Source organism: Dreissena polymorpha, chromosome 13, assembly GCF_020536995.1.
Source record: "Dreissena polymorpha isolate Duluth1 chromosome 13, UMN_Dpol_1.0, whole genome shotgun sequence".
NCBI classification, from domain to species: domain Eukaryota; kingdom Metazoa; phylum Mollusca; class Bivalvia; order Myida; family Dreissenidae; genus Dreissena; species Dreissena polymorpha.
Window position 1 is genome coordinate 73,186,714 of NC_068367.1, and position 144,179 is coordinate 73,330,892.

The 144,179-nt window shown below is 34.5% G+C and overlaps 5 protein-coding genes across 6 annotated transcripts; 4 read left to right on the plus strand and 1 right to left on the minus strand.

Annotated features, from left to right (window-relative positions):
- Positions 1-18,623: 18,623 nt before the first annotated feature.
- On the plus strand, positions 18,624-53,575 carry LOC127856341 (NEDD8-activating enzyme E1 regulatory subunit-like). Of its 2 annotated transcripts, XM_052392480.1 has the most exons (20): positions 18,624-18,752; positions 27,218-27,321; positions 28,774-28,834; positions 29,458-29,488; positions 29,762-29,833; positions 30,170-30,249; positions 31,050-31,159; positions 31,866-31,975; positions 34,871-34,933; positions 35,308-35,371; positions 35,726-35,817; positions 36,538-36,597; positions 36,868-36,928; positions 39,501-39,649; positions 41,785-41,832; positions 48,841-48,877; positions 49,446-49,532; positions 50,215-50,354; positions 51,379-51,449; positions 52,356-53,575. In XM_052392480.1, the coding sequence occupies exons 1-20, from the start codon at positions 18,697-18,699 to the stop codon at positions 52,513-52,515; spliced, it is 1,656 nt and encodes a 551-aa protein (XP_052248440.1). In that variant the 5' UTR covers positions 18,624-18,696; the 3' UTR covers positions 52,516-53,575. The 2 variants fall into 2 exon arrangements, with proteins under 2 accessions (XP_052248440.1, XP_052248441.1); XM_052392481.1 differs by lacking the exon at positions 41,785-41,832 and having other exon boundaries at positions 18,682-18,752.
- A 5,673-nt stretch (positions 53,576-59,248) lies between these two features.
- LOC127855944 (uncharacterized) lies at positions 59,249-61,728 on the plus strand. Its single transcript, XM_052391864.1, has 2 exons — positions 59,249-59,801; positions 60,059-61,728. Exons 1-2 carry the CDS (start codon positions 59,594-59,596, stop codon positions 60,292-60,294), a joined length of 444 nt encoding a protein of 147 aa, XP_052247824.1. The 5' UTR covers positions 59,249-59,593; the 3' UTR covers positions 60,295-61,728.
- Positions 61,729-65,212: 3,484 nt separating this feature from the next.
- Positions 65,213-69,248, minus strand: LOC127854770 (tyrosinase-like protein). The gene is made up of 4 exons (XM_052389823.1): positions 68,925-69,248; positions 68,264-68,410; positions 66,595-66,698; positions 65,213-66,470 (listed from the first exon to the last, which is right to left on the minus strand). Exons 1-4 carry the CDS (start codon positions 69,246-69,248, stop codon positions 65,570-65,572), a joined length of 1,476 nt encoding a protein of 491 aa, XP_052245783.1. The 3' UTR covers positions 65,213-65,569.
- A 22,937-nt stretch (positions 69,249-92,185) lies between these two features.
- Positions 92,186-93,507, plus strand: LOC127855619 (uncharacterized). Its single transcript, XM_052391367.1, has 2 exons — positions 92,186-92,737; positions 92,994-93,507. The coding sequence occupies exons 1-2, from the start codon at positions 92,260-92,262 to the stop codon at positions 93,425-93,427; spliced, it is 912 nt and encodes a 303-aa protein (XP_052247327.1). The 5' UTR covers positions 92,186-92,259; the 3' UTR covers positions 93,428-93,507.
- An 11,640-nt stretch (positions 93,508-105,147) lies between these two features.
- LOC127854771 (uncharacterized) lies at positions 105,148-107,482 on the plus strand. The gene is made up of 3 exons (XM_052389824.1): positions 105,148-105,238; positions 105,878-106,156; positions 106,388-107,482. The coding sequence occupies exons 1-3, from the start codon at positions 105,148-105,150 to the stop codon at positions 106,873-106,875; spliced, it is 858 nt and encodes a 285-aa protein (XP_052245784.1). The 3' UTR covers positions 106,876-107,482.
- Positions 107,483-144,179: the final 36,697 nt, after the last annotated feature.

Genomic DNA, 144,179 nt, shown 5'->3' on the forward strand with positions numbered 1-144,179 from the left:
ATGCATTTTTACTTAAGGATTCCAGGGGTCACTGGTTCGAGCCCTGCTGCGGGCTACTTTTGTTTCCTTTTTTAAATTTTATTTTTGATTTTTTACTGGAGCTTTTAAAATTTAATGTTTACATTTATCAATATAAAGCATTTAATGACAAACTTCAAAACATGCCAAAATCTGTGAAAAGGCCCCCTTAAAGATATCAAAACTTATGGAATTGTGTTAACGTTCATGATCACATAGATTACATGCACTTTAAAACATGACATTTCTATCATAAATAAATGCTGGGGCAACTAGAGTTTTACTCTTATATAATGAATGCATATTTAGAAAACGGTATATGCATGCTGATCATAAAACATGGTCCTGAATGGATTACATGGTATAAACGAGTAGACAAATTATGCAACCGCAGAATATGTTCGAAAAAGTGCTTTGCTTAAAATTCCCCCTAATGCTGGAAATACTCACACATACAAAGAATCCGTTTGTTCATGCCCGCGAAATAATAAGCTATTATAGTAAAATATATATATTCCTACATGTATTTTTATTTGACTACCATATACGTGTTAAGGCGTACATTGTATGCATATTACATAATAACAGGGTGATATATTTCGTACAAATGAGAGTAACAATGCTAAGAGGTTACTATTTATCGAGATATAAGTAGTGAATCAAGTCAATTGACAATATGCGTGAATATGTTTACGTTGTTCTGTTTTTTTATTTAAAAAAAAACATCATACAATTTAAATTTATTATATGTCGTTACATTTTATATGAAGATATTTAATCTGACACCATAAAGAGAATGCGTTCATATACTTCGACATAAAACTGTTTGCGTAGAAAGCAACATACATTCTAACGGCAAATAATCAGAAGCTAAAATATTGCTGCAAAAAGCCCTTAATACAAATAAATGAAAGCACAAAACGTTGTATTCATTTGTTGTTGTTTTTTCTTCCAGCAATGGCACACTGTGGAAATGCAACCTATTGCTGGAAATGTATATACAAATACATAATAAAAATATCTTTCTATGAATGAATAAGCAGATCTAATAATGTACTTAAAACGACAACATTTCTATCCTAAATAAACGCTGGAGCAAGAGTTTTTCTCTCTCTTATATAATAAACGCATATTTAGAAAACGATATAGGCATACTGAACATAAAACATGAATGGATTACAGGGTATACACGTGTTAACGTAAATTATGAAGCCCAGAATATGTTGTAAAAAGCGCTTTGTTTAAAAATCAACCTGATGATGGAAATACACACACATCGAAAGAATCCGTTTGTCAATGCAAGCGAAATAATAAATTATTATGGTGAAATGTATATATTCCTACAACGGTTCTATTTGACTGCAATATATGTGTATTCCGGCGTACATTGTATGCATATTACATAAGAATAAGGCGATATCAGAATCAGTATTTCGTACAAATGAGAGTTACAATGCTATAAGGCTAATATTTATAGAAAACACATCAGCAGTGAATCAAGTCAATTTACAATATGCGTGAATATGCCACGTTTTCTTCTGTTTGTTTTTTATTTAAAAAAAATCATCATTACATCTACATGTATTATATACCGTTAAATCTTATATGAAGATATTTAATCTGACACCATCAAGAGAATACGTACTGATATTTCGACATAATACTGTTTTAGTAGAAAACAAAATAAATGCATAAAATAAATTATCAGAAGCTCAAACTTTGATCACGTTCCTGCAACAAGCCTTTATTATACAAAAAGACATAACACAACTTTTTATTTATACTTTCTTTTCTTCCAGCAAGTCCGAATGAATAAACCAAACATGAAAATATATATAAAATACATTAATAAATATACTGCTAAGTATAAAGAAACAGATACAATTATGCACTATATTGTTTGCAAGGCTACTTTTCCAACATATGTATTTACAAATGTGATTATACTAGAAAGCATTTGTTTAAGAATAGGATTTATTGTTATGCTTAGTTATTACAGTATGTATATGACAAAACATACATATTAATAAAATATTTCATCTAAGCAGTTGGATTTGTATTTTGAATTATTTTTAAGGTACTTCGACAAAACGCTGATTTTAGGGCTAACCAATAGTACAGCCTCCATTTCGTTGGACAATTACGTGTATGCTATGCTGACAATATCATGGTACATAAGTATACATTAACGAAAACGGTAATAAAATAAATATAACATATCACATCTTTAGGAATCTTTACATGATCAGAAATTACATGTACTAATTTCTATCATAAATAAACGCTGGAGCACCAGAGTTTTACTCTGATATAATGAACGCATATTTAGAAAACGATATAGCCATGCTGAACATAAAACATGGCCCTGAATGGATTGCATGGTAAACACGTATAAACAAAAGTTATGCAACCCCTGGCATGTGTTTTAAAAAAGGTCTGTGTTTAAAATCCCCAAGTGCTGGAAATACACACGCATGGAAATAATCAGTTTGTCCATGCAAGCAAAATAATTAAAATATTATGCTAAAATGAATATATTTTCCTACATACGTTTTTTATTTGCTTAACATGTATGCATATCCAAGCGTACACTGTATGCACATTACTTACCAATAAGGCGATATCAAAATCATTATTTCGCGCAATGAGAGTTACAATGCTCAGCTATAAGGTTAATATTTATCCAGAACACAGAAGTAGTGAGTCAAGTCTATTTTAAATATAGGTCAATATGTTAACCATTTTTTGTTTGTGTTTTTATAAAAAAATACATAATAAAATCTACATTCTTTATATATCGTTATATTTTATATGAAGATATTTAGTTTGACATATTTAGATAATGCGTGTATATACTTCGACATTATACTGTTTCAGATAAAAATATATCAATAAAAGAAATTATCAGAAGCTAAACCCTTGATCACGTTGCTGCAACAAGCCCTAAATGCCAACACAATTTTTTATTGATACTTTTTTTTTGTTCCAGCAAGTCCGAATGAATAAAACCAAACATAGCTTTGCACAGTGTGAGTAATGCAACCTAATGCTGAAAATGTATATAAAATACATAAAATTAAAGCGATCCGTCTAAGTATAAAAGAATCAGATAATATTATAAACTAGATTGTTGGCAATTCTACTTTCCCAACATCTGTGTGTACACATGTTATTATATGAGAAAATATTTGTTAAAGATAAGGATGTATGGTTATGCAAAGTAATTTCAGTATTCATATGCCTCAACATAAACATTGATTAACTATTGCATGTGTTTAAATGGTGATGTACTATTTAAAGTATGTACTTTTTGTTGCCTAAATCATTGCTGAGGACTTATTTTTATATAAATTTTACTTAAATTATCCGACGATTAACAAGCTTTCAGGTACTTCGACTTAATGCTGTTTTTAGGACATACCCATAGTACAGCCTCCTTTTCGTTGGACAAGTACTTGTATGCTACGCTGAAACCCGGCATGGTACATACATATACATTCACAAAACGGTAATGAAATATAATAGTATGAAAGATATCACAACTGGTGAATTTTGCTAACGTCCATGATCAGAAATTACATGTGCGGTAAAACATAACAACGTTAAAGGCATGCTGAACATAAAGCATGGTCCTGAATGGATAACAGAGTATACGCTAGCAAACAATAAACAATAATGGTAAAATGTATATATTCTAACATGCGTTGTTATGTCAATACCTTATATGTTTATTCAGGCATACACTGTATGCAAATTACATAAGAATACGGCGATGTCAGGATCAGATTCTCGTACAAACGAGAGTTACACTGTTATGAGGTTAATATTTTTCGAAAACACATTAGAAGTGTTTCAAGTCAATTTACAATATGCGTGAATATGTTGATGATTTTCTCTTTTTATACAACATACATCATAACATCTACATTATTATATATCGTTAATTGTTATATCGATATATTTTAGTTTGACACCAATACGAGAATGCGTTCATATTCTTTGACATAATGCTGTTTTAGTACAAAACCAATTAAATGCATCATAGAAATAAGCAGCAGCTAAAACGTAGATCAAATTGCTGCGACAAGCGCTTAATATAATAAAATTCCAACACAACACTTTGTATTGATACTTTTTTCTTCCTGCAAGTTTGACTGAATTTAACCAAACATAGCATTGCACAATGTGGAAAAGGTAACCTAATTCTGGAAATGTATATAAAAATACATAAAAATAAAGCTATCTCTCCAAGAATGAATAATCAGATCAAATTATGACATAGATTGTTGACAATGCTATTTTCCCAACATCGGTGTTTCACATGTGATTATAAGAGAAAGCATTTGTTTAAGAAAAGGATTTATTTTTATGCAAAGTTATTTCAATATTAATATATGGAAACATTAAACATTATGAACTAGTTCAACTAAGCCATTGGATTTTAAATTTTGCATCTGTTTAAATGGTAATGTGATATTGAAGGTGTGATCATATGATTTGCCGAATTATTTTTTATTGACTAATTTTTTTATATAAATTAAACTTAAATTATCCGACGACAAATATTAAAGCTTTCAGGTACTTCGACTTAATGCTGATTTAAGGGCATACCCATAGTACAGGCTCCGTTTCGTTCGACAAATACTGTTATGCTATGCTGAAATCTATCATGGTACATTATTTAACGTTCACGAAAATGGTTATACATATATTAAACAAAATTCACAACTTTTAGAATTTTGCTAACGTACATGATACGAAATTACATGTACTTTAAAACATAACATGACAATCATAAATAAACGCTAGAGCAACTAGAGATTGGTAGTTTAAATTTGTTATAACGCATACTGGACCTTACATTTGGTCCAGACTGTATTATAGGGTATAAACGTGTAAACAAATATTATGCCTCCCTAGAAATATTTTCAGAACACCAATCCCTACTTCATTGTAACTAGTCCGTGTGAGGGAAGTGATAAATTGCCTGACCAGAAAGCTGAAATGCAAAACATTACAATTACACGACAAAACTGCAGTAAACTGCAGCAAGCGCTTTGTTTAGTTTTTTTCCAAATGTTTTAAATGCATAAACATAGAAAGAAGCAGTGCGTCCATACAAGCGAAATTATTAAACTAGTAAGGCAGTATATATTTTTCAACATGCGTTTGTATAACCTTGCCGGTTATTCAATTCTTATTGCATAAGAATAAGGCGATATCAAAACCAATATTTTGTACAAATAGAAAATACAAATAAGAAAGGTTTGGTTGTAAAGTTATTTAAACATGCATAAGACGAAACAAAGAAAACTATTTCGACTTTACGGTTGGATTTTAAATTTACATCTGTTTAAATTGTTTAGTGCTATTTTACTTCTGTTCGGTCCTTTTCCCACAATCGTTCTTATATTTTTTGATTTCTTGATGCGAATTGACCTTGCATTATTCGGACGACAAAAATGAAAGCTTTCAGATTCTAGGATTTAATTATGTTTTAAGGCCATACTCACAGCACAGGCTTCTTTTTGTTGGGCAAATACTTTTACGTTAACGGTAACAAATCATAAACATTTAGAATATTGTTGACACACATTTTCAAAAATTAATTATAAACATTTAATGTATATCCTTAAATACAGGAATAAATATCATGAATGTAAATGTTTAAATGACTTTATTGATATTAACGAAATAAATCTTAATATGTGTTGTATCAGTATGACGCTTAAATAGCATTAACACAGTGCCTATACCACGTGACTCTTTCGGATCTGTGTTGGGAGAATAAAGCGCGACCCAGTTATTATTTTTAAGGATCTCTTTTTAAATATTTCACCATTTTTAATGGGATAAAGTGGAGAGCCCGCTCATTCGTGAGAGTTTTCTATAGGTTTTATGATCTTTTTAAACAAATAAGTATTTTTTCAGTAAAGTGCAATCGCGCGTTTGAACGGCTAGACAAATGTCGGATCAGTGTGGGGACTTCATATTACAAAAGCGCGGTTGCACTTTACTGAAAAATACTTATGTTTTTTAAAAGATCATGATACCTTTAGAAAACTCTCACGAATGAGCTGGCTCTCCACTGTAATAGACCAAAATCCTGAACAGAAAGCTGCGATGTAAACATTACAAAATACGAGACAAAATTGGAGCAAAACTTTTATCAGCGCTTTATTTAAAATTCCCTCCCAATACTTAACATGAATAAAAATAGATAAAAGAAATGCATCCATTGAAGCGATATTATTAAAGTAGTAAAAAAATAAGTATTGTTTCAAGTCCATTTGAAATATGCGTAAACGTGTGCATGTGTGTTGTCTGTTACTAAACATAACATCATAAATCAAAATGTACATTCATCATATATCGATAATGTAACATCAATTGATTTTTGACAATATAGGCGCATGCGTTCATATACTTCGACAAAATACTGGTTTAGGGGAAACCAAATTAAATACATCAATTCAATTTGCAGACTCTAAAACTTTGATCACGTTGCTGAAACACGTGCTTACTCTATAATATTGTCGGTAAAAAAATTGTGTAAGGATATTGTTTTCCTCAAGCAAGTCCGTATGAACAAACCAAGCCTAACATTGTACACTAGGTAAAACTGCAACTTAATTCTGAAAACTCTGCAAAATATATACAAAAAGTTATCCGTCTGAGTATGACTTATCAGATCTAATTATGAACTAGATACTTGGCGATGCTGTCTTCCCGACATCTGTGATTACAAATATGATTGTAATAGAAAGCATTTGTTGAAAAAATAATGCTTGCAAATTAATTTTAGTTTGCATTAGACGAAACATTAAAATAAACAAACAGCTTTGTAATCGGATTTTAATTTGACATATCTTCAAATGTTGAAATGCTTTATGTTTTGTATTCGGTGTTGTTGCCACAAATAGTTGTTATATATATATGTTTATGTATAAATCAACCCTGAATTATTGAGATCTTTAACAATGAAAGCTTTTATATTATTCTGCTTAATGCTGAGTTAAGGGCATATCCATAGTACAGGCTCCGTTTTGCACAAATACGTGTATGCTGTGCTGAAATCCATCATGGTACATAATTATACATTCACGAAAACAGTTAAAAGATAAATAAAGGATATAACAACATTTTGGATTTTGTTAACATACATAATCAGAAATTACATGTACTTTAAAACATTATATTTCTTTCCTAAATAAACGCTGGAGCAATAAGAGTTTTACCCTTTTTAATTAACGCATATTGCGAAAACGATATAGGCATGCTGAACATAAAAATAACAGCAGTTGGATTTTTAATTTTGCATCTTTTTATATGGAAATGTGCAATGTAAGGTGTACACGTTTTTGAAGCCAAAATTATTGTTTTAGATTTATTTCTTTTTATAACATGAACATAAATTATCCCGTCGACAAACAAAAAAGTTTTCGGGTACTTCGACTTAATGCTGATTAAAGGGCTAACCCATAGTAAGGCCTCCTTTACGTTGGACTGTACTTGTATGTTATGCTTAAACCCAGCATGGTACGTAAATATACATTCACAAAAACAGTAATACAATATATAAAAGTTATCAAATCTGTTGATTTGTGTTATCGTACATGATCAGAAATAACATGTACTTTAAAATATAACATTTGTATCCTTTATACAGGCTGGAGAAACTAGAGTTGTACTCTTATATAATGATGGCATATTTAAAAAACGTTAAATGCATGCTGAACATAAAACATGGTCCTGAAGGGATTACAGGGTATACACGACCGCACAAAAGTTATAAAACCCCACGAAAATGTTTTGAAAGACGACACAAATAAAAGCTTTCATGTACTTCCACTTAATGCTGATTTAAGGCCATACCCATAGTTCAGGCTCCTTTTCGTTGGAGAAATACTTGTATGCTATGCTGAACACCATCATGGTACATAATTAAACATGCAAGAAAACGGTAATAAATATTATTAAAGATATCACAACTTTTGAATTTATGTTAACGTATATTATCAAAAATTGCATGTACATTAAATCATAACATGTCTATCCTAAATAAACGCTGAAGCAACTAGACTTTTACTCTTACATAATGAAAGCATGTTGAGAGAAACGCTATAGGCATGCTGAACAAAAAACATGGTCCTGAATGGATTACAGGGTGTACATGTGTAAACATAAAGTATGCAACCCCATAATATGTTTTAAAAGTTATTGATGGGAATGCTGTGCTGCTGGAGCAGCGGAAGTTTTACATTAGTATACTTCACAAAACACTTTGTTTAAAAATCCCACTAATGCTGGATGTACACAGACATAGACAGAGTGAGTGTGTAAATTACATGCAATCATAATAATTAAACTATTACGGTAAAATGTATATATTCCTACAAGTTTATTTACTTGCCTTCCATGTACATGTATGTATATTCAGGCGTAACTATTATGCATATCACATAAGAGTAGTTCGATAACAGAATCAGTATTTTGTTTAAATGAGAGTTACAATGCTATGATGAAATTATTTATGGAGAACATGTAAGTAGTGAATGAAGACAATTTACAATATGCGTTGAATATGTTGATGTTTGTTTTCTGTTGGGTGTTTAATAAAATCATAAAATCTACATTTATATATATCGTTAATTGTCATGTCCAGCTATTATAATTTGACTCCATAAAGAGAATGCGTTCATATTCTTCAACATAATACTGTTTCAGAAGAAAACCAAATAAATGCGTCAGAAATTAGCAGAAGCTAAAATTGTGATCACATTGCTGCTACAAGCCCTTAATATACTAAAATGACAACACAAATGCTTGTTTTCATATGTTGTTTTTCTTCAGTAAGTCAGTATGAATTTATAAAACCAAACATAACATTGCACACTGTATAAAATGCAACTTAATGCTGGGAAAGTATATAAAAGTACATAATAATAAAACTAGATGTCTGAGAATGAATAATCAGATGTGATTATAAAAAAAACTTTGTTTAAGAAAAAGATTAATTTTATGCAAATTTATTTCAGTATTAATATGACGAAACATAAAAAATAATAAACTATTTCATCTTAGCAGTTGGATTTTTAATTTAAAATCTAGTTAAATGGTGATGTTCTATTTCAGGTTGAATGTTTTTATTTCTAAATGCATTGTAATAGACTAATTTATTTATATAAGTTGAACTTAAATCATCCGACGACAAAAATAAAAGCTTTCACGTACTTCGATTTAATGCTGTATTAAGGGCATCCCCATAGTACAGACTCCTTTTCGTTGGACAAACGATGTTGTATGCTATGTTGAAATCCATCATGATGCATAATTATACATTCACGAAAACTGAAATAAAATATGCAAAAGATGTAACAACTATTGGAATTGTGTTAACGTTTATGATCACTTAGATTACATGTACTTTAAAATATTACATTTCTATCCTTAATAAATGCTGGAGCAACTAGAGTTTTACTATAGGGATAATACACGTTTTCAAGGGCATGATCATCTGCGGGCGCTCAAAAAATCCGTTCCTGCCCGAGTGCGCAGCACGAGGGCAGGAACGGATTTTGAGAGCGCCCGCAGGCACGAGGGCAGGAACGGATTTTGAGAGCGCCGGCAGATGATCATGTCCGAGAAATGTGTATTTTCGCTATTATTGCATAAACAAATCACACATACCAAAATAATTTTAAATAACATTGAAAACAATATTTTGTTCATTCGACATCGACAAAATAATTCGATTATTTAAATACAGTTCAAGGTTGTGTTTTAGATATGCCTCACTCGGTGATCATCCGAAATGACGAGGCTTTACTTTCGGATAGGCAGCTTTCGATTTAAAATGTGTTTAAACAGTGGATTAATGCAAAGTTGAAATGCAGCAGCGTAAAGTAAGAAATGAGGAATTATTTTGGAATTTACAGCAGGAACGTTGAAGGTACATAAACACTTACATTTTGAGCATAGTCTTTTGAAAGTGTTGAGTAAATAACCTTAACTTCAATGACGTTGCCAATACAATAAAGCTGATGTCAAGAGAGTGCAGATGGTATACAAGTAACTTGAAAAGTGGATTGAAATCGTCATTATCCCTGCATGCATGAGGAAACTGGTGCTTATTCAGTTCCCCAATTATGCTTGGAAAGTCGTCGAAGGCTGGAGAAGGGAAGTAACTGCGCGTAGACCAGATTATGGATATGTAAAACACATAACAGCGCTTGAACGGCACGTGAATCGCATTGTTAATACACGATTTCTCCCGTTCAAGCCATCTATTTGCCAAGTTTCTGCACCCCGCCAGAGGGCATTATAGATAGAGTTTATGCAATAATATTATATAATGAATGCATATTTAGAAAACGGTATATGCATTCTGATCATAAAACATGGTCCTGAACAGATTACAGGGTATAAACGAATAGAAAAATTATGCAACCACAGAATATGTTCTAAAAAGCGCTTTGTTTAAAATTCCCCCTAATGCTGGAAATACTCACACATAGAAAGTATCCGTTTGTTCATGCAAGCAAAATAATAAACTATTATAATAAAATGTATATATTCCTACATGCATTTTTATTTGACTACCATATATGTGTTCAGGCGTATAGTGTATGCATATTACATAAGAACAGGGCGATAGATTTCGTACAAATGAGAGCAACAATTCTAAGATGTTACTATTTATTGAGAAATAAGTAGTGAATCAAGTCAATTTACACTTTGCGTGAATATGTTTTACGTTTGTTCTATTTTTATATTAAAAATTATCATAAAATTTACATTTATTATATGTCGTTACATTTTATATGACGATATTTAATCTGACACCATAACGAGAATGCGTTCATATACTTCGACATAATACTGTTTGCGTAGAAAACAAAATACATTCTTACGGCAAATAATCAGAAGCTAAAACGTGTTTCATATTGCTGCAAAAATTCCTTAATATAATGAAATGAAAACACAACACTTTGTATTCATACGTTGCTTTTTTATTCTTCCAGCAATTGCACACTGAGAAAAATGCAACTTTATGCTGGAAATGTATATAAAAATACAAAATAATTAAATATCTTTCTAAGAATGAATAAGCCGATCTAAAAATGAACAAGATTGCTGACAATGCTTTTTTCGGACATACGTGTTTACACATGTGATTATAAGAGAAAACATGTGTTTAAGAAACTGATTTATTTTTATGCAAAGTTATTTCAGTATTAATATGACTCAACATAAATATTAATAAACTACTTCAACTAAGCAGTTGGGATTAAATTTAACATCAGTTTAAATGGTGAAGTGCCTTTTTAAGGTGTGAACATTTTTGTTGCCAAGATCAATTTTATAGACTATTTACTTTATATAAATTGAACGTCAATTATCCGACGACAAACATGAAAGCTGTCAGGTACCTCGACTCAATACTGTGTTAAGGGTATACCTGACGTACAGGCTTCTTTACGCTGGACATTTACTTGTATTAAGTGCTCAAATCCACCAAGATACATATTTTAGAAAACGGTAACAAAACACAAAACTTCAGGGTACAAACAAAGTATGCCAAAACAAAATTGGGTACGAAAAAACATTTGGGTACGAACAATACAGGGTATATACATTACAACAAATATGCTTCCCTAGAAAGATTTTCAAAACAACAACCCGTCCACAGGGGCGGCTCCGGAATATCTGGTTTGGGGTGGGGGGCGGGATATTCAAAGTTTTGCCGGTGGTCCAGGGGGCCGCTAGAACCTCTGGTGGGTGCAGGGCATAGTGATAGGGGCCCAGGGGAGCGAAGCCCCCCCCCCCCCTAAGCTCCACGATTTTAGTGATTTTGAAGGCTTTGACAACCACTTCTCGAACATGTCACGCCTTATATACTTTCATCAAAGTACCTTCTTTTAATGCCAAAAAAGTGCATAGTTTATCGTTTTGGGGGTCCAGGGGGGGCAAAGCTCGCCAGAAGCGCCACGATTATAGTGATGTTGAATGCTTTGACATGTTTAAATAGGTGATTAAGATCTAGTTAAGTGTTAAACATCAAATGAATTGACTTTACTTTGGCGATTTTAGGGGATCCGCCTATGGTCCTACATTGCATAGCATCACAAAATATCAGATAAAACTGCGGTCAGTGCTGTATTTAAAATTCCCTTCAAATGCTGGAAATGCATAGAAATAGAAAGATGCAAGCGAAATTATAAAACTTGTATGGCAAAATATATGTATATTGCAACATGCTTATTTATAGCCGTATATGAATATTCAGGCGTACAATTTTTGACAATTGCATACCAATTATGCGATATCAGAACAAATATTTCGTACAAATGAGAATATTGTATGTATCGAACCCGTATTATGTATAATAGTTAATACACAATATGTGAGAGTGCACTGTTATGTTTGTTTGTCTGTTTTTTTCTTCTTCTTAAAGTATAATAATAAAGTATACATTTATTTCATATCGTTAAATCTTATATCGAGAGGTCTTATTTTTACGACAGTAAGAGAATGCGTTGTCATATACTTCGATACAATACTGGCGTAAGTGAAAACCAAATACATGCATCAAATAAATTAGCAGACGCGTTTTATTTGTGTTTTTTTTTTGTTCAAACGAAAAGAAAAATTGATACTTGTTATTTCGTTCATTGCATCGTGCCCCAGAAAACTATAACTCTGTTGCTTTGGTTTCTTCTAACCATTGATTAATCCAGCCGTTATTAAATTATTTATAAGCTCTCTTTTATTGCCTTTCAATTTGTATTACAAAAGATTATTCACACTTATGTGTGTTTTATATCGCTGGGCTAAGTGTGAGGTTCGGGATCTCTCAAATAGTTTTAAATTCGCAATGCTATGTATTTAATGAACGTTCGAAGCAGATGACCACACTTTTATTCAATGTCGTTTTTTACGTTGTTTCGTTTTGTTTTTGTTTTAACCATTAGCTGGCCATCATTATAGAGACGATAATCAAAATCCACCAGAGAACTAATTCAGTTATCAAAATTAGAATTTATATAATATTTGTAATTACACTTACATTGATAAGAATATTAACCATCAAGGTAATTGGCTATTCGAAGCATCACGTGATAGTAAATGTGACGTAAATTAGGCGCAATAAATGCAAGCACTAAACTGTAAACAAATAACTAAGCAGAAGTAAAAGGCGTACACTGATTCATTCGTGCAAAGCAATGTCGTAACGGTTTAGCACAACACCGACCATAGGTGAGTCGAAATAAATGTAAGATCTTGAATGTTCCACAAATGTCTGAAGTAACCAACAAAAAGCACACAATACTTGGATGAATTTAATGCATCGCCGAGGTCGTGATCGAACAGAGCAATTGAATCTCAACAAATAAACGTATATATCTGAGTGCACCCTAATTCCTAACATTTACTTAGTGTATGTGTTCTATTTTTAGATCAGAGAAAAATCAGCACGCGGATAATACATAAATATTATAAATATTAAATATTATATTAAATTGTAAGAAAAGTATCATAAACGCATAATAAAATTATGCTGTTACGTTTACAGACGTGTATCGGCATAATATATTTTTATTTATTATTTATTATCTAAATATTTATTTTTGCTAAATTTATCAACAGTCTTTGAGAAGTAGAGCGTAAATTAGTATGTTTTCGGTATTAAGTTCCCTTCTCCCAAGTGCATTGAAGAGGTAAAGTGAAATTTCTATATGGGTTTTTTGGCATTAGGTAGAAATAGAATTAAGTCGAAAATGAAAATTTAGAAATTTAACATATAATTGTGCAAAATTTAAAATATTTTTTCATAGTTTTACAATGTTTTTCTCTTAAATTATTTAATTATGAGATTTTTATTAAACATAAACTTAGTTTAAAGAAGTTAAAAAAAATCGCCAAAGTGCTGTGTTTTTGCGCACTTCGCCCTAAGGTGGCGATAGTATTTATATATATATATATATATATATATATATATATATGATTGTGAATTTGTTTTTCAGAAAAGTTGATTTTTCGTTATAATATGATTATTTATCATTCAAAATCATGTTTTCACTAATTAATAGCATAGCCACACGCTAACCACCTGTGTGTGTGTGTGTACAAATCAGCAATAAATAACAAGAACAATTTTAAAGACCAATTTTGATTCGGAAGGGAAAAAATAGTCAACGACATCGCTTGTTACAAAAATGCGTCTATTGCAATATGGCGATGCTGCTAATATAATAAATGGAGATGATTTAAATTCAGAAATGTTCAGGCCTCTTATGAAATAAGCCTCGTAATCGGTTGTACATCGTCCTGTAATTTTTGAACAAATTAATAGTATATTCAAAGAAATAATCAATGGAGTATAGAATATCCAAGGAAAAAATCACAGATTCATACCCATAATCATTTACGTAAACTGCATTTGTTAAACCTCACTTGATTATTTCTCGGGTTGGAAAGGCACAAAGTCACCTTCAATGAAATCAATATTGATATAAGAACTAAGAACAGATTGACGAGTTAACAGATTGTATCAATATACAAATAAATTACAACGAAGTTTAAGCGACTTAATTACTTTATAATCTGTTCATGTGCTCTGAGTTCTCTTGCGTAATTCTGTAAAGTTCCTTTTTTTCGTCAACACTGTGAGACTTTTTACACATAATAGCATAAATATGTAAACTTGTAAATATCTCTGAAAAAAACATGAACAATAGTCAATATATTATAACAAATGATAAGTTGTACTTATTTGGTACCCATTATCTCACAATTAAACATGAAGCCGCTAGACTAGGTTTTGCAAGACCTCATAGTGTGCATCTTAAAATTATCTTCTTAACACACATAATAGAAGACTTTTGGCAAATCGTTACATGTTTGTTTGCACCTGCCTACCCACAGTTGCTTGTTATCCGTATATGTAGCTAGGCAATTTAAAATAAGGAAAAATAAAAAATAAACATTCTTTATTCGGCATCAAAATGACGTGGAACTCTGACACTTGTCATGGAAATGGATATTTTGCCTGGATAAACTTAATTACTTTATGTTTCTTCCTATAGTGACTCTAAAAAAAAAGTTGACGTGTGTTTGATACTATGATTCTTAGACCTTATTTTGTCAGAAATGAGTATTTTTGTCTGACTTTGAGTGTGCGAAAGTACTAATACCATAGAGATTATATGAATAATACAGTCACAATTCATGTTACATACCGTAATTACTCTATGTTTACGGACATTGTAGTTTTCGAACACCCCACTTTTAGCCAAAATAATTATTTTTCGTGACTCTATATTTTCGGACATGGGTTTTCTTCCATAATTAATGACTCCAATTTTTCGGACAGTATATTTTACAGCGCTAATTTACTTGATTTCTGTCCTATTTACGCTTTTCTTGGACCCTCCATCATTGAGTTATACAACCGGATTAAGGTTATACAACCTGACATAGAATGCCTAGAGGGCAATCGACCATTACAATTGCGTTAATGGGTAGATTAGGCCTACCATGTAAACCAGTAATAAACAATGGTTTCATCCAACAGCATATGAAATGATATTGTATTCAGGAAGCAGAGTGGTTGTTTTTATAACGTTTTTACACACCTTTCAGATAAGAGATTGCAAATAAGTGAAGTTGTACTTTATTTAAAGCAAAGAAAGGAGAGTACAGCACAATAAAATTATATTGCACATTAATTAATTGGTTTTTATTTCATTATAATAAATTAATTGACAAACAATCACAACATATATATCTCTAAATTTTCGGACACTTGTATTTTTTTAATATATTCGTATCGAAATTTTCGGACACGGAAAAAATAATTATTTTTAAATGTCCGACAACTTAATTTAATTAGAGTAATTACGGTAAATATCGATCATATAAATTAGCTACATTTGACACTAAATTATTTGTTTGGAAACTGGGCCAGATCGACAGCGGCGTATTTAGGTGTAGGGGGGGGGGGGGGGGGGGGGGCTAGGGGGCTAAAGCCCCCCCAGCTGGCTGGCTAGATACGATTTTAAAAAATGAACCCCTTACAGTTTCAATCCACTTGTGTATTTCCTGTCATTTGCCCCTAATTAGGCCATAAACAGCTGTGATTAGCTCCCAGGCATGTGTACAGACGATCCTACCTTCGCCAGCTTAACTGCACGCTTCATTGACCGTAAGTGAAAAACTGCGCTATTTGATAGGCTAAAGGAGATACATTCAACAGAACAGAACTTTATTTTCACCCACGTATATAAGAAATACAATGTTGGCAATATAACAAAGTACAATATTAAAGGGATCTTTTCACGCTTTGGTAAATCGACAAAATTGAAAAAAGTTGTTTCAGATTCGTAAGTTTTCGTTTTAGTTATGATATTTGTGAGGAAACAGTAATACTGAACATTAACCATGTTCTAATATAGCCATTATATGCATCTTTTGACGATTTTAAAACCTAAAAATTATAAAGCGTTGCAACGCGAAACGATTGAATAATTTGGAGAGTTCTGTTTTTGTCGTTAAATTTTGTGAAACTACGAAGATTGCTTATATAAGGTATAAAATACGTCAAGAATGTGTACTCGGCGGAATAGCTCAGTAGGCTAAAGCGTTTTTACTTCAGGACTCTGGCAGGACTCCAGGGGTCACTGGTTCGAATCCTGCTCCGGGCAATGTTCTTTGCCTTTTTTTTTCTTGATTTTTTACTGGAGCTTTTACGATCCAATGTTTACATTTATCAATATAAAGCATTTAATGAATAAGTTAAAAAAATGCCAAAATCTGTGAAAAGGCCCCTTTAAGTACAATATTTAGACTTCCAATAATTTTTACAACAACAACACATGTTATACAGTGAGAGTGGGGGTATGAACGGTAGAATGAATATATATACCGGTATAGAAGATATTGAATTTGTAGAATAAAGCAACACCAATACTCATACATAGCTGTTATTGACAACTAATGAAATTCATCGATACAATTAGCTATAGGTAAATGTTTACAAATGGCTGCCGCATGGGACTTATGAAAAACAATATTTCAATTTGTAGCAATTAGGGAGTTTAGACGAACGCATTGGACAATCATCATTATATTTTCGGTAAGTTTCTATGATGAATTTAAATAGGTAATTGTTTACAAATGGCTTCCACATGGGACTTGTGAATAAAAATAATTCAATATGTAGCAATTAAAGAGTTTAGTCGAATGCAATGGACAATCATCATTAATTTTTCGGTAAGTTTATTTCATGAATATAATTCGTATTAGCTATTGAGAGTAATAATCCTTTTGAGTAACAAGTTATTGCCCGTGAAATTCAACAGCACACTTAATGAATGGCAGTAGATTTTTTTTATACAAAATGGGCTAACTGCTTTGATGTTCATCCATAGTTTTTGAAATTAAAAAGGACTCAAAAATGAAGAATTACTTTGCTAGTATGAAACTTAATCATTTAAATAGGAGGTCCACCCATCTAACAATGTTAAAAATTTCTGGATAAAGATTATGTCTCCCACCACTTTAGTGGTTTGAGAAACATTTGAATTACCCTGTGTGTCTGTCTGTCTGTCTGTGTGTCTGTGTGTCTGTCACACTTGGTGTCTGAACTCAAGTTCTTGCTTGTTTTACATGCACTTTTATCGTGCAAAATGCTGATTAGATAGCAGGAAATTGCATCATTTCAATGTGCGATTTCAAAAAAATTTCAACGACAACAGGGGGCACCCCTCCCGCACCCTCCCCGCTTGAGCCCCCCCCCCTCTCAAACATTTCTGGATACGCCTCTGTCGAGGATCCTAAAACCTACAAATAAACGAAATATCCCTTATTTTCATAGTATCTGTCCTCCTCATGGTATCGTGCCTTTGACGAAAACCACACGCGCTCGATGGCAATGGTTTTTTATTGTTTTTTTTTGTTTCTCGTTTTTGATTATAATGCATACACATACTAAATCAATAAAAATCTTCCGACAAAACATCTTCCGAAAAAAAAGATAGTTAAACAAAATATATATATCAATATATATTGATCAAAATCTATATACATAGTCGACGTTCTTTTTTTACAACAGGGAGCTAAGTCTTGTCAGTATTTTGTCAAAACATTGCCGAATTAAAAGCAGTTTTTGTTGTTATGTCCAAAAATGCACATTTAACTATAGAATGACATATATCACATTCGTGTTTTTGTGTTTGTTCACTTCCAAAAGGTGTATGTATTCATTAAGAGGGCCGATACTACAGTCGGATAGACATTCTATCAACTGAGTTCTGGCTTGGCAGCTAGGTTATCTAAGGAAGTAACTATCCGCAGACTTCTCCACATAATACAGAATGAAAATGCTATATTAATTAACAATACTTACCGGGCGAAAGAAACAAATCCTGATACTCAAGCTTTAAATAATTATGAATGTAAAAGCATACAAAGACCTATAGATAACTATAGGTCTTTGAGGCATATCACCACCGTAATCACATGCGAAATGGACTCCTTAGCCAGTCTGACGCGCGGTAACACTCTGGATCAGCAGACGATCACGATTGACCCCCATTTGTTTACGACAAGTTAGTGGACTGTAACCTTACCTTGCTAGACAGAAACTAGAAATAAAACTTGAGGCGAATTCCTGATATGGAAAAGACCAAAGAAGGACTAGACAAAAATAATAAATATGATAGACAGCTTCGGTACGATATTTATACCTACACATTTAAATATTTATTTAATGTATGTGACTGTGAGGATCTGATTATGCTGTGCAATGATTTATCCGAAAAGAATAATCCGGATGATCGATGTAGAATTATTTTTTAATATTAATTATCATATTATATGATAATATGTGCTACCTAATTTACGGGCAAAAGCTTATTTGATAACCATGTAATATAATAATTTTGACATTATTGTGACAAATCATTATAATTGTTTCAATACAAATATAATGCATCCAAACAATTAAATCTTTTTTTGCTGGATGAAGCCTTTAACATCTGCCAAGCTTTTAGATCTAATATTTTATAAGTGTGTGCTTATTAAGACTCTAGAATTCAAAGATCGTGCCACGGCTGCGGCGTAATGGATATGATGTTCGCATAGCTGAGGTGTCTGTATTGATCCTTAAAGTGGAAGCATTCTTTGGATCTATCTATTTATATATACTGCCAAGCGCCCTTTAGAGCATTATAGGCAGAGGGATATTATAGAGTCCGTTTCCTGGGAAGAACCAGTACTAGGTGTCTATGGAGGAGATAATGAGAACGCTCCCAGAGTGGGGAGCAAACCCACGAACTCCCGATTGCTAGCCAGACACCTCATCCACTACACCACCGCGATCTTGATCACCCTTTAGAAACCAAATACTTGTCCTACCCAGGGAACAGATTGTTTTATTACGTCTCAATTCAACTAAAGCTGTTGATTCTTATAAAACATATAACCTGATTTAATATAGGTTATCAAAATAATTTAAGGTGTTAAATCAATTTTCATCACATGCCATGTATACCCTGTTCGCTTACTAACAAAATTTCTGAACCTGTTTAATAAAATATGGTATGATATGACAACTCGTGCCTATATTTATTGTCCGGATTGTCAATGTATAAATTAATGCTGTAGAACTGAGGGACAGCATACTTGTTTTAAGATTGAAATATTTCATACATATTTTTATCTCACAGGGTTTTCTATTGCAAACTTGTGTTGCCTACTTTAAATTCTGTTGTCACAAAAAACAAGCAATTTTTAAGCAATTCATAAATCTTCTCTGCAAATACTTAGTTTGTAGCTGTATAATAAAGATTTGAATGCAAACAAAAATGTCATATAATCCATATTTTTTTATTTAAAAATTCTAATAACACATGGAACAAACATAGATGTAACAGCAATCATATGAGCGTATTTATGTGTCAGTTATTGTCTTTCTAGGCTAAGCCGCTAGCAAAAGTATGTAAATAATGTTAATATATTCAGTAGATATAAACAAACTCATAGGGTAATGTATGGGGTTACAAAACACTTCACATTATTTATTTAAACGTAAAAGAATACACTGTAACTCCAATATAACGCGAATGACGGGTTCCAAGCCACGCAACAGCGTTAAAAACGGACAGCGTTATAAGTTTTGAGCTTATTTATTTATATTATTGTCATGCTGTGTTGTCATCCGCAAATACATGCATATAAATCGAATCGAACGATAACAGTATATATACCGCTTTTCTAATGTGCACATTTGTCCGATAATCCAATATAATTACAACATCACTTACGAAAAAATAATGTTAAACATTTATTACAAGAAATATGTTTACGAATTTCGTAAACAAATTCCTATGTCTACGCCATTTTTCAGAAAAATAGTACAGTGCATTATGGGACACAGTTTTCATTGGACGAGCGAATTTAAATTTAGATTGAATGCAATACTATACATGTACAAAGTAATGTTTTATTGCGTCATACGCAGCATGTAAAAAACGTGCTTTCCGTGGACTTTCTGATAACGGCCAAAAATGTAAGTGAATCTCTGTTAACAATTACACTGCGTTAGCATGTAAATAAATCGTCAGGATTTTTTAATTTACTTTTTGTATACGTACTGAAACATTAAACATACACAAAGATCTTTTTATGTATCAAGCTTGTATAGCATATAATAAACGATAACACACTTACACAGCCAAAGTTTATACAATGAAATACAATACACGATAAATATAAAACATAAACAGGTAATTGTTTTAAATAACTTTAATTTGATAATTATTACGCTTGCACTTACCTTATTGAAATTAGCGCACCAAACCGCTCTGTTAGGGAATACATGTAATAAACACGGACTCGCAAGTGTTCACACCTTTATTGACATTACACAATTAACAGATTAACACCAATGTCTGTCGAGTGTCGTTTAACCTCTTATCGATTAAAATCAGTTAAACGGACGGATAAAGCAATCAAGCTGTGATCGCCAGCTTCTTTGAATTTTCTGAAATTACAAGTAGTTGCATAACATAGATTTGAATCAGAAATGGTTAGTTGGAGAAAAAACGGGATCCAAGCACCCCCCGCGTTATATTGGACACAGCGTTATAACGGACCGCACTATATTGGAGTTACAGTGTAGTGACACAATGCTAAATACTAAATCACTGTCATCAACTTACAAGAATTGTTAGGTACATCACGGACTCTTGATGAGACAGATATGAAACTGGACCGCATCGGCAAATAGCTTGTCTATACTTTGTAACGTAACAAGTAGCTATCGATTAGCATACATCGCAGTGCCGAGGTTATACATTTTTTTATGTACCCACTCACGTCTTTTTTTAATAATACTTTCATTTCTTGGCCGATTTTGACAAATTATATATCATTAGAAAGCCTACGTTACGTAGTTTTCAGATATAATCATATATAAATATATATTATGTTTGCAAATATCACACCATTTTAGAGTCTAGATTTATGGTTGACATGTTCGTACTTTATACCGATTTGTAGCGTTTATATTTGGAGTTCAGTTTTAAAAAGTACATCTTGCTTAGCAGAATAGAATTCTGTATACGATAGAAAAATGGTTTTAAAAATGAAATTAAGTAAGGAATGACTTTGTACGAAAGTATCGCGCGGTCCTAACGCAGAGAACTGATGTTACGGTCTTGGGGATTATACTTTTGGTTTAGATACAGGCAATTTAATTTCCTTTGTCATGATTATTATATTTTTTATGGAATATATTGAAATATTTTGTTCACGAAACATATCAATAAAGCTAATTATTAATGAAGCTTAATAAATTAACGATTTCAGCTCTTGTTTATAACACAGACAGGGTGTTAATATTATTACGAGACAGCGTATATAGCGGACTCTCTTGATATTTTTTGGCCAGGATTTTCAAGAATCTTTAGATCATTTTAATTAATTGATAAATTAAGGTAAATAACCTTTCATATAATTATACATTATAACCTCTTTGAAAATAAACAACAAACGATGAATGTTTTGACATCCATTTTATTTGAAGTATGCAAAGCCGAAAAATATCAAGAGGGTCCGCTATATACGCTGTCTCGTAATAGGATTAACACCCTGTCTGTGTTATAAACAAGAGCTGGTTGGGAGCGTGCCATTAATGGGTATTACAAGCAAGCACTCACACCCCTGATGAGGCTTAATCAAGGTGTCAAAGCTTCAAGCAAACTGTTCTGGCACGGGCAGCCTAGTCGTCGATTAACATTGTTATTTTTCTAAGTAAAATGAGTTTTACACTTGTTAAAAGTATTGATAGTAAAAAAACTTAAATGTCAGAAGATTGGATGTAAATATCAAAGGCCAAAGGGGACTTTTAACGTAATTATTTGGACTAACGCTATCGGCTACATATATTCGACGAATAGGCTTCCAGTGCCAGAAAAGTGAGCCAATCGAGAGGCTTTCCGTGCCATAACAAAAGCGAAAGTAGGCGTTTTTAAGTAAAATTGACGAAAATTACTATATAGCGTACATTGAACTTAAAGTTTTGATCATAAAGATGATATCAATGACATTATCAGGCTTTCTACTGGTCCCTAACAATTCCTACTTTTTCCTACTTTTCCCTACTTTTTTTCCTAACCCTACTTTTCCCTACTTTTTTCAAAAATAGCCCTATTATCCCTTCTTTTTCATTTTGCAAGTAAAATAAACAAAATGTAAAATGAAGGCTTACATGATTCTTTCTAAGATATTTTGCAGAATTTCCATCCATTATGAATCTTTTGTAAATGAGTACAGTTCAGATGTGTTTGGGGGATCACCTTGTGATGTCCATCCTTGAAAAGACCATGGCTCCTTGGCTAGTCAGTACAGATATACTGGTCTTTAGGTAAGATAATATCTTTTTACACTGTGAAAATACATGTATGTTCTATTTAATCGTAACATATGTGTTTCTTGAAACAGAGGTGACAGATTTGCACCCTTCATCTAGACTTAACACTGCTAAGTTTCTTTTTTTCCCAATGATTCTACTAACTGAGGGAACCCACAAATGCCATGCTGTGTTGTAAATCTTCTGGGTTAAATTCGTAATTGCAGATGCTGCTTTCCTTTCTAACAAAATACATTTAAGTTTATATGTTAAGCTTGCTTTTCCTAACTGTCATATTAATCATAAATAATTTTGTATGACCCCACAAAAATGGAGGGGGTGATTGACCATTGTTTGTCTGTCCGTCCATCTGGCTGTCCATAGCCAAAAGTTTGTGTTGCGCAGTACTCAAAAGTATAACTGATAGAGCCATCTTTCTACGAATAGTTGTCAGCATGTATACCTGAGTATTTTGATGCAAGTGTATCAGATATCTACTGAGTTATGGCCCCTGATTTAGCAAACGATAGGAATTTTTGTGACAGAGCCAAATTGTGGGGGCATCTGTGTCCTATGGACACACATCTAATTTAAAATTGATAAATTGATTAGAATTTGATTAACACTGTGGCATTTGTAGTTTTATATAAGACACTGCATTGACCTATTGCTTTTACCAGCCTTGATTTGCTTTGTGTCAATACTATGTTGCAGCAGTGACATACTAACAACTTAGATCCATGCAATGTCCATTTTAATACTATAACTAATCAGTTTCACTAACATAAAAAATACTCGTAACCACTCTTGATCATTCAATTTGTATATGCATTTGCGTTAAATTGATGTTTGTGTTTACTTAATTCTTTAACACATTCAGCGTCAATATTGGCCATATTTTGGTTTTGAACAAAAAGAAATCGTTATAATACTGGATTATCGGGTAATGGATAGAATTAGAACATGGGAAGATCTATCAATATAATATGTTTTTACATTGTACAGTATACTAAAAATGTGAAAATCTTAAAATTTTCTCTTCTTTTAAGACCTCATTTTAACTTTTTGTGCTCTGAGAATAGCAGTATTTTGTCCCTCAAAATGTCTAGAATTCGTTTTCTGTCGGGGGGGGTTTGCCCCCTGGCCCCCCTACCAGGGCCTTGCCCCACAAGGGGGCTTAGGCGGCCCCCTTGATCCCCGGCCAAATCGGTTATAACTATTCCAAATAATCCTTTGTTTGCAATCATAATGACAACCCTGTATGCTTTGAAACTAATTTTACTTAACCCTTTACTCCATGGTTGTATACTCATTTTAACACCTTTGCAAATGGAATAGACCTTAGTCTCTGTTTGCTTATACAAATATAATAAAAATATAATTCATCACTATTGCCTGTGGTGAGAAAATTCTTTGTTTTAGTACTAGTGCAAGAATACGTATATATTCATAGTGGGTGAAGTTTGATACATATTCATGGAGGAAAGGGTTAATACTAAGGGCTTTTGTACTTTGCTTTATAAGATTAACAGTGTATGTTTTGAATGTCATGTTCATTATTGTATTTTATTGTGTAAATTGATGTTAAATGAGAAATACAAATTTCAGGTGCCTGTATTTCAAGGATGGGCAGAACAAGGCATTCTCACAGCATCAGATGGACTAGGATATGTATCAATTTAACAGTAATGCCAGCTGAAAAATGGTAATAATTTTCTTATTTAGCCCTACTTTTTAACAGTAAAAATCCCTACTTTGCCCTACTTTTTGCTCAAATCTTGCCCTACTTTTGCCCTAGTTTTTTGTGGAGAGGCAGTAGAAAGCCTGCATTATATATTTGACATATTATGGAAAAGCTATGTTAAAAAGTCATCAAAGTGGCATGTATGCACGATTGTTCCACCACCCTCGTCATCATTCCATCTTCGATAGAGTTTGTGATTAGTGTTTTGACCTGCGGAATACTGTGAACCTGTAGCTGGATATATGCTTCAACTTATGTATTGCTCTATTTATGCAAAAATGTGTTTACGGGTTTTAATTTTAGATTTTCTTGTCTATTTTGTGAATTACGATCATTCATTTTTCATGTTTATAACAGAGAGGCAGCCAGTGTTTTTTTATGGCAATTTCGGGGCCGATATTCGGCCCCATTCCCCTAAAAAAAGAGTATATATTTTTCCCCTATTTTGTAGAAAAAATCCTCACCAGAAGGTTAAATTTTTTTAATTTTTTTTTTTGTTTTGTTTTAGAAAGAACATCTAATGATAAATATATCTCAAATTTATTTCATAAACAACTAACAAAGTTTTTAACAATAATTAATATGATTTTGAAATATTATAAAGAGTAATATTTCATTAGTTTTCCCCAAATTAGTGGACTTTTCACATGAATTGCATGTTTTTTCCAAATGGCCAGGAAAAGGCCTGATGTATCTATATTGTGTCAATATTTGTTGATAAAAACATTCCAATTTGGTCCATTTTATTGATAAAAAATGCTCAAATGCTGAAAGATTTTTCCCGGTACGAAAATCTAACAGTATTTAATTTAGCGGTTTAAGGCCTAATCTTCATATATTGATATGTAACCTAACAGCAATTCAGAACAAACATACAGCTAGAATACAGACTTCAATGTTTTTTCATATCAATTTTAGCGAAGCTGTTTTCGGAGAAAACCCGAGCTATTGTCATAGCCAGCTTGTCCGCCGTAGGCGTCGTGCTAAAACCTTAACATTACCTCTAAAATCAAAGTGCTTCCACCTACAACTTTGAAACTTCATATTTAGATGCACCTTGATGAGTTCTACACGCCACACCCATTTTTGGGTCACTAGGTCAAAGGTCAAGGTCACTGTGACCTCTAATATAAAACTTTAACAAAAACCTTAACATTGCCTCTAAAATCAAAGTGCTTCCACCTACAACTTTGAAACTTCATATGTAGATTCACCTTGATGAGTTCTACACGCCACACCCATTTTGGGTCACTAGGTCAAACGTCAAGGTCACTATCCTCTAAAAAAAATCAAAAAAATCTGACAAGCTTTCGCAGCCGAGTGTGGCACCCGTTGTGTGGTGCTCTTGTTTTAAACAAGCGTTAACTGACTTATGAGAATAATAATAAAAATAAGATCTCGAATATAAAAAAATAAATTCAAATAAATTAGCATTCATACTATACATTTTAGGCGGGTTATATTTACCAGGTTTGTGTTTGGAAAAAGTTATCGCAATTTATGGTTAAGGATTTTGGGACTATGGCTTATTCCCTTATAAGGCCGGGAAACAGAAAACAGGAAGCAAATCAAATTAGAGCAAAACAGTGTATTTTGGCGATGAAAAACCTATGATGCAAGAAGATAAAGAACAATTCGCTACAAATAATGACTTTCTGAGCGTAATTTCTCCCAAGTTATGCATATCTGTGACATAGCAACAAAGTGTCTATATGTAGCTCGAGTGGTCTGTGAATGCATCGCCAAAATATATGACGCCGGCAAAAAAAATTGAGTCTGATAGGGTATGGCTATATGTATATCAGTCTATCAGAAAAGTGATACAAATAGCGGTCAACGCTGCCGCTGTGCGCATTAGACTATATAAATCAGGATTGACCTCTTGATGGCAACACTACATGTAGTTATTAATTTTTAAGCTAAGAAAGATTTCTTAGTAGTGGGTGAGACCAACGTTTTATCCAGGAGTTAATTGTTGTTGATTCTAACACACTATCGATGTAGCTGTGGTCTATAGTACATTGTATACAAATATTAAATCAAAATTAATTTTACCCATAGAGCCAGCAATTTTATTCCATCTTTATAAAGTACCGGAAAACGGTAATTTCCTAATTGATGTCCATAAAATTACCAATTGAAGGTTTAAAAAAATCATTTTTAAAGAAATAAAATGCAACATTTTGTTAGTTTCCCTATGCAACTCTATGGCTTGAACCTACATGTCAGTAAAGATAATATTGACAACTTGACAACACTTAGTAATGAATTTTATTTGGAAGCAAAAAATCAAATACACCAATTTCCCAATGTGAAAACCTTATGTAGCGAATTTTCACATTTTCAGGGTTTTTCGTGCACATTTTTCCCAATTGGGCTGGTACAGGTACTTTTCCCAATATGGCAAAAAAAATTGCTAAGTGCTAAAACATTGAGTTACAAGTCATCGACTCAGCTGTATTATTCCTATATCTTAATAAAATACAAAACAAGAAACTTAGTTATATTGATCACCATGTTCACATTAATATTCCTGCCAGGCTGTGGGGAGACCATGGACAGACTGCACTGGAGACTTCTCGTGTGTGTTTAATCAATGCCACTGCCACTGGGACCGAAATCCTTAAGAACCTCATATTGCCTGGTAATAATGGTTGTATATATATGTCTTCTCTTTAGTATAATATCGGTGACTTGAAACCAGTCTCTTTAGCAAATAATCCCTTACTCCTTAGTGATGCTATTTCCATAGTAATGACAAAAAATCGTTTTTAGCTCTACTGGTTAAAGGCCTGAAGAGCTTATGTCATGGCGTGGTTTCCGTTGTCCGTGCGTGCATGCGTGCGTTAGACTTTTTCTTGTTTACGCGATTAAGTCCACAGTTTCATCCGATTCTTTTAAAACTTGTTCAGTGTCTTTATATTAATGAGGACTCGAACTCTATTGAAAATGGGTTTCATCAGAGTAAAAAGTCTAGAATTATCTCCCCTTGAATTTGAGAAAATTGTCAAATAAGGCTTGTTTACGCAATAAAGTCCACAGTTTTCATCTAATCATTTCCCAACTTACACAGTGTCTTTATCTGAATGATGAGTCAAACCCTATTGAAAATGAGCAATATCGGAGTTATAAGTCCAGAATTATCTCCCTTTGAATTTGAGAAAAAAATGAAAATCTTTAACATTTTGCCATAACTTTTGCAATATTGAAGATAGCAACTTCATATTTGGCATGCATGTGTATCTCATGGAGCTGCACATTTGAGTGGTGAAAGGTCAAGGTCATCCTTCAAGGACAAAAAAAATCAAAAAAATCAAAGCGGCGCAGAAGGGAACATAGTGTTTCCGACAAACACATGTCTTGTTTGTTTACATATAAAGTTCTATCCTTTTGAAACTTCAACGGATGTTTTATATCATCAAGGGCCAGACCCCATTGAGAGTGAAAAAAATTTGTCCAATTTATTGTTGAAAAGGAGCCATTTGAAGTTTAAATTTTACGTTTCTTCTTGTTTATGCGATAAATTTCCCATTTTGGGTCTGTTTATTTAAAACTTACTCAGATTGTTCATACTATCAAGGGCTTGAGTCCTATTGATTTCAGCCAGTAGAGCGACTCAGGCCCTCATGGGCCTCTTGTTTATACAACTTATTGGTAAAAAAATGTGTATTGTTTTCATTCTGGTCTTTTTGGTAAAAATTTGGCATGAATTTTGGCCCCATGTCCAATATCAAAAAGTATATCTTTCCCAATTGACTGCCAAAAAAGGTGCAATTGAAGGTTTAAAAAAACAACATCAAGTTCTTCTCCTAAATCAGCTTCTGAGTTAAACCTTAGTAAACATATCATTGAAAACACTTTAATTCTCAATTTTGTAGCTTTTGTTTTTACAAAAGCAACAGTATTTTTATATTTCAGAAAAAACATATTGCAATTTTTCAAAATCCAAAGGCCCCGGCCCCATTCACAAAATGGTAAAAAAACACTGAAGTATATTATGTAAATGTTCAATCAGTAAACACTTAACATTAATATGAACCATTAAGTTACATGCCCTTCTTATACATCATTACATGTGTATCTGTGGTTATTTCAGGTATTGGATCATTCACTGTGGTTGATAGCTGCAAGATTCAGGGTGAAGACGTAGGAAACAAGTAAGTTTCTTTTCTCACAATTAATTTTTTTTTATGCCCCCAGATCGAATGATCAGGGTTATATTGTTTTTGGCCTGTCTATTTGTCTGTCATTGTATGTGTGTGTCTGTCTGTTATTGTTTGTGTGTGTCCGTCTGTCATTGTATGTGTGTGTCTGTCCCAAAACTTTAACTTTGGCCATAACTTTTGCAATATTGAAGATAGGAACTTGATATTTGGCATGCATGTGTATCTCATGGAGCTGCACATTTTGAGTGGTGAACGGTCAAGGTCATTCCTCAAGGTCAAGGTCAAAGGTAAAATATTGAATATAGCAACTTGATATTTGGCATGCATGTGTATCTCATGGGGCTGCACATTTTGAGTGGAAAAAAGGTCAAGGTCATCCTTCAAGGTCAAAGGTCAAATATATGGGTGGGGGCATTGTGTTTCACAAACACAGCTCTTGTTCTTGTACATAATTGTAAAGTGAATTTCTTGATATTTGACTGAATGCTAATAGGCTTCACGTATCATTTTTGTTTAAATCATATTTTAAATGTTTAAGTGCATGCTTATTGTCATTATCTGTAATTTAACTGTTTGTTATTAAATATTTGAGAAAATAACTTGGTCTTTTTCAGTTTTTTTCTATCAAAGGATGCTATTGGTCAGGTAGGAATTGTTTTAACACACATTAAATAGTTATCAGATGATAAAATAGTTGATAAAAATGCTTCACACTCGTTTGAAAATACTAGTTTACTGACTCTACAACTGTGACATTTGCGCCGTTATGTCATGTAAAGTGTCTTATTATTTTGCAGGTATACATTGTATTTGTTTGTATGTAAAATAATATTAATTTCCATGCACATGTTGAAATGTTACAGTAGTTATTAATGGGTATGTGTTTTAACAAAAATCTGCTTTGCTTACATTTTTTAGTCACGAGCAAAAGTTGCCACAGAATTGTTGTCTGAACTGAACAATGATGTCACAGGGGACTTTGTGGAAGAGGTAACCATAATATTTGTAACATTGGCTTTTTCAGTTATAAGTATATTTTGTTTACATTTTTACATGATTTATCCATTTATTTTTTAGTTCATTTGGATTTTTATTTACAAGTCAACACTTTATTGTGACTAGTTTATTATGTTGGCATAATAAAACAAACATTATCTAAATATTTGGAATAATATGTGTTATTTTTAAATGCTTTTTACAACCAATATGAAAAAAAATTAACATACTTGTGAGATAATTTTAGAACCTTTTTAAGACAAATTTTTAGGATTGTTGCAATGGCATTATTGTGTCTGTTACTCTACTAATTTCAAATTTGTTTTTAAGTCTGCAGAAAGTCTGTTAGAGAGTAATGATGGATTCTTTCAACAGTTTACTGTTGTCATAGCAACCAATCTCTGTGAAAGGTAGGTACATTTTCAGTATTTATTTAACTAAGGTTTGCAAGGTATAATTGTACAATTTTTTATCTCACATATGTTCTTTTGATTTTTATCTTATTATGAAGCTTTTCTAAATGTCCTAAGAAAACAGCAACTTTACAGCAGCAGAAATTTACAAAATAGTTACCGTAATTACGCTAAGATTTTGGACACTTAAAATAGACATATAATAATTTTTGTTTGTTTGTTTACTATTATATTGAAATGAAACCAATTGATACATGTTCAATAACTTTATTGTGTTGAACTCTCCTTTCTCTAATTTAAAAAAAACAACACTTCACTTATTTGCAATCTCTTTATCTGAAAGGGTATATAAACACGTTTAAAAAACCCAACCATTCTGCTTCCTGACTATGATTTTTCATTTCTTTTCAAATGCTGTTGGGTAAACCAATAATTTTTTATGGGTATACATGTACAAGGTAATCTAATCCAATGACGCAATTATAATGGTCCATGGCCCTCATGGCATTCATTTGCCAGGTTATATGACCTAAATCAGTGTGTAAAACTCCATGATCAACGGGTCCCAAATAAGCAAAAACAGGGCATAAATCTGGTAAAATAGGGCTGTAAAATTTACTGTCCGAATAATTGGAGACATTGTTGATTAATTTTGGACGAAAACCTGTATGTCCGAATAAACGCAAAATAAATATTTTAGCTAAAAAAAATGGGTTGTCTGAAAACTTAGAGTTATTACTGTATTGTTTGTTATGAACAACTACATTTTTTTAAATAAATGAAACTCTACATTTCAGAACACTTTTAAAGCTGGGAAAATGTTTATGGGCGAACAATATACCACTGCTTGTGTGCCGTTGCTATGGTTTCATTGGATATATACGACTTGTGATCCGAGAACATGCAGGTATAGTATCTAGAAACCCATCTTAAAAAATATTGTCAATTGTGATGCAATTTTGTACATTTCATCTATTTGATAATTTGATGATGCCTATCAAATTATCATATTTTATTTGGATATGAGGTGTATGGATTGAGAATGTTTTAATAATATTTCAATTTGAAGCTTCATACATTGATTTTGAAGCTAAATTCTAGAGCATCTACTTGACCGGTTTTTGGGTGATGGGCTGCTGTTTCAATTCAACTAATAATCATTCAAGAATGTCAAATGTTTTTGTTTGATTGATGATGGGAAAATTCTATACAAATAACATACATGCTACATGGTATAGGCTTTTTTGCAAGTCCTTGGAAAGTTTGTATAAAAATTTTAATTGGGCAAAATTAGATATTCAGATGACTGTTTTCACAATCCATTATTAATCTTCAAGATTGTGATTGCATGGTTAAGTTTGTCCTTTATGGTGTATGATTGCAGTCAATATTTTCATAGCTCTCTGATTGAAACATCTAAATGTATAAATTACAAAATATTAAAAAAAACTTTGTCATTGAACCTTTTAAATAACTTGGAATTTTAAACATGTAATTGAAAATGGAACTTTAATGTTGAAGAAAGGAATTCAAATGTACATACTTTTCTAAATTGTTGATGCCAACAAATATTTCCAAAATGACTTGTCAGTTTGTTAAACTCTCTATTGCAGTTATCGAGTCACATCCAGACAGTGCACATGAGGACCTTCGTCTTGACCGGCCCTTTCCATCCCTTGTCAAGTACTTAGATTCCATTGACCTGTCCTGTATGAATAAAAAGGTATGATTAAAAGGGCTTCCCCGGTATCCAAAAATTATTTTACCGTATTTGACTCTCGCTTTTGAAAAATTCAATACTTATTTTTAGTTATTTTATGGGTATTTATGAAGAAAAAATTGTAACCAAATAAAATTTTCTTCATTGACATTGGTCAGCTTGTAGCCATTGGCTAATTTGGCGAATGGCAGGGTTAGCCCTCAATAGTTCCATCCTTTACAAGAGTATTTAAAATCTGGTGGGGTTATTGTTTAACGCAGCACACAAGCGTGAATGTGATGTACAATGAAGGCAAACAATCTGGACCAAACTGGATTTGTGAATGTCAGATTATACAGGAAATTAAAGTGGTTGAAAAAAGGGTGAAATACTTGCTAGGGCCTGTTTTTATCGCAGTTAGCAAATGCTCAGATTAAAAAATGTCATTTAGTGATAAAAAAGCTCGTCTGATTTTTGGGAGCCATAACCAATTCCCGATACATTGGACATTGCGATATATTGGACGGCGATATGTTGGAGATACAGTGTATTAATAAATAGCTTGTTCAACAGTGCCTGTTAATTTGCTTTCACTTAAACTCAAGACACAAATCTTCTATGCATAATTATACACCCTTGAGCCCCTGGTTCCATCATGGCCCTTTTGACCGTACAGGGATATCATTAGATTTTGAAAACCAGTTAACTACTGAAACACAGAGTTATTTTGTTGTGCATACTAGTTAAATTCTCTGTGAACGTTTCTCAGTATACATTTTAATGAAATACTTTGAGATTGGAAACAATTTGAGTTATGTTAAATATCTTTTTTTATATTTCTTTATGGAAACATTTGCATCAGGATAATGCAAGACAGTTAGCTGGAGTCAAATGTTAGAAAATTGCAAAATGATTGATTAAAAAAACCAAACAAGATTCTAATTCAATTGAAATACATGTCATACATGATTTCTGTGAATGCAAAGTTTTTTATTTATTGGTACCCAGCATTATTCTGTAGCACAGGACCATTGATATTATGCAGCATTAATGTATTCTAAATTACAGGACCGTTGATGGTACCCAGCATTATTCTTTATTACAGGCCCATTGTTGGTACCCAGCAATATTCTGTATAACAGGAGCATTGATGGTACCCAGCATTATTCTGTAAAACAGTACCGTTGATGCTACGCAGCATAAATTTATTCTGAATTGCAGGACCATTTTTGGTACCCAGCATTATTCTGCATTACAGGACCATTGTTGGTACCCAGCATTATTCTGTATTGTAGGACCATTAATGGTTACCAGCATTATTCTGTTTTACAGGGCCATTGGTGGTAGGCAGCATTATTCTCAATAACAGGACCATTGATGGTACCCAGCATCATTCTTTATTACAGGACCATTGATGGTACCCAGCATTATTCAGTATTACATGACTATTGATGGTACCTAGCGTTATTCTGTATTACAGGACCAATGGTGGTACCCAGCTTTATTAGCTCTACAGGCCAAAGGCCTGAAGAGCTTATGTCATGGTGTGGTTTTCGTCGTCTGTCTGTGCTTGCGTTAGACTTTTTCTTGTTTAGGCGATAAAGTCCACAGTTTTCATCAGATTCTTTTCAAACTTGTTCAGTGTCTTTATATTAATGAGGACTCGAACCCTATTGAAAATGGGTTACATCAGAGTAACAAGTCAAGAATTATCTCCCCTTGAATTTGAGAAAATTCTGAAATAAGGCTTGTTTAAGCAATAAAGTCCACAGTTTTCATCCGATTCTTTTCTAACTTGTTCAGTGTCTTTATATTAATGAGGACTCTAAATCTATTGAAAATAGGTTACATCAGAGTTAAAAGTCCAGAATGATCTCCCCATGATTTTGAGAAAATTGTGAAATAAGGCTTGTTTACACAATTAAGTCCACAGTTTTCATCCAATCATTTCCCAACTTGCACAGTGTCTTTATCTGAATGATGAGTCAAACCCTATTGAAAATGAGCAATATCGGAATTATAAGTCCATAATTATCTCTCCTTGAATTTGAGAAAAAAATGAAAATCTTTAACATTTTTTCCATTACTTTTGCAATATTGAAGATAACAACTTCATATTTGGCATGCATGTGTATCTCATGGAGCTGCACATTTTGAGTGGTGAAAGGTCAAGGTCATCCTTAAAGGTCAAAGGTAAAAAAATAAAAATCAAAGCGGCGCAGAAGGGGACATAGTGTTTCCGACAAACACATTTCTTGTTTGTTTACATATAAAGTTCTATCCTTTTGAAACTTCAACGGATGTTTTATATCATCAAGGGCCAGGACCCCATTGAGAGTGAAGAAAATTTGTCCAACTTATTGTTGAAAAGGAGCCATTTGAAGCTTAAATTTTACATTTCTTCTTGTTTATGCGATAAATTTCCCATTTTGGGTCTGTTTATTTAAAACTTACTCAGATTGTTCATACTATCAAGGGCTTGAGCCCTTTTGATTTCAGCCAGTAGAGTGATTCAGGCCCTCATGGGCCTCTTGTTCTGTATTGTTGGACCATTAATGGTAACCAGCATTATTCTGTTTTACAGGGCCATTGATGGAACCCAGCATTATTCTGTATTTTAGGACCATTACTGGTACCCATCATTATTCTGTTATACAGGACCATCGATGTTACGCAACATTTATTTATTCTGAATTACAGGACCATTGATGGTACCCAGCATTATTCTTTATTTTTAGTATCATTGATGGTACCCAGAATTCTGTATTACAAGCCATTGTTGGTACCCAGCATTATTCTGTATTGTAGGACCATTGATGTTACCCAGCATTATTCAGTATTACAAGACCATTGAAAGTACCCAGCATTATTCTGTATTACTGGACCATTTATGGTGCCCTGCATTATTCTGTCTTACAGGACCATTGCCACACCCCTTGGCTTGTTGTGCTGTACAAATATCTTCAAGAGTATAAAGCAAAGGTAGGTTCAGCTGTAAATTTTTTACTAGAAAAACATTTTCATGCTCTCAATGTATGGGTGATGCTTTCAATATACCTCGATGAGTGTCAATCAAAGGTGGACAGCTTTTTTTCGAATGATTAGTCACATAACTATTGTTTGAAAGGCAGTCCACTGGTTTGTACTATGGCCACAATGCCAAACCTGATTATGTGAAATGATGCTATTAACAACATCCTTTAACATTAGTTTATGATTTCAATTGATGCATCCATTAGAAATACCACACTTGGTAGACTTGGCTATGTCCGTTTTTATCACTTATTTATTTTTATTCTGTTGTAAATCGTTTGTAAAGGAATGTAGTGCTTTAAGTTTTGTCAATATTTTTTCAGCATCAGGGTCAAATACCTAAAGTGTACAAGGAGAAAAATGAACTGAAAGAATTGATAAAAGCAGGTAAGTGTATAAACTTGTTTTTGTTTACATTTGAGCTAATTAAAGTTCTGTCTTTAAATTTCTAAAGTTTTGTTAGTACTGTGTATTTCTGAATGGAACTCTGACTAGATTTAATGTATGTGAAAGTTCCACTTAAGGTGTCTTCTTAGCTGGTTAATGTACCAATGTCTGTGAAATGTTTTGATTTTTGGTGCTCTATATTTGCTGTTATACGGTTCCATCCTTTTGTGTCTTTTACTATGATATTGAGCCTTTTTTGATTATGGATCTATACTGTTCAAAGATCTTACTTATTTGATAGTAACTTTATTTTGAATGGATAGTTTTATATTTTGTTATATTGTAAATCTGCAGGTATACAGAGAAATGATGATGGCATAATGGAAGAAGAGGAGAATTTTGATGAAGCTGTTAAAGCTGTTAACACTGCCCTTATACCCACCAAGGTGAGTAACTCTGTTGATACACTTCAATATAGATGTGTCCTCTTAAAAACTTGCCATAGACCAACAGTAAATATCAGTATCTCCAAAATTTCAGATTTTTTTTTATCTGAAGTTACAAAAAATGCTGAGCTATTTTCCTTTCCAATTGCAGTTTTAAGCAGATTATTGCAGATGATGCTTTATTTTTTAAAAGCGTTAAATGGGTCAGCTTTGTTTTGAACTTTGTACCCACAGATTGAAGTGTTTTGCCAAAATCTATTGAATTCTGGAGTAAGTTTATTGGATTGGGATTTCCTAGTGTGAGAAAGGGAGATGATACAACTTTAAGATCTGGTACAACACGTCTTAATGTTTCCATCCTTTTATGGACTCTCAAAGAAAACCTAACAATAACAATGATATCAACATTTATGACAGGCGTTTGTAACCTGCCAAAATGACAGCAAAGCATGGTGCAAATATATCATATAACAGTTATGGTTTTTGCATCAAGCATTTTCATGTCCAAGACTTTTCCTAGACTTGTTTTACCACTGTTCATAGAAAAAAATTGCTTGACAAGTGTGTACATAAACAAAACCATTGGTAAATATTATTGTTCAGGGCTTATCCTCTGTAACAAAAATTAATATTCTCAAGTGCTTTTGTTGACATTCTGTTGTTGTGCCCAGTGAAAACATACGTCATCTTCTTACATCCGCTGTGTGTTCTTGGTCACAGGTGCCAGCTAACATTGAACAGCTGTTTGAAGACCCAGACTGTGAAAACCTTAATGCAGAGGTCTGTATATACACCCATTTTTCATTTTGGATTATCTGAAAAAGATAGCATATTTTGTGTTTCGTTTTGTGATTTAAAGTATATATTAGTAACACAATTGTTTACAAAAAACACAGGATTTATTGATATATGAAAACATGTATATAAAGTAAAAAATGGTGGGCATGTTAAATCATTCAAAACCAATGTTTCATTTTTTCTTTATTATGTTATGTGTTAACAGTTATGATATTGTAATGTATAGATTTATGTTTTCTGTTTTTATTTCAGAGTTCCAACTTTTGGATTCTTGTCAGATCTTTAAAAGAATTTGTAGCTAACGAAGGGAAAGGTAAACATAAGTTGTCTATTTTTTTTAATGAAAATATTGTAATCTGTTGTTTAAAATGTTCATGTTACTCTTGCTGAGCTTATTGAAAGAACATTCCAGGTTTATATCATGCCACCGCATTGGTATCTGCCTTATATAACGTTGCTTGAAAAAAATAATTAACCCGGATCGAATGATCGGGGGTATATTGTTTTTGGCCTGTCAGTCTGTCATTCTATCCCAAAACTTTAACCTTGAATTTAAGTTTTGCAATAACTTTTGTAATATTGAAGATAGCAACTTGATATTTGGCATGCATGTGTATCTCATTAAGCTGCACATTTTAAGTGGTGAAAGGTCAAGGTCATCCTTCAAGGTCAAAAGTCAAAAAATACAATCCAAGGGAAGTAATAAGCTTTAAAAGGGAGATAATTTCTAAACCTGCCAAATGATATATTGAAATTTTATTTCAAAGCGGCGCAATAGTGGGCATTGTGTTTCTGACAAATACATCTTTTGTTTATATCATGGTCAACAGGAAGTTCTTATATCAGTCATGTGTGGAGGATGGTCATATTACTCGGAATCAACTATAAGGTAATCATTTTTAGAAAAATTGAATCAGATTCAACAAAACAAACAATTTGATACCAAGATGTCATATATTTTAAACACAAAATGCAAACATCAAACGACATAAGTCATATGCTTTCCCGCTAAAACTGCAGCTTTTTAGCGATTTTTTCCATTATTTTTTCAAAATCAGGGACGTAGAAGTATGAAAAACAGAAAACAGGTTACTGCCTGAACTTTTTGTAATATGTCAGGCTCGGCACAATTAAATAACGGCTTGGCAAGCCTCACGGTTATATTATTCTAAGCCTTGCCTGATATATTACAAAAAGATCAAGCAGTAACCTGTTATTCTCTATGTGTGCCCCCACAGTGTGGGAGGCGTTCAGCATTGCACTTTGCCATCTGTCCGTACATATGTGTGTCCAGAAGTCCTCTGTAATGTACGGTAACACTTGATAGATCTTTATATTTTGATGATCTTTAAAAAAGGAATTTTTGCTGGGAACATTTAATTGGCAGATTTATGGCCCTTTTTTAGTTTTTTCCAGTATATAATATATGGTCGCCTGAAGTTTATGTTATCAACTTCTCTTTTTCTGATAATTTGATCTTACTCATACTTTTATCGTTGATTGACTTAAATGTGTAGATGAGTGTCTACAAAGGAATTGTTGTTGCCATGATTTTTAGGCAGAACATTTTGTGTTCCATTTCCTTAAATACTGGGTGGATCCCGCTTAGACATTCACTGTTGAATGACCTTAAAGTGTTGATGATAATGAAGACAATAATTTTAGCTGAGCATTATGGTATGGTTTTTGGTAGCATTATGGCCCTTTGTCTGTTTTTCCACTATAGAATATTTTGTCAAAAAATTGTGTTACTTTAATTCCTCTTCAACTACAGGTTGCATCTTGATTAAACTTCCACAGTTGAATAATCTTAATATGCTTATGATGGTGAAGAAAGGAATTTTGTTGAGGGATGGCCCTTTCTTTCCACTGTTTGTATATAAATTTTTGTCTGTGTCCAAACTTGTTGAAGGGACTACATTTGCGCCATGACATTTCTAGTTAATGCTCATTGGTTCCAATTCATTGCACAAGATGGCTGCAAGTGGAGAGCAACAGGTCCTCTTTTCATGTTCAACACAATATACATGTCCATTCAGTTGTTTGTTACCCTGTCATGGAGGGGGTATACTGGAGTCATTCTGGCACGTTTTTTCTCTCATTCAGACTGTCCATATATTTTTAACAAGTTTGTGGAGCCAACTACTTCCACTTTTCTCAAGTGATAAAATTAAAACTGCAAACATGTCATTACCACAAAGTATAGATTTGCAAAACATTTTTTTATGATTAATTATCCACACTTCCTGTGTAATCAGCCCTCAAACAAAGCTGATGAAGGGATTTATTGGTGTTATTCATGTTTATGACAATCTATAGTTTACATGGCTTTGTGTTTGGATTCAATAGCCAGCACATTGGGAAAATTACAAAACAAAATCTTGCAATTGGAAAAATCGAATTACTTAAACTTGTGTTTAACTGATTGAACTTAATATTATCAAGGATATTTTGAAAAAAATACAACACATTGAATAATTGACAACTTTGAATCACATTTTCATCATGCTGATAATTGTATTTAGGATTTTGTTGCCTTAGTTTTAGTATTGTTTCAATCATATTGTAAAAAAGGAACAAAACGCCTAGGCCCAGTTGCTCAAAACTCTCAACATTCAGTTAAGGTAACAGTCTGTTTACATCAAAGGAATTTTATTTTTAAAGATTTTCAAATTATGCCTTTCCCATCTACAGGTGCCTTGATTTATGCCTTTACCATCTACAGGTGCCTTTATTAATGCATTTTCCTTTTTCAGATGCCCTTATTAATATCAAATTTCTCTCACCTGCAGATGCCCAGAATTATGACTTTCCAATCTGCTGATGCCCTGTAAAATTACTTTCTCATCTGCTGGTGCCTTGATTAATGCCTTTCCCACTTGCAGGTGCTCTACCAGTGCGAGGCACCATTCCAGACATGACAGCAGACTCGGAGCGCTACATTCAGCTACAGAGGATATACCACAACCAAGCAGACACGGATGTTGCGGCCGTGTCACGGAGGTACCACGATCTCGTTCAGAGTTTAGGACTAGTAAGTTTTGCAATGTTTTGTTGTGATGAAGTATTTAGGCATGCTATGGGAACACTGGGCTTAATGCATGTGCATAGTGTCATCCTAGATTAGCCTGTGCAGTCCGAGACAACACTTTCGGTCTAGACTGGATTTTAAATTTTAAAGAGACTTCCTTTAAACAAAAAATAACATAGAAGCAGAGAGTGTCTTGCCTGATTAGCCTGTTGCGACTGCACAGGCATATCTTGGACGCCACTTTACGTTCATGCATTGAGTCCTGTTTACACAGAGTAAGGCTCATTTCTATTAGTTGCTCAAGAATATTGAAACTTTTATCTGTAGTATGTGCTCTTTAATTGAAGCCAATTTTCTGTATTATTTGGAATTGAAATATACAGTGAAATCTTTTTGACAATTTTGTTGTAGATATATTTGACAAACAATGTTTGTATGCTGTTAGATTGTTGATGAAGGCTTAATATGATATGGATTTGGTAAAACTAGGATGGTCTTGTTATCTCTCTATGATGTCTGATGGTTTTTGGTCTGAGAGTAGGCGTTGGTAGGTAAACTTATTTGTTCAGCTGTTATGTAGCCCTTTCAACCATGTTTCTACTGCAGGCTGAACGATTTTGCATTAAATAAACTGAACACAACTCGCACAAATGAGCAACATAATTAAGTAAATTTCTTTCCATAATCTTTGACAGGGACTGATAAATAGTTTGGTAGAAATATTTTCCTCTTCAAAAATGGAAGATTTCAGTGTTTATGGAAAAAAGTTTATACTCTCTTCTGAAAAAAAATACATGAAAGAGCGAACTGCGTATTAACATAATGAGGTGAGTGAAAATGTTTATGAGAAATTCATGTACAATTATTTGCTCTCTTAAGCACAATGTGCTCATTGTGAGCTTTTTTGATCACCTTTTTTCATTGTAAGTCATCACCATATATCTGGTGAACACTCAAGAGGCAGCATGTATGGCCAAAGATCATGAAACTTGGTCATAACATTTATCCCACTAAAATCTGGACTGAGTTTGAAACTTGATCATGTTGGTGCTCAAACTTGGTCACAAGGTCAGATGAAAGGGAAAGCTTGTAGACACTTGAGTCCACATTTATTGCCCAATTTTCTTGAAACGTGTTTAGAACATTCATTTTAATGATAGCTCTGAAAAATTTCGAAACTATGTCATGTGGGGTCAAAAACTATTTTCCCTTTATTAAATTAAGTATAAAAGCCTAAAAACTTGAAATAACATGAGTATATTCAATCTTCATGAAACTTGCTTTCATGAACATTATTTGTGCTCATGGTGAGCTTTTGTAATCCCCTTTTGTCTGTGGTGTGTTGTGCAACTTGCAGCAGCATCATTTGCCTAACTAACACTCTAGAGGCCAGATTTATTGTCTGATATTCATAATACTTGGTCAGAAGATTTGTCCGAATGATATCTTTAACCAGTTAAAAATGATTCTGTTTCGTTGAAAAAACATGGCTGCCAGCGGGCAGGGCATTTTTCCTTATACGGCTAAAGTTAAACCTTGTTAACACTCTAGAGGCCACATTTGTTGTCCGATCATTCCGAAACATAGTAAGAAGAAATGTCCAAATGATATCTTATCATTCTAAAAGTTACATTTATAGTTCACTCTTCATGAAACTTTGTCAGAGCACTTGTTCTTATGATATTTTGGGGCTGCAATAAGAAGGTCAGTTCCTTTGTGTTTCAAGTGTGCGTGCGACATTGCGCCTTTCACGCCCTTTTGTTTTATAAATGTCTTTGCTGGGGGAGATATAGGTGTTGTCCATTTAAAAAGATTGCTTGCCTCTTGGCTATAACCTTAAAAAAACTATTGAAATCACATTTTTGACCTACTCAGTGGGAAATCTTACTCAGAACATTAAACAAAGTGCTGTTATGAGATCTGGGCTGGATTTAGAAGTGATGATGGTATGTACAAACATAGTGGCCTGGGATTGGGGCAGTTTTCATTTTAAGCCTAGTGTGAAAGTTTGTATTAGTTACTGCTGAGAACAGTTTAGTTTTTCTTTTGGCCTCTAAATGACAACTGTGCTCAATTTTCTCTTTGGCCTCATTTCTGTTGTCAGACTGGTTGCCAAAGTGTTGCTCCCTGTGTTGTAGGATGAACCAGTCGGCATTCCAACCAGTCACTGGAGATGTAAAAATAGAGTCTGTATAACAGTTCATTAACTTCAGACTGTCTGATCACAATTCTGGCTTCGTTAGAATGCTTTAAATGAGTTCACATTGTTAACTGGTTGTTATTTGCTATAAACGGAAAATATTGTTCATGAAGAAGCAAAATTTGTGCCGTTTGTTGCTTGAATGTTTTGACTTTGTTCATGAATCAGAACATGTTGCAGAATGAAATTTGTTGTTTTATATATTGTCTGATATTGGTTTGAGAAAACAAAAAGAAACAAGAAACATCTGTTTGTCCAGAGTTGTGTTCAGATAGTGTACGTTTATATACCTGTATAAGCATTCAAATCAATCTCATTAAACTATAACCCTAATTTTGTTTGGATTAGAGCCAAAAAACTATAACCCTAATTTTGTTAGGATTAGAGCCACAATTAATGAACTCCCAAAGGCAATCTAGACTATTGTTGTACTGAAGTAAAATCGTAAGGTCACATTTTCTATTTGTGTTCCAATTTTTCTGCTTGCAAAAGCTTAATATATTTGATTTTTTCAGTAATAATTATTTGTTTTAAACATTTTTAAATACAGAATACCACATCACAAAATAGCTTAGTAATTTAAGAACCTTTTTGCTAAAAAGTTTTTTTTAAATATATGCCCATGCAGAAAGCATCATATGACAGATCACATTCAAATGACCTTCTTTACCATGAAAATCTTGATATGCTTGAGTAAAGTTGGACCAGTTTTAAAAAAGTGACGCTTTTCCAATTGATCCTTCACAATAAATCATGACTGTACAGTTTGAGTTAATTTTCAGATGGATAATACTCCATATCGGAGTCACTCAATAAAAGCCTTTTTGGCTTAAACGACAATATTGAAGTCAACAAAATGATGGATTCTGGAAGGTCATGCCATTTTTACCTCTAATGTTGATGCATGAGTATAAGAGAACAAGAACAGTATTTTTGCTAAGTAACACCTCCTGGGTTTCATATTTTCAATGGGAAGGGTGGGGAGAGCATTGATCAGGAGTAGAAATAATGGCATTTTTAGCTCACCTGATCACAACGTGCTCATGGTGAGCTTTTGTGATCGCCTTTTGTCCGTCATGCGTCCGTCGTCAACATTTGCCTTGCGAACACACTAGAGGCCACATTGTCCGATCTTCATGAAAACTTGGTCTGAACATTTTTCCTAATGATACCTCGACCAAGTTTGAAACTGGGTCATGCTGGGTCAAAAACTAGGTCACTAGGTCAAAAAAAAAGAAAAACTTTGTGAACACTGTAGAATTCACATTTGATGCCCAACCTTCATGTCACTTTGTCAAAATGTATTTCTTAATGATATGTTGGTTGAGTTAAAAAATGGTTTTGGTCCATTGAAAAACATGGCCGCCAGGGGGCAGGGCAGTATTCCTTAAATGGCTATAGAGAAACTTGTGAACACTCTAGAAGTCACAATTTTTGCCAAATTATCATGAAACTTAATCAAAACATTGGTTTCATAAATATCTCGGACAAGTTCGAAAATGGTCCAGATCGGTGAAAAAACATGGCCGCCAGTGGGTGGGGCAGTTTTTCTATATGTATATAGTGAAAACATGTGAACACTAGAAGTCACATTTTTGGTCAAATCTTCATGAAATTTGGTCAGAATATTTGTTTCCTGGATACGTCGGTTGAGTTCGAAAATGGTTTAGATAGGTAAAAAAACATGGCCACCAGGGGGGGTTCTTTTTCCTCATGTTTATATAGTAAAAAAAGCTTGTGAACACTCTAGAAGTCACACTTTTTGCCTAAGCATCATGAAATTTTGTCTTTACATCGATTTTATAGATATCTTGGGCAGTTTTCTCTATATGTATTTAGTGATAACATGTGAACAGTCTAGAAGACACATTTTTTGCCCAATCTTCATGAAATTTGGTCAGAACATTTGTTTCCCAGATACTACGGTTGAGTTCAAAAATGGTTCGGATCGGTAAAAAAACATGGCCGCAACAGGGGGGGGGGGGAGTTCCTTATGTTTATATAGTAAAAAAAGCTTGTGAAGACTCCAGGGTAGGTGGGGTAATTTTCTATATAGGCCTATTGTGAATACTTTGGAACACCTTATTTTTAAAGTCAGTCTTGTCATACTAATAACTTAAAATATTTGCTGAAGAGTTTTAATCTTAGTTTCTTTCCATCTTAGTCTCTCAGGTGAGCGATCCAGGGCCCTTTGGGGCCTCTTGTTATATGTATGCGATATATATATATAAACATGTATATATGAGCCTAGCTCTGTAAAAAGAGGGTTTTAAGCATTTGTGCGTAAAGTGTCGTCCCAGATTAGCCTGTTCAGTTCACTTCACACAGGCTAATCAGGTACATGTTCTGCCTAAACTGGATGTTTGCTAATAAGAGATTTTCTTCAAACGAAAAATATCATAAAAGTGGAAAGTGTTGTCCCTGATAAGCACTACGCACATGCATCATACCCTCTTTTCACTGAGCACGGCCCATATATACATTAATTTATTAATTTATATTTATATAAGAAAAACATAATTTTACTGTGAAGCTCATTATGCAAAAATAAAAAAAAGAACTTTGAGTGGGGGTATTTATTAGCATGTTGGCATCTATAAGAGAATATGAGTTAGGATAAATACCTCAGATTGATGATTTTATTGAGATTGAGCAACCCATTTGCTTGGTTTGTTTATACAAATGGCTTTGTTGGCAATAGTAGAACAGCCATTATTGTTTTCTTTATTGTTGAGATTTTGCAACTTAACTTATTCATTGTTTTCTGTTTACATAATGGTCTGTGATAAAGTTTACTAATTTCAGCACTTTTACGAGTTTAAGAAAGGAGAACATTTTTATAATGTTTATAATTTGATTTTATTGTACTCACAAAGTTTTGGTGATGTATAAAGCAGTGTGGCTTTCTGTCAGTCTTCATCATTTCTGTATGGTTACTTAATAATGGCTTGACTTATTTGAATACATGTACATTCTATGCAACTTAAAATAGACATCAATTTCGAATTGGGTTACAATACACTAATTATTGAAGAGTAATGGGCCCTTTTCAATTCATATTATGATAAAAATAAATGTTTATTTGTTTCCTCTCCCCAGCTGACACACACAAATTGTCGCTACCTCATTTTTTTCTGGGGGGGGGGGGGTTGGATTCTAAGGTGGTAAAATATTTTTTCTGATTAGATTTGGCGATTAAAAAAATGAATAAACAGTAATATGTATGTATCTACTCAATTATGGTTCCCGGCATGCGTTTACCACTCGACAAAGATTACACGTGAGCAAATAAATTCCTTCTTTGTTATATTAAAAGTTTGAAATGTCTGATTTCAATTTTCACCATGAAGGAGCTGCTTTCCAGTAGCATATATTGGAGCTACTTTCCCATATTTTATCAAGCTTTATTGGTAAGATAGACTATACGGTATATAAAAACACCATTTAAAATATCGAAAGGGGAAAAAACATACTTGAAGTTTTTATGATCGCCTTTTGTCCATTATTGTCTGTCATTCATCATCAATATTTGCCTTTTTATTAACACATTAAAGGCTATAGTTAAACCTTGGTAACACTCTTGAAGTCACATTTAGAGTCCAATCTTCATGAAACACTTGTTCTTAGGATATGTTTGCTAAGTTTGAAGATGATTCTGGTTTGTGGATAAAATATTACCACCAGTGGAGGGTCATTATTCATATATGGCTATTGTTTAACCTTGTTAACACTCTGGAAGTCACATTGATTGTCTAGTTTTTGTGAAGCTTAGAACATTTGTTGTAATGATAGCTTGGCTAAGTTTGAAAATGATTCTGGACTGTTGAAAAACATGGCCACCAGGGAGGGGCAGTTTTTGTTGTATGGCTATATTAAAACCTTGTTAACTCTCTAGAAATTAGTTTTCCCGTCTCTGTGAAACTTGGTCGGAATATTTGTATTTATAATATATTTGCTGTGTTCCTGTGTAATTAAATATATTGCCATCATTTAGCAGATCTTTTTGTCTTATATGGCTAAAGTGAAACCATGTTAACATTTGAGAAGTCACATTTTTAGTCCAATCTTTATGAAACTTGTTCAGAACATTAATTTTTGTTGGCTGAGTTAAAAAATGTTTCAGGATGGTCGAAAAATATGACCACCTTCGCAGGGCAGTTTTTCATATATGGCTATATTAAACTTGTTGGAAATATTTGTTTTTATAATATCTTTTCTGTGTTCAAAATAGTTCTAGTCTAATGAAATAAATTGCTGCAAGTTATCAGGGCATTTTTCCTTATATGGCTTAAGTGAAACCTTGTTAACATTTTAGAATTCATATTTTCAATCCAATCTTTATGAAACTTGTTCAGATTTTTTTTCTTATGATATCAGGCTGAGTTTGACAATGGTACTTGTCCTTTTATAAAACATGGCTGCCAATGGGAGAGGCATTTTTTGTATTGAAACGTTATCACATTCTTAGTCCAATCTTTAATAAACTTGGTCAGAACTGTTCTAATATTCTTTTCTGAGTTAGAAAATGGTTTAAGTCTGTGGAAAAATCCTTGCCATCAAGGGGTGGGGCGGTTTTGGTTGTATGGCTATTATAAGTAAAACTTTGTTAACTGTCATGAAGTCACATTTTTAGTTGTTTAGTTCCTTCCAATCTCAGGTGAGCGCCTTAGGCCCCATGGTCCTCTTGTTTGCCTTGTATTATTGAAGCAGGTGTTCAAATATGTCAAATAATTATGTTAAAATTTTAGATTTGAAATCTTAATTGACTCACAGTTAAGTTATGTGTTTGTGGCTTACGCTTATAAGGACATTGCATATTTATGCAATTTTCATATTTGCCATTTGTTTATATATACAATGTTTGATATTTTGCTTTTTATTACAATGTGAACTAAGCAAAGTGAAAATAGTCATGTGGTGGTATAAATGTCACTTCATGTTTATCATTTCTTGTTGCTGTCTTTGACTCGACACATATTTGTAAGTCAGTTTGTATACTGTGAGCCAAAGCTGAAATTATTAAGTGTCAATTAGAATTAAAGCAGATCCTAAAAGTTGTAAAGACAGTACATCCAGGAAAAAGAAACTTACATCACATGCTTAAATTAACAGGATGCAGTACGAAGTAAAACCTTTTTTTTAAAAGAATTTTCTCAGATTTAGGTTTGCTGTTTTTGGATTAAATATTAAAATGAAAAAAATCCTAAATTGAAATGTTTTAATTTCTCTTTGAAATTGTGAAATGCGTTATACACAGAGTAAATAATGTGTTTGTGCACTTCTAATAGTCAACTGCAATTTTGCCCGTTAGCCTGTTCTATAATGATCTAGTTTATGTAGAAATATAAGATGCATATTGTGTTTAAACTTTGATGTTAATGAAAAAGAATGCTCAGAATAAGTTTGATCTGTTCTGCATGCTTTCTACTTGGAATGGTGTTGTACTGTTAGTTTGATAACATTTGTTTTCGTTTATTTGTTTCGAAGTGTTTTTGTTGCAAAATGATTGTAAGGTGTTGTATATCAGATGTTACCCTTTTTGATTCAATTTCCTACCATCAGACCAAAACCCATTAGACATTTAATATGTATTGAGCATTAATGGTTTTTATGGATGGTACATGTATCAATGTATTTGACAAAATTTGTGCACAGATACTAGTAATACTTTGTGTAATATATTCCATTTAATTTAAGGTTTTTTATCCCCTAATAGACAGTTACATACACATAGATTTCTAGCATATTCTTTCGTATTTATTTGTCTACAAGTATAGGCCAAAATCTTTTCTTTAAATTTGAATTTCAAGGGAACGTTGTAGTCACAAAGCATTGAAGAGTAGAAAACTAAATGCTCTAAACATATTGATCTTTTTCCATCAATACAAAAAGAGATGTGGTTTCTCCTTAATTCAACATTTTTAGAACAAATATAACTTTTACAAATAGTGTTTTTTTTACATTATTAGATCTGTTTGAAACTGCAGAACTTTGTTGAACCCCATATGGGGGGATAGGGTTTTATTCCTCTCAGGTGTTTAAACAATAAAAACCCAGTAGACTGGATCGGTAAAATATATCTCCTATTAGTTGTTTTTAAAACTAAAACATACTACTTTACCCTACATGAATCTTTAGCAGTATATTATTTTCATTAACAAATGTTCTTCTTCTATTAAAGTATATAAATTAAAAGCCTTAACAATTGCCCAATTGACTTCTAAATGTATGGTACTGGATTTATTCTTAGGAGTATCTCTTTTGAGTTCAAAGAAAACATATCATATAATGCACTACCATTATAATATAATTGGGATTATTTTTAGTGTATAATGTTCCTTTATGTTAAACATATTTTTTTTAAGAGCCTTCATATCATGATCATCTATTCAGCACAATATCCTTATTGTCCCCTACCGGTTTCACCGGAGGGGACTTATGGTTTACCCTCTGTGTGTCCGTCAGTTTATGTGTCTGTCAGTCCGTGAGTCTTTCACACTTTTCTGGATCATGTGATAACTTTTAAAGTTCTTAATATTTTTCATGAAACTTGAAACATGGATAGATGGCAATATGGACACTGTTCACATCATTTCATTTTGTTCCTACGTCAAAAACTCTGGTTGCTATGGCAACAAAAATACAAAATTATAAAAAAAACAACATCTGTCAATGGTGCAGCCGGTAGGGGACATATATTGCTTGGCAATAGTCTTAAAACCACTATTGTAGTGTGATTGTATAGCACCCTTCTCCCTGTATATCTCATACAAAACAATCCAAATAGTGTGTATTGTATTTAAAATATGTTATCAAGGAGAAAACGTGATAAAAATAAAGATTGTTGTCCTAGCATATAATTAAGAGCATGAACAGAAACTACCTGATGTATGCTTATGCAATACATTTAAAAATGCATCCATATCTTTGTGTTTCTGGTCTTGAATTAAAGTCCACACACCATTTTACAGGATGAACATTTTTTTATTTTCAGGCTGGCTGCATCTCAGAGCAAGAAATTAAAACATTCTGTAAGTACTGATTGACTGACTGTACAGTAGTGAGTGGGTTTAAACATATACTGAGTATGGCTTGAAATTAAAACATTCTGTAAGTACTGATTGACTGTACAGTAGTGAGTGGGTTTAAACCTTTACCTGATAAGACTATGTGCCAGATGAACTATAAACATACCTAAGACACTGTACTCTTGAAATGTGAATCTGTCTTATAAGTCATTTCTGCTATGTAAGTTGTAACATTGATATTGTATAGTGGGGTTACAATTTGTTGGGGAGGGGGCTCAGTTTGAATAGCGCTTGACTGCATCTTTGAGGATTGTATGTTTGATTCCCTTCGCTGCCACAAAACTTGATTGTTTTTGGTTATGGATATGTTTCTATGGCCAGTTGGTTACAGTAAGTTACTGTAATAAAAATTAGAACTTATTACTGGTGAAACTTCTTTGCCAGGAAAATAGTGAGCAGTAAATAGACGGCAACAATACGACTGTAGTAAACTGTTGTAAACAGCAAAAAACACAAACTTGTGGTTGGGGGTGGGGTCTTTATAGTTTACAAATGGGCCTTAATGTTTCAGGCAAGAATGCAGCTTTTCTACGGCTGGTGCGTTGTAGAAGCCTGGAGGAGGAATACAGCCCTCAATCAGAGAAAATCAAGTTTCAAGGTACAGATTAGAGAAATACTTGTACCAGACTGTGATCTGTCAGACAGTCAGGCAATATTGACACACAAATGAGCAAACACTCTTGGAAAAAAGTGTTTTATGCATGAGCGTTAAGTGTTGTTCAATATTAGACTGTGATGTCCGCTTTTATAGTATTTTTTGTTTAAAGGAAGTCTCTCTTAGCTAAAATTCAGTTAAGGTGGGAAGTGTCATTCCCGAGCCTCAAATACAGTGCCTGGCAAGCACTCTCAGGCAAGTTTGCATGGAACAAGTGGGATTGTGTGACTTATTTATGAAAAGTCTTTTAATATTTCAATCATGATTACCTCCATCATCATCATCAACAAAATCATCGTCACAATCCTCATCCACTTCATCATCATCTTTAACACAAGAGCACAATATATACGAATCTCACTCTGAAAAAACAGGGCTTAATTCATCTGTGTTAAGTGTCATCCCAGATAAGCCTGTGCAGTCTGCACTTAGCAGGCAAAACACTTTCAACCTCAGCTGGATTTTCGCTGAGAAGAGACTTCTTTTAAACCAAAAATACCAGAAAAGCAGAAAGTTTTTCCCTGTTTAGCTTGTGTGGACTGAACATGGTAATCTGGGACAACACTACACATATGGATTAAACCCATTTTCCAAGAGTGGCGTTGATATCCAGTTTACCTTACAGTCCAGCATTTGGATTCTGAAGACCCGGATGATGTTGTCTTCTACGTGTTGCTGCGTGCCGTGGACAGTTTCTATGACACCCACAGTTCCTACCCAGGCTGGTATGCAGACCAAGTGGAGGCTGACGTTCATAAACTGAAGGTCAGTTGTCAGTTTAATAGGTTTGAGTCTCTCTTTGGGGAACCAGGCTGAATGCATGTGGGTAAAGTATTGTCCCAGATTAGCCTGTGCTGTCCATAAAGGCTAATAAGGTACAACACTTTTAGTCTTGACTGGATTTTAATTTAGATGGCACATCCTTTTAAGGAAAAATTGTATTAAAGCAGAAATTGTTGTATCTGATTAGCCTACGGACTGAACAGGCTAAAGCAGAAATTGTTGTCTCTGATTAGCCTACGGACTGAACAGGCTAAAGCAGAAATTGTTGTCTCTGATTAGCCTACGGACTGAACAGGCTAAAGCAGAAATTGTTGTCTCTGATTAGCCTACGGACTGAACAGGCTAAAGCAGAAATTGTTGTCTCTGATTAGCCTACGGACTGAACAGGCTAAAGCAGAAATTGTTGTCTCTGATTAGCCTACGGACTGAACAGGCTAAAGCAGAAATTGTTGTCTCTGATTAGCCTACGGACTGAACAGGCTAAAGCAGAAATTGTTGTCTCTGATTAGCCTACGGACTGAACAAGCTAATGAGGGACAATACTTTACGCACATGCATAAAGCATTGTTTTTTCCCATAGATAGGCTAATTTCCATGGTATGTTATGTAAAATGTTGTGTATATTGTGTTTGTATTTAATTTTTATTTTATCTTTAAATGTTACAATAGAGTTTGAATGTTACAACAGAAATAGGTTTTGACTAATTTAAACAAATTACTTTTCTCTAAAAAATGTGCAGTCGTAACTTTTGCATTGATAATCATTCCTATTTTGTCTTACTTCAGACAAAAATTGTTGACATTGTATTCACATTAATGTTATTTAAAACACCTATTTGGTAGTGTAGGCTTAGCTTTCTTAATCCCGAATCATGTTTGAATCAAATATCATTGTAAAAGTAAAACAAAGTCTATGCATATTTGAAACCGGAGTTATTTATGTATGAATACTTTTTAAGGTGTGTTGTTCACATAGGAAAATATACACTTATTGTGAATTTTACAGGGTTGCCTGACGAAGCTTTACCATGAATGGGGCGTACCGTGCAACATAAAAGATGACTACGTCCATGAAATGTAAGGCTGTTTTTTTACTAATATTTGTGCCTTGTTATGGGAAAACGGGGCTTTTGCATGTGCGTAAAGTGTTGTCCCATCTAAGGGAACTTCCTTTAAACCAAAATTCCATGAAAGCTGAAAGTCTCTTCCTTGATAAGCCTGGGCTGACTGTTAAGGCTAACCTGGCACACTTTACACACATGCATTAAGCCCAGTTTTCCCTGACACTTTACACACATGCATTAAGCCCAGTTTTCCCTGACACTTTACACACATGCATTAAGCCCAGTTTTCCCTGACACTTTACACACATGCATTAAGCCCAGTTTTCCCTGACACTTTACACACATGCATTAAGCCCAGTTTTCCCTGACACTTTACACACATGCATTAAGCCCAGTTTTCCCTGACACTTTACACACATGCATTAAGCCCAGTTTTCCCTGACACTTTACACACATGCATTAAGCCCAGTTTTTCCAGAACAAGGCTCTTCGAAAATAAGTTTGCAATGTCTCTAATAAGTTCATTCTGTGTAGTGTCTGTCCGTTGATTTCTTTAAAATGTGATGAATAAAGAGAATTGTTTATGACTACTGTGTAGATGGTCTGAAGTCTGAAATGTTTTTCCAACTTTAAGTATCGGTACAATGTATAATCGAAGGAACTATTATTTGAGTGACATATTTATAGGGAGTATTCAACCAAAGGTTATATCAGCTTTATACACATCAAACAATAGTTACTCAAAAAGTACTGACAATTTGCTCAGAAGATGCTTTTTTAATATAAAAAATATCATACAAGCGGAAAGTGTTGTCCCTGATAAGCCTGTGCGAAACTGCACTTGATAATATGTGACGACATTTAATGCACATTAATGTAACCCTGTTTTCTCAGAATGCAGCTAATTTAAATATTACAGGTGTCGTTACGGAGCCTCAGAGTTACACACTATGTCAGCGTTCATTGGTGGTGCTGCGGCGCAGGAAGCCATTAAAGTTATCACCCGCCAGTTTGTGCCTATCAATAACACGTTCATCTACAATGCGATGAAACAAACATCTGTGACAGTCGAGCTATGAACACTGTATTATGTACGCAAACACTGCCAGGCCTGATTTGTTGACAAGTCATCAACTAAAATATTCTCAGTTTGATAAAGCTCCATTTGCATATTTCAAAAAATAAGCATGACTAATGTTGTAAAGACAAATGTCCATTCCATGAACATTTTTGTCAGATAATCAAATTAATTAAACTTTTTGTTTATGTATCAGAAGTTGTATCTAGAAAATATCTATGTCAAGTTCGAATATGAGTCATGCCGGGTCAAAAACTAGGTCACGGGGTCACTTGGTGCATTTCAATAACTTCTATCAAAGCGTTTATTGGGTGCATATGTCATCCTATGGAGACAGCTCTTGTTTTGACTGTTAACATAAAAAATAAACCTATGTCAATTATATTTAAGAAAAATCGAGAAATTTGGGCCTGCTGGTCACCTTGTTGTTTTTTATAACTAATTGACATAAATGCATCTTAACAGATACATTTTCCATCTGGATTTGACCATTTTATGTGTGACAGGTCCTCATAGTGGGAGATTCTCAATGTCTACCATATAGCTTTGATTCCCTTTATTCCTACTGTTCCCACCCTCTACAAAATATATTTGGTTTCAATTTATGATCTATGGTTGATAACATAATACTGTTAATTTAAATTATGCAATTGCTAACAAGCATGGTACAATTTGTAAATTGTATTACTTATGTTAAAATTAAACTGTTACATGTTACACAATAATCGACACCACTGGTTTCACTTAGTTTGTCACAATCCAAAAGTTGATTGTAAACTTTTTGAGCATAGTGTTTTTAGGTGATTTCTTAATTGAAAGTCGCATAGTAGTTATGTTATATATTAATTTTCACCTCAACAATAAATCGCATAGTAGTTATGTTATATATTAATTTTCACCTCAACAATGTTTGAGTCGTGCAAGATATAGATTTTTAATTTAAGACAATTTTAAACCGGTAATTTGTGTAACAGTTGTTCAATATTGTATTTCTTTGTTGTCACGTACGTGTGTGCCAAGTACTTTACATGTACTATAATATGATTAAATAAGAAACACATTCACTGCGTTCAATTTTGTGTTTATTAAAGCACAGCCTTCGTGCATTGAAAATGTGTAACAAATGAGAAACGAAAATTTAGATCTCTACATATGATATGAAACGCGCTCTCTGAAAGGGGGGTTTACTGCATGTGCGTAAATGTCGTCCCAGATAAGCCTGTGAAGTCGGCACAGGCTAAACATGGACGACACTTTCAGCTCTTATGCACAGGTGGTTAGAGTGTGGCTATGATATTAATTAGTGAAAACACTTTTCCCTATCAAATATATATTTAACAAGGTATCCAACTCAAAATCACCCGAAAACGGGGTGCATCGCAGTAGACTTTCAAAACCTTTACTCCTGTGGCTGTCATTGTCCCCCTTATCCACATGTAAACACTTAAAATGTAAATGATTTTTAACTTATACGAAACTTAGAACCTTTGTACAGTTTTCACCCCTTAACCAATAGGCGCCGGCACAAAATCTATTTAGAAGGAGTGCCATCTCGGAAGAAGGAGATATATTTCCGTTTTTACACGTTCGATACTTAATATTGTTTAACTATTTTTAGACCTAGTTTGTAAGAACTACTACCGATTATGTGAAGAGCTCCTGTCATCATACTTATTAGTGAGTATTTCAATCCGTTTTCTTGTTATTTCGTTGAATAGAAAATGGAACATCCACTGAGATAAAATCGCCTTTATGTGTATTGCATGTACGCCATAACGCATAGAAATCAGACAAGTAACTTTCTATGAAAACTTGTTCTAATATAGTTCTACATGCGCTCAATATAAACTACTTCATATGTCAGATCTGCACAATATACACAACTGTATACTTTTAAATCATTACACATTATTATAAAATGACGATACACATCGCATATTCTTGATTTGTTTGCATCCATACATGCAGCATTTTATACACAGCTAAATATTCGCTGTATCAATATTTTGCAGTACGTTTTTCGGCATAGCTGTCTAAACCAGGGTTTGACCTATCGACCTTTTTAATTGTCATATGAACTATTGAGAAAAAAAATCGCGCTAGAAGGCCCGAATGGATAAATGGATTTTTTCGTATTTGTGAAAAATATCAAAACTGCGCATAATAAAAAACGTGCAATATACCAAATGTTGAAGAATTTACATTTAAATATATTTTGAATAGTAAAGCGCAGAACAAAATTCTCATCAAGTATGGGCTAATTTAATAATTATATGGATGCATCTTTGCTTTTTACAACAATATTAAAGAGTTCTTAGCGTGCAACTATTTTATCTCAACCATAAAGGCTAAGTGGATACAAATGTTTCACACCGCACGAAATCAAGGAAGTTTGTACGCGTATTACCCTTTATTTTCCAAAAAGAGGCTATGTTCGCATATTTAACAGTAACTGCGATATTTCAGTATGCACACTCGTTTGTGTTATACGTAAGGTATAAATGTTCCATATTCTTATATTAATATATATTGAAAAAGTTTTTTATATTCAATTTATAATGACATTAAAGCGTGTTTAAGTATTCATCTTTACACAAGCCGTCGTTCTGGCACTTAATCGTGATCTCCCTTTAATTGCGTTATGAACATTCCTTCTCGCATGGTGTTGATATGCCAATGTGTTATCAGCTTCTCTTCACATGTTTATTTTATCGCTGTTTAAGGTAGTTTTAGATCAAATTGTCTAGCAAAATTGTATCGGAAATAGAAAGAGAGCGTTTAACATGTACATTTAATTTAAACTGCTCCATAAAATTATGAACCTAAATAATATATCGAATAGGCTAAACGCATAACACTCAAGGAACAAGTAAAAGACTATGGATAAAGTTATTTCGTGTTAAAACTATGTCATCACAAAGAGATATGTTATTTGCCTAACATGTAGTAAAGATGAAAACGTTGCATTCTCGAAGACGAGGTCATTACTAAAATGAAGATCATATTTTCAGTATTGGCATGTTGGTTTTTACTTGATTTTATACACGTTGAAGCCGTAACAGATTTTGATTTTCAGGCATTATTTTCCAGGCTTGCAGTGCTCGAAGAAAGACAAGCTGTGCTTGAAAAAACACAAGAAAATGTCCGAAAGAAGAGTCGCTTCGCTTGAAGGAAAAATTGCATTATGCAATAGAAGAATAAAGATACGCTTGACATTGTAAAGAAACTGTATGCGAGAAAAGTCAAGCTTGAAATCGACAAGATGCTACCTGACACAACCGCCACAACGAACGGATACGACAAGACTCTGTATGACAGTGGTGTCGCCTCCATTTTTTAGGACAAGATACTATCTGACAGAAAAATCGCCACGCTCGAGAACGATACTGCAGTATCACCCAACCGGAGTGGAAAAGATGAAAGTTTCTCTGCTGCAGTTGAAATTGCAGATTGGTCAACTGCTGGTAATGTTTTATTTGTATTTGACACCTACTATTACGTTTCAATAAAGACTTACGAATGTTCGTTTCAAAATAAGTTTAAATCAAAATCAATTGTTTCTGTTAAAATGAATTTAATGTTTGTTTATATCTTGTTGGTTTCTTTGCCTCAGGCTATGAATGGAATATGAAAAAAAAATATGAATTTTAGTGAATGTTGATTGATTGAAATCCTTCAGCACATTCCACATCTTTTACATATGTTTGACGCTATTATACTTTTGTTTCAGTAATTTAATCCAAACACAGACGGGTTTGTAGCATTTTCCGTTATGAAAGACGCTCATCAGGACCACATCGGCGTTAATCAGAACATCATATTTGAGCAGGTTGTTACAAATGAAGGAGGCGGGTACCATTGACGATTATGGGTTTCACTAATCGGGAGGTTTTTGCTGCCATGGTTCATAACGGACACGTTGTCGCGAAAATTTACGCTCACGGGGTCAGCGGACTAGAACAAGGCAGTCAAGCGTTTATCATAAAGGTTAATGCTGGTGATGAAGTTGCGGTTCGACATAATGACAATGCAGACACTTTTATATGGAGTAATCTGTTTTCGTCGTTCAGTGGCTATTTAGTATTGCTGCAATAAAAAAGATTAACCGGCTAATGATAACAAATGTAGACACATACATTTACTCATGCAAATAAAACAAGTTATGTGAATTAACTATGTTTGTAATGTCCTTTACACGTATCGTCATTGCGTGTCTATTAAAACCATTTTTATTTATGAAATATAAGAATAACTTAACTGTTCTCTTCATTAACAGGGATATATTGGTGGGTTATTTGTTGATAAAAATCGGCACATTCTAACACCCAAACTGCAGTCTCTGCATTGGAATTTGACTTGAATTTAGACATCAAGGTTAGTTAATCTCTACACTAAACGCTCGAATCTAGTGATCAAGAAGATCTCGTTGTGAAAACGGCATGGGAGGAATTCCGTTATTGCTTAAAAAACGATATTTATTTGTGTGTGTTTTTATGTATATTAAATCTAATCGGCGGCTTTACTATTTTGCTTTTAATAATAATTCGATTCCATTTAAATGCTGTTATGTACCATTTGTGTTCAGTTCGTCAGCAACTTCCTCGGGAAGACAGATGCAACTGGTTCTCCCCTGACGCTCAACTCTCACTTTTGGTTCCCGGGCATTGGCCCACCACAATCAGGTAACCGCTATTGCTGGCGGGTGAAAAACGTGAGAGGATTTTCATGATCCGTGTGACCAGCTGCAGGTTTTTTTTAGAGGAGACAGGCGCCGACAAAATTGACTGGAGCCCACTGAGAATAAAATATACTGGACAAAACAACAAAATACACGCTGCATTCACACAAAAAACGCACAGAACTGAGACCTGATTTATAAATATCTTATATTCTAAATATTTTATATTCATTTAAAGCCACACACCCTGAAATGAAATACATGACATAGAAAATTTAAGTATAAATAAGAAACATATTTGATCTATGCCAATTAGAATTTATCTGGTGGTAACAAGGTAATAATACGTCTCTTTTGCGCTTTAAAACTTAAAACTAATCGCGTTTGTTGAAAATGGACGTATACGTCTAGAAATCCTAATTTCGGTTTTAAAAACGTACTGTTTGAAAAATAATAAATTACTTGCTAACTATGCTATAAATTTAATTTTATCTACGTCAATTAAAATATATCAGGTGGTTACAAGGTAGAAATTCGTCTTTTTTGCGCTTTATAACTTAAAAATAATCGCGTTTGTCGAAATGGACGAATACGTACAGAAATCCTACTTTCGGTTTTAAAATTAAAAAAATAAATAAATTACTTGCTTACTTGGCTATAGATTTAAGGACAATTTTGCACACTTTCAAATTGCATCTATATGTATTCATTAACATGTACTTCATTTCAAGGTGTGTGGCTTTAATAATTGACATTTAAACGTGTTTAAGTATTGAGCTTTACACAAGCCGTCGTTCTGGCACTTAAATCATGATCTTTCTTTAATTGTTTTATGGACATTTTATCTCGCATGGTATCCAGGCCACTGTGTCATCATCTTCTCTTTACAATTACCTCTTCATTGTATTGCTTTTCTTTTAGTAAGGCGAGGTAATAATTATTATTGGATCAGAATTCTCTTCAGGGAAGATATTCACGTATACAATATATTACGTGCACACGTGTAAGGTATATAATAGATTCAAGATATGCTGTTCACAAGGACATTGTAGAAGCCATTTTTGATTGATTTTATAACGCTTTTTCAATCGAATTGACCAATATACATGTATTTAGAATGATCGAAAATATTCACAATCATATCAAAAGTATCTTATACTGAGAAATAAGTCACACATACTGGTTCAACACTCCATAATTTATGTGGGTGCAATGGTGCAAAGAACTGTGCATGTCAAGACACACATTTGCAATATATGATCTCATTGAAATAACTGATAATCTTTAACTTACTCAAACCAACATAACTGAGTATTTATTTTTTTTAAATATATTTCTTGTTTAAAATATCCTCAACAAAGATAGAATAGTGCTGCTGTCAAGTACGTTGTCTTCTCAGTACAACCGTTTGTGTTTCATTAAGTTCCACACGAATTTTCCGAAGCCAAATGTTCTAAACCTTGTCCGATTACATCTCGCCTGTGTGCAATAATACTCAAGTCCTAGATAACCCAACAGCAATAGTAAAACAATACATTTTATCAGGTACTCCGGCATTGCTCTTAAACCCGCAGATAGGCGATTCTTCAAAAAGATACCCCATAAGGGTACGACTCATATGGTTGCTTTTGTTAGTAAGACAATGTCACCCATTGGTAATAGGGCTCGCAATAGAGCAGGCATAGCTACGATTGGCCACATTCAGTGATGCCCAGGTAGTTCCGTTATTTCCTACCTATATTGTGGCTGCGAAAGTTAGTCGCAGAGAACACGTGCGCCGTTTAGAATTACTAGTAAACTCATTTAAATAGCACTTGTATAAGCGTTGCTTGTGCAATTGACCAAGCCATTCGCACCGTTCCATATTCAGAAAAGTCGTTTTAGATCCTATCATCTGACAACATGGCATAAAAAATGGAAAGATAGCGTTTAACATGTATATTGGACTCAAACTGCTATACTAAATTATTATCCTAGATACGTTATCGAAGTGGATAAACGAATAACGATACAGAAACTAGTAAACAACTATGAACATCACGACTTCGTGTTAAAATTGTGACAAAACAAAGAGATATGCTATCTGCCTCGCCTTGAAATGTACTAAAGGTGAAACGTTGGCATTCTCGAAGAACTCGTTTATTTCCAAAATGAAGACCATTATGTCAGTTTTGGCATGTTGGCTTTTATTTGTTTTTATACACGTTGAAGCCGTTAAAGATGAAGATTTTCAATAACTGCTTGTCAGGCTTTCAGTGCTCGAAGAAAAACAAGCTGTTATTGAAACGGAAAATAAGTTGTCACAAAAAAAGAATCGCCGTCTCAGAAAAATACAAGTTACTGTCCGACAAAAGAGTCGCTTCGCTTGAACGAAAAATTGCATTATGTCAAAGCAGACAAGATGCAAGAAGACTTTGGTATTTTAAAGAACATCGCACTTGAAACCGACAAGCTATTGTCTGACACTACCACCACAACACATGGATACGAAAAGACTGTGTCTGACAAGGGGTTCGCCTTCCTTGTTAAAGACAGAATTCTATCGGACAGAAAAATCGCCACGCTCGAGAACGACTATGCAGTATCACACAACCGGAGTGATAACGTTGGTAACGTTTTGTTTTTCCTATTTGAAATCTATTATTACGTTTCAATAAATAATAAAGGATGTTCGTTTAAAATAAGTTGACATTTATATTTCCGGTATAAATGTAAATGGCTTTTGTTTAAATCTGGTGGGTTTTTAGCCCCAGACTATTAATGAAATATGAAAAATAAAAAAATTAAATTTAGAGATTGTTTACCGATTAAAATCCTTCAGCATATTCCACAAGATCTTTTTGATGCTATTATACTTGTGTTTCAGAACTTCAATCCAAACACAAACGATTCGTTGCAGAAGGGACTGTAGCATTTTCTGCAATCAAAGTAGCTAATCAAGAGCATGTGGGCTTTCATCAGAACATCATCTTCGAGCAAATTCTTACAAATGAAGGAGGCGGATACCATCAAATTCACGGTGTCTTCATTGCTCCACAATCCGGCGTTTACGTCTTCTCGTCGGCCATTATGTGTGCCCCAAATGGGGAGGTTTTTTGCTGAAATGGTTCATAACGGAAACCTCGTCACGCGCATTGTGACAGTGGGAGATGGGATTAAGGTAGTCAGACGGCTGTCATAAAGATGAATGCTGGTGATGATGTCGCGGTTCGAAATGCTGCCCATGGAGATGATCTGGGGTGATCTGTTTTCGTCATTCAGTGGCTATTTAGTATGGCTGCAATAAATTAAGTGGAAAATGATATCTACTGTAGACATATTTGTTTACTCATGCAAACAAAATTAGTTATGCAAATCGACTATGTTTGTTATTTCCTTTAAAATTTAATCCTTTTTTCATGTCTATTTAAAACACACATTTTATTAAAGAAATATCAATCAAACCATTATATTCTGTTATTAGTCCCCTACCGGTTTCACCGGAGGAGACTTATGGTTTGCGCTCCGTCTGTCAGTCTGTCAGTCTGTCCGTCACACTTTTCTGGATCCTGCGATAACTTCAAAAGTTTTTAATATTTTTTCATGAAACTTCATTCATTCATTTCATTTCGTTCCTACGTCAAAAATTATGGTTGCTATGGCAACAAATAGACTAGAAATACTGCTGAAAATGGTGGTGTTCTGGATCCTGAGATAACTTTTAAAGTTCTTAATATTTTTTCATGAAACTTGAAACATGGATAGATGGCAATATGGACATTATGCACATCATTTCATTTTGTTCCTACGTCAACAATTCTCGTTGCTATGGCAACAAATAAAATAAAAAATTCTGAAAATGGTGGAATTTCTGACAATGGTGGAGCCGGTAGGGGACATATATTGCTTGACAATAGTCTTGTTTTAAAATGGTATATAGGTTGGATATGTTCGGTAAAAATACAAACATTCTAAAACTCAGCCTCCGCATTGAAATTTTACAACATAATTCCAAACCAAATCGACCGGGTACCGGAATAATAACGACCGTGCATTCCACAGGCAGTGTATCTCAATAAGATGCATCAACGAGGTCCTACGAAATGTTTATTTAAATAGACTGAATGTACTAGTTCTAAAAATGGTTTATTTTAATGCAAATATGAGGTCTTCAGAGATATTTATTTCCAAATATGTGTACTCTAGATCTTAACAGAGATCTTATTGCAGAAGATGTATCCACAAGGTCTTAAGAGACGTTGATTTCGATATAATGAGTCCAATAGTTCCTTAGACAGCTTTACGATCAGTGTCTAAAATCATACGTTTTTAGAGAGGTATATACAAATAAGATATATATGCACGGTCTGAAGAAAAGTGTTTTCCATAAATGTATCGACATGGTCGTCATATAGATTTGTTTTCTTAAAATGTATCTACGTCGTATTTAGAGCGCACCGTTTTCAGAGGCGGAATCCATAAAATTACAGAGGCCTACTTCAATAACCCGAACTAATGACGTATTGAGAATATCTATCACCAGAAGCTGTTTTCCTGGTTCTAAGATAAGTTTACTTTCATTAGATGTATTCATGAGATCTCGACAGATTTTTCCATAAGATGGATTGTTAAGCTGTTAAGAGAAGGTCTTAAAAGAGGTTTATATTCATAAGATGTAACTATAAAGTTTCAAAAGAAATCGGTTTCCATAAAATGTATAGACGACATTTTCAGAGAGGTTCATGTTCATAACATGCATCTAACAAACTAACATAAGATGGTTGTTTATTTTCAGAAACTGAATTCGCAATGTATCAGGAGAGTTTTTTTTTACATATATGATGTATCTACAAGATATTGCTACTATTAGTTTATACATGAACAGAATGGAATTTTGTTGTTGTTTATATATGTGAACTTAAAAGTTAATTATATTTTATAATAATTTCACATGTACATGAACTTTTTAAACAGCCGACGAGCTAACAGACGACGTTTTCATCATAAACGGTTTCATTATCATATATGCCATCATCTCCAGCTACAAAATAAACAACAATATCATTGTCACCAAAGACATGATTATCAGCAGTATCACCATATTCATTTGCATCAATAACATCGGTATATAATTAAGCATCCCCATTAGTTGATGAAACCAAACTATGCTAATTGTTCCAAGATGTACTGAAAAGAAAATTGTATTATGGACAAGGATAACAATTAAACTACATTTAGTATTACTAAAATATTAAATAACAAACGAATGAAATTGGTAGATCAAACAGTAACAAATGTATTATCTCTTCAAATTTATAATCACCAAATATGCTGTAATGGAGTTACTACAACGTTACAGTATTGCCTACACCATAAGAGAGTTGTATGGGGTATACATGCAAACCGTTCATCATGTTGTTTAATAGAAATATTAGATTTTTGTAAGCCGTTAGATTATTTTCATCTATGTAATAAATTAAGACAATCTGTACTTTTAATTACTCTATAAAAATGTTGTTTAAGTACATTAAATAATTCATTATTTTTCTGATACGAATCTAAACACAAACACCTGTTTAGTTTATTATCTTTAAAATGATTATGAAATATCACTAAACATTAGTATTATACATATTCCGAGGTGACGTTGGTTGTATTACGTGAATAACGTATCTTCGATCGTTGTGAACTGATTATGGTTTAGTTAGTTGGTATTACGGGTAAACAGATACAATATTTTGAATCCGTTTTTTTGTAAATAATTTAACATGGGTGGTTAATGTATCATTGTAACCGTGACATGTTCCTAATCACAATCCCCTACAAGCACGAACACACCATTTACTTTTTCAGTGCGTAATGTCGTGTGCAAAGGGAGATAATCCAAGAGTTGTGCAATCGTAAATCTAGCTGCTACTGTTACCTACACTCGTTTTAGACAAACACGACAAATTGCAACGACTTTGGAATTCATGCCACTTATTTGACAAAATAAAAAAAAACTAAACTGATCGAAGTATTTGATTCATGTTTCAGACATCTAAGAATATCGTCCTTAAGTAAGAGAAATACTATATTTTTGAATGCTCTGCAAGAATACATATTTTGTATCACCAATCCAAAGTTCCAAGAGAGATAACTCGTAAATTAATAATTTAAAATCGACCATGTCGGTCTCCTTTGATTCTTTCCAAAGTTAAATTATGTGTTCTCTTTGTTATTAAAGCTTTTCTTTCAATTGAAAATAATGAAACAATACCATGTTGCAGCTTTCCCTCCAAACGAGTTGCATGTATAAAATATGTTCAAGTGTAATTTCTTCTCATCACCTTCACACATCTACGAATTATCCAAAGACATTTGTCAAATTCACCTACGTTATACTTTTGAACTGTTCAGGAGTAAAATAAGAAAGTTATACGGAGTAATTCTTGCAATTACGCTATTCTGCTAATTATTCAAGCAGAAAACATACAAGTAGATTGTTAATGACACCAAACATTTTGCAAATAACGTTTATCAAAGACATATCTATAGTATGTTGGTTCGTACTTACAACCAGACTAGTAAAAATGGACAGTAAACCTTTCACTTTTTTCCCCGTTTTTTAATTTAGGTATGTATTCATGCTTTATTGTGGCAATTTAGAACTATATCATGTTTAGGTTATAAAATGAATGTTTTATTAGTCTCGGCGATTTTGTTTAACTTGTGCAGGTATGTTACTGATTTGATTTTCATTTTTCTCCAAAATATTGAGGCAAAAAATACTTTTGAAGACAAAATAACCTACGTATACACTATACAGTCATTCATAAAAAAAATCATATGGATAATGATCGTGTGGATTATGAAATTGAAGTGTGTGAATATCGTTTTTTCGTGTTTTTTTTAAATTTTAAGTCGACTCACGTCTTTTATTATCTATGGTTTTATTATCGAAATGGTATTCGTTGCCAGGCAGCTCCAAGAGAAGTATAAGGCACTACACTCTGACCTGTTCTCCATTTATGTCGACCTTATCAAGACTTTTGACTTGTGTTGAAGATAATGGCGAAGTACGCATAATGTATATTCTGCATAATGCAGTGACTGAGATGCCCAAGGTGTTTTAGTCCGAGAAGCATAACTAAATACCAAGTAAAGCTGGCGGAGTGCACGAATGCAACGTGTGAAGGTGGGGACACGTTTCAAGTCTTGGTCACGGACAGTGTAAGCATCTCCAAAGGTATTGGCCATTCATTAAGTTTACAAGTACTCTATACCAATGAAAACGTGAGAGATCATTTCCAAATCAACGTTATTTATCCTTTGAACTGAATTGATTTTTATGTGCAAGCCTATACCACTGAAATTTAATTATTCGAAAAAAACGTTATACAAATAATGTCAAAGGGAACTGACTTGAAAAAGGAGAAGAATAGCTTATATATAATGTTGTAATCTTTGTAAATTGAATCAGTCCAAATCAAATTCCAATTACCAAAATGTGTGTCTATGTAGCATTTGATGTAAGGTTGTAAGAGGTCTGCAAATAAATGTGTTTTTGTTAATTGAATTCACGAAAACATAGTTTCAACAGGATTTAATTATGAACGTTATCAAATTTGCTCATATAATGCATTTAGACATGTTGGTATTAAATACTGTAATCCATCACAAAATGGATAATATATTCCTAGAAAACGATACATTTATTCCAAATTGTATCCAAGGACTTGCAAATATCGTAATAAACTTAAAACTAATATTGACAAACAAAGCGCATATGTTCTTTAATTTAACTATAAGTCGATATATTGTCCATGTTAAAATGCCTTAAAAAGGAGCCGGTTGCGCTATATATTTAAATTATATATATTAAACTCTGTAAGGTATTAACATTGTTATTAAATGCAGTCACCTGAAAAACGAGCATTTTCAAGACTTGACGATTTGGCATTTGTACTTGAATTGCTCAATTGAGTTCATGTGTAGTAGAAGTTTGGGAAAGCAATCATTTAAACCAAATTCTAATTTTGTTGCATGGCATCGGGTAAAACTAGATAATAACTATTGTTTGTTTTATGTTTTATGTTGAATTTATAATATACAATATACAAGGTGCAACATTGTGGTCGTTTAGTTACTCTACCATAGTAACTGGCTCTCCTTGTGACATTGGCAAAATTTTGAAAATATCGTCCCACCTATTGAAATGATTCCGCAGCCTCATCGAATTCAAAATTATCATAACCATATGACACATGTACATTCATATATAACAATTTTAGACAATAAATGTATGTAAAAAAGTTAAATATTCATTATTTCTAACAGGCAGAACAAACGGGTCAGGTAGCGTCAATTTTACGGAATTTTTCTTTGCTTAAATTCATCAGGTATGTAAGACGTCGAATTATCCTGCGGTACGGTCCGCTACATACGAGGGAACAATCGGGACATTCGATCCCATCCGGGACAATCTTGCCTGACCCATCTGAGTCCTCGGTTCATCGGGAGGCCCATTGAATTGTGGACCGATAGTGAGCATTGCAACATCGGCTATTGCTTGAGCAACCCTTGAGTTTGCTGCCGTTCCATCTTCAAAAATAGCCATTCGATCAAAAGTCGCTGGTTCATCGGCAGCAAGCGTACGTTGAAGGGACACGCACACACTTCGGGCCGTGTCGCATCTTAAATATGGGGAGTTACAGTTTGGGCAGCTGGGAGCCCTTTCGTAATCATACCAGTTTTGCGTCCAGTAACTGCGATAACCATCAATGTTGCGGTAATCTGTTAACCCGTCCATTGGTCTGGTGGCGGCATGTTCACGAGTGACTGGTGGATAATCTATGCTGGGGTCGACTCGACAATCATTTATTTGGTGGATGCGAAACAGTTCCCAAACGTAGTCTATAAAAGCGTGGAAGATAAAAAATACGGGATCGTGGGCGGAGGAATCAAGACCAGACATCTGTCCACCAACCCAAACATGAGGACCATTGTGGAACGATTCAAAGTTGAACTGAGGTAACGCAGTGGGACTTGTGATTTCCCTCGTCCGACAACGCGTAAGGATACTTCGGATATTCGCTTTGGTAAATAGCGTACTTCTGCCTGCAATATTTCTTGTCAGCGGACCAATAGGGGTTACCCAATTAGCGAATGGTCCCGTGATCACCCGTCCGTCACCGTTTCCAAAGAACGCCGGTGAGAACACAATTGTGGTCGCTGGATTGACCATATCGAAATCGAGGGTGGTCTCCCAGTACGGGAGTGAAACTTGCCCGTTAATTCTTCGTATTGCCTCCTCGAACCTGTTACAATGAAAGTAGCAAATATATAATGCATGGGCATTGCATAGGTTATATAAACGTAATAACAATAACAGTAGAATTAGAATTTGGGAATTGCATAATATCGAATAGTGTTATTCCTTACAAAGCTAGATAGACTCTGTGCCACCCAAGAAAGTTGGGACCATTGTGTGCGGACGTGGTTACAATACCCTGGTGAAGGTTTGCGAACGTGTTGTATTGTCCATTCTGTAATAGAGAAGTAAAATGTTAATACAATCGTCTGTGGTGCACTTAATGATGTCATTGATTGGATTGTTTACATTGAAAGCATCACTACTTGTTGGTGTGCTCTTTAAACCAGAAATACATCTCGCATTATATCACTGGGTTAACCTTTTATTTAAAGGCTACGTCCTCAGTGACTTACAATAAACAAATGCATTTTTAAAAGGCTTTTGGGATTGCGTGGAGCTAACGTATGAAACGTGCTCAAGAGAGGTTTCGGTATACAACACGAAACAAAACCGAACAAAAAGGATAACCTGCAAAAACGTGACAACGGTTTAAGAATACGGTCTCGAATTATTACCGATTGTGTTGACAGGATGCGACAGTATTACAGTAAGAGTTGATATGTTATTCCTTCGTTTTCAATAAATATTTGTTGTGTAAGAGATGAAGAAATACAAAATTATTTGTCATCGTGTGCAATACGAACACACAATCTAGTTTGATTTATGGTGCTTTTGTTGGTCTTCATTGTACTAAAGCAGTAGGGTTAACTAAAGCCTCACATACAAATTGGATATTATAAGTTATACCTGATATTGCTTTCGGGCAGAAGTAAACACCTGATCAAATTGTGAGTGTATAACAAACAATCCAGTCATACCATTCACCTTATACGATGGGAAATGGTTGTTTACATCCGCTAGTCTTTATTTAAGGAAAGTATCCAGTTTCCAGTATAATACATTCAAAGACATGAAACAGCAAATTAAACATTAAAACATATTTAAGCTGAGGGTAATAGAGACGGTTGATGCGAATCATGCAAACAGATTTGAAAGCGTGCCAGACCTGACATATAACCAACCAAGTATCACTTAAATGGAAATGTACACAATTAGCAACATAGAAATAACATTACATAGAGAAACAAGAGATGTGTTTTTCAGAAAGACAATGCCCTCTACTGCGCCGCTTTGAAGCCATATATTGACCTTTGACCTAGAAGGATGACCTTGACCTTTCACCACTCAGAATGTGAAGCTCCATGAGATACACATGCATGCCAAATATCAAGTTGCTATCTTCAATATTGCAAAAGTAATGACCAAGGTTAACGTTTTGGGACAGACTGACAGTGACATAATGACAGAGTCACAGAGTGACAGTATGACAGACAGACAGGCAAGCAAACAAAATACAAACACAATGATAAGTCAATGTTAACCGCAAGGGAATGGTCAACAAAAACAAATTAGGGGTTCAAAACGATCGAATAACGTGAGAAACCTAGCAATCAGATCGGAATTAATCATAAACACGCACGCGCGAATAAAAACCCTTCTAAAATTTTAATCAATAAATACGCGCAAAAATAATTTAAATTAATTACAATGCAATTACTCGATGGTTTTCTTTACATCATAGTTCAATTTTTTTATGCAATTTAGTAAATACAAGTATCAATAAATTCCTTCTCTTTACAAGATTTGAGAACAAAGCACCATAAAACACTTACAAATCTTCGCTATGCATCTCAGAACGAAGCGGAAATTCAATGTTACAACCAAAAATAGCCATACCGTTTTCATCGTTTGCAATACTGTATGAAATGCATTTCTTTCTCCGTCGGATATCCGTCTATATTCCCGTCGTGTTCGGCGACCTGTCGGTGGAGTAACGGACTGACGCTTGATTCTTGAGTGCTTCACACCTGTCGGCGTCATCATCTAATTAAATATATTTAAGCAAAGTAATATAAAGGATTTTTGTGGCAACATAGGTTGATATGGATTCATATAACATGAATATGTTATCAATTATACAAACACTTCCTTTTGTCTTTTCTGAAAATGATGAGTGTATAGTTAATATATTTGTGGAATAAACAAATGATAGACCACAAATCTAGTGTATATATGTAACAACATTAGTTTCAAATACGTTGAATATTACTACTTTAAAATTATTTAATTAAATTTAATTTTAAGTATTTCGGTAATCGATGTTAATGATCAATTATAAAAATTAAAAAAATTAAAAAAGTAATCAGAATTGTGCATGCGGAATAAGCCATTTATTCTGGTAATATTAATCATCCAATACAATTGTATTCCTGAGTAGTATGTAATTATTTTATTGATACAAATCACCATTCATATAATTCAATAATTAGGCTGTTTTTGAATGAAATGATTGATTACACTATAAAAGTTTAAGACTGTCAGAAACGTGTTAGCGTACGGATTCAAGAAGGCCGTTCACGAGGTCTTTGTCCGTCTTCGTGATGTTGTAGTCCTCCCATCGCACGATGTCCTCTTTCCACATAAACTGCTTAATACAATACATGTGTATATCCTCGGGCGTCTCCAATAAGGGCACTTCGGTGCCAGCGAAGTCGATCGCTATATCTTCTACAATCGGTCCTCCAGCATTTTCTCGTTGTTTGATGTCTAGAACGGATACCGAAGCCTTTGGAACAGTGGTTTTTGCAAACGATGAAAGACTGTTGACACAGTCAGCGAGCTCTGGTGCCAAGAAAGTTTCGAGCGGGGAAGCATGTGTCATCGCAAATACGCATAGCAACACGGTGACCGTGATTTTCTGCAAGTATGAGATTGACTATTGATAATGATTTGTTAACCACCAAGAAGTTTTCTCTGTACTTGTTTTGAATATAATATAAGAATAGGGAATATTTAATAACTGCTATGTAAGAATTAGGATATGAAAACTGCAGATATGATGATAAAATGTAATTCGGTCTGAATCATTTTACTCATGGTTTTAATTGAAATGCATCAAATATTGTTTTTGTTGTGTTGGTAAATAAACATGAAGATCAAGCTGAAAAAGTTCCCCTTTTATGGTTATATGGAAATGCCTTTATTCTTAAATAAAGCATATTGCATTAACTAGCAGCGCTACTTAATTTTTTCTCTCAATGATGTAAACCCTAAAATAAACCCTTAAAACTAAGAACGCGCGGTTTGTACCAATCAGAACAACAGCCTCACATCGCGTGTACTACGACTTGTAACCTGTTAAAGGACATTGGAACTGAATTTCATTTTAAATTTTCAACTTACACATTTTTACAAGTATTTAATGCAATATATTGCACTTGTCCGCAATGCAAGACACACAGTGTTGACACATTTTGAACAGGCAGTCAGGCAGACAGGCAGACAGAATGTTTTATTTACGTAATCTTCAAAGTTGTTCGTCATTGGCCAATTGCTTAACCACAAATGGACGTCGTCATCTTGCATGTCACTTGATGACAATGCTATTTAGTTTAAAATAATCTTAATCGCCTAAGACTATCAAACATACCATTATATTTTTGTTGTTTTTCACAAATAATAACGTATATCGCTAAAATAAAGCCTTTTATTCGACTAATTTATACAGATGATAAATAAATTGAATTTAAATTTTAAATGCGAAAAAATAACATGTTTTTAAAAATAAAAATAATTCAACGCCCATATTAGAGTTTTTCTCGATAGACGAACATGTATAAATGATAAATAAACTGAATTTCATGATGAAATTGTTCAGACAAAAATTGGAGGATGAAAATCATAAACATAGTACAGTTATTAATAAAACGTTATTCAAAAGTTAAAATAAGTGTAAAAGAATGTGTGTTTTTACTTACAAGTACAGATGATGAATAAATTAGATTTTTAATATAAATTATCAACTGGTGCAAAAATACGCTTCAATAGTATAAGTCATGTTCGACTTACATTTACAGATGATCAATCAAATGAATTAAATTATTGAATTGTAAAAAAATGTCGGAGGATGAAAACCATTGACAAACAAAACAGTCATTATTAGGTTATACACGAAGACTTGGTAAGACAAAAATGTTTGATGAAGAGCGATCAATCAATTGGAACAACTACATCCAAGATTAGTTAAATTGGAACATGTGTTAAGGTTCTACATATAGACCTGATTAGATGTTTTACTAATTTGTGTTTATTGTACCCGTTAATTTAACAAATTTTAACATACTTGATTTCTAAATGAGTACGCTTTTCACAATGAATTTAAGGCTGGGCTCGCCTTCATCATCTCTTACATGACATTGTGTGCGAAAACGATGAGATCTTTCTATATTAAAGGGGCCTTTAACAGATGAAGCGTCGTGCGAAGCGAAACGATATTTTGGGAAACTACAAGGATTGCGTTCATATCTAAAAAATACATCCGCATGAGCGTGGATGGTCGAGAGGTCTACGCGGGATACTTTTTACTCCAGGACTCCAGGAGTCAGTGGCTCGAGCCCTGTTTAGGGTTACTTGTGTTCCTTTCCGTATTCATGTTTTTTTACTGGAGATTTTTAGTTCGAATGTATAAATTTAGCAGTATAAAGCATTTAAAGCATTTAATGACAAGCTTCAATACATTCGAAAATGTGTTGGACGGCCCTTTTAATATGTATACCTGTTTGAATGCCTTATGTGAGATACGATAATCGAAGTTTTGACAGACAAGTCCGCACTTTCTTTGGAAAATAATCAAGAAAAAAATTCAAACGTGCATTTTAATAATATGTAAGTCATGTAGAGGTGCTATTATTTTATGAATTGTACCAAGATTTTTAAAACACGTCTACCACAGTGGACTGTCAAACGATATGGAAGGTTTCGAGATTTAACAGAAGATGGATTGTACAAAACGTATGGTAAACTTAAAGAATCCAATAGTTTCTTCACATTTAATGACGAATTACTTGTACAATGGTTAATACTTTTGACTCGTTTTACACTTTTGCTTTTATTATGTTTTTTTTTATTTGATGAGTTACACCACAACTAAAATATACGAAAGTGCGGGCGTGATGTAAAGTGGAAACCGTCCAAAGTGATATATATTACAAGCATGCACATATAAAATGCCATCACATTTAGTATAAAAGACAAGCTGACTATGACAGTGTTTATAAGGCTCTAATTTATGAGAAAGACAAACTATATTGATAGACATTTGAATAATAAATACCACTTGAAGTGTCTTTTGTTCACGCAAAAATTCGATGTGACAAAGGGTTGCACCTCGTCATCAATATCAATGCTGATCCTAATCATGCTAATTGTTCACGAGCAAATACAAGTTTTATTTATTATTTCTTACTAGGGGAATTTTTATTCGTTTGACATTTGTAAAATTAGGAATAATCAAACTCCAATAACATTATCAGAAAAAAAAATCGTGACTATCCGATAATCTTTTTATGACAAGTTATTAATTACCGATATAATCAATGACTATACATACTCCATTTAAAAATATAAAATAAAGCATTCAGATAAGGATGACAATGAAATGTAATAGAGGTTTTTAAATGATGCTGAAATCTATAAATCCTTAATTAACCAGACAGAACACAGTTGTTATAATTATTTACCACTTCGAATAAAAAATATCAAATAAAAGAGAAGATCAATTCAATTAAGTAAATGGTTTAATATTTACTAGATCAACTTATTATATTGATTTAAGACACGATAAAATGTAGTACTGACGCGTATTATTTAATCAGATTTCAGTTGAAAAGACTGCGGAATTCAGGACTTTAAAGTGAATTTTCCAGATCGTTCTACTTATTGATGTAAATGGATGCACACAGAATAAGACTGATCGTACGTGATATTCGAATACTATCCCTATATCCGTATACATTGACGTAAGCGGTATAATCTGCCTTAATAGTTTCTAAGTTCAGTAGATACATGTATTTAGTTTATCCGTTTATCAAAATTCATTAATTTATCATTAGTATTACTAATGATATACTCATTATTTTAGAATAACTTCGCACGGATCAAAGTGCATAAATTAACAACAAAATTACTGGTGTGGCGGAAGCTTTTGGCAACCCAGGGAATGGCCCCTACCGAATAACTACATATGCTTATACAACACGTTATATTTGTTCTTTATAAAAAAATGTTGTTAGATGAATGTATTCGACTTTTACTTTGTACGCCTGAATTGATTTATTGCGAAAACTTATGCTAAAGGATTATAGATTTTTCTTCATTATTTAATGTTATGCGCTTTTATGGTAAATGATTAATTGTCGATTGCGAAATTTCAGTACGATGCAATTAACATTGTTGTTTAGAAAGGAAAGGAACCATTTATCATCCTAAAGAACGCAGTTTATTAGCAAAAAATATTGTGATAAATTGTCTGTTTTACAGCCCTGTCAAAGAAACTGATATACATATATGCATAATATTTATCATTAATAAAACATCGATATAATCGTAAACAGAAGACTTAAATAATTACAAATTATCACGAATACGCATTTTGGGTTGATATAGAACTAATTAATATTGTTTAAAGAAATAGCCACTTGATATTATGTAAATTATTTATGAACATACCCTCACAAAGCGACATGTATGCATTCCGGAAATCTCAGTCTAAGCATATTATTGAAATAAAGGAATTGTCTTAGAGAAAAATTGAGAAAAGAACATCATTCTAGACTCGTCTAGATTGTAGTCTGAAGTTCTTGTAATGAAGAATTCGTTTTTTTAACTAACAACATGTTTATCCCGAAAATCTATCTACCAGAAGTCGTTGCAATATTTGTTTAAAATACCAGGTGATAAACTATTGAACATAATCGGAGTTAAATAAATGATTTTTAATAGCATTTCTCACTGGAGTAGCTAAGGAATCTTTTTCTGAAAATGGTTATTTTATCAGAATGTGGATGTCTTGTCAAATTTATAATAGAAAATCATCAAAACGAAGTGAGCAAAGCTAGCAATAAATAGGTATAGTATCGATAATGCTCACAAATGCTAATAATTGATATGAGATATAAGGACAACTTCACATTTAATTCTTTTTAAAATGGTTTTCCTACGGAGAGACTCATTTATGTTATTTTCTTTTTCCGCTGTGCCACTTTTGCGAACGTGCCCCGTTGTTATTAAAACCTATTGTCTAAGATACCAATGTTAAAAGGTTGATCTATATAGTATTTCTGCTCGAATCAAATTTGCTAAAACACTTACAGTCTTAGTCATTTAAGGAACAGTATCTGCCCTTAAAAACTAAGTTTGAAATACATGGCCTATTCCTCTGAATCCAACAAGGCGCTGCAAAGTTTATTTTTTTTTCCGAATTTTGCTTCGCATCAGCGAATGAATAGAACGGATATAAAACGTATAAATAATTACTCAATAAATAAATAGCATTAAGTAAACAGCCAAAAGTATGTGCCTTTGGTATAATATCGTAATATTGTTTTGCATTAAACAGAGAAAATCTTGTTTCACTTCACTGAGAAAACACGATATGCGTTTTAATCTAAAAGCTTTAAAAGTATCTCATTTATATTTAATTTTGTTTGTTTTAGTGAATTTTTACATATTTTATGTAATGCGGAATAAATATTGGTTTACAATTTAAGATTAAAATTCCGATGATGACATAATTTACTTTAATGTGTTAAATTCTTTCATGAACTTCTTTGCTATAACGAATGCTGTGCTTTTGTTGTTGTCATCAATTTTATTAATATCATTCAAGTTTTAATTTTGTTTTAAACGTGATAAAAATTACAAATACTTATATTTTTGCACATATAACAATTATACATGTGTTTTAAACTACATTGATTATTTTTTCGCTCTAACATAATCCATATTATTATTCGCTTTTCTAACTGTAATAATAATAAACTTACTTGCAGCACCTCCATTTCAATGGTAGAGATACTGCATAAATGTTTTCTAGATGACTGCAATTTGAAGTATGAGGTTGTGCAAAAGGACTAAGTTATATATATACGCAATGTAATTGTAACACGCCCCTTTCTTAAATGTTCATATGGCATAGCCATTAATAATGATTGATCGGTATGTCTATCTATCAGCAATTATCATGCCGAAATATTCTTTATCAAAACATGTTAATATATTGCTGTGGACAAACACATATTTATTTATATGAATATATTTTTGTGCTTTATGTTAATTTTGACATTTTGAATTCCTCTTAACACTCCATAGTTTTGTTTGTGTTTTTGTTATCTATGACGTGATCACATGACGTAAAACATCAGATAAAATGATTGTGTTTAGGTCATTGCATAAAACGTTATATTAAAAACATTAAAAGTTTAAAAAGATTAAAGGGCGTATTTGTTTTCCCTCGGCGAAACAATAACTAATAAAGGAGATTAGAACATAACCTTTATTGCAATTTCGTTAAACTTGTGTTTTATATCCAGCAGATCTTAATAACAGAAACTATTTATAAACGATTAATTTGATGAAATAGAAGTTTCAAGTAATTCGCTTGTTGCTTAAAAGATTTCACAACAGAGCGTTATATTGTAATTTGTTAATACAGTTAAATCCAGATTTTCTATAAACATCTTAAACAAAGAACATAAATCAAGGGATCAATAGTTAAACTTCATTGCAAAGAACAACGGGATTATGTATTTTGAATAAAGCGACGTTCTTGAAATTGAATCGCTTCTGCTGTTCTGTTGTCTCAAAGTAAACAAACAAGTCCTCCATGACTCATCTCTATAAGGAATCAAACGTTTTGATTAATATTCTAACGCGCCGTTATTTATCAGGCATACATGTTAAAATGTCAAATTTTCAGCAAGCAAATAAAAGGTTTAAGCCTTTCTCACACATGGATACAGAGAAATAATCGTTTATCTTTAATTATTTCATTGAATTAACATAAGAAATATCATTAATGTTTGTGAAAGTGGGTTCTTGTCCGCTTTTCACCATTACTTAACAAATGTGGAAAGTGCTAACTGATATAATCAAAACAGTGCATTGTTACGTAAGATATAATTCATAAATCAAAGAAACGCAATAAGTGGTGTCTATTGGTGTGCGCAATGCACCAACTGGAGCGAATGAGAAAATAGCTTAATATGTTATTACGGGAAAATAAACAATCGATTACATGCGTATGTGTGTTAAATTTAAATATTGAAACAATTAAGTATGTATTTATGCAGTCGTAAGGTTTGTTACATGCAATTCGTGACAACGTTTCGTCTAAGACGATTTACAACAATAAACAAAAGTAAAAAAACACAACTACAGAGTTTTATGAATCACTAGTTAGCTTTTAAGACACGGGGATTTAACTGGAATGATGAAGAAAGTACTAAAAACCAATCTGAGTTAACTGGGCATTTATTTAAAAATAACGTAATTGTGTACATTTTTGTTAAAGCCCTTATAAAAAACATTTCGACACGTTTAAGGCACACATTTAAAATCAAACGTAAAGAGCAATATGAAAAATACATATACAGCGGTGGCGGAATGGGAGAAGGTGATTCTTAAAGAAAGCTTGTTTTTCTCTGCAAAAAGGGCGGAATACGCAGATGACGTGATATGTCAGGTGATGATCACAGCGCCCCATCGGCGCAACTGTTAAACGCAATGAGGGTATCATATTCGTACCATTCCCAGCGTATTTTACGTACTTTATCAAAGGTCGATTAGCTCCTATAGCGATTGTTGTGTTTGAAACAATGGCTGTATGTACACGTTTGTTGTATAATCGTTATGCTCGTAAATGACGTGAAAACGATTTAGTTGATAAAACATATAAATACATTAAAAATTATTAAACGTCCATTATTTTTAATATCAAAATTGTGTCATTAGTATAGTGATGTAAAATCGATATATTGAATCGGGGGGGGGGGATTACGTTAAATCTTTATAAAATGTGTACATTTTTATTTAAAAAAAAATTGCCTTCTTCAGAATATTATAACTGTTTTAATTTATTATAAATTAATAATAAATCATGATAAATCTCGATAAAGCATTGTAACAGACCCGATGTATGTAGCTTCAACTAAGTAATATGCAATATGTCAACCAACCTGTTTCTAAAAAAATTAAATGAGATAGGTCGGATTAAATTTTTCGATATTTATTTTAATTTACTAAATATGTTTGATAATTAATTGAGGAAATTTAATGTACAAAAATGCAAAATCGTTTTTGAAAGTGTATCTGTATACGTCAGTTGGCCAAAGATGATCGTTTGTATACACAATCAAATCGCTGAAGGCACTGAAGTTGTTCGCTATTGCATAATCTTAGAAGCAACTCAGTTTCAAAATTATGTAATAGATTTTTATATCGCAAGTTTGAAATGAACACAACCCATTCACATTTATAAAGAGTGTGTCTTAAAGCACAGGCCGAGATTTGTGTGCACTGTTTATCCTCATATTTATGTTATAGAGATAACTTGGACAAAATTACAACAATATGTCTCTTTTTTCGCAATTGGTTGCTGCACCGGCAACCGTCTTCAGAATTTTGGTTGCCTTGCTAAAGAATAACAGGCCTAGAATCATGTATATGTCGTTTTATGTGTATCTAATACTTAATCTATTTTTTTTAATTATTCAGCAACAATTTTGCCGACATGACATACTGTTAATGCATCATGTCTTGTTGTTAGCCGGAATTGAATCATTTCCTAGACCTTATTGATCCACAGTCGCCAATTTGTATTCTATGTTTAATTTGATTGAATTGTTCAAGCTTTGAAAAATTGCCCTGCTTTTTAGCCCAACTGTAACCAACTTTTGAAATTGAGTTTCCTGGGCTTAAATGTACTGGCCCCGGGCTTACAGGCAACCAATAAACCTGTTAGTTATTCATGATGTAAGATCTGATAGTGTATTGAACTTATTCAATTTGTAAGTCTGAAGAAATTAAAAGGGACCTTTTCCCGTTTTGGTAAATTGACAAAATTAAACGATTTAATAATTTTGATAGTTCTGTTGTTGTCGCTATATTTTTCATGCTTCGATTATTGCTTAGACATATAAAGTATAAAATACATCTCTCATTGTATGAGCAAGGATGGCCGAGTGGTCTAAACGAAAGACTTTTATTCCAGGGGTCAGTGGTTCGAGCCCAGTTGAGGGTAACTTTTTTTGTTTCTTTAATTTTAATTTTTTTAAATAGAGCTTTTAAGATCAACTGTTTCGATTTATCAATATTAAGCATTTAATGAAAAACTGTGAAAATGTCCCTTTAAGATGTTTACTAAAAATGCCACAAGAAAACGATTTAGAACTCATAGGTTGTTTAATTAATTTAAACGTGATTTTGTTTAGTTGCCTTGTCAGCGAGGTTACTATGAAGTTATTATCACTTTTATATTTTTTTCAAATCATTAATAAAAAAAATATAATTTAAGCTTCATTTTTGGGAAAACAGGGTTGAAGGCATATACATTAAGTGTCATCCCTGTACCAGAGACTCTCTTTCAACGAAAAGCACCATACAATCAGAGAGTGTCGTCCTTGATTAGCTAGTGCGCATTGCACAGGCTAATCAGTGTGCACAGGCAAATCTTATTTGACATTCATTAAGCCCCTTTTTCAATGAAAGCAGCCAATATGTACAGATTTCAATGATAAATTGGCCAATGTCGTCGCACAAGCTGTTAAACACTAGAATGGCCAATGTCGTCGCACAAGCTGTTAAACACTATTGATTACATACACACACTTGCTGTCTGCTGTCTGCAGTGTACCAGTGGTGAAGTATAAACAGGCACATGCGGTGGTTATCGTTCCTAGAATAGTTAAGAAAAGTTGCCCGCTAACGCGAACAACTAAAACTCATAATATAATGTCACCATAACATGCCATAAACAGTTAAGGGTCAGCATTATAGTTACTGTGTTGGCTGTACATTGCTGTGTGTAAGAAATTATCCAGACCAACACTCCAAAATTTGGTCAAATTTGCAAAATCTGTATTGACTTTAAACATGCTTTAAAAAATATTATGAAACACGTAACAAAAGAAACACAGAGTATATTTAATAAGAAATAGCGCTCCAGTGTATTATTTTGTGTTTGTTAGTTTGTTTAGTTCGTTTTTTTCATCGTTCGGTCAGTAAACCAATTCGCACTGTTTCGTTGGCCAGCTGGGTTAACATGCACTTCACATACGTATACCAGTATCTGTCCTCGTTGAGGCAGATGCGTACAATGGGAGCATGACGGATTTCATGACAAACCACACAATTAATGTGACTAGACCGGGGATTTTAACTAGAATGTTAAGATTTGCAATACAGCGCTCTACAAATCCTTTTGTAGGACACTCGTGCTAATTGTGCGCGCAACAGCTCCATATATCTATGTCTACTACGTATATTCAAAAATAACACTTTAAATAACATATGTGAACTTGGTCTTTATTAAGAGTCACTGACAAAGACCAACAACTTTCCAGCATTTTATCATGATATGCCCACTTGTGTACTAAAACACACAGGTAAAAAAGTGCTTGCCGTAGATTTAATTTTGAACTGGCAATGCAACAAGCACACGTTTCTTCACGTACTTCGGAAACAAGCATGTTGCTGATGTTTGTTTTGTGTCAATTGAGTATTTCAGTCACATCAAGGAGATAAGAAAACCAACACACAATGTTTCTGGGCTAGCTGGTTAACCAGTACTTAGTGTATATACGCGTGTCATCAAATGACAACTGCCTTACTTGATTCAATGGTACGGGGAGAATAGCCATAGAAAGATTTGCATGACCAAACACCAGACGTGTTGCCGGGACGCGGGTCAAGCCCGCAATCCTCCGGATTTTTAGTACAGCGGTTGTAACAGCTGAACTAGTCAGATGTTGTGATGCATCTATCGACATGTTTCATTCGAGGAAATACGAATACGTGTCTCATATTGATTTATTCATATAACAAATTCTGCTCATAAGTATAGGGATCTCACCTTTATTGGGCTGTTCACTAGACTCCCGAAAGGTTATATGATTCGAACGGTTAATTATGCATCTGCAACGACGTAAAACCTTTAGTGCCTGAACGAAATTTAGAAACAAAACGTCCGCATCCAAATGTTGTTAGTTTCAAAATGTGAAAAGTTCTTTTCGGGATTTGCTCAGGATGTTCACTTACTATTGAAAACCATTAGTAGTAATGTTTTGGAACCCTTCAATATTAACTAGGCTCATTGATATGTTGCTGAATGGGCGTTTATGGTTCTTTTGACCAACACGATGAAGTTTCTAAATAAATTATATTTACGATGAAATATCATAAATATACATGTTAACATCATGAATCATATGCCATGAATGACATTTCTTATAATACATAGAACTTTCAATTATATTTTAAATAATGTGTGCCGACGGTAAAAGACAAACAAAATTAATACACAAATACAACTATTATAAAAAATAAATACAATCATACAACCGAGAGACATCAATAGAAAAGATGTATAAAATGCATTTTTACCTAAATATTTTATATTTACGATTTCACATAATAAATATACATGTTAACAGCATGACTCATATGCAAGAAATGACGTTTGAAATAGACATTCATGCACACGGATGCGGGTGAGTGAATAAACTCATGCGTGACAAGTCAATTAACGTATAAAAGTGTTAGTAAAAAGAGTTCAACTTTCTACGCAGTCTCTACATACTGAAAACTAATCAAATACTACAAAATAATGCTATTAATCCTATTTACTGTTAAAATCTACTGTGTCCAATCATTGAACAATGAGAGCAATGTTTCCTTTAAAAATAATTTACTTCCAAGCCTGTTTAATATCATTCAGAATAAATATATTTATGAAATAAATATATTTAAAACAACGACAATTTAAATACGTTTATAACAGATAAATGTCTTGATTTGTAACTCCCCGTCTCGTCAAGGGTGTCGTGTCTTCTCAGCCCTGAGCCACACGGATTTGGCTGGATTCAAACGTCTCTGGCGTTAACGAAAGTATCATGTTGTCCTATTATAACATCATATCAGCTTTTTGATAATAATATCAAGCTTTTTGATAACAATATCATTGGGTTCTTATTTTGGCTTAATCGCAAGCGCAAGTAACAACATATTTTATTTATTGGCGGACGTATTCCTTCAAGTTGCAAAACACTAATTGACTGTGGATCTATTTGTTTAATTTAAAAAAAAGTGTTTACATATGTTCTTAAGTTCCATGTGTATCATACTTTTTTTAATGTGTTTAACCACAGCATACTCTTTTGTACAGTTTTCTGTCCTAAATCGTAAATTACTTATGATGTACGGTGTAGAAGGGGACACCCTGGACTACCACATACCTATCAACAAGGAAAAAAAAACGGGAAAAAGTAATAGCAAGATTAACAAATAAACTACAAGCAATATTACAACACTATTAAATGACAAAGGAATGTCATTGATAGATTAGCCAATCAGAAAATAAGCTTTTACGTAACAGTTTATGAACTATAAAAATTCATAATCACAAAATGTGCTGGAAGATATTTACAACAATGCAACAATATTGCCTGCACCATTCAAGAGTTTGATGTGACATTATACATGCAAACCATTCATCATGTTCTTCTTGAAATATTTCTTAAAAAATGTATCTCATGTCAGCTGTTAGAATATTTCTTCTATTTAATAAACAAACAAAACCAAAACGGTTAATTTATGTATAATAGTTTTGTAAAAATAAATCAATACGTTCACTAATTCTCTGAAACAAATGTGAACACAAACACGTGTTTTGTTTATAATCTATGATCATGATTATACAATCTTTTTTAACAGGTATCAAATTTATTAATATTAAAATTATTCCGAGGGATGATTGGGTGCTTACGTTAAGAACGTAACTTCAACCGCATCCCCTACGCGCATTAACATACAATTCACTTCTTATACGGCCGAATCCAATTTCGTATACCAGGGGAGATAAATCACTGTTATGAAATTGTAAATCTAGCTAATACTTGCGTTACCTCCGTTTGTCCTTGACAAACATGATTAATGAAGCACACAGCAAAATGCAACGGATCTGTAATTCATGCAACTTATTAGACAAATTAAACTAATATTAAACTGATAGATTCATATTATTGTAATGCAATAATGTACTATCACAAGAGCCTTTGGCCTGTCTATATTTTCGTTTCGTATAGGTAGCAAGCAATGGCTAAAGCTAAGGTTAGTGTTACATGAATGAGCTTTAATTGACATGTATTTTTGTACTGCTAAGTGTAAGCTTAATATACGAACACTATTGTATTGCTATAAAATATTGGGGTATTATTCTCAAGCATCTACATACTGTTATATACACTAGTATTAAAAGCAGTATAGGTTAGTTCAAAGAATAATTATTATAACCAGTTTTCACATGTAGACCTTATTTATGTCAACAACAATATACGAAATTAGCTTCATATTAATTTGACGTAATTACATATATTGAATTATAAATGTTTTATCGATAGTTATTTGTTTGCAATGACACATATAATAACTTTATATAATCATGAACAATTTGTAATCAAATTTGTAAACACTATACGCTTATTTGGTCCACTTGGGCTATGTTCATGTCCCATTCTGTTAATATATATATTTGCAAATTAATCAGGAACAACTTAAACAAGATTATATTATAAAAGTGAATCCTTCAACCAAAATACCTGGTTTCAAAATAAAGCAACAGGCATTGTATTTTCTCAGACCGTCAAAAAATACTTTACTTTCACAGTTTATAAACAAAAAAACAACATTATATTGGCATATTTCTAATAAAATTTCTGTAAAATTTATAAAGTACAGCGTGTGATATCCGACCTTGACATCATTGTGTTAATCAATAAGCGTTCTAATGGTCTTTAAAATAACAACAAGTACTGGTTAGTCCCAAAACCCGGATAAAGAGTTTTGCTATAGGCTTAAGGATTCTACGATCGTCCGTGTAAAATAGATATAAATCCAAAATACTAAGCAAGTTAATTATTCCAAGAATATGAATCGATCGAATAGATAGTGACATGCGATCTTACAAGTGTGATGCGAAATAAAACAGATCACTGAATTAAATTAGTAATTGAAACAATCAAATATTGTAATTTGTCGTTAATATATACATTTACACACACTATCTTTCGGTCAGTTTGGTGCAAATGATTATTTTCATCATAGAACTAATATGTAAAATTGAATTTTTTGCTGAAAAATCATAACCGTGTGAAAAAGATTAGAATATTAAATCGAAAGACAGCGGTTTTCATACAACGGAGTTTTGTTTGTTGATATTTACGATTTCACAATAGATAATTCCTAAACGATATTTAGATTATTAACATGTTTGAACACATGAAATCGTTTAAAATAAGTCGTCAATGGTGTATATTATGTTTCCAGAGTCGTGAAAACCAGCTTATTGGCAAGAGGGCACCGCCACATCACGAAGAAGGCGTCCTAGAATGCAAGCAGTGCTGTCAGTCAACGGGCTGCGAAATGTCATTGTGCCGTAAGTAATTGGGTCGCTGTGTATACTAAAGTATTAATTGAATGCTACATGATGAAAAAATCAAATTATTGGAGGAATAATACACAAAAATATTTCACAAGAACTTGATCAGGGACTATTTTTTTGAAAATTTCAATTTGATTTTAATTTATATTTGTCTTGAAAGATTTCGTAATAGAAAATAATAAAAAAAGAAATTAAGATGAATTGCATTCCATTTAAATAACATCCTCAATGCTAAAAATGCTAACTATGCCATAGTAAAAAATGAATGTTAACTTGTATTATTCTTAAATTGTGTTTATTAAGCGTACTTCCAAAGTAAATTAGTACAATTTAATGTTCGGTTCAATAGGGATCGTAAGGTTGACGTTTTTTTGTTAGGATCAGAAGCAACCCTAACTAAAAACGTTTGAAATCTACTGCGCATTTATTTTACCACACAAAGACGCAGAAATCTTGATTTATTAACCCAATAACAAACATGAACGAGAAAATGGCACGGGTGAAAAACCATGGTAAACATTATGATTGAAAACATTAAATAACAAGAAATATCTTTAAAAAAGATATACGGCGTTGATTGTGGTCGATGTTTATGAACGATCAAAAGTTATCTCTATGAGATAAAAAGTAGCGGATGCCTTTTTTCTGCGCAGTTGTTAGCTACATCATAAGCAAATCAATAACGGGGTGTTGCGCCAGATTTCGTGGCTTATTTTGCTTTATGTGATATTATTACTCAGATATCTATATTTACAGAATAGAAAAACACAAGAAACATGAAAATAAACGAGTGCATATAGGTCAGCCTGCAATACTCGAATCTTATTTAATTGCATAATTATAGTATAGCGAATTATTGTGGTCATGCTTAATAAACTGGTCTAAATGGATAAATATTTCTAATTAATTTTATCAAAATTGGTCCTTATCATGCAAATTTTGAAACCATATTAAAAATCGATGATTGACATACCACAATAATATCGCCGAATATCTTTATTTAGTATCTTTCTGATCAAAACAGACTTCAAGTGCACAAAGTTTACGAGACGGCGTTTATATAAATATTTCTGCAACTGACCGCAAACTGACCTTGATACCTTGCGGATTGGAATACAATGCATTACAGTCACTACGTTATTGTCAGTAAGACACAATGATCGCAACCCCTTTTGCGAACTACGGTGATGAACTGTATATAAACTCTGACTTTCACAAAATGACCGCGTATTGACCCGAAACCTCGCGGGTTGAAATGCAATGCAAGTAAGTACTAAATATGACAACATAGCCTTTAGTTAAACGCTTTTGCGCTGGTAATTCTCTGAAAATAAAAGGTGAACGCACAAACTGTATTTATGTCGAAAATTGATTGTAAAACTGTTCTATCTATTGGGCCTTTTCATTAGAGATAAAATTGTTTCATGCAGTAAAACAGTGTTACAAAGACGCGGATATGTTTCCAATGATCTGGTGTTATACTCAAATCAGCCAATGGAATAAATGAAGTGTATTCATTCGTACCTAGCCGCGGGAAATTTTATTTGAGTATTATTGGACACTTACAAAGGTCAAGTCAGGGTGAAAAGCTGGCTTATTCAGCTTACGCCGAAAAAGAATATGTATTGAAGCGCTTAAAACCTTAACAATTAAACAAATGTGTAATATCCCTAAGCAAATAACCGCGTTTTGCTCTCAATGTCTTTTAGCCAATAGATTTGTTTAATTATAATTGTTTATATTATTATTATAATTGTTTATATAATTATAAATAGTGTTTGTATTATTATTTACTTTAATAGTTAATTTTAAACCTTTTTGGTTTTCGGTCGATTCGATAGAAAGCCTAAGGCTTATTTGACAAGCTCTTCAGTTCTGGGACTAAAACCAGTACTTGGTGTGTATGGGGATACCTAAAGAACGCTCACACAGTGGGAATCAAGCCAATGACCTCCCAGTCGATAGGCGGACACCATATTGACAACGCCACCGCAATCTTTAATTTATAATTCTTTGTATTCGTATAACTATTATAGTAGTAGTAGTAGTAGTAGTAGTAGTAGTAGTAGTAGTAGTAGTAGTAGTAGTAGTAGTAGTAGTAGTAGTAGAAGTAGTAGTAGTAGTAGTAGTAGTAGTAGTAGTAGTAGAAGTAGTAGTAGTAGTAGTAGTAGTAGTAGTAGTAGTAGTAGTAGTAGTAGTAGTAGTAGTAGTAGTAGTAGTAGAAGTAGTAGTAGTAGAAGTAGTACGGTAGTAGTAGTAGTAGTAGTAGTAGTAGTAGTAGTAGTAGTAGTAGTAGTAGTAGTAGTAGTAGTAGTAGTAGTAGTAGTAGTAGTAGTAGTAGTAGTAGTAGTAGTAGTAGTAGTAGTAGTAGTAGTAGTAGTAGTAGTAGTAGTAGTAGTAGTAGTAGTAGAAGTAGTAGTAGTAGTAGTAGTAGTAGAAGTAGTAGTAGTAGTAGTAGCAGTAGTAGTAGTAGGAGGAGGAGGAGAAGGAGTAGTAGTAGTAGTAGAAGTAGTAGTAGTACTATTATTTGTATTATCTGACTATAAGTAAACATTTACAAACAGTCATTTAGGTTATTTTCATTGATTTATTTTGCAGAAGACTACCTACCTGCGTCGACACAAAGCCCCAACACGACACATCGCCCGACCACGACCATTCTCCCGGCCACGACACATCTCCCCACCACGACACATCTCCCGGCCACGACACATCGCCCGACTACGACACATCGCCCAGCCACGAAACATCACCCGACCACGACACATCACCCGACCACGACACATCACCCGACTACGACACATCACACGACCACGACACATCTCCCGACCACGACACATATTCCGACCACGACACATCTCCCGACCACGACACATCTCCCGACCACGACACATATCCCGACCACGACATGTCTCCCGACCACGACATATCTCCCGACCACGACACATAAACCAACCACGACACACACCCCAACCACGACACACACACCGACCACGACACACACACCGACCACGACACACACACCAACCATAACTACGCCACAACGGACGTTTGCCACTACCACTCACCATGGTAATCAGACTTGATTTTACTTCAATACCTTAAATTCAGTGTTTATAATATTAATATGTGAACACATGAAATATTTGCGATCATGATAATTGTTTGTTTTTTAAACATCGCTGATGTGCTTCCAGGTCGTGCCACTCGGATATGCTGCATCAAAACGTCGGATACATTCTTAATGTTTATACTAAGCGTATGCTCAATTGCAACATCCATGGTGTTCATACTTAACAATTGACATCTTTCACCAGATTAATTAGTAACGTTGTTACTTAGCGGATTTCAACAATCACCATATACCTATATTGTGTTCATAAGTTGCCCTTGATATATTTGCAATTTAAATGCTTGAGCCGATGACAACTTACGACATAGTTTTGTCCTATGATGTTAGAACATAGTTGACGATACTTCTGGCTGTAAGCATCATGCACATTTACATGTTTCAACATATATAGGGGAACGATTGTTGATTCAGGATTGAGTAAATATTTGTTTGTATATTTATTTTAAATATAATATATGTTTTTCTTGTTTTTTGTTCATTCCCATAATAATGTCGATCTTTGAAGTAATACTTGTTCCTATACGTCAGAAAATCAGTTTAAATCATAACACACTGCAGAAACTTCAACGATCGGCAACGTTGACATTACCGTCAACATGGGGACCGCCTTATCCATTGGTGTAATCGGCTCTGGTTCAGGTGCCTGTGTAGACATAGAGGATAGCGATTTCCAGTGCAGCTACTGGAAGGCTCTGGGATTTTGCGCGCCGGATACCGTACCTGGATACCAGGTTTCCCTACTGCAGTGCAGGAAAACGTGCGACCTTTGCGATGTGTTATGACCTCATAGGTATAGGCATTTAAGGGATGAAACTAATTATAAAAATCGACAGATGTTGCTAAGTTAATTATTTTCATTATATGATCGTAAAAGCAATATCTAGAATTGAACACAACGAGTATTAAAGTAATTAATATTTTGTAAGAAGTTATTAATCTAAAGATGTTAACTAAGTGTATTTGGTTATGAAACCCTGTGATATATTCACACTGACATAAATATCTATAAATGTTCAACAAGTAAATTGATTGCGAAATGTTCTTTTGTTTGTCGAGTCATCAAATGGTCAAAACACAACATTACTCACATCGCGCTTTCTATATGTTTGAATTACCATAGTTTATAAATTAACAAAAACTTTTTCAGGGCGATTCTTACAAAAATGCGATATGACTTGCTAATGTTTCAATTGTTTTCAGTGCAGTGGTGTATATACACAATCGATTCAAGGTTATCAATAAACACAACATTATCAATGACACTGTTTACACAAAATCTTACTTGCATATGTTGCAATACAGGAATTCGGTTAAGGCGCAATTGAATATTGCCTATCACATGCGATAATGCGAAAATCAAATGGTAAATTCTCGTGTGTCGTTGTTCACTTTGAAGATTCATAATCAATTGGAAATTGTCGAGTTTCATATCCTGCCTTTCGTTATTGCGTTGGTTATAGTGTGTTGCACTTAAAGAGCGGACTCCGTATGTAGTTTTATTCGGTGCAATGTTTATAATCATTGTCAGTATTTAAGCCTAAATGTTTGACGATGGGTTGATGGATGGATGGATACAATCAAAAATCGTGTGTAGACATTCAATATTAAAATGTCACTTTGTATACAGAACTCTGATAAATAAACTTGGTATCAACATGTTTTATTATATATTTCAATAATTAAATCATTGTCAAAAAGATTCATGTTCATATTGTTTTCAGTATACACAACGCTACGAAGAATTACAAAAATGTTGCAGATCCAATGGACAGTTGTATGTAGCAAAATAAAAAGCTTTTGTTTAAAGTGTCCTGGTCCTTTATATTGTAGTAAACTATTTAAGTGGCATACTAAAAATGCATAGGGTATAGTTGATCAACTAAAAGAAACATGCGTAAATGAACAAATCATTATATTTTACTTCATGAAAAACAAACACCTAGCACCAAATGTACTTTACATTAAAGTTAATGCGGCCATATCTCAAACATAAATGCATACACGTTTACCATTTAAGCTACGGCTAGCACATAGAAACACGCGGCAAAAGTAGTTGGTTGATTAAGTAAACAATGGTCAAGGCGCCTTAAACCTGACAATCCGGATTTCATAAATATTCAACAAAGTAATTGCGTAAAACATATCTAAGCCGAACATGGTATTGCCATTTAAGTCTTATAAATGGGACACATTTATATCGTTGATACTTGATAAATACATCATTAGTAAATGATTTTCCGCTACTCAAGGGGAATTTATTTTATACCACATTTTTTTACAACCAATCTGCTTGTTTTAATTTGACATGGTTTCTAGAACATTTTAAGATAAAACGTGTCTATAAAGTATTTCAAAGGACCATGTTGGCTTACCCTGAATTAGATAATCTATCTTTATTCAACAATGGTTCGTCGACTACGGAATGATCTGATCACGGTTTGTTGAATAACTCTAACCTTTTTGGAAACTTTGAATTTCCCGAAGTTTATGTTTGCCTTTCCAAACGGGATTATATTTATAAATTTAATCTGCAAGTCAAGTCAAGTCTCAAGTCAAGACAGCCCTTCCATTGTTGAATGGCTATAGGAAGTAAATTATATTTGTAATCCCATAATTAAACTGGTTTTTTATTCATCACGCAATACCTAGCAGGGCATTTCAATCAACTGTTTAAATATGTATTAATTGAAAAGAACTATGATGCTTGTAATATGTATTTATTCCTGAACTTTGAAAAATACCAGTAGCATTGTGGCATAGAACTGCCTCAACCAAGTACTGAGAAATAAAGTTCGATTAATATTTTCTACGAATATAATACTTATAATATAAGCCTCTATTATAGCTGTTATTCTATTAAATTACAAAATGATGCCAACTACTGATATACGTCACATATATTCGGAATGCTGGGCCATCAAAACGTTACTTACTTCAGTTTTGCTCGAAGTCTTAAACAGTTCTTGAAACACGCGTGTTTTTTTTTGCTTTTTGTTGTTGTTTAATACATTGTTACTTAAATCATTCTAAGTTTAGAGTCCCGTTAACTTATATGTGCGTAAAGTGTCGTCTCAGATTAGCCTGTTCATATATATCAAGCAATCTAAAACAGAAACAATTGAATGTTTGCATGAATTTATTCATTCGGGCGTACTAACACGATTTTTTTTTCAATATTTCTTATCTCAGTCGATTTTCCAGTTTCAAGACTTTCTTGATGTTCGTTAAATATCAAGAAAGTCTTTAAACTGGAACATCGACTGATATAAGGTCGCTTTTGTGTCTATATTATAACGCAAAAAAATCAGACTAATAACTTGCTATGAAAACTTATTTCTTATTTAGTTCTACATAAGCTCAATATAAACAACTTCACATGTCATATCTGCACAATATATACCACTGTATACTTTTAAATCATTACACACTAATATATCATGGCGATACACACCGCAGGTTCTTGATTTTATTGCATCCATGCATGCAGCATTTTATACACCGCTTAAGAATTGTTATATCAGTCGTTCAGTACGTTGTTCGATTAGCTGTCGAACCCAGGTTTAGACCTATCGACCTTTTTAAGTGTCTTATGAAATATTGAGAAAACAAATCCCGCTAGTAGGCCCTAATGAAAAAATGGATTTTTCGTATAAGTGAACAATATCAAAACTGCGCAAAATACAAAACGTGCAATCTACAAAATGATAAAAAAATTACATTAACATGTATTTTGAATAGTTAAGCGCAGAGCAAAATTCTTATCCTGCATGGGCAAATTTGGAAATCATATGGATGCATCTTTGCTTTTTGCAACGATTTTAACGAGTTCTCAGCGTAAAGCTATTTTATCTCTCACAAGAAAGCTTAGTGGATACAATAGTTTCACACTCAACGAACGAAATCAAAATAGTTTGTATATGACCCTTTATTTGTCAGCATCAACGCGTTAATACTTAACGTTTAACAATAACTAACATATTGCAGTATGCGCACTAGTTTATGTTATACTAAATGTATAAATGTCCAATATAATTATACATATCTTTTTTAAAGTATTTTATATTCATTTTATACTTCACATTTAAGCATCATAAATGTTTAATTTTTCAGCTTTACACAAGCCGTCGTTCGGGCATTTTTAATTGTGATCTCCATTATATTGCTTTATCAGGGTGCAGAATCAACGAGGTTTTAAGGGGTTTACACACAGGCTGGGCAGAATGTAAACACACCGTTAAGAACTTTATTTTTTCAAATATCTCAAGTTATTGAAATTCATTTGCAAAACTCTTAAGTGCATAAAAGGCTCTTTTTTCGCAGTTTTTTCCCGATATCTTAAGGTATACGAATAAATCATTGAATACGTCTGAAATCGGTGACAGAATTTCACGTGGCATGAAGTATTATCGTGCAGTACACAATGGATTTTTAACAAAAACACAGTATTATTAAATAAAGTATTTCTGATGTATTTCACATTTCCCTTAGCAGAATAAAATCTGTCTTTTATGCACTTGTTGACATTCTTAAGAAAAATTGTATTAAGAAGTTATTTGAAAAAAATCATGACTTACCGGTGTGTTTACATCCATTAACGTTTAATTGTGAACCCCACAGAGTCACGTGATCCTGCCGCTCTTTTAATAACTTTCCATCTCGCACGGTATCCAGGTCACCGTGTTGTCAGCTTCTCTTTACAATTACATCTTCATTTTATCGCTTTCTATTTTACTAAGGCGAAACAATAATTATTCTTGCACCAGAATTCTCTTCGGGGAAGATAATCTCGTGTACAATAAATGTCATGCATACATGTCAATTATTTATTAGATTGTTGATGTGCTGTTTACAAATACATTGTAAAAGCCATTTTTGATTGATATGATAACACTTATACAGTCATTGACCAATATATTTAGAATGACCGCGAATATTCATGATCATATAAATACTCGATTCAAAAAGCTGTGTACGACAAACCACTAAACTAGGTCTATACATATTTGAAACATTTTTACATGATTCGCGTTTGCCCGGTTACAGTTCTACGTTTTTATTTCATTTTCACATAATATTTATGCATAGATACATTATCATAAGTATATTATACTGAGAAATAAGTCACGCACACTGGTGCAACACTCCATATGTGGTGTAGGTGCACTGCTGCAAAGAACTGCGTATTTCAAGATACACATTCGCGATCTTTGAAATAAGATCATTGAAATAATTGATAATCTAACCAATACCAACGAACATCAACGGCGTATACAATTTATAAAGATATTTCTTGTTAAACATATCCTCAACAAAGATAAAATAGTGTTGCTGTCAAGTACGTTGTGTTCTCAGAATAACCGGCTGTGTTTTATGAAGTTCGACATAAAGCGTGCGACGCCAAATGTTTTTAATCTTGTCCGAAAACATGATATCAGGAATTCCGGCATTGCTCGTAAACGCACAGATGACACAGAAATGTACCACTCGAAGTGGTTGCCTTTTTTGGTAATACAGTGTCACCATTGGTAATAGGGATTGTAATAGAGCAGCCATAGCTACGATTGACCACAATCCGTGGGGCCCGTGTATTGTTGCATGGCTATGTTGTGCCTGTGTAAGTTACAAGTAGTCGCAGAGAACACGTGCGCCGTTTAGATTGCTGGTAAACGCTTTTAAATAGCACTTGTAAGTAACTATGCACTACGCACGACTGCTTATGAACGGGTATAAGCGTTGCTTGTGCACTTGACCAAGCCATCAGCCCTGTACCATATCCAGAAAAGTCGTTTTAAATGCTATCATCTGACAACATGGCATTTAAAATGGAAAGATAGTGTTTAACATGTATAAACTGCTGCACTAAAGTATGCTCTTAGATACGTTATCGATGTGGTTAAGCGCATAACGATACAGAAACAAGTGAACAACTATGAACACACGACTTCGTGTAAAAATTGGGTCAAAATAAACAGATATGCTATCTGCCTGTTACTGAAATGTACTAGAGGTAAAACATTGGCATTCTCGAAGAACGTGTTCATTTCCAAAATGAAGACCATTATGTCAGTTTCGGCATGTTGGTTGTTACTTGTTTTTATACACATTGAAGCCGTAAAAGATGAGGATTTTCAATCACTGCTTGTCAGATTTTCAGTGCTCGAAGACAAACAAGTTGTTCTTGAAACGGAAAATAAGTTGTCACAAAAAAGAATCGCCGACTTAGAAAAATACAAGTTACTGTCCGACAAAAGAGTCGCATCGCTTGAACGAAAAATTGCATTATGTCACAGAAGACAATATGCGCTTGATATTGTAAAGAACATCGCACTTGAAACCGACAAGCTACTGTCTGACACTACCGCCAAGACTCTGTCTGACAAGGAGTTCGCCTCCCTTGTTGTGGGCATAATACTATCGGACAGAAAAATCGCCACGCCCGAGAACGACAATAACGTATCACACAACCGGAGTGGTAAAGATGACAGTTACTCTGCTGCAGTTGAAATTGAAGATCGGTCAGCTGCTGGTAACGTTTTGATATTTCTATTCGACATCTACTATCACTTTTCAATAAATAATTGCGAATGTTCATTTAAAATAAGTTGAAATTAATAGTTTCTGTGTAAATGTACATAGCTTTTGTTTAAATATGCTGGGTCTCTTAGCATCAGACTATTAATGACATATGAAAATTAAAAAAATAATTTTAGTGAATGTGGACTGATTAAAATCCTCCAGCATTTCTACAAGAGATGTTTGGTGCTAGTATACTTTTGTTTTAGTACTTCAATCCAAACACAGACGATTTGTTGCAGAAGGGACTGTAGCATTTTCTGCAATCAAATTAGCTAATCAAGAGCATATTGGCATTAAGCAGAACATCATCTTCGAGCAGGTTCTTACAAATGAAGGAGGCGGGTACCATCAAAATTACGGTGTCTTCATTGCTCCACAATTCGGCATTTACGTCTTCTCGTCGGTCATTTTGTGTTTCCCAAATGGGTTGGTTGAAGCTGAAATAGTTCATAACGGAAACGCGATCAATAACATTTACTGCCATGGTGACAGTGGGAGACACGATCAAGGCAGTCAGACGGCTGTCATAAAGATGAATGCTGGTGATGAAGTCGGGGTTCGAAATCATTTCACTGCAGATGATGGTATCTGGGGTAGTGGGTTTTCGTCATTCAGTGGCTATTTAGTATGGCTGCAATAATTCAAGTGTTACCGGCAAATGATATCTACTGTCGGCATATTAGTTTACCCATGCAAATAAAACTAGTTATGCAAATAGAATGTTTGTTATTTCCTTTAAAATTAAATCCCTATTTCGTGTCTATTGAAAACAATTTTTTTTATGAAATATAAATATAACCATTCTGTTCTGTTAATTTAAAGGGGTATACGGATGGGTTATGTTCGGCTAAAATCTTCACATTCTTTAAACCAGCCTCCGCATCGAAATTTGTCTTGACTTTAAACGTCAATGTACGTAAATCACTACACAACGAGCTCGATTCTACTAACATAGAAGATGTCGCTGTATACAAGGCCCTGATTATTGCTTTACAACGTCGATTTGATTAATTAATTAATTAATTGATTGATTTTTTTCAATCAAGTTCGCGGCTGAACTAGTTTTCAATGATAATAAGCTCATTTCGCAATTCGCCAAAATTGATAAGAGGGCGAAGTCACGTGACTCGCTGAATTCCAGAACGAGGTTGAACGTGTATTAAATACTCATAGTGCCACGCAACGCCGTATCTGATTTCAAACATTTACTCTTTAAAACATTCGGCGACGTAATAATAGTATCAATACAAGATGACATTCTCAGAATTAGCAGTAATATATAATTCCCATTTCAAGTATTTATGCATTAAATAAATGTTCTTAATTAATGTTCTTGTTTTATTTATTCAATGTTTGCACACAGTTTGATACTCTTTGATTAAGCATTTTTATCGCGGTGCTTTATCATTGATTGATCAATGGTTTTATTGCCACTATTTAGGCACAGACCAATTATCTCGTTGTGATCAGATACTGTGCCGTCAAATATTAAATAACAACAGTTAATCATAAGTATAAAGTGAATGACCGACATTCGTTCCTACGTTAATTTTGACACAGATGGATGTTCGTTCCTACGTTGTTTTGACAACACGGACAATCGTTCGTTCGTTATTTTGACAATCCGGACAATAGTTCCTACATAATTTTGACTACCCGGACATTGGTTCTTACTTAATTGCTATCCTGGTCCTTATAATCACATTTTATGCAAATAAATATGGCACTCTTATAAATTTGTAACGGGTATTTTTAATGTGTCATTATTAAAATAGTGTGCTTTTATTCCTATTTTATCATATTAATATTCAGTTTTAAAAATATTTCGTGATAAAGTTAAAAAATATTCGAATATATCGACAAACACTGATGTATGTTATATGCCAAACCTTGCGGAAAATGGGGAGACTTTAATTGCATGGTCACTGCTTTGTAGACTTGGACGTGTGTTTCTTGGCGTACGAGTGACCCTCGAAGCATAACACAGGCTGACCGCGTTCGTTCTTTAGAAACTCCATGTTTGAATTGAATTGGAAGAAATTGCCTTTTACTATATATACATGTATATATTGTTTGCACAGTAAAGGTATTGCCTTTAATTGTAGGAACCAATGTCCGGATGTAAAAAATATGTAGAAGCGAATGTTCGGGATGTGAGAATTATGTTGGAACGAATATTCGGACTGAAAGAATAATGTTAGAACGATTGTCCGGGTTGTCAAAATAACGTTAGAACGGATAAGTTCTTTGTCAAAATAAGCGTAAGAACGATTGTCCGGGGGAACGAAAGACCGGATACCTATTAAAGCGCTTTATAACTATGCGTTCTAAATATTTAACAAGAGCTTGTCACAGTAGTGCCAAATCCCCGCCGACATGTGTTTGCTTGTATAACAAAATTTGTTTTAAAAAAGAGAGTAGAATAATATTTGTAAAACATGGCACCTGTGTCATCTATTAAGATTTAAAGGATCAATCAGTTATATAGTGTTGGAATTATGTTGTAGATAATAAAATATATGGAAATGAAAGAAAGGGAGGCAATTAAAGAAGAAGACTATAAACAGTTTCTGTTCTTGATCACGTTATATTTCCTTAAACTCATCTATTCATTTTACAGTGAATATTTCAGTGTACAATTAAAATATTATTGTAAAATTAAATAAAGGGAGATATTAAAAATTGAATAGCTAAAATATTTACTATGAAATTAAATTAAATATAATTTAAAAGTATTAATTAATAAAATATAAAAAAAATAAAATAAAAAAAATAAAAATAAAGGGAGATATCGTTCATGTTCAATGCACTTCTCCTAGTTGCCATCTGTTTATATTTTTAGTTTAAAGTAAATCCTTTCAGTAGATTTAGAGCTATGCTAAGGACAAAAAAATACTTTAAAATTAAATAAAGGCAGATATTTAAAAAACTAAGGTAGATAGAGTTATGGTTCTTAGTCACTGCACTTCTCCTACTAACCATCTGTTTATATTTCAAGTTTCAAGTAAATCTCTTCTGTAGATTTATAGTTGTGATCCGGACAAAAAATTACTTTGAAATTAAATAAAGGGAAATAATTCAAAAAATAAGGTAGATAGAAATATGGTATTTAGTCAGTGCACTTCTCCTACTTGCCATCTGTTTATATTTCAGGTTTCAAGTAAATTTCTTCTGTAGATTTATAGATATGCTCCGGACAAAAATTTACATTGAAATTGAATAAAGGGAGGTAATTCAAAAACTAAGGTAGATAGGGTTATGGTGTTCTTGGTCACTGCACGTCTCAGAGTTGCCATCTGTTTATATTCTAAGTTTAAAGTTAATCCATTCAATAGATTTGGAGTTATGCTCTGGACAAAGTTTCGGACGCACAGACGGACGCACAGACGGACACACAGACGGACGGAGACTATTACTATATCCCCTCCAAAACAAATTTCGGCGGGGATCAGAATTGTAATGCTAAACATTTAACGTGTTTAGCGGGTAAAGAGTGTACGTTAGCGTACGGAACACCATTATCAAAACAAGCACTATCGTTGACCAAATTGGGCATAAATAATGTTTCAGAAAAACACAATGATTAGAGAATTATTATATATATATATTTGTCAATTATCGTCACATATAAAGAGTTATCAATGTGCATGCATAGACAGTTCAGTCATAACCACGTCCGTTTTTTTTCACTTGTCTATAGAATTCTTCAATATTGTCATTCACTGCAAAAGAAAATGTATTCAATTAAAAAAACATTTATATAGTGCCATGCACTTCGCCTTTTTACAGTGTTTTATCTTATAGTTATTCAACACACCTCTTACACGTTCGATCGTTCATGAAAAATATTTCATATGAACACACTCATACCTTTGAGAATTATAGTTACATAATGCTATGTTTTGTATTTTATTAGACAGCTATTGTATATCTTTGTTTTCTTTAATTATCGATGCTGAGTCTTTACTCTGATGTTCATGGGTAGCTCGTATTTTTATAAAGATGAAATAAATGTATAAACATACACTAATGGTTCTGAATATTATGTCGTTGAATTATTATTTAGATGTAAGAATGCTTCATGTTTATATTATAATTACTTATACATATATTTACTAAACACATGCCTGTATGCATATGTTTGACGATATTGTAACCAGTGTCAGTGCTAATGAAAGTTAACAATAACAATCAACAGATATAATATCATCGATATTCTTCGCTAAAGAAAGTAATACGTTCAGCCTCGTTCTGAAATTTGACTAGTCACGTGATATCTAAAAATAGCAACCGGCGTAGTAATGTGACACTGGTCTATTATATTCCATTTAAATGCTGAAAGTACCAGTAACGCATCGGGTGTTCAACGTAGAAATAGTACTTTGTAACTTGGTATCAGCTCCCTCGGAAAGACAGGCATAGTTGTTTCTCACCTGACACTCAACTCTGACTTCTAGTTCCTGGACCCTGGTCACTGCTCTTGCTGGCGAGCGAAATTAAGTGAGGGGCCTCGCATGTTTCGTAGACCAACTGCAGATTATTGCAGAGGCGACGGGCGCCGACAAGATTATCTGAAGCCCACTGACAGGAAATGAGGAGAACAAAACAACAAAATACCATTTCAAATCGACCGTGGCCAAGAATAATAACGACCGCGCACTCCACAGCCAGTCTCCACGTGGATGAAATTAAGTCTTAGATCAACTTAACACAAAGTATTATGGTTAGCTATTTCCGGTGCCTCACTATGCAATTGGTTTTAAGTCAACATTTATGGCTTGATAATTTAGTAAATAATTTCTGCTTAACTTATTAGATGTTCAAATTTCTGTGTTTTATTATTGAGGTTAGTGTGCATAAATCCATACAGGTTAATTTGTTTCAAAAATATCATATTTGACCGAGGTTCTGGCGTATTTTGTCGAGGAACTGAATATTGATTTTTTTTAAATTATAAATGTGTACTATGCTAATCCTCTGTATCATTTTGAGTGTATTTAAATTTACCTGTTCAGAGCGTGGTACATGTGTACCTCGCAAAATGTGTATTATAATTGTTACCAAGCATTTTTAAAGATATTATTAGCAACATAAAATTTATTTAAAAATATCACTGTCATCACATGCATTTTTGGTGATGGACATTATGTAATACAAATACTGATTTTGTAAATAAAGCGAAATACAACGATACTTTATTAAATATTTTTGTAAGGATTTAGCTAATGAGAATTAGTTGCAGGTGTCCATTTTAAGCCACACCCTTAAAGGTATGTGCACCAACCCCTTATATTTGTTTGTTTATACATACCAACATTGTTATTCACTTATAATTAGTCAATGTTCTTGTAAATACAGAAACATCTTAAGAGTTTTGTTGGTTATTTACGAGTAAATAGAGTAACATACCGCCTTATTTGATATTAACAACATTAACCTAATATATTAAATAATTCAGTGGGAACAGAATTATAACCCTCTAAGAATGTACACATTTTACTAGCCGACGATTGTTCACGAGGCGGTGCCTCAGAGGGGGCACTCTGCCTCTTTTCAGGACCCCCTCCCCGATGGATTTGTTTAATGTTTTGAGTGTGACTTAATCTTAATATATGTACGTTAAAACAAGACTTCCTTTTGAATGATTTGTTTTAGATATATTCTCCGCTCTCGTGGATGCTTTCCTTTTCCAGCCGAATAAGTGAGAGAGAAAAACAACTGTATGCATGCGCCCACACAATATTTGTCTGGAATGAAACATTCCGCGATCAGTGGAAGTGGTTGGAGACGTGGTGGATCCTGTAATATCCGAAGAGTTGAATAAATTTGTGCCTGACTATGTTAGCCTTTCTGAGACGAGTCGGATACATATAAGTATACAATAACACTTATATAGTATACTACGTCCTACAATATTGAAAAAAAAATCGTTGGCGGGGTAATCAAAATTTTAGAGATAAGTTGTAAAATAAAAGCCAAAAAAGATTTAGTTTACTGAATCGAACCGTTCGTGGTAATATCGAAATTATGTGTGATATTTCCCGGTAACGCCACAAAAAAAGTGCTCAACAATTCAATCCAAAAGCAGAGTAACAGTACTTTATATTGCTATATTCCTCGAATTTTATCAGCTGCCCAAATGTTACATACTAAAGTAGAACATACATAGTCTAGTAAGACTGTATTAAAATGATTCGAACGTACATTCTTGTTTCACCGAATCAAAAGACTAAAACTAAAGATGGCTTCCATTTTCAACTCACAAAAATAAATGCATACCCCTACGTCAAGCGTGATGCCTTTTTAAAAATTGGAGTGATGCCAACCAGTCATCTTTGTTGAATAAAACAGATGGAATTAAGGAAGATTGACAGGCTGTCAACATAATCTATGATTTTGCTATTGCGGTTAAAAGTAAATGCTCATTTTTTAAACGAGTCATTGTCTTACGTGCCAATTCATAACTTAGAAACGTTTGTGAATACGATGTTGATTTTTATCATTTGAACTTTTTGACCTAGGTTTTTCTCTGACAAAGTGTTATATGTATCTGAGATTTCGTGAAGACAAACGTTGTCATAAGGTTTCTATACATCATGTAGATTCCATTATTATTCATATATATATATAGTCGATTAATTTATTTGCTGGATTTTAAGTTACACCGAAACAGTGTAGGTCATATAGCGACTTTATGGGAACACAAAATAAATGTTGATAATGTTCTACTGTTAGGACGAACATATACGAGTTTGTTCTGATTACTTGGAAAACATTTACGCAAATTAATTAAGTGCTGTGAAAGTGACAACCACAACATGTACTTCGTGTGTAAGGAAAACGTTCAAAACTGGCACGAATGCACGTTTGACTCTTCCTATGTGTCAACCAGACTGAATGCATGTTTGAGACTTCCTTTGGGAAACCAGGCTGAATGCATGGTTGAGTCTTCCTATGGGAAATCAGGCTGAATTGCATGATTGAGTCCCCCTATGGGAAACCAGGCTGAATGCTTGTTTGATCCTTCCTATGGGAAATCAGGATGAATACATGTGTGAGTCTTCCTATGGAAAACCAGGCTGAATGCATGTTTGAGTCTCCCTATGAGGAAACCAGGCTGAATGCATATTCTCCCTATGGCCAACCAGGCTGAATGCTTGTTTGAGTCTCCCTATTGTAAACCATGCTGAATGCATGTTTGAGTCTCCCTATGGGGAAACCATGCTGAATGCATGTTTGAGTCTTCCTATGGGAAACCATACGTAATGCATGTTAGAGTCTCCATATGGGGAAACCAGGCTGAATGCATGTTAACTCTCCTGATGGTAAACCAGGCTGAGTGCATGTTATAGTCTCCCTATAGGAAACCAGGCTGAATGCATGTTTGAATCTCCCTATTGGAAACCAGACTGAATGCATGTTTGAGGGATCCTATGGGGAAAACAGGCTGAATGGAAGTTTGAGTCTCCGTATGGGGAAACCAGGCTGAATGCATGTTTGAGTCACGATATGGGGAAACCAGGCTGAATGCATGTTTGACTCTCACTATGGGGAAACCAGGCTAAATGCATGTCTAAGGGATTCTATGGGGGAAACCAGGCTTAATGCATGTTTGAGTCTCCCTATAAGAAAACCAGGCTGAATGCATGTTTGAGTCTATCTCGTCTTCCTTTGGGGAAACCAGGCTGAATGCATGTGTGTAAAGTATTGTCCCAGATAAGCCTGTGCTGTCCGTAGAGGTTCATCAGTGACGACACTTTCAGTCTAGACTGGATTTTAATGTAGAAGTCACTTCCTTTAAATGAAAAATTGTATTATTACTTGCCCACACAGAAGCAAAGTAAAACTGGCCATGTGGAAACAGCATAAAACAAGAACAGCCTGCGGGGAACTCGCAGTCTGTTCATATTTATTCTGTTTGCTGCGCATCAGTATCTAAGGGTTGGAACTGAACCCTTTAAAGCTTGGTTCTAGTAAAACAGGCCTTTGATAAAATTTAACTTTCTGAGGTTAAACAAATGCGTTAAAATACGTTTATTAGTGGTAACGGATTAAAGCAGAAAGTTTCGTCCCTGATTAGCGAACGGACCGAACAGGCTTTTGACGGACGACACTTCACGGACATGCATAAAGCCCGGTTTTATTCTAGAGAGAGGCTTATTTCCATTTTGGTTTAGGTAAAATGTTTTGTATATTTTATTTGTATTGAACCTTTTAGTTTTTGTTTGAATGTTACGATAGAGTTTGAATGTTACATTAAAAATCTGTTTTGGTTTATTTAAAAGATAACTTTTCAGAAAAATGTGCAGTTGTAACTTTTACATTAATAATCATTCCTATTTAGGTCTTACTTCAGACAAATACCGGGTGTTGCTGACATTGTTTTCAAATTAATTCTATTTAAAACACTAATTTGGCAGTGTATGTTTAGATGTCTTAATCCCTTACCATGTATTAATCAATTATCATTGGTGAAGTCAACAAAATTGTATGTATGTTTGAAACGTGAGTTATTCACGGATGAAGACTTTTACATGTGTGTTGTTCATATGAGAAAATATCCACTTATTGTCTGTTACCTAGGGTTGCCTGACAAAGCTGTATCATGAATAAGGCGTGCCGTGCAACATTATTAAAAGATGACTATGTCCATGAGATGTAAGGCTGCTTTCTCTTAAATATTTGTGCCTTGTTGTGGGAATTAGGGCTTTTATATATGCGTTCAGTGTTGTCCCAGATTACCCTGTGCAGTCTGCACAGGCTTATTGAGGACAGCTTTTTCCACGTTTACTTAACTAAATTTGTGTTTAGAAGACATTACCTATGAACCAAACATTCCATGAAAGCTGGAAGTCTCGCCCTTGATTTAGCCTGCGCTGACTGTTTAGGCTAATCTAGGACTACACTTAACGTACATGCATTAAGCCCAGTTTTTCCAGAAAAAGGCTCATTTGAAAATAACTTTTATATCTTAATGTATGTGATAAGTGCATTACGCCTAATGTCTGTCCGTCTGTCCTTTGCTAGGGCCTGATTTGTTGACAATTCTTAAGTCTACTGAAATAAGATCACTTTGTTTAAGCTCCATTTTCATATTTCAATACAATAAGCGTAAGTTATGTTGTAAAGACAAGTCATAAATATAATGAAACTTGTGTTTCAGAAAACCAAATTATTTAAAAGTTTGTGTTGATATATTATTCTTTATAATATTATTAAAAGTTATAAAAAGTTCGATAAAATAAGTCGATAATATTTGAGACAAGTACAGAAATTAAGGCCAGCTGATCACCTTGTTGTTTTTGATAACCAATGGACGTGAATGCATCTTAACAGATGCATTTTCCATCTGAATTTAACCAATTTGTGTGTGCCTCAAAGTCGGAGATACTGAATTTCTACCAAAAAGCTTTGATTCACTATACTTTTACTGTTCGCCCCCCCCCCCCGCCCTAACAATATACATCTTTGGTTTCAATTTAAGTTCTAAGGTTTATAATATAATAGCGTAAAATGAAATTATACATTTGCTAATAAGCAGAGTACAATTTGTAAATTTTATTTTTATGTTTAAATCAAACTGTTACATGTTACACAATTATCGAAACCACTGGTTTCAATTATTTTGTAACAATTCTAGTTGCACAATTATTAAAACCACTGTTTTCAGTTATTTTGTCACAATCCAAAAGTTTACCGCACACTACTTTAGCATTATGTATAGTGTTTGTTTTAAGAATCATTCTTAATTGACAGTTGCTATGTAGTAATGTTATGTATTTCTTATCAGGTCAGCGATGTTTGAGTCGTGCTAGAAATAGATTTTTATTTTAAGACATTTTGCGATCAGGTATTCAACATTGTATTTGTTTTGTTGTCATGTACACGTATGGCAAGTGCTTTTCATGTACTATATCGTGATTAAATCAGAAACACATTCACTGCGTGCAATTTTGTGAAACAGCAAAAACACAGCCTTCGTGCGATGAAAAAGGGTAACAAATGAGAAACAGAAAATAAGATATCTCCATATATATATTGAGCATCGCTCTGTGAAAAGGGAGTTTAATGTATGTGCGTAAAGTGTCGTCCCAGATAAGCCTGTGCGTTCTGCATATCTATTTATATATATTGTCAGAGGGTGACAGAAAGAGTATTGCAAGTTAATACTTTAAGATGAATTACTTTTATTCAGTGACTTTGGTAGTTGTAGTTGCAGTTATAGTAATAATACATGTAATAAGTAGTAGGCTTTAAATGTAGATCTCAAAGAGAAACAATAGAATGTTTGCATGAATTTATTCATTTGGGCCTAGTAGCGCGATTTTTTTTCAATATTTCTTATTTCAGTCGATGTTTCGTTTTCAAGACTTTCTTGATGTTCGTTGAATATCAAGAAAGTCTTGAAACTGGACCATCGACTGAGATAAGATCGCCTTTATGTGTATTGCATGTACATCATAACGTACTAGGGACAGTGGTCTAGTGGTAAGATGCTGGTCTCGGTCTCGAAAGGTCCCTGTTTCGAATCCCGCTCAGGGCACTGGATTTTTCTGAGCAAACAATTAATCCCACGCCTTCTCCTCTCCACCCAGGTGTATAAATGGATACCAGTGAGGGAAATAAGTAATTGTGCCGTGGCTGCCTTGTGCGCCATATGTAAACGGACGACTTAAATACCACTGATCTGGGGGTTAATGTGGAAGTCGGCTGAAGATGCATATATCGAAGCAGACTATAAACAGCACCTTTAAACCTTTTTTAAGCAAAGAAATCAGACTAGTAACTTTCTATGAAAACTTTTCTAATTTAGTTCTACATAAGCTCAATATTAACAACTTAACATGCCATATATGCACAATATATACCACTGTATATGTTTAAATCATTACACACTAATATATCATGGCAATACACACCGCAGATTCTTGATCTGTTTGCATCCATACATGCAGCATTTTATACACCGCGTAAGATTTATTGTATCAGTCGTTCAGTACGTTTTTCGGCGTAGCTGTCGAACCCAGATTTTGACCTATCGACCTTTTTAATTGTCTTATGAAATACTGAGAATTAAAATCCCGCTAGTAGGCTCTAATGAATAAATGGATTTTTCGTATAAGTGAAAAATATCAAAACTGCGCTAAATAGAAAACGTGCAATCTACAAAATGATGCAAAATTTTCATTAACATATATTTTGAATAATAAAGCGAAGACTAAAATTCTAATCCTGTATGGGCTAATTTAAAAATTATATGGTTGCATCTTTGCTTTTTCTAACGATTTTAACGATTTCTCAGCTTGAAACTATTGTATCTCTAACATAAAGGCTTAGTGGATACAACAGTTTCACACTCACCGAACGAAATCAATAAAGTTTGTGTATGACCACTTATTTTCCACATTTTCAGCACCAGCGCGTTTATACTTAAAGGCTATGTTCTCATATCTAACAATTACTACAATTTCGCAGTATACACACTGGTTTATGTTATATAATAAAGGTATTGTTGTTCCACATATTTATATAAAAAAATCAGCTTCATACAAGCCTTCGTTCTGGCACTCTAATCCTGATCTCCCTTTAATTGCGTTATGGACATTCCATCTCGCACGGTATCCATGCCACTTTTTTCTCAGCTTCTCTTTTCAATAACATCTTTATTTTATACCTATTATCTTTACTAAGGCGAATGAAAAAATTATGCTTGGATCAGAATTCTCTTCAGGGAAGATATTCACGTATACAATGAATTTCATGCACACATGTCAATTATATAATAGATTCAAGATATGCTGTTTACAAGGACATTGTAGAAGCCATTTTTGATTGATTTGATAACACTTAGTCAATCAAATTGACCAATATACATGTATTTAGAATGATCGCGAATATTCACACTCATATCAAAAGTATCTTATACTGAGAAATAAGTCACACACACTGGGTCAACACTCCGTAATTTATGTGGGTGCAATGCTGAAAAGAACTGCGCATGTCGAGATTTGATCTCATTGAAATAACTGATAATCTTTAACCAACTCAAGCCAACATCAACGTCGTATTTCATTTTTTTTAAGATTTCTTGTTTAAAATATCTTCAACAAACATAGATTAGTGCATCTGTCAAGTACGTTGTTTTCTCAGTATAGCTGTTTGAGTTTCATTTAGTTCGATGCGAAGTTTCCGAAGCCAAATGTTCTAAATCTTGTCCGATAACATCTCACTTGCGCAAAATAATCCTAGATAACCCATCAGCAATAGTAAAACTATGCATTTTATCAGGAATTGCGGCATTGCTCTTAAACACGCAGATAAGCGATTCTTCAAAAAGATACGCCGTAAGGTGCGACTCATATGGTTGCTTTTGTTAGTAAGACACCCATTGGTAATAGGGATCGCAATAGAGCAGTCATAGCTACGATTGGGCACATTCAGTGGGGCCTAGGTAGTTCCATTATTGCATGCTGTTTTGGCTGCGAACATTAGTCGCAGAGAACACGTGCGCCGTTTAGAATTGCTAGTAAACGCATTGAAATAGAACTTTGAGTAAGTAACTATGCAATATGCGCTGTTGCTTATGTACGGTTATAAGCGTTGCTTGTACAATTGACCAAGCCATCAGCCCCGTACCATATCCAGAAAAGTCGTTGTAGATCCTATCATCTGTCAGCATGGCATCAGACATGGAAACAGAGCGTTTAACATGTATATTGGACCTAAACTGCTACACTAAATTATGATCCTAGATACGTTATCGAAGTGGTTAAACTCATAACGATACAGAAACTAGTGAACAACTATGAACACACGACTTCGTGTTAAAATTGTGTCAAAACAGATATGCTATCTGGCTGAAATGTAGTAGAGGTGAAAACGTTGGAATTCTTGAAGAACGCGTTCATTTCCAAAATGAAGACCATATTGTCAGTTTCAGCATGTTGGTTTTTGTTTGTTTTTATACACGTTGAAGCCGTAACAGATGGGGATTTCCAGTCACTGCTTGCCAGGCTTTCAGTGCTCGAAGAAAAACAAGCTAATCTTGAAACGGAAAATAAGTTGTCACAAGAAAGAATCGCCGACTAAGAAAAATACAAGATATTGTCCGACAAAAGAGTCGCTTTGCTGGAACGAAAAAATGCATTATGTAACAGACGACAAGGTGATATTATTAAGAAACTGTATGCAGACAAAGTCGCACTTGAAACCGACAAGATACTGCCTGACGCAACCACCACAACAAATGAATATGACAAGACTCTGTCTGCTTCTGACAGAACAACCACCACGCTCGAGAACGACTATGCAGCATCACCCAACCTGAGTGGTAAAGATGATGGTTACTCTGCTGCGGTTGATATTGCTGGTAACTTTTGATATTTGTATTTTACATCTACTATTACGTTTCAATAAAGAGTTAAGAATGTTCGTTTTAAATTAAGTTTTAATCCATAGCTTTTGTTTAAATACGTTGGGTTTCTTAGCCTCATACTATTAATGAAATATGAACATTAAAAAATGAATGTTTGTGAATGTTGACTGATTAAAATCGTTTAGTATATTCCTGATGTTTGATACTATTATACTTTTGTTTCAGTACTTCAATCGAAACACAAAAGATTTGTTGCAGAAGGGACTGTAGCATTCTCTGCAATGAAAGTAGCTCACCAAGAGCATGTCGGAGTTAATCAGAACATCGTCTTCGAGCAGGTTCTTACAAATGAAGGAGGTGGGTACCATCCAAATCACGGTGTTTTCATTGCTCCACAATCCGGCGTTAACGTCTTCTCGTCGGCCATTTTGTGTTTCCCAAATGGGGAGGTTCTTGCTGAAATGGTTCATAATGGAAACCCCGTCACGCACATTTACTGCCATGGTGACAGTGGGAGACACGATCAAGGCAGTCAGATGGTTGTCATAAAGATAAATGCTGGTGATGAAGTCGCGGTTCGAAATTATTACCATGCAGATGATAGTATCTGGGGTGGTCTGTTTTCGTCATTCAGTGGCTATTTAGTATGTATGCAATACAAAAGTATTAGCGGCCAAATAATTTCTACTGTCGACATATACGTTTACCCATGAAAATAAAACTAGTTATGCAAATCGGCTATGTTGGTTACTTCCTTTAAAATTAAATAATCATTTACGCTCATACCCTTTCAATTTGTTTCATTGGATTGGCTAAATAACTTTGGTCGCTTTTTGTAAGTATGCCAGTATAAACATAATGTAACTTTATGTTTTGGTATATTTTATTATGCTCTTACTTACGCGTAAAAACATACCATAATCTTGAACAAACAATATCTGAAACGATCGGAAGAATATTACATAATATTACACATACATGAATTAATGTGACAACACGTGTTTTTACCTCCAAAATGCTGAAGAATTGATGCATAAATTGTTATTTTTCAACAACCTTGTGTTGTGTTTCACGTTATTTAATGAACCTCAGAATCTTAGATTCGGTTTTATACTGGCGAATATTTTCGTACACATGCAAACAGCAGGTGTTGAAACTGGGACATCGACTGAGGAGAGATCGCCTTTGTGTGTTTTGAACGTTTTACTTAAGGACGTATGCTGCAGTTTTAATGCAAAATTTGCTCCACCTAGAATTTGATAATTTTTGGTATTTAGGTAGTACCATCTGTTGTGGATAGAACAATAAAATAAAAATCATAGGTCACCGATGTTGTTCATTTTTTATTCGCACTTGAACAACAAGCATATTTCAGCTCAAGAACAATTCACCAATAAGGTAATAACATAAAAACTTTAATAAATTAATGAGAAAAGTGTTGAAAACAACCTCTATTTATCACAAAACATGTAATACTGATTTAATTTGACTGCAATAAAAAAAATAAATAACATGAATCGATTGATTCATGTTTTTCATCAATTTTTAAACATAAACAAAACCAACAGAATTTCACATATGAAAATAAATAAAATGCATCAAAGTCATTTTTATTTTTATATGCCTTCCTGCACCTAGATTTTTTCCTAATTTACCTAAATTGCTAATGAGTAATAACTAAATACAAATAAAAAAAAAATAGGTCACCGAGGTCGTTTGTTCACAAAAGCAGTTTAACTGCATGTATTAAAATACAATTTAAAAACACATTGAAAACCATGTACATGGTGAAGGTCAAAACACATACTAGTACATGTATTGCTGTATGCCAATGAAAAAATAGATTTAAATGTAAATGAAAAACCAAGTTATTTGTAACAAGATCAGTAAAAAAAGGTAAATACAGCATCCAACTCGAAAAAGAGGTATACAAAACATTTAAAGGGGCATATCGACGGTATAAAAGTTGTAATTCTTGACATGGCTTGGTCACTGTTTTTATGTATACCAACGCAAAAGTAGATTTTATGTAAGTGAAAACAAAAATAAGTTTATACTGAACCAAGCAAAATAAGGTAATTGAATACATTTAAAGGGTCATACCACGTTTGTTTTTGAAATTCTTGACATGACTTTACCGTTTTGTATTGTTGTATGCAAATGTAGATTTGAATATTATGAAAATACAAACCATAAATGATGTGTATCGAGATCATTACATAAGTTATTTAAGTATTCAATTAAAAACAATACGTATACAATAAACTTAAAGGGGCATATCAACGGTATTAATTGTGATTCTTGATACGACTTCACCAATTCACGGCATATCATTTGTATGAATTAATGCATATTAACACAGTACCATATTATTGGAATTGCTAGGGAAATATATATGATTTTTTTTCTCTTCACAATTTGTGTACGATATGCATCTATCCAACACAACTATTGCATTTGTAGGATAACGTTTAATACCTTGCCGCATATAGATTTCATTCCAATTTAACCAAATGGCTCATGGGCTATTAAAAAGATATAAGAAAACAGATAAACAAGCACATTCGTTGAATTGATATCCCACGCAAAACAATTTGTTTGTGACAGACGGGCGGACGAACTGACGTACGGACGGACAAAACCAATTATATATCCCTTCGCCTTTCGAGGGGGATATTGACTAAGTCACCAGGCTCTTTTGTTTACAATTACAATTCAAAATACAACTCGCAGTCAAACAATAAATACTTCGTTTCAACACATCACGACTGAAAGTGAACTAAATAAATAAATATCATATCCTGTTTGCTCAATATAAAGCGGGTAATTGTTCTGTCAAATGTTAGAAAAACATATCTTATTGAGAATCGAGAATCGATTATATACTTGTATTTTAAAGGCTGTTGTTTTCCCGTTCAAGAATATGGGCCTTATCAAATTCCTCAATGCTACACGTGACCCCATGTCTTGTCCTAAACATTTCAACGTGTCACAAAAATAAAAAAAGGATTCCACTATATTTACTTAGAAAGATTAAGATTGCATTGCATTCGTGTAATATGACGTTATGTGTGTAGTATAAATGAGTTGCAGGTGCGGTACCGGCGCACGTTCAAATACTTTGCTTAACGATTGACCAGCCTGTAAATGCCTTTTTGTTTTTTTAAACAATTGCTTACCAAAAATAAACACAATGCTAGTTTTTTCCAATCATATTGGTCAGAAAAAAAATAAATTAAGCGCAACAAAAATAAAAAGTATGCAAGTATTATATACATGTGCGGCATGATGCATCACCATCCGCACATGGTTCAGAAGTATCAGAGCGTCGTGGATGAATAATTTTAATTCATCAGATATTCTATGTAGTAAATTACATGTATCTCAAACAACAATACATACAAATTGATATCTTAAGCCGTTGTTTGAGAAATTAAAGTTTTCCGATTCGTTTTTAAGCATAAGATGAAACTTGCATAACGATTTTGATTATATTCTTTATATAAAACACATATACTTTAATGGCATGTTTTAAATATATGATGATTCAAATACAATTGCTTAATTTGAAGGAAAGATATGTTTTTTTAAACAAGTCGTTCTTGCGACACAAACATTTTCAGTTATAAGGAAGTATTGACTTTTTTCCGTAATGTGATGCTTGATTGTTGTTACAAACACGCGATAAAAAAAGGTTTTTATAGTCGCAGGAATGATGGTCGATTCCAACTGTGTTATTTATGGGCTGAAAATTGTTTATCAATTTTCTAAACTTAATAGTACTTATTTCTTGTCATCATTCCCTTTTTAAATATGCATCCCGTTTGTATTCGAATATCCGAAAAAGCATAAACTTATTGCGCAACCGATGCTACAGTCAAAACAAATTTGCGTAAAAACTAAACTGCCGCGTACGTCCTTAATGTATAGAAATCATACAATAAACCTTCTATGAAAATTTTCTTATTCACATGTCCAATCTGCCCATTTAACACCACTATTCATTAGTATATCATTCCATCATACATTATTCCGTTATGCACATCATTAAACGGGTATATATCATGCAGATAAACACTGCCTTGTTTGTATTTATTTGAACACATAAATGCAGCATTGTATACACCACTGGATTTGTTTAATCAATAGTTCTCAATGTTTTTCGGCGAAGCTGTTTAACCCAGGCTTTAACCTCGCGACCTTAGTAATTGTCAAATGAAATCTCGAGACATTCTCACGCTAGAAGGCCCGAATGAATAAATGGAATTTTCGTATGTGTGAAGATTATAAAAACTTTGCGAAAGAGAAAACGTGCAATCTACAAAATTGTGACACATTTACATTCACAGATAAATAAATTGACTGTTTTTTTAAGTATAACATAGAACAAAATTCTCAATCTGCATGGGCTAATTTGAACAATTATTAGGGATGCATAATTTCTTTTTGCAACGATGAAAACGAGTGTTCAGCGTATCTCCAATTAAAAGTCTAAGATGATACACCTCCCGTAATCAATACAGTTTGTGTGTGCCGCTTTATTTCTCGCACGATTTAAGCACCAGCGCGTTTATACTTTTAGGTTATGTTCTCATATTAAACTATTATTACCATATTGCATCATGTACACTAGTTTATTTCATATAACATTGTTGTTCCTTATCCTGTTATATATGCTTTGAAAAAGTATTTTACATTCTCCCTTTAAATGCTTTATGAAGATTCCATCTCGCAAGGTGCATAGGTCAGTGCGTCGTCAGCTTTTCTCGACAACTTCATTTTCATAAATATCTGACGTAAACTGCTCCATTAAATTGCGATCCTTGATAAGTTATCAAAGAGGCTAAATGCTTAACGATACAGAAACTTGTGAATGACTATGGTCAAACACGTTTTTCGTGTTAAAACTGTGTCAGCACAAAGAGATATGCTATCTACCTAACGTGTAATAAAGGAGAAAACGTTGGCATCATCGAAGAACGCGTTCATTACTAAAATGAAGACCATATTGTCAGTTATGGCATGTTGGTTTTTACTTGTTTTTATACACGTTGAAGCCGCAACAGATGGAGATTTTCAGGCATTGCTTGCCAGGCTTTCAGTGCTCGAAGACAAAACAGCTATGCTTGAAACTGAAAATGAGGTGTCAAAGAAAAAGACTCGCCGACTTAGAAAAATACAAAAAAATTCCGACAGAAGAGTTGCTTCGCTTGAACGGAAAATTGCATTATGTCACAAAAGAGAAGATATGCTTGATATTGTATAAAAAGTCGCACTTGAAAGCGACAAGATACTGTCTGACACAACCACCACAACAAATGGATACGACAAGGGATTCGCCTCCCTTGATAAGGCCAGAATACTATCGGACAGGAAAATCGCCACGCTCGAGAAAGACTATGCATCATCACCAAACCGAAGTGGTAAAGATGATAGTTACTCTGCTGCAGTTGAAATGGAAAATCTTTCAACTGCTGGTAACGTTTTGTTATTTTTATTTGACATCTCATAGTACGTTTTAATAGAGATTTACGAATGTTCGTTTCAAAATATGTTATCATAAGGTAAATTATTTTTTTGTAAATGTACATGGCTTTGTTTAAATTTGTTGGGGTTTCTGACCATACCAAATTACCAAATTAAATACCAAATAACAAAAAAGTTTATTTTTATGAATGTTGATCGCAAAGAATCATTCAGAATATTCCACAACGAATGTCTCGAAAAAGTGTATTTGTGTTACAGAACTTAAATTCAAACACTGACGATTTATTACAGAAGGGACTGTAGCATTTTCTGCAATGAGACTAGCCTACCAAGAGCATGTCGGCAATAATCAGAACATCATTTTCGAGCAGGTGCTTACAAATGAAGGAGGCGGATACCATCAAAATCACGGTGTCTTTATTGCTCCACAATCCGGTATTTACGTCTTCCCGTCGGCCATTATGTGTTTCCCAAATGGAGAGGTTCTTGCTGATATGGTCAATAACGGAAACCCCGTCCCGCGCATTAACTGCCATAGTGACAGTGGGAGAGACGATCAAGGCAGTCAGACAGCTGTCATAAAGATGAATGCTGGGGATGAAGTCCCGGCTCGAAATTATTGCCATGCAGATGATAGTATCTGGGGTGCTCTGTTTACGTCATTCAGTGGCAATTTAGTATGGCTACAATAAATTTAGTGTGACCGACAAATGATATCTACTGTAGACATATTAGTTTACCCATGCAAATAAAACTAGTTAAGCGAATCGAATGTTTGCCATTTCCTTTAAAAACAAATCCTGATTTCGTGTCTATTGAAATAATCAATTTTATCAATGAAATATAAATCAAATTTATTTGTTCTATTCATTTAAAAGGGTATATGGGTGGGTTATTGCTCGAGAAATATCGATACATTCTAAAACCCAGCCTCCGCATCGACATTCGACTACAATTTAAATGTCAAGGTAAGTAAATGACTACACAAAAAGCTCGATTCTACTGAAAAAAATGTTGCTGTGTAAAAGGTAGAGGAGGGCTCTGATTATTACTTAACAACGTTATGTTTATTTATTTATTTATTTTTCCAATCATATTCGCGGCTTTTCTATTTTTCAATTATATTCTATTTCATTTAAAAAGCTGAACGTACCAGTGACGTATCGGATGTTCAGCGTAGAGATAGTACTTTGTAGCTTGGCAGCAGTTCCCTCAGAAAGACAGACACAATTGGTTCTCACCTGTCACTCAACTATCACTTCTACTTCCGGGACATTGACACAACCACACTCTGGTAACCGCTATACTGGAGAGCGAATCGGAGTGCGGGGGCAGGAACGTTTCGTACGATCAGCTGCAAGTGTTTGGAGAGACGACGGGCGCCGACAAGATTGACGCAAGCCCACTAAAAGGAAATGATAAAGACAAGACAACAGAATACCAAACCAAATCGACCGAGGCCCGGAATAATAACAACCGCGCACTTTACAGCCAGTCTCCAGGGTGGATGTGACAAGTTAGGTACTTGAGTAATTCATCGATTAAGTTGGCGACAAGGGGAACGACCATTGGAAAATTAAACTTACGAACACGTCATGCATACGACAAGGTCCACGAACTGACGCATGAGCCAGAACAGGTGGACCAAATACTGCAGCGACCTTTATAACTACCCGCTGCAATCAGACCCCAGTCTCCTTCAGAACTATTTAAGACCAGAATCGGACGACAAAAGTTTATACTTCAGGCATAGGTGGGGGAGGCAGTGCACAGTCTGAAAGCAGGAAGAAATTTGAATGGTCAACGTCCCTTCTGAACTGATTAAGTATAAAGGAGAGATAACGACAGCAGCAATGAAGGCACTATGCCAGAACAGTTTGGAGGAGAAGCAGGGGCCCAAGGAGTGGACCCAGTCTCTGATCATCCCCTACCGAAAAAGGGCAAACTCAAACTGTCCAAGAATTACCGCATCGGCAGCCTCGTCAGTCAATCTAGCAAAACCATGCAACGCATTATCATCAATCAATTGAAAGAAAACATATGAGCTGCAGGCGGGAGAGCTGAGCAGAGTGTAACATATCTTTAACTGCAGATTTATCATTGTGAAAAACCTGCAACACAAACGAGAGCCTTCCGAAACACCAACGACTTTAAGAAATCTTTCGAAAACGTATGGCATTATGGCCTATGGCAGTTTCTGAGAGGATGCAAGATTGACGAAGGACTGGTTCAAGTTTATTAAGAACTATACGCAAACGCCAGCAGCGCAGTACCTCATAATTGACAGAAATGTGACTTATTCAGAACATCAGCGGGCGTACGTCAGGGATGTCTTCTAGCCCTCGTTCTGTTTAACCTTTACTCTGAGAAGAGGTCAGCAGCGAAATCGAAAATCATCATGAACAGCACGAACAACACAAGCAGCAAGAACAAAAACGTAGAGACATAATCCTTAACAGTTTAAAGTAATTGGGAACAGCCCTGTCAAAGGATGGTACCAGTACCGCTGAGGTCCGAAAAAGAATTGCCATGAATTGCTGCATCAGCTTCCCCATCAAGTGGCGGTCGATTTCTGTGTCGTCGTTTCTCATTTCTCCCACGGCAAGACCAGTCAAGGAAATGATGACGATGATGAAATCCGTCAAGACTTTTAAACTCTATTCAGTCATACATTTATGTGCTGTGTTGTTATTTTTGTACAGACAAGAACACTTTCGAACATCACGTGTGTGAACAATGTAGCACAATTAATAATTCAGCAGTTTCTTGACGAGGATGAGACAGAAAACGGGTCAAATGTGCTCGACGATCATTATAAAGATTAATGGTACTAACCAAATGACTTGTTGTTGGTCGCCAAGTGCAAATAATTGGTCATGTGCACGCGCTTTCATGAACGGAAATAATCTTACAATAACGAATAACAAATTATGATTTCCAAATACTATATATTTATTTACTTATTTTTTACAAAAGTAGAAAACTTTATTAAAAGTTCAGAGAACTGTACATACATATTGAGCGGTATTCATGTCAAAATTGTAATGCGCATTGTAAACCGCTAAGTGCCTAATGCTTAATGCTAAACGACAAACCGCAATACGTCTAACGCTTGACTGCAATTCGAATACGAAACTAAACTAAATATTACAACTTGTTTCTTAATATTATAATACTTTCCGTATAGTTTTGGGGCAATTTTGTAAACCGCTAATGCTTTATGCTAAACGATAAACCGCAATAAGCTTGACTGCAATTCGAATACGAAACTAAACTAATACTTGTCATAACTAGCTGTAACTGAAACGGTATCGACGTCTATCGTCGCCCTTCAAGTTTGTCAGTTGTAGCATGGAGTTACTTGCCTCGTGTTGAAGGTCGGTTAAATGGTGACATTAATTAAAGGTTTGTAATGATTCATTTCATAGAACGCTCGATTTTAACTAAAACATACAAAAACATGGTTGTTTGCCGTAAATCTCGTAAGCTAATTATTTTAAGGTAGATGTACCGAAGGATACTTTCATGAACAAGTGCTTTCAAAGCGAACAACCATGTGATTATAAAAATACACGTGCAAATTAATTGACATAGTAGCATAAGTTGTGACAGTGCCTTTTCATACTGTTTATATGTCAATTTCAAAGTTTATGAGTTCTCTCCGTACATGAGGCTTCATTAAGTGAGGATCTAGGGGTGTGTCCCAGCACTGTTAATAAGAATAAGACTAATGAAAGGCGCGATAAATTTTTAATAATAGCTGCAGTTCCAGCTATTTAAATACATTTTTTTATTTTGATGGGGTCGTGTGCTATGGGTAAAGACTGGAGTACCCGCGGAAAACCACACCTGTCGGGTGTTCTGACCACCAACCAAACTCGCATGAAGGAATCCATCTGGAGTAGTCAGTGTGACAACCACAGCGCTAGCCAGACAGCCTGCTGTGCTTTTTTTCAGCCGATTGTGTAACCATTATTTGGTCATATTCCCAAATGCAGTAAAAAATGTATATAATTCTATTTTATAACAATTAACCACAAAATTCAGTAATTTTACTCATAATAATTTTTATTTCGAATGAGCATGTGATCTGGTGACTTTCAATTATTTTCATGCTCTGCCAGTTGAAGAGGCATTAAGAGTTACCCTCATCCATCTGTGCATCTGTCCTCTAAATTTCTGATGAGCTGAAATCAGCAGGGCACCCGTGTCCTATGGAGACATTTCTAGCTATATAAATATTTTAACATACTAAAATTAAATAATAATTTGGGTTATTCTCAATTTGGAACTGACTATGTTGAATTTTGTTTGTTGAAAATAGTAAATGTTACTGGCGATTTTTGGACTTTGACTGTTTGCTTCAACATTTTGTCAGAGAAACAAATTTTGTTGATCTATATACGAAAATTAACAACCGCAACTTTTTTTTAAGAAACTGTGTGAAACATTAAAAAGCTTGCTGAACGCAAATAAATCGTTTGATAACGTCATTAAGTAGAGCTGAAATCAAGTTCAGTTTCGTTATCGAATTCAGTTTAACGTATTGCGGTTTAGCGTATTGCGGTTTACAGTTAAGCATTAGGCGATTAGCGGTTGCAATATTGCAAATTGCCGATCTAAAATAGACAATATCATAACAAAACACTTGAAAAGCGGAATGGAAATTACCGAAAAAAAAGTACATTTACACACATTTCAACAGTGGTTGAATAACATTGTTCATATAAGATAATAAACAAGCATAACAAGTTTGTAATAATGCGCATTACAATTTTGACATGAATACAGCTCCATACAGACATTCGGTATACACAAAAAATATTCGTTCGCCACTGCGATTGCTACAGTAACATAACCACAAGAACGTGAACACAATGAAAGTATTTTATGCTAAAAAATATGCAACAAATCGTTCAAAACGGTAGTTCTACAATGTAAACGCTTTATTTGGCACGATTCAGTGAAATGCAGTGAAACGAGTCCCGAGTTTAAACAGACCCTAATTTGAACGCCGCATAAAGAAACATATACAACCATTTTACATGTCTTTCGTATTTTGCAATTAACACATTACATACAAAATATGGTGAAAACGAGTTTTTATGTGGCCATGTTGAGATATTATTGAACTCCCACGCTCTGAACAGATGTATATGCACTAACCTGGCGAAGGTCATAAGCAATGTAGAAAGATTAAGACTAGCTCGGTCTCTGTGCACCACACGGACCGCAGAATGCCTGAATGGGGAACATATATCAACATAAGCACCGTGGCCAATAAAATTCTTAAGTGCATGTCAAACATCTGTTACGAATGTACCGAGATTTTTGCTCGAGTTTCCATTTGGCAATGTCAACAGGAGGAATTGCGTAAAGTAGGATATATACCGGAGATATCCCAATCCAGGGACTACCATTTGTCTTTAAGTTCCCGGGGGCTATGACCCTCGGAGGAGTTGCGATACGAGGTATGGATACCGGAGATAACCAGTTCCAGATACTGATCTTGGTGTTTCAATGCCCGATGGCCATCGCCCCATGAGGAGTTGCGTTACGAGGGATATATGCAGGATATATCCCAAGCCAGGGACTACCCTTAGTATTTTAGTTTCCGTTGGCTATGGACCCAGGAGTTGCGATACGAGGTAAAAGATACCCAGTTCCAGATACTGCCCTTGGTCTTTCAGTGCCATGTTGACATCGCCACAGGTGGTATTACGTTAAACGATACATACATGTATGCAGGAAATTCTCCGTTCCACATATGTAATGAATACACCGGGATTCTCGAGTTTCCATTTCGCCATATTCACAGGAGAAGTAGCAGTACGTGGGAAAGACACAGGAAATTCCTAGTTCCAGATACTGATCTTGATATTGCCCAAAGAGGAGTTGCTTTACGGGGATAGCTACAGGAGATGCCCCGTTTCAAAGACGACACTTTGTCTTTTAATGCTCTGTATACCATTGCCCCAGGAGAATGTACGTAACGGTGCATGGATGATGAATATTCATTCCAGAGACTGATCTTGGATGGAACGGTGGCAATCGCCTAAGGAGGAGCTGCGTTACGAGGGATACATAAGAATAATGCCCGGTGCCGAGCATACCCTTGGTCTTTCAGTGCCCTGTGTGCAGCACCCTTCAGCGTAACCGTCTTAGTAACCCATTTGAATGATTTGCCACAGAGCCAATTATCAAATTTTGCAAACTTTTTAATTGGTAAATAATTACGCTTGCGTTGTAAGAAAAAAGGTGTTGTTTAGTTATTTACTATATACGTTCATATATATCACGTAACCACAGGACGGTGGTAAGTTTTTATCCCTGGAGAATGATGTTAACAAAACTTAGAAAATGAAGACTATAACATGTTTCACACTGAAAATAGCACACTTGACCCGCCCTGTCTTCTTATATTAGATAATACAACAGAGAAATAATAGTTTGAACTAAGCATATAGCTAAGCTAAGCATTATTGTTTTTAAATAATCAATATTATTTGTCAATGCGCAAAGAACACAAACTACCACCCATAAAGCCATGAACATAATGTTATACAGCTTATGTTCTTTTATACAAAATTATTTGCAGCTGTCACTCTTATCTTGGAAGAATGTTTGAAGCAACACATTAACTAATCGTTAAGATTCATCGATGTTTCATTAGGAGTGCCTAGTGGGACAGAAGTAATGTGTGTTAACAGAAGTAATTGGAAAACTAAATTCTGGAATCTGCGCTTCACAAAAAGTACTGAAAGAAGATTGACGACATTTAGTGCTTATGTCACGTAGTCTTTCAAACTCAATAAACGTTCACAACTCCATTTCAGTGTTCATATCGATTTATTTCTATTTATTTAATTCTAACACCAGGTTTTCCAATGTTCGTAAAATATTCTGATCTACAGGATAAATGCCGCGCCACGGCCGAAGCCACCCCTATACAAAACAAAGTATGCGCCTTCTATGTTCGGCTCTGTGCGTGATACTGTCTAGTTACTAAAGTTAAAATACAGATATAAACAATAACACAGTTTATTGTAACGTGTGCACATTCTGAAGGGCCGTGTGCAAAGTCACGAGTCTAACCATTGCAACGTCAATATGACGTATGCAACGGACACATAACGAATACATACAAAATTGACCCATGTTTGACGTTTAATACCCGATGCAGGCAATGAAAGTATGGTCTAGGCGTGATTGCCTTTTGAAGATTGTATGAAATTTGGGTTATTGATACAAATTTGATACAAATTAACTGAAGTCGCAGTGTTGAAGTGGATATGGTGTATACGCCTAGCGATCAGGAGGTCATGGGTTCGATCCTCACTGTGGGAGCTTTCTTTAGATTTCCCCATAGACACCAAGTACTGGTTGAAGTCCAGGAAACGGACTCGACAGCGTTTCAAAGAAGCCTTAGGCTTTCAATGCAATCGAGCTAAATAAATAGGTTTAAACTATACAAATGTCGACTATTATATTTATTCAATAATGTCCCAAATATTCGTAACGTTACTCATTCATAGATTGTCAAATGGAGGATATGCACATTATTGTGTGTTTAGTCAGAAAAAATACGTTTGAAAAGTCACAAAAATAGTTCGAAAATAAATATGGAGACTACCAAAATTATAACGCACTTGAGCTATGTTGATGAAACGTATAGCGATCCAGCTCTTTTTTCGACAACATAATAGGGTCTGATGATTATCTGTGAAAAAATCTCTTGTTCAATGACATATTTCACTTTACAGCAATATCCGAGCACCGATGATGTGGGTCATCTGCTAATAGATAGCGGGTCTCGATAAGGAATTACCTGATTCTCCCTTCCCTTCACCCTCCAGTGCTGCTGATCATGCTTAATATGACCAAAAATGCCGAAGGCGGATAGTAATAGTTATGGCTTTTAGGAGTCTTGAAATCACGACTGTGGTTATTTTTAAATTTGAAATATAAGTCTCCTTTAAAGTATGAGATCAACTAAACACATATTATTTGGGTAAGATATTTTGGTCAACCCACTGGTATTAAGTCAATATTTATAGCTTGCTTATTTAGCAAATATTTAGAGATTTACTAATAAGAAGTACGAATTTCGGTGTAAATTGTTTTAATATTATTAAGTTTACAGTGCAAGTCCATATGTATAAAAAACATATTTAACCGAGGTTCTGGTATATTTTGTCGAGAAACAGAATAGTTTATGCTAATCTTCTGTGTCATTTCGAGTTTATTTAAATTGTATTGTCTAGAGCGTGGTTCGTGTGTACCTCTCAATATGTGTATTATAATTTTGAAAGATTTTCTAAGCATCATAAATTTGTTTACAAATATCACTGATATATATTGCATTTTTGGTGATGGACATAATGGCATAACAATACTGCTTTTATAAATAACACGAAATACAACGATACTTTATTAAACATTTTTTTAAGAATTTTGCGGATTTGGTAATGAGGATTGGTTGCAGGTGTCCATTTTATGCCAAACCCTTATAGGTGTGTGTACCAACCCCTTATATGTGTATATTTATAAATACCAACATTGTTATTCACTTTTAATAATTTGTCAATGTACTCGTAAATACAGAAACAAGTGTTTTGTTGGCTAATTACGAGTAAATAGAGTAACATACAGTCTTATTTGATATTAACAACATTAACCTTATATATTAAATAAGTCAGTGGGAACAGCATTATTACCCTCTAAGAATGTACACATTTTACTAGCAGACGATTGTTCATGAGGCGGTACCTCGGAGGAGGCACTCTGCCTCTTTCCAGGACCCCCTCCCCCGATTGATTTGTTAAATGTTTCAGTCTGACTAAATCCTAAATATTTATGTTAAAACAAGACTTACTTTTTAAAGATTTGTTTTAGATATCTTCTCCGCTCTTGTGGATGCTTTCCTTTTCCAGCCGAATAAGTGAGAGAGAAAAACAACTGTCTGCATGCGCCCACACAATTTTTGTCTGGAATGAAACATTCCGCGGACAGAGAAAGTGGTTGGAAACGTGATAGATCATGCATTTATCCGACGACTAAAAGAAATTTGTACATGACCATGGAACCTTTCTGAGACGATTCGGATACATTAAAGTATACAATAACACTTATATAGTATGCTACGTCCTACAATATTTATATAAAAAAAATCGCTAGAGAGGCAATCTAAATATTAGAGATAAATTGTTAAATAATAGCCAAAATAGATTTAGTTAACTGGATCGAACCTTTCGTTGTAATATCAAATTATGTGTGATATTTCCCGGTTACGCCACGAAACAAATACTCAACAATTCTATTCAAAAACAGCGTAACAATACTTTTTATTGCTATATGCCTCGAATTCTATCAGCTGCCCAAATGTTACATACTCAAGTAGAACATAGATAGTCTAGTAGGAACGGAGGTCCACGGTGCATCCGACGAGTAGGAGGGCCGTCGCGATGGCGCTGAAGTCTGGGCCGTGAGGCTGGATTGAGCCGTCGCGAGTGCAGATCTTGGTGGTAGTAGCAAATATATATATATATATATATATATATATATATATATATATATATATATATATATATATATACATTAACAAACATATATTCCCTTTATCTTTATTGTGTAGGACGTTGTCACTGGGGGCTGACGAGGTCAAAGCGTAGTCCGTTTCGCTACGACGTCGGGTATATGTTTTACTACGAAAACATGGTGTAAATACACTACTTAATCAGGCGAGTTTCATATTTTCTGGTGTTTATGGATTAGAGAACGGAACATCCAGTAATGGTAGGTACTTACTTTCAATAACAAACTAATAACAAATGCGCGTAGTTGCAACCTTTAAGTTTATTTTGAGCTAAAATCGAAATATTTTGATTTGAAGCAATGCATAAGGTGGTTATTCTGTTAAAATAGCCAATTACGGTAACTTAAATTAAATATAACTACATTTTACTTCGATTCAGTGTACATTACACATTTTAAAGTACAAAACAGGTTACGAACATATATTTTAATTATGCAAATTCTTTGTTTCGAAGGAAATTACAAGTCGTTTTATGTAAAGGTTTCGCACAGAGTATGTATTGGTTGCGCAACGAAGTACAAATATAATGTATAGGTTGCTCAACGAAGTTTCTGTATCCATTTCTGGACATATCACATGCAGTTTTCAGTTACTGCAGACTGCCATTTCCCAGTGCAAAAGATGCCGTGCTTCACTGTGCGCATGAACATCCAAACGAAAAGGTTGAACGCGGTGAAAGCCTGCAGAGTCCCGGCAGAGCCCCGGTATACCGTCACTACGCCGGCACTCACCGGGGTTATACCGGCATCAGACCCCGGCAGAGCTGCGGCAACGCCCCGGTTTAACCGGGGACAACCGGGGCTCCACCGGGAAAGTATTCAAATGTTTAATACCTCCGGGATGAACCAGGAGTTACGGGGAAGGACCGGCAATAACCTGCTTGGCACTGGAAACAACCGGGACTGCATCGGGAACAACCGGGACGGTACCGTCAGAGCACCGGTTTACTTATGTAACGTAGCTATAAAGGGACTCTGCCGGCATTCACCGGGGCGTTGCCGTAGCTCTGCCGGGATGGTTTTGGGCCCCGGTGGAGCTAAGGTGCCGTCCCGGTTGTTCCCGGTACAGTCCCGGTTGTTCCAGGTGCCACGCAGGTCGTTGCCGGTCCTACCCGGTGACTCCCGGTTCATCCCGGAGGTATTAAACATTTTAATACTTTCCCGTAGGAGCACCGGTTGTCCCCGGTCGTCCACGGTTTATCCCGGTGGAGCACCGGTTCATCCCGGTAGGGCCCCGGTTCATCCCGGTAGATGCCTGATCACGCAATGGGGCTCCGCCGGCATCATAGTGAGACTGGGCCTTAACCGCATTGTAACACGAAGTAAATTTACCGGCCGTCATGTACGCAGTTAACAATAACCTGTGACAGAAACCCACTGCCACAACTTTACAACAATATATTGATTATGCAATTGCGGTTTTGTGCCATTGGGGTCCTACTTTCCACACCTTACGGCTGTTACAGGTGTGGATTTTACAGGTACAATCATGTATACGAACATGAAATTCACCTCAAAATTAGTTGACGATAACCGATTTTCAAGAAAATCGCTTTGATATATACAATGTAAAAATCAAAATCCGTATGAGATAAATAATGATCGAAGTTGGAACATGGGATTTACTTTGACATAAGCAGAGTTTCGAGATAAGCGAGTTGGGAATAACGAGAATCGAATGTCATTTGATTAAGAGTACCGTATGCTGAAAACCTATCGTCGGTCTCTATCAAAATGAACGTATAAGGGATTGTCAAAAGGTGAAGATGCGTCATTTTTATTGAGACCGACGACATAAGGTTCTCGACTCTCAACTGTCATCTTATATATGGATTTTCGATTTTAATCGTTTCCTTTGACCTATTCGTGAATGTAATTATATCATAATAATGTGCATTACCATGTCGACTGTGCGCTTCGGATCATGTTGTGCCGTTGTTACTACCTCTGTCTCAAAGGAAACATCCAGCCACTCCATGACTCTGTATTTTTTTTTCTTCTTTATTTTGCCTTTGAGAGATAACCAATACGTCTTCTGTGAGAAACGCATGCACGCTAAAGCGTTGTCGTAGCGAGACATATACGTATGCTGTCAGAGACATGATCATGCCTTATAATAATATGTAGCCTTTATTTCTGATAACTGGGTCACCCTACACATTTCTAAACACACCAGTGGCTTAACAATACATAGATCAATTTGGAAATTGTAAAATTGTGTCAATTAAACACAGTTGTAAACCTTAATTGCATTTTTTAAGTGAAACTTGACTTCGGTTTGATAAATCAGCGGTCTATTTCATGTTTAACCGCATAAACCAGACACATCTTGGATTATAATTTGATGTAACAGACCTATGAAATGACATTGTGCTTAAATTCAGAGTTTTGTTATTACAAAATCATAATCTTACATGTTTAAACACAATTTTCGACTTATCCGTTCTTGATGTCATGTGTATTTAAACAATGTTTTCGTAGTAAAACATATACTCGACGTCGTAGCGAAACGGACTGCGCTTTGACCTCGTCAGCCCCCAGTGGTTGTGAGATGCATGGGAAGTAAATGAAGAAGTAATACAAATGAATTTGTTTGTTTAATATATGGATTCCAAAGGAAATCTGTGCAAAGCATTTCTGCTAAAAAAGTTGTTGACGAAGAGGAAATAATGACTGTTAGGTCTGAAGTTGACCTGTCAAGGTTACCACAATGCCAAGACAACCTATGTCAGCATATCTTCAGGACAAGATATCGTCTATTGAAGAAAGCGAACAACCCAACAATTAAGCGTCAAGAACCATTTGACGATAATCAAGGAGTGATTATTAAAGACAACATGTTAGAGCCATTATGGGCAGAGGTACCTACCTATTCTTCCTTCAAGTTTAATTAAGATTTTGGGAAATGTAAAAAAGAGTTGGATGAGAAAGAAGAAAATGATGACAATTTTAACGTCATTGAAGTGGAAATGACAATGTCAGATGAGGATTAATCCTTTTCTGACAATGTCGCTTCCGGTACGAGAAAGTCAACATCTCCACCATCTTACCCCCCCAAAAAAAGTATTTTCTATTTGTATTAATTGGTTTCTTACCTTTGGATTGAAATATAACAACAGTATATGTTTTTTCGCGTTATGTGAGATATTATAGTGCGTTTACATTTGTTTATAATATTTTTTTTCTTAATTTACAATAAAAATACTATTATCAGTAAATGAAATGTATTTTATTTGTAGAGCATTGTAAATCCATTTGTAAGTATCAAAAACAATAATCATAGAAGTAAATATCTAGTTAAAATAGCAAGTCTATCTCAAAATATATCAACATGGTAATCAGCAATTTTTTGTTCATATTTGTATTTTACCCCAACCACTATTCTTGCATTATAAATCACAATTATTGATCTTATTCACATGCAATTTTATATTATTATATGTGTTAGTCCCATAGGTGTGTATAAATGTCGTTATGATGATTATTGCATCTAAACTGCTTTTCAAGTACAAATTGAAACATGTCATAATCGAAAAATACATGTTTGTTTGACCATTTGTATCACATTTATAGTCATTTGTTTCATTACATGTACACTATTTCGTCAAAAAACTTATTTTTTTTAAAAAGAATAATGTATTCTCAAAAATTGCTTAAATTAAAAAGCTCACCAAAATCATGGACAATGTATATGTTGTTTGTTTCATTGGCGAAAAAAACGGTATTTTCTAGGTTTTTGGTCGGCCATCTTGGCGGCCCCGTGGGCATAAAAAATTTCTTAGTAGCAAACTTTTTCTTTTACCCAAGGCAATGTTAAACATCATCAGCATATTTAAAAAAGGTTCCAATTATGCACCGTGGACCTCCGTTCCTACTAGACTAAAATAATTCGAACTTAAATTCTTGTTTCACCGAATAAAAAGACTAAAACTAAAGATGGCTTCCATTTTCAACTCACAAAAATAAATGCATAAGCCCTACGTCAAGCGTGATGCCTTTTTAAAAATTGGAGTATGCAAGTCCACCACGCCGACTTTTGCTGTCATGGGATAAAAGTTGTTTACCCCCGGTTAAGTCAAAGCTCTACTAATTAATGTTTGACTTACCAACGTTTTTGTATGGATATAAACCATATTTAAAATCAAAGTACTAAAAGTACTGGTAGGGCGATTTTGCTCAGATTTTGTGGTCGTAAAAACACTATACACCGTGATACCAACCAATCTCCTTTGTTGAATAAAACAGATGGAATTAAGGAAGGATGACAAGCTGTCAACATAATATATGATTTAGCTATTGCGGTTAAAAGTAAAAGCTGCTTTTTAAAACAAGTCATTTTTGTACGTGCCAATTCATAACTGCGAAACGTTTGTGAGTACAATGTTGATTTTTATCATTTTAACTGGTTACCTAGGTTTTTACTCTGACTAAGTGTTATATGTATCTGAGATTTCGTGAAGTCAAACGTTGTCATAAGGCATCTATTCAATTATTATTCATACATATATCCAAATAATTTATTTGCTGGATTTTAAGTCACACCGACAGTGTAGGTCACATAGCGACTTTATGGGGAAAAAAATGTTGATAATGTTCTACTGTTAGGACGGATATATACGAGATTGTTTTGATTACTTGGAAAACATTAACGCAAATTAATTAGCTGCTGTGAAAGTGACAACCACAACATGTATTTCGTGTGTAAGGAAAATGTTCAAAACTGGCATGAAAAGCACGGGCGAATTGTCAAAGAAAGACTTTGTAGCGCAGAGAACATTGAGATGTTTACTTTGACAGTAAAACATGTAGCGCGTGGTAATTAAATTGTGTCGATCGCGAACGCAGTTGATTTCTTAAAACGAAAGAACATAAATGCGCTGTATCGGTTAAGTGTAGATAGTTCAGTATTGAACCGATATTTCGTCGCTGTATACACCTTCCATGAAGACTGCGTGTTAATCGGGTGCTAATGCCACAGTGAAAAGACGTTGCCATGGATGGAACGCGCTCATCGGAGCTATTTTGTTTGTGAATAAAGCATCTGGAAGCAAAGTGGTTAAATGCAGTAACGGACTACATTCTTCGGTATACGTATATTATGTTACCTATATGGCAAAGTTCAGAAGGCAATCGCTCCAAAAATATTCCATCGTAAACGCACAAAAATGTAATATTGTAAATAAATGCGCTTTAAAATGACAATGCACTTGCGTCATTGAACTGAAAGAATAATGTTTTTCTGTGGCGTAATGTCAGCAGACATTCATTGTTCTGCATTCAATTAAAAAATCCATGGAAACGCTGTATTGGATTAATCACTTCCGGCTATTATTCTTATAATTTTTTTTAAATGTAGTCATTTTCCGAAAATTAGTATGTCGCGGTTTCCGCAAAACACGATGGTTGCGAACTATAACTGGTTGATTTTGATTCTCATTTGATAAATTTGTGATGTTAAGGCTAACCTTGAAATATGAAAGCTATTTTGTCGTTTGGCATATGTCTGTCGATACATCTGTACAATCGGTAAATTCCGTAACCACTCTTTAAACTTCTGCAGACACAAGTTTGAATAAAAATTCTTATATTTTCCACACATATTCTACCACTTTCTTGTTGAATACTTACACATGCATGCTTGAAAAGTAAAATGTAATTGATGTGCGTGTCAGTCGTCATTAAACCAGGCTGAATTCATGTTTGAGTCTTCCTATGGTGAAACAAGGCTCTATGCATGTTTGAATCACCCTATTACAATCCAGGCTGAATGCATGTTTCAGTCTTCCTATGGGAAACCAGGCTTAATGCATGTTTGAGTCTTCCTATGGGAAACCAAGCTGAATGCATGTTTACTCTCCTGATAGTAAACTAGGCTGAATGCATGTTTGAGTCTCCCTATAGGAAACCATGCTGAATGCATGTTTGAGGTATCCTATGAGAAACCAAGGTTTATGCATGTTTGAGTCTCCCTATGGGAAAACAAGGCTGAATGCAAGGTTAACTCTCCTGATAGTTAACCAGGCTGAATGCATGTTTGAGTCTCCCTATAGGAAACCAGGCTGAATGCATGTATGAGGATCCTATGGGAAACAAGGCTGAATGCATGTTTCAATCTCCTTATGGGAAACCAGGCTGAATGCATGTTTGAGTCTTTCTTTGTGAAAACCAGTCTGAATGCATGTTTGAGTCTTCATATGGGAAACCAGGCTGAATGCATGTTTGAGTCTCCCTATGGAAAAACCAGGCTGAATGCATGTTTGAGTCTCCGTGTAGGAAACAAGGTTGAATGCATGTTTGAGGGATCCTATGAGAAACCAGGCGTAATGCATGTTTGAGTCTTCTATGGGAAACCAGGCTTAATTAAATGTTTGATCCTTCCTATGGGAAAATCAGGCTGAAAGCATGTTTGAGTCTTCCTATGGGAAACCAGGCTAAAATCATGTTTGAGTCTTCCAATGGGATACCAGGCTGATTGCATGTTTCAGTTTTCCTATGGGAAACCAGGCTTAACGCATGTTTGAGTCTTCCTATGGGAAACCAGGCGTAATGCATGTTTGAGTCTTCCTATGGGAAACCAGGCTTAACGTATGTTTGAGTTTTCCTATGGGACACCAGGCTGAATGCATGTTTTAGTCTCCTTATGGGGAAACCAGGCTAAATGCATGTTTACTCTCCTGACGGTAAACCAGGCTGAATACATGTTTGAGTCTTCCTATAGGAAACCAGGCTGAATGCATGTTTGAGGTATCCTATGAGAAACCAGCTGAATGTATGTTTCGGTCTCCCTATGAGAAACCAGGCTGAATGCATGTTTGAGTCCTCCTAAGGGAAAACCAGGCTGAATGCATGTTTACTCTCCTGATGGTAAACTAGGCTGAATACATGTTTGAGTCTCCGTGTAGGAAACCAGGCTGAATGCATGTTTGAGGTATCCTATGAGAAACCAGGCTGAATGCATGTGTGAGTCTCCCTATGGGAAACCAGGGTGAATGCAAGGTTTTTTCTCCGCATAGTTAACCAGGCTGAATGCATGTTTGAGTCTCCCTATAGGAAACCAGGCTGAATGCATGTTTGAAGGATCCTGTGAGAAACCAGGCTGAATGAATGTTTCAATCTCCCTATGGGAGACCAGGCTGAATGCATGTTTGAGTCTTCCTACGGGAAACCAAACTGAATGCATGTTTGAGTCTTTCTATGGGAAAACCAGACTGAATGTATGTTTGAGGGACCCTATGGGAAACCAGGCTGAATGCATGTTTGAGTCAATCAATGGGGAAACCAGACTGAATGCATGTTTGAGTCTCCTTATGGGAAAACCAGGCTGAATGCATGCTTGAGGTCCGAATGGGAAAACCAGGCTGAATGCATATGTGTAAAGTATTGTCCCAGATAAGCCTGTGCTGTCCGTAGAGGCTCATCAGTGACGACACTTTCAGTCTAGACTGGATTTTAATGTAGAAGGCACTTCCTGTAAACGAAAAAGTGTATTAACACTTGCCCACTCAGAAGCAAAGTAAAAATGGCCTTGTGAAAACAGCATAAAACCAGAACAGCCTGCGAGGAACTCGCAGTCTGTTCATATTTTATTCTGTTTGCTGCTTATCAGTATCTAAGGGTTGGAACAGAAACCTTTAAAGCTTGGATTTAGAAATGAAGACCTTTGACAAAATTTAACTTTCTGAGGGACTACAAATGCGTAAAAATACATTTACAAGTGGGAAAGGGTTAAAGCAGAAAGTTTCGTCCCTGATTAGCGTACGGACCGAACAGGCTTATTAGGGACGACACTTTACGGACATGCATAAAGCCCGTTTTTTTTACTAGAGAGAGGCTTATTTCCATGTTGTTTTAGGTAAAATGTTTTGTAGATTTTGTTTGTATTGAACATTTTAGTTTTTGTTTGAATGTTCCAATAGACTTTGAATGTTACATTAAAATTCTATTTTGGTTTATTTAAAAGATTACTTTTCAGAAAAATGTGTAGTTGTAACTGTTTCATTTATAATCATTCCTTTTTAGGTCTAACTTCAGACAAATATTGTTTACATTGTATTCACATGAATGTTATTTAAAACACCAATTTGGCAGTGTATGCTTAGAGTCTTAATCCCAAAACATGTATTTATCGATTATAATCGAAGAAGTTAATCAAATTGTATGTATGTTTGAAACGTGAGTTATTCACGGATGAAGACTTTTGAATGTGTGTTGGTCACATGAGAAAATACCCACTTATTGTCTGTCTCCTATGGTTACCTGACAAAGCAGTACCATGAATGGGGTTTGCCTTGCAACATTAAAGATGTCCATAAGATGTAAGGTTGCTTTCTCTTAAATATTTGTGCCTTGTTGTGGGAAAACTTGGCTTTTATATATGGGTAAAGTGTTGTCCCAGATTTACCTGTGCAGTCTGCACAGGCTTATTAGGAACAACACTTTCCACGTTAACTAAATTTTAGTTTAGGATACATTTCCTATGAACCAAACATTCCATGAACAGGAAGTCTCGTCCTTGATAAGCCTGCTCTGACTGTTTAGGCTAATCTAGGACGACACTTAACGTGCTTAATTAACTATATAGTGATTAAATCAGAAACACATTCACTGCGTTAAATTTTGTGGTTATGAAAATACAGGCTTCGTGCATTGAGAATGTGTAAAAAATGAGACACGGAAATTAAAATCTCTCCATATATATATGAACCGCGCTCATGGAAAAGGGGGTAAAATGCATGTGCATAAAATGTCGTCCCAGATTAGCCTGTGCAGTCCACGCAGGCTAATCAGGGACGACACTCAGCGTTTATATATATATGCAGAATGCACAGGCTAATCTGGGACGAGACTTTACGCACATGCACTAAACCCCCTTTTCACAGAGCGATCCTATCATCTGTCAACGAGGCATCATAAATGGAAAGATAGCGTTTAACATGTATATGAAGCTCAAACTGTTACATTAAAGTATGCTCCTGGATACTTAATCGAAATCGTTAAGCGCATAACGATACAGAGACTGGTGAACAACTATGAACACACAACTTCGTGTTAAAATTGTGACAAGACAAACAGATATGCTTTCTGCCTCGCCTTGAAATGTACTAGAGGTGAAACGTTGGCATTCTCGAAGAACGCGTTAATTTCCAAAATGAAGACCATATGGTCAGTTTCGGCATGTTGGTTTTTATTTGCTTTTATACACATTGAATCCGTCAAAGATAAGGATTTCCAATCACTGCTTGCTAGGCTTTCAGTGCTCGAAAGCAAACAAGCTGTTTTTTAAACGGAAAATAAGTTGTCACAAAAAACAATCGCCGACTTAGAAAAATACAAGTCACTGTCCGACAAAAGGGTCGCTTTGCTTGAACGAAAAATTGCATTATGTCACAGAAGACATGATGCGCTTGATATTGTAAAGAACATCGCACTTGAAACCGACAAGCTACTGTCTGACACTACCACCACAACACATGGATACGACAAGACTCTGTCTGACAAGGGGTTCGCCTCCACTGTTACGGACAGAATACTATCGGACAGAAAAATCGCCACGCTCGAGAACGACTATGCAGTATCACAAACCGGAGCGGTAAAGATGACAGTAACTCTTCTGCAGTTGAAATTGAAGATCGGTCAACTGCTGGTAACGTTTTGTTATTTCTATTTGACAATTACTACTACGTTTCAATTAATACTTACGAATGTTCATTTAAAATAAGTTGAAATTAATATTTTCTGTGTAAATGTACATAGCTTTTGTTTAAATCTGGTGGGTTTCTTAGCCTCAACTATTGTTCTGGGGCCGATAGCTTTAGTTATAAGAAATACGATCCTTTATAACACTGTTTAATAGATTTTTACCTCCCCTCGATAAAACCTTAGTGTTCTTACCATATATTATGTTTATTTGTATTTGTATTTGACTTGACTTTATGTTAAATGTTATGTTATTATTCGCATTCACGTAACAGAATATAATGTGTATTTTTGAGTATGAAGACGATGTACTATTGTATAAGTCTGAATAGACTGTGTCTGTTTGTCTGTCTGTCTGTCTGTCTGTCTGTCTGTCTGTCTGTCTGTCTGTCTGTCTGTCTGTCTGTCTGTCTGTCTGTCTGTCTGTCTGTCTGTCTGTCTGTCTGTCTGTCTGTCTGTCTGTCTGTCTGTCTGTCTGTCTGTCTGTCTGTCTGACTATTAATGACAAATGAAAATTTAAAAAAATGAATTTTAGTGAATGTTGACTGATTAAAATCCTTCAGCATATCCCACAACAGATGTTTGATGCTACCATATTTTTATTTCAGTACTTCATTCCAAACACAGACGAATTGTTGCAGAAGGGACTGTAGCATTTTCTGCAATCAAAATAGCTTACCAAGAGCATGTCGGCCTTTGAAAGGATCGTTACGAATGAAGGAAGCGGGTTCCATCAAAATCAAGATGTCTTCATTGCTCCACAATCCGGTGTGTACGTCTTCTCGTCGACCATTATGTGTTTTCCAAATGGGGAGGTCCTTGCTGAAATTGTTCATAACGGAAACCCCGTCACGCGCATTTACTGCCATGGTGACAGTGGGAGACACGATCAAGGCAGTCAGACGGCTGTATTTAAGATGAATTACTGGTGATGAAGTCGCGTTTCGAAATTTTCACCATGCTGATAATTATATCTGGGGTGATTCGTATTCGTCATTCAGTGGCTATTTAGTATGGCTGAAATAAATTAAGTGTTACCGGAAAATGATATCTACTGTCGACATATTTTTTAACTCATGCAAATAAAATTAGTTACGCAAATCGACTGTGTTTCTTATTTCCTTGAAAATTTAATCCTTATTTCGTGTCAATTGGAAACACAAATTTTATATGGATGCGACAGGTTATCAATTTTAGTAATTCATCGATTAAGTCGGCGACAAGGGGAACGACCATATGAACATTAAACGTACGAACACGTCATGCGTTTGAAAAGGTCCACGACCTGATGCACGAGCCTGAATATGTGGACCGAATACTGCAGCGACATTATAACTATTAACTTCAACCATACCCCAGTCTTCTTCAGAACGATTTAAGACCAATCGGACGACGAAAGTTCGTTCATACTTAAGGCAGAAGTGAAGGAGTTAGTGCGCAGTCTGAAAGCAGGAACAATATCCCTTGTGAACTGATTAAGTATGAAATAGTGATAACGACTGCAGCAATGGCGGCACTATGCCAGACATCTGGGATGAGAAGCATTGGCCCACGGAGTGGATCCAGTATCTGGTCATCCCCTACCGAACAAGGGCAACCTCAACTGTACGAGAATTACCGCATCACCAACCCCTTCAGTCAATTTAGCAAAGTCATGCTACGCATTATCATCAACCATTTGAAAGAAAGACCTAGGAACTTCTGGCGGAAGAGCAGATCAGAGCATAGTGGAACAATTCTTTAACTGCAGATTCATCATTGTGAAAAACTTGCAACACCAACGAGCGCTTTTCACAACATCATCGACTTTAAACAATCTTTCGACAGCGTATGGTATTAGGATTATTATTCAAGATTGACAAAGGACTGGTTCAAGTCATTCAAGAACTCTACGCAAACGACAGCAGCGCAGTACTTCTCAATTGACAAAAGGGTGACTTCTTAAGGATATAAGTGGGCGTCCGTCGGGGATGTGTTCTTGCCATCGTTCTGTTTAACCTTTTCTCTGAGAAGAGGTCAGCAGGGAGAAGTTGAAAACCTCGATAACAACACGAACAAAGCAACAAGCGCTCGTTGGTGTTACAGGTTTTTTGTTGCAATGGCGACCTCCCTCTTTCGTGCACTGGGACACTGTCTTGGACAGAGAGTCTCTGTGCAGAACAATTAAGCATACGTAATACATAAGAAGATTCTTGACGGGTCAAACGTGTTAAACGATCATTATATGTATCACAAAAAACGTCTATGATTAATGGCACTTACCAAATGATTTGTCGCTGGTCGCCATTTGCATATAATTGTTCATATGCTAGCGCCATCATGATCGGAAATAATCTTATAATAATGAATAACGAATTGTGATTTCCAAACATAATATATATATTTATTTATATTATCTTTATACAAAAACTTTGTTTACAAAAGTAGACAACTTTGTTAAAAGTTTAGAGAACCGTACACACACTCGGTCTACAAATTAATATTCGTTCGCCAGTGCGATTGCTACAGAAACATAATTCCACGAGAACGTGAATACACTCAAAGTATTGCATTCTCAAAAATACGCAACAAAGCGTTCAAAACGATCGTTCTACAATGTAAAAGCTTCATTTGGCACGCTTCAATGACATGCAGTGAAACGTTCCCCCTAGTTTAAACAAACCCTTACAGGAACATAAACAAACATGTTACATGTCATTTGTATTTTGTAATTTGCACATATCTGAAAAATAAACGTTGAAAAGACAAGTGTTTTCGTGGCCATGTTTATTTATTATGGAACACTCGATGCAAGATCGGTCTCGGAACGGATGTATCTGTACAGATCTGGCTTATAACCTAGGTAGAAGGGTTAAGATTAACTCGGTCTCTTGGAAAAACACGGACCACAGGATGCCTGTATGGGGAACATATCTCAACAATGGCACCGTGGAAAATTTAACTCTAAAGTGTATGTCAAACATCTGTAACGGGTGCACCGGGATTCTCGCTCGAGTTTCCATTCGGCCATTTTAACAGTATGAGTTGCGTAAACTGGGGTATATTCATCAGATGCAATACGAGGTAAAGATACCGGAGATACCCAGTTTCATATACTGCCCTTGGTCTTTCAGAGCCCGGTTACCATCGCCCCAGGGGGCGTTACGATAAACGAGACATATACAGGCCGTTCTCTGTTCCACATCTGTAGTGAATGCATCGAGATTCTCGAGTTTCCACTTGGACATCTTCACAGGAGGAGTTGGGGTACGTGAGATAGACACAGGAAATTCCCAGTTTCAGATACTGATCTTGGTATTTCTGTGCCCGTCGGCCATCGCCCATGGAGGAGTTGCTTAACGGGGGATAGCTAAAGAAGATGCACCTTTCCAGAGACGACACTTTGTCTTTTAATCCTCTGGTTACCATCTCCCCAGGATAAGTTACGTAACGGTGCATGGATAATGAAATTCATTCCAGAAACTTATCTTGGTATTTCAGCATCCGGTGGCCATCGCCTCAGGAGGAATTGCGTTACGAGGGATACATAAGGATATTGCCCGTTTCAGAGAATACCCTTGGTCTTTCAGTGCCCTGTGTGCAGCACCATTAAGCGTCACCGTCTTAGTAACACATTTACATAATTTGCCACAGAGCCAATTCTCAAATTTCGCAAACTTCTCAATTGGTTAATAATTACGCTTGCGGTGTAAGAGAATAAGATGTTGTTTAGTTATTGAGTATATAAGTTCATATATATCACGTGACCACAGGGCCGTTGTAGGTTTTTATCCCTGGGAAATGATTTAAACAAAACCTAAAAAAGAAAGACTATACACATTTTAGGAGTGAGCTTGTCTGTCGGTCGGTCTGTCGTTCGGTCGGTCTGTCTGTCGGTCGGTCGATCGGTCCGTATTAAGTGTCCGCTCTTTAATTAAAGTTGTTTTCGTCCGATCTTCACCAACTTTGGTCCGATGTTGTATCTAGATTATGTCTAGGTCTAGTTTTCGAGTAGCGAGGGAAATTGGGGAAAACACGAGGACTGTACTGTACCGGTAATAGACAATTGTTTCACCCAACGGCTTAACGTGAAGCATATCTAAAAGTAATTTATACAAAACGGCCTGAAATTTTACAAGCACATGCGAATCTTTTAAAAAAAAATGACGTTATACATATTGCATACCTGTATCTGAACATCAATGCAATATTCTAGAGTTTCTTTAAGTTTTTGAACACCTGTAACTTTTGAATATTTGTTTGTATCTTGATGTTTGGGCACGGACAAAAATATTTATTTGTATGTGTCCTAAAACTTAGAGTAATTACGATACTCTACATAAATGCTTGTAAGCTATTTTAGAATCAATATGTTTTTTCTGCTGTTTATCTTCTCATCTTCACATGGGTAATTAAATTGAGTCAAAGTCTTTGTGTTACACACTTTGTTATTGATGCATTTTGCTGGAATGTGTAAACTTAAAGTTAAAACAGCATCAAAAAGGTTTATTAAGATAAACTGAAACATTTATCTTCTTTTGTGTAATTTATCAGTTATTATACATATTTTTGATAAGTGACAAATGTTAATGGGCCACAACATCTTGATTTTACATCAATACAAACATAAATTAAACAAAATCATGGATACATGATTATGAACCCAACACATTAATTTTAGTGGCACTTGCTGCATTGGATATTTATAGTTTAAGTATAATTATAAAATTAAGTTACAGTAAAAATAATACCAATGATCACCACCTTAACGGCTTGAAGGAATTTTGCCAAACATAAATGTCCATAATTAAGGTATATTTATTTAAAAGAGATGTGTTGGAATGTAAAATCAATGTTTAAAAGCCCATTTACAGATCCATTAACATATTTCTCTTCTTTTCTATTGGCACTACATTGCATTTGCTTCTTTTATCCTTTCAGTTAATAACACAATTTAAATAACTATAGTGGAAATATTATACCTAACAATGGTCCGATTATGATATCTGAAATTATTCAGCACGCAAACTTTTCAATAGCTCCAAAAATGAGATTGCCTTCGCCATTGATTTCCTGTACGGTATAATATATTTATTAGATAGCAGCTCTGCTAAACTCTTTGTGTGATTTAAGGGTATGGTAATTATCCCCGCGCTATCTCCTCCTACACTATAAATACAAGAACCTTCAGTTGAAACTTACACACATGGTAGCAATAAGCATATGTGCGACCCTTCACTATTTGGCATTTTGATCTGACCCCTGGGTCAAAAGTTATCGGGGTTGGGGTGGAGCCGGGTCAGAGATTTTCCCTCATTTTTTATGTTACTTAACATTAACTTCTTCATTTCTACACCAATTTACTTCCAATTGATACTGAACATCTCTTATGACAATACGGTCAATCTCAACTATGCATGGCCCCATTACCAACCCTGGGGCGCCCCCTGGGTCAAACATGCGGCGTGGGAATACGCTTTGGCCTCTGCCGCGCCATTTTTTAAATTATTATTTTTACATTAACTTTTTCATTTATACACCGATTTACTTCAAAATGATACTGAACATCTCTTATGACAATACGGTCAATCTCAACTATGTATGGCCCTATTACCAATCCTGGGGCGCCCCGCCCACATAGACCACGCCCATCCAAAATGTTGTGTTAACATAACTCCTTCATTTATTCACCAATTGACTTCAAATTAATACTGAACATCTCATGGTCAAGATCCCGAGCTATATCGGCATAATTTAAATCGAAGCAAGATTGGCGGTCAAGACCCCGAGCTAATTCATGATAATTAAAATCCAAGCCAGATTGGCAGTCAAGACCCCAAGCTTTTTCAGCATAATTAAAATCCAAGCCTGTTTGGTGGTCAAGATCCCAATCTATTTCAGCATTATTAAACCCCAAGCCATTTTGGATGTTAAGACCCCGAGCTATTTTGGCATAATGAAAATCAAAGCCAGATTGGCGGTCAAGACCCCAAGCTATTTCAGCATAATCAAAATCCAAGCCAGATTGGCGGCCAAGACCCCAAGCTATTTCAGCATAATTTAAATCCAAGCCAGTTTGGTGGTCAAGATCCCGAGCTATATCAGTATTATTAAAACCCAAGCCATTGTGGCGGTCAAGATTCAAGGCTATTTCAGCATAATTAAAATGTGAGCCATTTTTGTGGTCAAGATCCCGAGCTATTTTAGGCTTATTAAAATCCAAGCCATTTTGGTGGTCAAGATCCTGAGCTATTTTAGCATAATTAAAAACAAGCCAGATTTGCAGTCAAGACCCCGAGCTATTTCAGCATAATTAAAAGCCAAGCCTGTTTAGTTGTCAAGATCCAGAGCTATTTTAACAAATCCAAACCATACTGGCGGTCAAGACCCCGAGCGATTTTAGCATAATTAAAATCAAAGCCAGTTTGATGGTCATGATCCCGAGCTATTTCGGCACATATAAAAATCCAAGCCACATTGGCGGTCAAGACCCCGAGCTATTTCAGCATAATTAAAATCCAAGCCAGATTGGCAGTCAATACCCCAAGATATTTCAGCAAAATTAAAATCCAAGCCAGTTTGGTGGTCAAGATCCCAAGCTATTTTAGCATTATAAAACCGAAGGCATTTTGAATGTCAAAACCCCGAGCTATTCCGGCATAATTAAAATCCAAGCCAGATTGGCGACCAAGACCTCAAGCTATTTCAGCATAATTTCAATCCAAGCCAGTTTGGTGGTCAAGACCCCGAGCTATTTCAGCATAATTAAAATCCAAGCAAATCTAAACTCGGCTGACTTTCTATTTACAGCGTTGTAGCGTTCGACCGCAATTGCAGATGGCGTCGCCTTTTTTTTAAATTTCAGCACATGTGATGTGTATGTGTCATAATGGGGGGGGGGGGGGCAAAACAGGGTTTTTAATGAAGATTTATACATCATTGGAATGGGCAAAGACCCAACTATAAGAATATATATGATTCTTGAAAAAAATATTTTCTTTTAATCATTTCAATTTGCGAAAACTTTGGAGACTATTTTGTCTGTCACCCGTTAAGATAATGAAATAATTTTCATTTTATATTTTTGAATAAGTCGAGAACGATCTAATGACGTCACGAATTTCGTGACGTCATTGTTGGTTTATTGATCATGTGACTGCTATCAAAAACGAGTCTTAACATGTACACATCATTCACAAGAGTTATGTGACCCGGAACAAAGGAATAAACAATATATGTGAAATATTTTGAATTGCCACATAATAATATTACCTAGTACATGGTCATCTGATTATTGTCTTCATTCTCAAAACTGTGTTTAAATTATTTTGTTAATTTGATTCGAGTTTATAAATGCCTGATTTGCTTCATGTTTTGTTTTATGATCAGTTAATATTTATTAAAATTAATAACTTACAATAATTTAAATTAGCATCTATTTTTTTTTTTCAATTATCTTTTGTGTAGTTATCTGATTGTAATATAACGACATTTGGTACACAGTAAGGTTAAGTATAATAGCTATGTGCTATTGCAATTGTTTGATTGATCAGATTTGTTTTAATTGTCAAAGTTCATTTTACCAAGTTTTTTCCAGGGTAGGCTGAAAATGTTGAAGTATGTTCCATGCTATCTGGAAATATTTTTAATGGTTATCCAGCCTAAATCCAGCGTTTTCCATTCCTTTTCCATGCTTTGCCATCCAATGCTGGAAAATGCTGGAGAAAAAGTCCACGTTTCATGGACATTTCAAGGACAAAACCCTGGAAAACCCTGGAAACTGTTTCAAATTCCAGGGATTTCCATGGAATTTCATGTAATACCATGGATTTCCAGCCTAAGTTCCATGATTACCCTGGACAATGTACAGCCGGGTAAGTCTTATACAATGCTGTTGAGGTAAAACTTGACCACACCAAAAGTATCATATGATTTGTATAGACTTATTTAGAATAATAATTTAAAAAACTTTCTGTGAAACCACACTGGCTACAGCTTTGATATTTGATATGTGACATCAGTTAGTGTTCCACTAAAGAGAGTGTTCAAGTTATTACCCCAGGTTTCAAAACTGACCATGATCCACAGTGTCACATAATTGATATAGACCTACATAGTTGAACAATCTGCTCTAAATTCCAAGTCAGAGTTGGATATTTGGCATGCAAAGTAATTTAGAGGTCTTCTATCAAGTTTGTTTAAATCATCGTTTTGTATGAAAATGTACCCTGTTTGTTGATGTGGGAATTAAAATAGTCTTAATTGAATTTCATAGCTTAAGAACTTAAACAACTCATAGCACAAAGATCCTGGGGTCAAAACTGAACACACCTGGGGGGTTATATAGTTTAAATGCTAGACAATATTTCAAAATTATAGCTTTTAAATATGTTCCCCTGTAACCTAATTGCCAAAAGTTGTATTATTGGAATGCGACAATTGATTGTGCTCCTCTACAAATTTGAATCAAAACTTGCCCTTCACTATGATCTAGTCTGTTCAGTATTTCTAAATATGACCAGAGATATCAATAGACGCTGATTATTGCATTTTGACTCAATCAAATGTAAATTGGTTTGTTTTTCACAGAAGCGATTTTTTATTCTTGTGCAAAAACCCAGGAAATTTTTGACTAGTGAGTCATCACCATGCTATCATCAGGGCTATATAAAGTTTAGGGTATATTGGGTAATCCCCCCCTGTTTATGACATCAATAGGATTTTTGTAAAATCAAAAGAGTTTTAGCAAACATTTTGTACCCCCTACTTTTGAGCTTAATTGGGTTTTTCATCCGCGGTTTTTTAACTCAATTGTGTAATTTAGGGAATGACATATATAATATAATAAAAATCTACTATGGAATTCAAAAAGGTACATGTACATAACAACAAACAATTACTGAATTTCTGATTAAAATGAAAGTAGAAATCGGACGGGTCTACGAATAATAACAATAATATCCCAAAGATTGATAATCGCTGGAAAGACTACCTTCTTTTCTTCATAGAACGGCAAATAAACTATCCGGTACTTTTTTTGTACGGAAAATAACCAGTCTAAAAAATACGCCCGGTGTTCGTAAGAATTGCGTTTCGTGACGCAAGGTTTTTTACGGGAATTACGTTATTAAATATGTATTTGCGTTTTTGTACGCTTTATTTTAAATTTAATTACGTTTTTTGTTATTTTAATTGCGTCATAACGCATATACGCAAAATTATGTTCATTATCTACAATTATGTTGTCAAACTTATCAATAGGATATTTAAGTATGGTGTAGGTATACCAATCCTAACTTAATGATACATGCAAAATATTTTCTAAATAATTGCCTCGTAAAACTTTTGTGCATTTGTCATGTCAGGCAATTTAAATTGAAAGCTTTAGAATGGCTATCGTTAAATGTCTCACAATCAAGACAGATATGAAAAATAGCCCCATTATTGAAATGGAATAAAATTATCACGTTCATTTAACAATTTTGCACAAGTAATATAATTTGAATGATCTTCAAGTAGTGTCATGAAATATTAACTGTTCAATTTTTTTTTCTGTACAATAAGACTTTAACAGCATTTTTTTCTTCTTTACAAAGTACCCATGAAAAGTACTTTCCAAATTGAGGAAAACTACAAAATGCCCAAGGGCCATCGGAAACATTCCACAAAGAAAGGAATATGTCATCAATTTTGTTTCACAAACGCATGGTCCTTTACAAAATTTGTTCAAATAATGCTTCTAGGATCAAAACTGGCCATACCAAGGGGTCACATAATTTACAGGGCTTTCCCTGGCTGTACAATTACAGTAGCCAACATTTTAGCCAAATGGATTTTTTTGTAGCCAAATTTAAGAAACCTTTGTCAAAGCTTTAGCTAAGCATTCGGAACCGCCTGTTGTAAGTCTAGGTCAGTAAGCATACACACACACACACACACACACACACACACACACACACACACACACACACACACACACACACACACACACACACACACACACACACACACACACACACACACACACACACACACACACACACACACACACACACACACACACACACACACACACACACACACACACACACGCACGCACGCACGCACGCACGCACGCACGCACGCACGCACGCACGCACGCACGCACGCATGCACGCACGCAAGCACGCACGCACGCACACACACACACACACATATATCTTATGTTTGTGAAACACAATGCCCCGCTACTGCGATTTGAAGCCGCACAGCAGCCATTTTAGAGAAAATTGTTAAGTTAAAGGCCCATTACTTCGCCAAAAAACAATGGACCGAAATGAAACTCAAACTTCATATGTAAATCATCTAGATTCACATAACAAAATCAGCTCAATATCTGAAAGCGTTGCGTAAAAAACATCCGGAAAAACGTTGTTATAGTTAAAGAGAAAATTTCTAAGTCCAGGGGTCATAAATTCGTCAAAAATCAATGGACGGTAACGAAACTCACACTTCATCTGTAAGACATGTAGGTTAACTTACATACCGAAAATCTTCTTATTATCTGAAAGTGTTGGGTAAAAGACCTCCGAAAACGGAAAATTTTGAAGTGCAATGACCATAACTTTGCCAAAAATCAATGGACCGGAAAGAAATTCAAACTTCATGTAGGTACACTAAAACCAAACATCAGCATAAACGGAAAACGGAAAATTTTGGAGTCTAAGGCCCATAACTTTGCAAAAGATCAATGGTCCACAACGAAACTCAATAAGTATTCATGCAAAGCATCAAAGGGCGTCGGGAATATCAGTGTAAAAGGCACTCAATGACGTTACATGGAACGTTTTATTTTCTACTGTAAATATTAATATATTGGCCGATTATTTTAAACAAAATAGAAAAAGATACTGGTATAACCATTATTTTGATTTTGTGTTATAACCCCCAAATAACCATTATTTATGATGTTGTGTTATAACCCCAAAAAACCATTATCTATGATTTTGTGTTGTAACCCCCAAATATTTCATAGTTCATTTTATTAACATTGGTTTCCTTTTTTTTCTGGCATCCGTGTGCAATTTTCATTATTGGAACAGAACTGTAATACGTGTCGCGCTTCGCGCTCTATATGTGGTTCTTAAAAAAAACTCCGAGGAGTGCTTGACTCTCGGGAAACGGGTTGCTGTGACACATCTTCTCCTTGATAAGCGGCTGATTCCTTTATCGCAACTCATTGTTACAATCAATAATACGTGTCGCGCTTCGCGCTTTATATGTGGTAGGGATAGTACTTAGGGCCTATGATAGACAACCATAAAAATACATGGATAATAGATGTGTTGTTTGCATTTATTTGTAAATATAAAAACACGTGTATTTTTTATAAGATATTTAAGTGATGTAATAAATCTTAATTAACGTTGTCACCACGCGGCATCCATTAATTTTAATAAAAATGTCCAATTGTAGTTAAATGATTTTAAAATGTCTACACAAAATAAAGCTTTAATATATTTATTAACCTGACTGAAACAAATTGTCAGCCGCCGAACTGTTCCGTTCGTGCCGGAACCCGGGATTGAACCGGTGCCTTAAGATGATTGTTGCGTAGACAACTACAGTCTCCCAACTGAGCTATTCCGGCTGACATCATTTATGTATCATTTTGGTGAAGTTGTGTATAGCGATCGTTATTATACGTCTATTAATAAACTAATACATTGTACGTTTTCGTACCACTACGCCTTCCAATAAACTTACTTGCGCGATAGGTCGTCAAATATCGTACTACATTGATTCTCCACTAAATAAGCAAATTAGAAAAAAACACAAAATAAATATATTTTGATTATGTTTTGTTTTTGTACAAAACCAGAAAGTTTCGCGTATTTGCCTAGGCCCTGAGATCTTTCCACTGTGATCAGTTGTGGATCATTTATTAATTAAAACAATTAGCTTTGCATTATTGGCAATAAATGTTGTAATAAATGTAATAGGCACAAATGCAGTACTTATTTTCACTAATTTACACAAAAAATCACCACTATGCAAGATATTCTTAAAACAAAAATATATACATTGATCCGTAAAATAACTTCTCCTCCCATAAGCGAAAAATAAATGCATTACATACTAGTCGCCGCTCTCCAGAGCGACGCCAATAAGTAGACTTACATACCAAAAATCAGCTACATATCTAAAATGGATGCGTAAAAACCGTCCGGAAAAAAGGTTATACTAGAGATAATTTCTGAGTTCAAGGCCATAACTCAATGAACTGGAGCGACTTTCACATTTCATCTGTAGGTCATGTAGGTTGATTTACATACCAAATATCAGCTCAAGATATGAAAGTGTTTCATAATAAAACTCCGGAAAACAGTTATTATAGAGAAAATTACTAAGTCCAAACCCTATGGCATAAGTCCATGGCGGACTACTCAGAAAATAATTTATGGTATCCGATGAAAATGACAAATAACAATCAAATTAACGACATTCATCATATAGTTAGTAGGGATTTATGAAATGCGTGTGTCAATTAACAACAAAAAATACGTTTTAGATGCAAACAACAAATATTTATAAGAAATATGCACAGTGAATGTATGTCACGGAAACCAGTGTTTGCAAATTAGAGTTCAGTCTACTCCCTTCTTCTTCCCATAAAGTGCAGGGCTTCTCTGGAGCTTCAAAATACATCAACAACAATTGACTGTATATTTGTTTATGTTGTAATGTTTTACCCATATGATATTTAATTAAAAAACATCATTATGTATTACAGTACAGTTCACGCGTCCCCCCCCCCCAAAAAAAAACTTGCTCCCTCCGCGGGCTTTTGTCTGCTAGCGAGTGCTTCCGCGACGGGGAAGGCGAGGTGTACTCGCTAAAACGCTTGGCGCTCCGCCGAGCTAGCTAATACCCTCTGCCAAAAATTAAAAACACTGTAAGTAAAAATCGTTTCAATACTATGGCTAATCAAAATACAGATAATTGTATAGAAAATTAATATATGTTTTTATACACAGGTACGTCTACAATATGAATGAATATTTTATTTTTTTTATTCAATATAAAACATATAATGTAAACATGTGCATAAGCAAGAACAAATTATAACATGCAGCAATGATAATGTTAAACATATTATACAATATATGCTAATATTTATAATGTTTTTACCTATATGTAATAATTAAACTATATATGAGTTGCATAAAGTGGGGTAGATAAACAACTTGACTAGGTTATGAAAGTTTAATGTGTTTCCATT

Bases quoted from the DNA above. Each gene is read 5' to 3' on its own strand.
- LOC127854770 (XM_052389823.1), bottom strand. From the start codon at position 69,248: ATGACACATGCTTCCCCGCTCGAAACTTTCTTGGCACCAGAGCTCGCT. The intron at 66,699-68,263 runs GTATGGCTATTT...TCTCTATTACAG, and splicing joins TATTGCAAACGATGAAAACG to AATGGACAATACAACACGTT. The intron at 66,471-66,594 runs GTAAGGAATAAC...TCATTGTAACAG, and splicing joins CACAGAGTCTATCTAGCTTT to GTTCGAGGAGGCAATACGAA.
- LOC127855944 (XM_052391864.1), top strand. From the start codon at position 59,594: ATGCAAGAAGACTTTGGTATTTTAAAGAACATCGCACTTGAAACCGAC. The intron at 59,802-60,058 runs GTAACGTTTTGT...CTTGTGTTTCAG, and splicing joins CAACCGGAGTGATAACGTTG to AACTTCAATCCAAACACAAA.
- LOC127854771 (XM_052389824.1), top strand. From the start codon at position 105,148: ATGGTTGCTTTTGTTAGTAAGACACCCATTGGTAATAGGGATCGCAAT. The intron at 105,239-105,877 runs GTAGTTCCATTA...TCGCCGACTAAG, and splicing joins GCACATTCAGTGGGGCCTAG to AAAAATACAAGATATTGTCC. The intron at 106,157-106,387 runs GTAACTTTTGAT...CTTTTGTTTCAG, and splicing joins TGCTGCGGTTGATATTGCTG to TACTTCAATCGAAACACAAA.
- LOC127855619 (XM_052391367.1), top strand. From the start codon at position 92,260: ATGAAGACCATTATGTCAGTTTCGGCATGTTGGTTGTTACTTGTTTTT. The intron at 92,738-92,993 runs GTAACGTTTTGA...CTTTTGTTTTAG, and splicing joins TGAAGATCGGTCAGCTGCTG to TACTTCAATCCAAACACAGA.
- LOC127856341 (XM_052392480.1), top strand. From the start codon at position 18,697: ATGGAAAAGACCAAAGAAGGACTAGACAAAAATAATAAATATGATAGA. The intron at 31,160-31,865 runs GTATAGTATCTA...TCTCTATTGCAG, and splicing joins TGTGATCCGAGAACATGCAG to TTATCGAGTCACATCCAGAC. The intron at 48,878-49,445 runs GTAAGTACTGAT...TTAATGTTTCAG, and splicing joins GCAAGAAATTAAAACATTCT to GCAAGAATGCAGCTTTTCTA.